Here is a 105,679-nt window from a genome sequence, read left to right on the forward strand (position 1 = left end):
AAAGTATCCGTTCGATATAATCCTTCCACTTGTAGCTCGTGCAAAACGAACATTCTACTAACGAAACGAATATCATTTCGATTTAAAGACTTTTCAAGACTTCGTGCAAGATTCATGACAGTTCAGCAAGTTAGTGAATAAACAAAATTGTAATTCTCCTTGTAATCCCGAGGGGAGATCAATAAACCATGATGCCCGTCGAGGTTGGGAAGCGACCCTCTTAATTCAGGGTTGAAGAACACGGAGATACAGTATCGTCGAACCATTTCCTGTCTTTACGACAGAGTATAGTCTGCCGATCCGCGTACCCCGCAAAATCGCGCTTCACGGTTCGACGTGGCTGCGCACCGGATGAAGGTAACAGGAACTTTCGACTCGCGCTAACTCCGCCGCGATATTATAGAAGAAATAATGAAAGAGCGTTCACGTTCTATAGAGAGCGAGAGAGAGAGAGTGAGTGAGAGGTGGGGGCAAGAGAGAAAGATGTGAAGATAGAGGCGGGAGGCCGGTGCATTCTCCCCCAATCCATTGAAAAAGGTGAGAAGGTGTATTCGAACGGTGTGTAATTAGAGTTATTACTTTAACAAGCCTGTTACCAGAGAAAAAACTACAAGAGCTTGTCGCGGGGGCGGGTGAACGGGCGTCTTTGATGGTGGGGGTGTGCAGGGGGGGGGGGAGGCCGGTCGAGAGAGCCATTGTTGCCGGCTAATGTTGGCCTTCTTTGCATCATAAAGGCAATGTGCAGTGCTGGGCTTTTATGCAGGCGACCGTGCGCACACACAAAGACAGTGCTCACCCACACGTTTAACAGGCGAGCGAGTTAGCGGGCAAGTTATAGCGAGCCTAGCGAGGCGGCCGGGCGGTGGCCCGTGCTACTTGCCTTCACGGTCTGCTATCTGTATGCTAAGTTATCGGAGTTGATTAATTTCACTTAGGGCCCAGCTGCCTTCGGCCGGTTTTAACAAGCCGAGCATCGTTTGTGTCCTCGTCCGATCACCGAATTGGACAGTCGGCACTTTCGATCCGTTCATTGAATGTTCCTTGTCCCGAGAACACGGGAAGGGTTGTACCAATTCTACGCGATCGACAAGGTCCGACTCGTTATCCGGCCCGACAATCGGGACCGACGATGCTACAGATCTTCCGAGCGGGCCCCGAAGACACCCGACCGGTACACTCTTAATTAATCGTCGGCATTAATTCAATTAGTCGGCGCGGCGGCGGCGTTATCTCGCTGTGTCCCGCTCGGAAATTCACACTATTGACTCGGCGAATTAACGGGCGGCCATTAATTCCTAACTGCACCTCGCCGGCGCATTAACGCCGCGCATAATTCAGCGATCGCTAATTAAAACTCACGGAAAGGAGCGATCAGCGCACGTTAAGTGGAACATCGTTCCCTTTAGAACGCGACAGTAATTCGTTTAATGGCCCGTGCTGAACGGACGCGGGCTTCTACCGAGCTTTCCTTCGACCCGTGGATTTTCCTCTCGTTCGGACACCACTGACGTAACGTCCATCCGTGGAACAATCACCGAGAAATCTGTTAGGATAACGTTCGTGTCCTTACGCGCAATGGACCGGATAAATCGGCGATGTGTTTCGAGGAGGAACGCCGTGACGCTTCATTAGCCGAACGCGAACCTGGCTGCGCAGGTCTCTCGGCGACGAGCTTGACAAATCAGTCGACGGACACCGGGAAACCTGAGGAAGGGTCTCGGAAGGGCTTGGTCTCCGAAGGTTTGCTTTCACCGGGAAAATTCGGAAAGCCGAGAATAGGACGAATTTGAAGTCTGCCGATGTCGTAGGAAATTTATTTAAGTATTGACTAAATTGATTTCCTTTCACTAATTTGGTAAAAATATTCACACCACGACCGTCATGGTGGTTACCGATGATCGACGCTGTGGAATTATGTACTTAAAAACGACTGCCATAAAATTCATTCCACTGAATATCAATTTATCAATGCTGAAATCGACTAGAATGAATGTGGTATAAGCTGTAAGATAAAATGGAAATAGTTTTCGAGAAATTTAACGACGAACATTGGCGTCCATAACAGAATTTTTCGGGCTCGATGTCGCCAGCTATAACGATGACAAATATCGCCGCGAAACTGGGAAATTAGACGGTGCTAATAGCTCGCAATCATTTGGCATTAGGAGCTGGCACCGGTCTCCTCTGGCCAACGGCGGATTCGTAACTCAAAGAGTCTCAGACCTCGTTCATAATGGAGGACAGCACCGTCGAACTTTTTGCCGCGTTATTTTCGCTATTAAAATTAACAACCGGCACGCTGCCAAATTGTCTCCTTAATACGCTACGGTTTCTCTGCTGTCCCGCTGACGTTTCCGTTGGATCCCCCTTACACAGTCATTTGGATTTTGTAATTTTTGGATCGCTGGGAAATCTCTCGTATCTGTTAGGTGCGCTCTCAAGCAATTTCTGAGTTTACATACTGTGAGTTGAACTGGACTGATGATATCATGAAATTTATAATAAAGTAGTTTATAAAATATCTGAGAGCAGAAGAGCCAGAGAGAGAAAGAGGATGGGATTATCTCGATGAGATTGAACGGTACACAAGTGTTAAACAATGCACCGCAGATGATGGAGCGTTATCGCACGAAGCTGCAGGTTTGCTGCGAAAGATGGGTAATAAGCCGATTTTAATTTCGGCCTCGGAGACCGCGTCCGCCATCAGAGCCTCGGCGCTGAGAGAAAGAAAGAAAGGCGACGGGTGTAGCCGGCATCATCAATACGTGTCATCGTGTTATACGCTTATCCTGTCCCTTGCTCGCGTATTATATAACCTGCGGACGGTGGAGCATTTAACGGGGAACGGCGTGGTCGCTATTATTTCGCGAATTAATCATATTTTTTGCCGGGGACCTTGTCTTCGACGTCTGTGTATGCAAATTTCTATTAAACTTTATTTCTTCCACGGTGCTCCATCTTGCTGTAAGAAACGCGAACGAGGGAGTGACATTCGTGACAGAAGGAAGCATACTACCACTCTCTCCGTCTCTCTCTCGTTCTCTCCGAACGGAATAGGAAATTCGAGAAACACGAGCGAGCGTGATTTTCGCGTCTCGGTCCCCAGAGGATGGTCGTTATCGAAAATATTTATCCGGCGGCGGCGGCGGGGGCAGAAAAAAAGGAATGGGAGGAGGCGAGTAGTAGTTAAAAGATGGCAGTGCTACCATCATCAATATGTGTCACGAGTTATACCCTGCTCTCGATACACACACAGACGAGAAGGACCGTGCGCCACAGAGACTCTCCGAGCTGGATTTGTATCGTTGCGCACACCGACGAGCGAGTATTTACTACGGGACCGCCTTAATTATCTCTCGCCCTCTCTTTTGGCGCGGCCAACGACGACGACGTCGACGTCGACGTCCACCACGATCCCGCTCCTGCTCCTGCTCTCTCGTGCTTTTCTGATATCTGCCGCGATCGCTGTGTTCGGTCTAACGACCGGACACGCCGTATAAGCACCGGCCGCGCCGCTACACGGTGCCAGCGTTCCGTCATTTTTCGGACGGAATCGTGGAACACTTGATAGAGTCGAGATATACGGGTGAAACTTTGCTTAAATACGGCTGAGATATCGTGGAACGAGGGGAAAACAGAGGAAGGAAATAATGAATGGGTTCTGACTTTGAAAATATTTATTAAAGTTGACCTTTGATGACATTTTTTCGACGATGAACATGGAGGGATGAAACTTTCTTCGAAGCAAAGCTGAAATCTTGCAGAATGAGGGAAAAATAGAGAGAAAAAATGATGAATTGATTTTGACTTTGAAAAATGTTTATTGAAGCTCGCCATTCTTAAAGAGCTTCTATTGAATGAATCCTATCAAAACTAGTTGGGATAAACAAAAATTTCATTCAATAATCACGGGCTCGTTCCATGGCCGAAAAAGTATTAAGAAGCCCACCAATTCTGGCATTTCTGTAAAGATGCGATCTCGTATCGCGGTATTACGAAGTTTCAGCGATTCGAAACATTTAAAAACCTGATTTCGGCATCGTTACCGCAATAAGCTCTTGCAAATGAGCGAAACGATGCCCCTGTGCTGAACGAAAAGCAAGCCAGCTGCCTACGGTATCCTCTTCCCTCTTATCGGCGAATTCGGCCGAGCCTCGACTTTTTTCCAGGTGACCACTGGAGTGGGAGAGATTGCGGTCATCTGAGAGAGCAGATGGCCGACCCATTAACCGGGAGATCGCACGTTGCTCCTTAATTAATTCGATAGTTGTCGCGCTCCGAATTTATCTTGTCGGCGACCGGAACGAACGTCTGTTCCGAACGTTCGAACGCGACTGTGAGAATTTGTTCGGTTCTACATTGTACACCAAAACGGAGAAAACCAATATATATTCAATTAATTATTTGATACCTTTTTACGCAGGACTCCGTGCGTTAGCCAAGACCAAGAAGAAGTATACCTCATTTAAAAACTTGAAGATGATCTTTGTATCTCAGTAGGAACTGTACGATCTAAGAAGAATTACTTATCTCCCCGCCAGTCGGTACGGACTAGTGCCTCGGGGATAAGTACCATTGGAAAAATTGCGTGACAGCGTTGCCTCTCAGCGATGGATTTTTGGGGGTGGCGGTTTCGATCGCGATTTACGCGCGATCTTGGGCCAGCCCGGGGGGTGGTGTACTCGCGGGTCGGTAATGCCTGGTAAAAATGATCCAATCTCGAAGACAGATTCCTCGGGAGCGGTCGAAGAGAGGCGTATTAGAGACGGTATTCGGTAGTCGAGCGTAGCGGCGGCCTCGATCCCGCTGGATCGTTGAAATGATTCCACTTATCCGCGACGGGGAGTCCTCGAAGAATCCAATGCCGGTACAAAAGCCGGTGGAAGCGAACTCGATCGCCGCAGGACGCCCGGCTACCGAAGATATTTCATTTACCGGACAAAAACTGCCACCTCCCTCTCTCTCTCTCTCGTGCTCTCTCTCTCCTCCCGCCGCCTTGAGCTCTCTCCTTGGTTCGTTGCGAGAGGACTGTGGAACACTCTAAGGGAGGAATTCGAATTAATATTCGGCGCTGACGTATGAAATTACAGGCAGCCTTGTGTCCGGCGTTCCTGTCATCGTCGTCGTTCTCGTTGTTGTTGTTGTTGCCGCCGCCGCCGTTGCTGTAGTTGCTGCTGCAGTTGTTGCTGTTGCGCTCTTGACGCCTCTGTTCGCCGTCCCGCCACGAAACAAATGAGCGACGATCATCCTGTCCACTCGAGACACAATGCCAGGACGACAACGACCTCGCAGAAGTCCGTTTCGAGGCGAACCCATCACCTCCTTCTTTTCTTCTTCTTCTTCTGCTTCTTCTTCGTCTTTTTCTGCTTCTTCGATGTAAGCGAGGGTATGTGTATGTGGGCTGGATAACCTACTGTTCTCGAAAAGTGCCAGCTCCATTTGGCTACCGATTTCGGTATAATGAGGGATCATTCCGACACCATCGACCGCAGTCATCGTCGCCTTCCGACGCGTTCAATGGAAAAGTGGAGTACCTGCGGCGCACGGACCCTTTTAGAAATATTTTGTCAGCCGCTCCACGATAGGTCGACGGACTGTCGCAGGATTTACGAGTATCCGCGGTTACGCCACTTTGACGGACATAAACGACGAGTCTTCTTATCTTCAGGGCTCTCTTTGTTAATGACGAGGGACAGTTTCGTGCGTCTTAAAACGTAACGCTGATCAGCTGCTTTATAGGAATGATAATTGGAATTATTCTTGGTTAAAGAACGATCATCTCGTGAATGATGAAACCATGTTCGTCATTGTGCAATTTATTCTGTCGAAATTATAACAATTTGAGTATCAACGATTCTCGAGGATGAAGGAATAAATGGCCAGATGGTGAAATATCAATTTCACACGATGCAGCATCGCTAATAGCTTCCGTGTAGCAGAATCGTTCGGTTTTCTGTGAATGGTTCGGTCGGATGTCTTCGGACAGCCGGATGTCTTCTGCAACACGAAGCAAAAGAAGACTTCTCACCTGTTGGGCCCATTGTCCGCGAGATAATTTGGTTAAAGTAACTAATCGTTCGCCCTTTTCAGTCCCGCCGCTTATATACTCGACGCCGAACGCCGCGGCCCCCTTTGTCGTAATTAATAGTCCTCCCTCCGCGAGACCCTACTGCTTCTCCTCTAAATGATTCTCCATCCATCATCGTGGCGTCCGACTTTTGAACCTCCGTCTCTCTCGATTTCCCAGAAACCGCTTCCCACTGGTCGATTCTTCGGGCATCGTCCGGCAACGAACGATCCCTGAATCGTTCCCGAGATCGAACGCCGATTGTTCGTCCCGTCCCGCGCTCGAGAAATCAATTTCTGGCGTCGATTCAATGAAACAAAGTGTCGATTGTCCTTCGCGGGAATCTCGAGCATTTCCTAGGTCCCCCGGTGTTCCGAGTTTCGCCTTCTCCTTTATCCCCGACGCCCCAGAAGCCGTCTCGGTAGATAATATCCACCGATCTTGAATCCGTTTGCCGAGTCATCCCTTAAGATGATAGTAATTGTTCGGTAACGCGAATGGAAGAATCCATTTCCATCGTTTCAACGTGAACACTCTCTCTCTCTCTTTCTCTCTTCTTTTTCTCTCTGGACACAACAAAAAAGCCAGGGAAAAAATTAGCTACGTTCCGTGGGCAGCTGGAGCCGTTCAACGACACACCTGCTAATTTCTTCAAATGGCCCGAACCGGCCCGAGAGCCTCTTTTCCAAAAAAGTCGTTTAGAAAATGACCGAGAGAACGTTTCGATGGAGCCCCGGAAATTCCCAGGCTCGAGTTATTCTGGATGATTCTCACATGCAGAAAATGTTTGTTTCTTTCAGTATAATAATACGACGGTATTTTAAAATTCGTTCTTGAGTTTAATGTACTCAGTTCAAAATTATTGTTCATTATTTATTAGTTTGCTCAGTGTTAACAGAAATAAGACAAGATCGTCTTGGATGAAAGCGCATCGACAATGTAACAGGGGTGAAAAATAGCGATTTGGGCAAACGCCGCTCGCGACATCGTCCAGATAAACACTCATCGTTCTCTCCCGTTCTGTAATTGGATTCCACCTGCAACGTCCGAGTCCCCTCCCGATTCGCCTAATTTATCGCGGCTCCCCGTCCTCGAAAATCGTTCCGAATAAACTGTCCCAGTCTCTGGAATCGTTCGCTAACCGGGACCGTTTATTTTCAAATAATGAGACTCCGATAACGAGCCAATGCTCGCATTTATATGCGCGCACCCGCCAGTACAAAAAATCGAATAAAGATCGTAAAGCAGTCTCGCTGGGTCGAAACTCGTAAATCCCGTTAGCCACGTATTTTATGAATGATTTACGAAATACGTATGCAAATGTCGTTGTTCGAGAACGCGCGCGCGCGCGCGCTAAAACGATAACTTACAAAAATGTTGATGGTTGGAATATATCGCCGATTGCTAAATCTGATTCTCCGCTTCCTCCTTTCTCCTCGCCGCTGTGTTGCTTTTATCTCCCTCTCTCGCTCTCTGTCTAGTGGTCTGGTTTTCTTGATCTCTCTCTCTCTCTCTCTCTCTCTTTCTCCAACGTTCTCTCTCCTTCGATCTCGTCGCCGGTTGCAGAGGCGCGCACACGCGAGACTGCGACTGCACATGCAATCGCATCTCGATGACCGTACCTGCCGGTGATTTAACGACTTGTCACCCACTTTATCAATTTACCGCCGCTGGAGACCACGGCTTTACGTACGTAAACTGGCCATCCAGTGTGTACTTATAGTTCCTACCCACCGCGCACGGTGTACCGGGTTAAGTAATGATTCTGTCTTCGCCGATCATTGCCGAACAGTTGCTGCCCCCGTATTATTCACCCCCGTGAAACCGCGATCCAAGTCCGCGCGATTTTTCCAAGAACAAAAGTTCTTCTTCCGTCAATCTTGGCTGGGTCAATCGTGGGTCTCATTAGGGGAACAGGTATCGTGTAAAGCATCTTATCGCATGGGAATTTTCTCTTGCAATTATATAAAAAATTTAAAGCAAGGATGAAGGCAAAAAAATTTATGAGGTTTAATGTATTAATCCCAGCTTATTAAAATGATTAAAGGAACGATGAAATTCTGAGCCTGTTCGCCTTTTCTCTTTCGTTGTACGACTGACTGATCAGTACAACTTACAATTAGTGACAGTATTAAAAAATTCATCTATATTTGGATAGATAAAATATAATAGTTTTACAAGACGTTATATCGATATACATAAAATAAATATAGAAGTATATTTTTTATTTTGATATGTGTGTGTGTCAGGAATCTTTAAGTTTTGTTCTTTTCTCGAGAATTATATGTATATCAAGTTGCCTACGTAATCTTACGTAAGTCAACCGGGACGGCAAAGTTATACCAAATGCAAAATATATGCTCAATTATTATTTAGGATTTGAGCATACAAAGCCATTATTTGATTTTTATTTGATTTCAGCTATGTATATCTCATGTTCTAATCATTTAAAAAAAATTATTATAAGTGCACAAATAAATACTAAGTTACTGTATTATGACCAATTCTACCAATGTTCATTTTGTATTTATAAAAATCCACTAACGATCGCTAAAATGTCTGAAACGCAGAGATTTTACAGAGATTTTAGTCTCGATCGATCGAGCTTGGTATTAAAACATCCAAGAGCCCAACAGATTTTCCTTAGCCGCGGATCATGCGTCGCTCGCAGCTCGCGTGTTCGAAAAAAATAATTCATGCAGCGGTTCCGGAATCGTCGAAACGCGCGTTTCGAGCGGGCCACCGGTTACACGTTGTATCTGATGCGGCCCGCGTTAAGCTAATGAATAATCGGCCGGCCGATCTTGATAGCCGGCGACTGTTTAGCCAACAGTTTTCTCGGCGTTACCCTCGACAATTTGCGAGCGTAAAAGGCGCGTGGCCACGCGATGCTGAAATAGACGCAGCCCGGGCCCGAAACGAAACGAAACCGAGCCAAACGAGACGAGACAAGCGTGTGTGCTGTGCACCACCTATAAAAGAGTTCGCGAAGCACATGGCAGAGCACAGGCCCGACAAATTTGAATATTGTAATTAAGAAGAATCGCGATCGAAATGCGAAGCTCGAGCTTACCGGTCAACGTTTCGGTGGGCGAGCTTCGGACGAGCATATGGCCGGGACAATTACCACGCGAACTCTCCGAAAACACTGGGGACACACCGGCCGTTCCTTATCTGCCGTCTCGATCCCGACCATTTCCAGGACCATCGTCCGTTGAAACGCTCCTTTCCTTCCTCGAGACACCCCTCGTTTCTTGTAACGTACTTTTCGGCGATCCTCCTCTACCCCACCCGGACAAAGTATTGTTTTAAAGCGGTTTCCCGTGTCCTCCTTCCTGGAAACTGCCCTTAAAACGATCTGGCAGCCGGGCGGTCAAGTAAACAACCGATCCTCGTTTTTAGAAAAACTCAACTCGACTTACACTGGAACATACAGTGACTCCCATTCATTAATATTCGGACGCTCTAAAAAAAGCGATAACTTTTTAAATATTGGACTATACGATTCAATCTTTTCTGGGAAGCTAGAGCAATTACAGTCAAACCTGTTTTTCTGCGGTAGATTGGGACCACACAAAAAAAATATTCACAAACTTTATAAATAACTATAACAAATAATTTTTCACAACATATTAAAGAAAATTTTTTTTTATGCGGTGGAGAGGGAAAACCGAAAATATGTCAAAGCTTTACGAACTAGCGAGAAAATGCTTACCAAACAAAATAAATAATTAAATTACACATGGAAACATTTAAACAAATTTTAATTTCTCATTTTAAACATGGAGAAATTTTCAAACTGTATATAATTCAATACATACATGTACAGGGTGTCCTGCTGAAATGAGATCAGCAGGATATATCTCGGAAGACGTTGTTGTTATCAAAAAAGTGTTCCTACAAAAGTTGTTTGATGCGACAGGCTGCATTACGTAGTATTAATTGTTTTCTTGTGCGTAGGAGTGGTGGACATTTCAAGGTCACCTTGATTTTTTTAAATGGAATGTCCTATTTTTTATACCATAGATTGATAGAGTATCAAATTCTGAGTATAAAAGTGTTGACCTTCATATGTCCTAAACCTAATAGTTAACGAGATATTATCCAAAGACGAAGGAAAATTGTTTCGATATCTCGTTAAAAAATCAAGGTGACCTTGGAATGTCCTCCACCACTCCACCCATAAGAAAACAATTAATACTACGTAATGTAGCCCGTCATACCAAACAACTTTTGTAGGAACACATTTTTGATAACGACATCTTCCGAGATATCCTGCTGATCTGATCTGATATTCATATACCGCATAAAAAAAGTCGCATAAAAAAACCGCACAAAAACAGGTTTGACTGTAGTTTACTGCAGGATGTGCAAAAAAAATGTTTTCGAAAATTGCAATTGGACGGAATTGTAGAGAAAACACTAAAAGTTGCATTTTACAAATTTTTTATGTGGGTTTATATTGAAAATTCAAAAAATACGTTTTGTAGATCTGCATCAATTTTGAGAGCGTTAGTGGGAGTAACTGTATTTCATTAATGAGGAACGTGACAACTGCAAATATATTCCTAAAAAATTTTTACTGTTTTAAGTTGCTCCTACTCTATTTTCGTCATAAATGCGAAGATAAATTGAACCATTTATCACGTGTTATCCTTTCATTTTAAAAGTGTTAAAAGTATGAATATTGCGTATTGACGAAAATGGTGTCACACATTTCTACTGTGATCTCGTATTCGTGCGTTCTCTTCTACGCGTCGAAGCGATCGGATCGGCTCGAGGATGATTTGTAATCCCCGAATGGGCAATGATGCGAGCGACAAATCTCGCTCGTCGGTCGCATTGATGAGCGCCGATAATATACGATACACTCGATAATGACGGAGCCACCGGATCATCATTTCGGCTGACCGGTGTACACCTGCACGCGCGCGCTCGCTCGCTTGGTGCGTGTACCGGCCCGAGACGGCCGTGTACGCAATTAAAATTCTCGCCGGCCGATAATCATCGTAAGAGATACTTCTAAATTTCATAATTCCGGGCCGTACAGGTATCGTTACAGGTACGAGTTACGAGCGGTGCCGGGTTTCACTTTCGAACGGTGAAACACGGTCATTAGCGAAATTGTATTTGCATACTCGCCCCGCTCGAGAATCGTATTGACCTTAATTCGAGATTAATCGACAATGTTAACCGAGGAATCGCCGAGGGTGATCGATACTCGAACAACACCCGGCGAAACACGTTTGTTTTTCTGCGGGCTAATTTCGCGAGCGCGCGATCATACTTTGGCGGGCAATTTAAAACGAATTAATCCGCGATTCCGGGACTCGCGCGTCCTCGCAAAAAATAACACCAACGATACATTTGCTGATAGCTCGTGGATCATCTGTGGATCTTGTTCATGCCGATCCGGTGCAATTTCCTGGCCCGTGTTGCCCATTACGCTCAATTTCAACGTACACCGCTGGAAAACAGCCACGGCCTCGCCTCGATTTTTCGGGGGCACGCACGCGTTTACGCGTTTACAGTGTTCGCACCGTGGCCACGATTACCCACCGCGATCGTGTGATCCCTTCGCCCTTTTCCTCCTTTCTTTTTCATCCCGGCTACGTGCCCCGTCACGCCAGCCTAACTGGTTTCGTCTCAATCTTCTTCGACGAGTCGCCGAGCGAGAGCAACGACGGTGAAACGAGGCGCTAGAAAGAACGACCGGATCGTTGGGCGACTTCTTTTTCTTGCTCGCCGTATGAACGGCGCTTTTTCTTCCCACCTTTTATTAATAAAACCGCCGGCGATGCTTGTACGCCTCGACGTTCACTCGCCGGTTCCCACTTTTCAGCTGTTTTCGCGAGAATGATCACCTTCGTGAATGGTTTGGTACATGGAGAACATTAATGATTTTTCTGCGGGCGGGTTTCCACGTGGTTTGTTTACTTTCACGCATTTGTGTGAAACAAAAATTGTCAGAAATAGATTCATGAAGGGAATGGCTTTTGTCAAATGTCAATGCTCGGTCCAATTCACCAGAAACAACATTGAACATGAAAATTCAACATAACGACTAGACTGCGGTCTTCGTGCAAAATAAAACTTGTTAGATAAATGAAAATATATTTTCTTCTAATGTCTTCGAAGGTTCTTATTTGATTAATTTTTATGCAAAAAATTCACGATCTAATAATGACAACATGGATTCGTTTCACGTGGAAAATGCTCGAAACGCTCCGAGCGGTCTCTAATTCGTTGAAAAGTTCGTGCTCGATCCTACGAACACAATTTCCCGAAGGTATAACGATCTATCTATCTAGAGCAGCCCGTTACGGCTGCGTCGAGATCCTCGTACTCTAATGAAACTTTCCTCTCCAATTTGTTAACTGTTTAACGTTCCCTCGTAAAATCCGACATAAATTAAGGTTAATCGTCATCGCTCCATACTGATTTTATACACTCGACACAACCATCGCGGGATCCTGCAAAAGAACTTCGTCGGATATTCTTCAATTAATTACGCCGGGTAGCTCGGGATTTGCAACGAACACCTGACACGCGGGAATTGCACACAATAATGGAAACTTCGCTTGTATGCACGTATATCGTGCACTGGTGTTCGCGAGATTAGGTGCGAATCAAATTGTCCATTAGCCGTGGAGCACGGTGATCGTCTGGTTGGCAGCCATCTTGAAAATTATTGAAAGACAGCGTGCCTTTTTAAGATGGCATTTTATGAAATACTTATGCTACCTTTGGAATTGTTTTTCTTGCCAGTTAAATTTTGGGAATGTCTACGGTGTTTGTAAAATTAATAGTGAACGACATTGTTCATTAAGTGCGTATGGAATACTATGATCGTCTGGTTGGCAGTCATTTGGAAAATGATTGGAAGAAACCGTGCCTTTTTAAGGAGTTTTAAAGATACCTGTACAATCTTTTGTATTGTTTTTCTTCTAGTTGAATTCTGAAGTCTTTATTTAAAGAAGTTCAATCCGTGTTTAAATTTCCAACCTTTCCAGTTCTTCTTGAACGAACTGTATATCAGCAGAGAAATGTTCAACGCGAATTTTCCCGTAGCCGTGCAATTAGCGGTCGTTTTCCCGGCAAAATTGCCAGCCAGGGTAGCAAATAATTTCGAGAGGGAGGCGATTAACTGTAATACATTGTCAAGGGCGGCTCGAACATCCCGCTTACAAGAGGGGCCCCGCGTAAAAGGGCACAAAAGCCTCTCATGCTCTGCGAAACGGTGCCTCCGAAGTTTAAACGCATAATGCGTGCTCTTAACACGCGCGCGCACGCTCGCATCGCGTCGTATCGCATCGCATCACATCGCATCAAGTCGCACAGCGTCGTACCTGACAGACAAAACTGCTTCGAAAGAGAGTGAGAAGAGAGAGAGAGAGAGAGGGAGAGAGAGGGTTGTACACGAGAGAGTAAACGAGGGCGGAAGATGGTGAAAGAAAGAGCTCGGGGAGGGGAGGCCGGAAGTGGGAGCAATTAACGATATAAGTGGTTCGCTGGTCTCGGAACGAGATAACATCGGCTAACTCGAGTCTAGCTCCTTTTCTTGCGACCACTCGATGGGAGATAGTACGCTCGAAAGAGGCAGGTGCCTTTTGGACACATTATACGCTCTTACTCACCTCGATCCTCTTTTTTCCCCCTTCCTCTCGCCTTCTCCTCGTACTCCTCGCCTTCTTTACCAAAGAACATCGTATACTGGGTGTCTGCCGCGCCGGTGTACGCACCTGATTATGTCGAGGATACCAAAAAACGTTTTCGATGGACGTCGAATCGGGCGAGGCCTTTCCGCCGGGCAATTTTTGATGCGCTTATTTGCCAGACTTCGCTTCTGCATAGGGCTATGCAGGTCTAAAGGATCTTCTGGTTTCGTGATTGAAAAAAATCGTTGTTACATAACGCAGTTCATTAGTTTATTGAATTTTTCTTGTCATGGTAAACTTCAATAAGAAAGTCGGCGTTAGTGTACTTTGATAGCAGAGTTGGGCAAAAATTTAATCAACGATTTACGAATTTTCTACTTCAATCGTTAATCACAATTAACAATTAATCTCCTAGTTTAGTCGTTAAAAAATTGCGGTTAACGATGAAATACTTATTAATCGTTAAAATTACGGTTAACGATTAAATACTTATTAATCATTCTTTTTTTTCGATGATTTCTTTTTTTAATCGACGATTGTCGATTAACTTCATCAATCGATTGAATCAGTCTCCAAATTTTCGATGATTTCTTTTTTTAATCGACGATTGTCGATTAACTTTATCAACCGATTGAATCAGTCTCCGAGTTTTCGATGATTTCTTTTTTTAATCAACGATTCACGATTAACTTCATCAATCGATTGAATCAATCGTCGATTTTTCAATGATTACCTTTTTTAATCGTACACATTAATTAATCAATCTCGATTAAAATTTTAATCGATTAATGCAGTTCATTCGTTTAATGTTAATTCTTCCTAAAGTCACAGAGAAAAATCATTATGCTGAATATTTCATAAATACATGAAGTACATACAGTATGTGTACAACCACAATATTAAGCATTTAAAATATACAGAGTTCCTTCTAGGAGACGAAACTTGAGCCACGTTCTCCAAGATGACTCTAGCAGAAAAATTTTCCTCAGAATTTCCACAAAGAAATTAGTTCGTGCGACAGAGGATAGTGGACCGTGATCCCAGACACCCAGTATACGACTTGAGGATCGTGCAGAAGCAGTACAGCCACGGGCGGCTTGGCTTCCTCCGAAATAACTTTATTTACCGGTGTCGATTATCGACGGCCGACTACCGGTTATTTGCATTTTGTTCAAAGTCACCGTTAATTGCTTTCCGCGTCTGCTCGGTATTTCCACCCGGGGACGCGTTATTAATATTAAGTAGGTGTCGCCTGGACGGGCCTGGTCGTAGCGCGGCGGGGCTTGTAAATTGTCAATCCTAAGATAGCGGTACGGTAATCGATTGACCCGGGGCCCCGGGCCTCCCGTTGGCATTCCTCTCCTCTCCTCTTCTCTTCTCCATCGCAGAAGCAATTTCGAGCGGACACGACGATGCTCCGGACGACGACACCCTGTGCTCGATTATCGTGTAATTTAGACCGTGCCGGCGAATTAACAGCGTTTGTAATGAACTATCCGAATTCCTCTTCATTCTCTCCCTCCAACATTCTGAAAAATGATGACACACCTAGCCATACCGAACAAGTTACGACAATCTTAATAAAATATTTTCTGTGGTAGTGTAACAGTGAATTACGACTTTAGTAGGAACTAAAAATATAAAAGTTTCGATCTTGTCCTCTCATCATTAGTTTCCGAAAAAATCTATTAGGTTGTTGCAAATGAAATGGCCGTTTTGAATCTTTAATATAAACTTTTATTTTACAAGCTTTATTCATATTCCATTAATTGAAATAATTTCCATCGACATCAATGCACTTCTTCCATCGTGATACAAGTGCCTCAATGCCTTTCTGGTAGAAATCTAATAAACGTGAGGCAATCAATTCATCAAATGCCGTTTTTACAGCACGTTCTTCTTTCTTCGAAAAGCCATCTAAGTGCTTCAAAAAATAGTAACCAGTAGGTGACAGATCCGGCGAATAAGGAGGGTGAGTAAGAACTTCACACTTCAGCTCTGCTCATTTTTTTACTGTTTCCTTCGCTATATGTGGCCGAGTATTATCGTGCAGCAATATTACACCATGTCTATTGACTAATGCCGATTGCTGAACACGCAGAGTTTTTCGTACACTATGTATATCAATTTCCTGACAGTATTTATCAGCAATTCTGGTTTCACGTGAATCCCTTTCGACTAGCTGTTTTAAATCTAAATCTTTAATAGCTGCTGGCTTATGACCACAATGCAGGCTCATTTTCCAGATTTGTATCTCCGGAACGAAATTTTTCAAACCAACGCCTTATGGTCCGATCACTTGCTATACCTTCGCCGAAAGTGGCATTTATGTTTTCCGCTGCTTCAGACGCAGTATGTCCAAGTTTGAACTCGTACAAGTAAATTATACGAATTTCCTTTTTTTCTCCATGGTGAACGAAAATCGATTTTGAATCATCTATACTATACAATATTAATGATCTTATACACGCAAATTCATGTCCGAGATATGTACTTTTCAAATTGTACAACTTCAACCCCATCTGCCGTGGAAAAACTAAACTACAAAGGCGGGAAGTTTCAAATGTGAAAAACGGTTATTTCAATTGCAACAATGTCATAGTTTAAACCTGTTTGACGACACGAACATTTTCGACATAATTCCGCGTATTTTATAGCGCGGGTACTGGAAACTGTGTGAAACGGATGTTCGAGTCCTGTTGCCAACTGTTCCGGTGTCGATTGTTCCCCCAGGCAGGAAGTTCCGAAACGAATGATTCCGCCGGCTAATTGTAGAAATGTTTTCGACAGCGGTGTCGGTTTCTCATCGCGGAGGAGATTCCGCGGCGATAGAGGAGCCTCTCCGTGGGTAACGATCTTTCGGTGAAAGGGAATCGGCCGGGATGAAAGCGGACATATTTATTATTGTTTCACGTTGCTCTTTTACTTTCTACCGAACGTTCTGCTCACATTCATACGGTGCATGCGTGCCGGTTAAGCACGGACGAGCGTCACTTCCGTGGGACAGACCGAGTCTCGGATCGCAAGAGCGCAGCTCGACGCGGCAGTTCAGCGCAGCGCGCTAAATAATATCGCGTTCTTTAACGCGCCGCTCGTAAAATCTTGAAGAAGCGACGACCGGCTCCGCGCTTTGCATAATTGCAGACCGTGGGGCCGGTAGAACGGATGCGCTTATTAGCTGAAAGCCGCTCGGAAATCACAGTTTCATTTTTTTCCGCAGCGAGACCGGGTTCCACGCCGAAGGTTCGTTTCCCGAACGAAACGGCGCGGCGAGACGTTTCAGTGCACGCTCTCGATGGAAACCGAAGAAGAACGGGGGGCCCCCCACCACGGAGAGGACAGGCACAGAGGATGTGGTTAACCCACGGTCAAATCGTGCTTTTGCCGGGCTTCTGCATCCTGAAACTGACGGCGACAAAAGAGAATCACCGGAACAGAAGTACGCGGGCCCCGTCGCTGCCCCCGCATCCTGTCCCCCCTCCAGCTAAAGCCTACCCCTTTTCACGCGACCTGAGCCCGTCAAATTTTACCTCCAGATAGTCAATTCTTTGCATACAACTTCATACTACTGCATTCATTTCAAGGTACGTGAAGTTACATTTATTTCTTTTCGTAATAATTTTAGTGAATTTTAAATAATTCATCAATACTGTATGTTTTTAAAAATATTATTCTTTAATCTTTCCACCGATGTAGATTGTAGCCTGAACTTTCTCGAGGCAACGTATAATCGAAAAACGATATTGTCTTCTGTAAAAGCGGTTTTAAGAAACCACAAGCTGCAGGATTCTAAATTTCTACATTTTTTAATGTCCGATTATTGAGGGTGTAAAGATGCACACTTGAGGAACTGGTCGATAGATTTATTTCTTTATATTACAATAAAAATCCATGTTTTTCCCGCGGACAAGAATCGCGAGCAAAACGTTTCGTTTACGCAACATTGTGTTTCGTTGGGTGAAGGGTTAAGCTGTGGGGTCTCGTTAAGAAGAGAAGCGAAGATGATCGTGTCGGAGGAATGATTTTCGAGCGGTAGCGCACGTCGTCGCGGATTAATGAAGTATTCCGGGGCCCCTTACGTTGGTGTAGCAACGGTTATTACACGGGAGGAGCCGAGGGCTCGGGCTCGTCTCGGCTGTCCCGTCTCCATTACCCGAGCACCGCATTTCGGAGCAGCACCACCGGTTCTGGTAATTTGCGAAAGGTTCGCCTCGAGTTTTCGAGTGGTTGAAGTCGAAAACCCGGGGGAGCGTGACAGCGTGCTCTGGGGCTTAATCGCGTTTGCTTATTTCCGGCGTTGGTCAGCCGACGGTGCAATTATGTAGGAGCGGAGCTGCGAGCGCTAACTGCCGAGGCGCAAGGGCTTATTTTATTCCTATTAGGGTAAAACGGGTAGCCAGAAGGAGGACAAGGCGCACTGCGGCGTGGCGCGTTCTACTGTATCTCCCCAATTACGTGAAATTAATTTTGGCCCCATTAGTGGCCGGTCACTGGCACCGTGTTAACGATTTTTCCCAGCGAGAACACTTCGAGCACCCCTCCCCTATCTGCTCGTTCATCCGAATAAACCACCGGTTCCGTCCTCTCGAATTTTAAAGTTTTGTGGGAGAGACAGTTCTCCAGCAAGATCGCAATTTTTTTATTAGTCGTTGTCTGTATTAAAGGGGTGAGAAGGATCATTGACGAATAGGGGAAGAAAGGGGTTGCAAATCGAAGAAATTAAAAGGTTCAACATTGAAGAAACTGAGAATTTTAACACTTCAGAAACTTAGGGGTTGACATTGAAGAGATTAAAAGGCCAAACATCGAACGAAACAAAATGATCAAAATTTAAAAATTGAAGAAACTGCAAGGTTCAACATTGAAGAAACTGAGAATTTTAACACTCCAGAAACTTAGGGGTTGACATTGAAGAGATTAAAAGGCCAAACATTGAAGAATCAAAATGATCAAAATTTAAAAATTGAAGAAACTGCAAGATAAAAAATTTCAGAAAAAGGAGGGTGAAAAATTGAAGGGTTTAAAGTTAGCAGAATCCATAACGACGCGAAGATCGGCAGTCCAGATGTCGCTTCGCAGTCCGCAAACGGTGTAAAAGTTGCACGTGCGAATGGGAATGCAAATAGAGAAACACAGAGGCAGTCGATGGCTGCGCAGGCATTAACCCACACGTAAAAGTCTCTTGCAGTATGCATCGTCGCGTGAAAAAAGGCTCGAACCTGTCGTTTAAAGGCCGATCTGGCCCTCGAGCATTATGCACGAGATAGCCGTGGATCGATAGCTGGAAAAAAAGGAAAGAAAGAAAATAAAGAAACCGTCTCCGAACAGCTTTCCAGGGGCTAGTTTTCTCTCTTCATTTGCCAGGAACGAAACGTGTGTCGATCGCAATCTCCCGCGGATTGTTTCCGGCCTGGCGATTACCATCGGGCCGAGATGAAAGTGCTAATTTCTGGTATATTCAATTAAGTTTTACGCCCGCGGATAATATAATGGCCGGCCTAATGGAATTCGCTAAATCTTCCTTGTTACCAGTTGTGTACGAGTTGCGGACAAACCGTAGCGTTAGAATGTTTTCCGCTCGCGTATGTTGCTTATCCGTCGATCGCATCGTCTCTATTATCGCTAACGAACTTAATAACGGCCTGGTAAAAAAGGAACGAGAGTATAACACGAGCGTGGGCTTCGGGAATTATGCTTCGACCGAATCCTGGGTCCATCAGGACCCATGCAAGCGTCGGCGGAGACGTAAGAATTTGAATTAGTTGAAGTTAAGGCAAATTTTTCGGATTCTGAATTATTCTGTATCTTACCGCCTTGAAATTCTTTTGTAGAGTTTACTATATGTTATACAATAAAAGCATGAAATTATAAAGAACATAAATGTGCAGTTGAAATAATTGGAATGTGTTTGTTTGAATGAATTTCAAGTGCCAGCGGTGCGGGGGTAGATCGATCGCGTGCGATCGCGAGCAAGAAAACCAGTGACGCTTTAAATTTCGTATAATATATTTTCCATATAATAATTCTCGCTATACAGACATTATTTTACAAAGCATGATTTATACTATTATGTACTTGTTGCTGCATTACTTAGCGTCGAGCCGCGCGTTACACCGTGAGGCTCGAGATCGCGCCAACATTTTACAACGACCGCCGTCGTTCCCCTAATCTCCTCTTCCTCTTCGTCGCATGTTATCCTCGTTACAGCCTAAGATTTATACATTCATAATACTGGTATTTCATCGCCGAACGCGGGCCACCGTGGCCGTGCAACAGAGCTTCTTCCTTCATTATTCTCCCCCGTAGGAAGCGGCTTCGGAAATTTGAAAATTCGCGAGAAATCACCGAGAAGCTTCGATTGCTCGGACACGCGATACCGCGATCTTCTACGTATACTGGAATCTGAAAAATACTTCGAAATATCTCGTTACCGCGGCTGGTCGGATCGGCAACGTTCTCCCGATCGTTCTGATCCGTCGTTCGATCGCGATCCTCCAACCGCGTGCACATAACTTAACCTCCGCTCGCAGCTATTTACAATTTTCAATTGTCTCGACGCGGTAATCGGTACGCGTCGCACGCGTATTTACAAAGGGCTTGTTTCGATTAGGGGAGCATCCTGGTCTTGATCGCTTAAAGTTGAAACATTCACATGTCAGTTTATTTCGAGATTTCCTGTTATTGCAATTCGGAACGCAAGATAAGAAGCACAAACATATCTTTTCTACAAATCTTTATTTTGAGCTCAAAACATTGGTTCCCCAAGGTTTTAGATTATCTCGTAGTGTCTGCAAACGACTGGAATTTTGTGCAAGATAAATACGTGTTCAACGAACAAATAAATAAGTGATTAAAATGAACAACGTCCAAAGACTAGAAAGCTCCCCAAACCTTTCGAACGTTTCCCGATCTTGAAGACCAAGCTGCTCGGTCCCGGCTATTTTGAATAGTCCGGGCCGTCTGAACGGGTTCGAGAGTGCCGCCCCCCGTACCGTCGCCCGATCCCTTCATTTTTTGTCTGGCAAGCGCGTGTAATTTCGTGTCATTTCAGATTTCTTCCCCCGCAGGCAGACAAGCAGGCAGGCGAGCAGTCGAGCAGGCATGCGAGCGGCGAGGTCCCCCTAATGTCATATTAATTGTAGATTCGCGTTCGGACGCGATTGGCTCGCTTCCTGCCGCGACCATAACCGTGCCCGCGTCTAGCCGGCTCTCCTAACCTATGGTTTGCGTTCGCCTTTCTACAGCCGGGCGAACCGTTCTTATTTTACGCTGTTCACGAAGCAGCTTCAAACACCTTCTTACCATCCCCAACCCCCGCGAACATCGAAGACGAGAGAACTCGAAAGGTGCCAATACACTGGCAAGCAACTCGCGACATTTCTTGCGAGACATTCTCTCTAGCGACCAGCAAGTTGAACTCACTCGCGACTCAGCCAGAAATAGTCTTCGCATTTTCCTCTCTAGCATCAGTTTCCCCTGTAGCGAGTCTCTGCGCGAGGAGAATAGTGACAGCGGTTGGCTAGCAGGTATTAGCAGCGGTAGTGGGGATAATGTGACGTCACGCGTCCCCTCGCGCTGAGTCGCTAGATGGAGAAGCATTCAGAAAGGAACACACATCGTCTGGCAACGCTGCCGTAGTTGCTCCAGCGAAGCCAGACCAAGACTTTTCTCCCACTCTACCTTACGTCACATGACGCGTTTCATCTCTGTCGTACACGTGTCACAATGTCACGCGATTAATCCGGTAATAGCAGAGAGAGGGTAACTACGTTCCCCTCAACTTCCCCGATCTGGCTACGCTGCCTTGCAATGTGTAAACGATATTGGCAAACCAGTCCGCCACACGATGACCAGGAAAGATGTCTACGTTCTCACTCTAAGGAACATTGTTTACAGCGATAACGTGAACACTTTGCCGAGGCACCGTTATGCAAGTTGCCTCGCAAAAAATGTCGCAAGTTCCTCGCCGACGTACTCGTACCCCGAGGCATCGCCGTTAAAGTCTAACGTCGCGCACAAGCTCACTAAACTCCGTGATCCTCTGAAACTGTGCTCGGGGTCCGTTCATCACGGTTTTGTACGTCGCACGAACGCGCCGGGTCCGGGGCCGTTGTCCTAAACGTCCGAATCGCAAACTTTGGTTAACCGCACCGCGCTTCCTCCGTCCCCATTATCCACGAGATATCCCGGATGTCCCTGGCCATGTCACTTCCGCCGTTCCACTTCACGAGGTCTACCTCACAAGGTCCACCTCCTGTTCCCCTCGACGACCTTGGACTCGCTTGATGCCAGCCCCCTCTTTCAATCCTGATCGTCATCGCGACGATGCAACCATCCCCGGACCTAGATATCGTGTATACTCTCTTCGTCGCTGTCGGCCCTTATGCTCTGAGGGCTGTCCTCCCTTTTGATGGGTGAGCCATCGCGGCTGTTGCTCCTGTCCCTCTGCCTGGCCCTGTTCTCCCTGGCGTCGTTGCTCAGGTTCGACGACGTCAGGGAGCCGATGGTGTTGCTGGGACCTGGCTGCAGCATCGCCGCAGGGTATAGTCTGTCGTCCTTACGCATCGGAGACCTGTCCCGAAGAGCTGGGCTCTTGCTCCTGTCCCTCTGTCTCGACGCTCTGGTCTCCCTCTCTCTGCCGTCCGCGATTTCCGGGCTGTCTCTATAATAATAGCTTAGGTTCGACAAGCTAGCATTGCTGGCAAGGGTGTTCAGAGTCCCGCTGGACCCTGCCTGGACCATAGAAGGCGCGTACAGCCTTTCTTCTTTCCTCAACGGTGATCTTTCCCTCATCACGGGACTTTTGCTTCTATCACGCTGCCTAGACCGTTCCATCGACTCCCTATCCCTACCGTCCGCCATCTCCGGACTGTCTCTGTAGTAGTTGCTCAGACTGGACAAACTGGAGCTGGCTGTCAACGAGCCGAGTGGGTTGCTAGGCCCTGGTGCTAGGATCATCGTCGGAGGGAACAGTCGATACGGTAAGGGTTTCTGCAAAGTCACCGCTGCAGAAGCTTGCTGGTAGAACAGTCCGTTGGTTGGTAACGCATGTGCGCTTGGATATGGCCAATAGCGACCCGGAGGGTGGGCTGGGACCGCTGCCGCACTGCTTCCGTATAGCTGCTGGAACGCTGCCACCGCGAAATTGTTCTCCGCCATTATCTCGTAGCCCACGATCGTCTGCCGCTTCCACTTCGTCCTGGAACAGAATCGAAAGATGTGTCGTTAATCGCTGAATCAGTCAATCATTCGATGATTGCCTCGGTCAATGGGAGCTAACTTGCTGCCCCTTGGGGTAGCTGACAGTCTGAGTCTCGACGATGATTGTGAAACTGTCCTTTAGAATTATTTGTCCAGATTGAAAAATTAATTTTTGCACTAATGTATTCGTTACACCGGTCAATATCTAGCAAATGGAAGAAAATTGAAGGACTAGGCGCTACCGTACATTTTGATTTTGTGAAATACATTAATTTTATGGAGCTTTGTGCGGTTGCCCCATTGGCAGTCAAAGTGTTAATGCATGATATCCACAGTGTACAATTAGAACTATAAGTTGAAGCGTGTTCTTAGAGGGTGTGTGATTTTCGACTACGAATTCCGGCGGGACGTATTCAGGGTCACCCGTGTAGCCGTTCATGATTTCCCGCAATTTCCCAGAATCCACCCCCTCATCCCCTAAACCCGGCTGCCTCAGCCCCATCAGCCGACGATCTCCGTTCACGTATGTAAATCTCGATCTGGGACAATTACGTTAAAACGGAGTGGCGTGCCGGCGAGTGGTTACGTTGGCCACACTGTCGGACGGCTTATTATACTAACAAATAGCCCGTGGAGTTTCACTGCCTAATCATCGCGTATCATGCCACGCGCGCCGCTTCCTACGCCGCACCTGCGAACGCGAACGCGCCCTTAGACATCGCAGAGATATATCGTTCCGCGTATCGATCGCTGTTCCACGCTGATCTCGAACTACAGGATCGACCAGCGCTTGAGGAAATAAGAAAGTGATCGTTCGCGAATAAAAAAACAACGAGCAGTTGGTGCCAAAATATCGAGATAAATGCTCTCCAAATTAAATCATACTTTTCTCCTCTACCTTCCTGTGCTAGTCTGGCTCTTATGCTAATCCAGATAGACTTTTTGGTGTATTATAAATTATAATCTATAATCAATTAATCTAGTCCTCTCTGTATGTATGAATTATTCGCAGAAGATCGAAGAACTAGCGTAGCATTTCATATCTACAGAAAATTTATTAGATAATTCTTATTTCTATTATTTAAGACATCTATTCTAAATATTGATGAAAGATTGATTTACACTAACGAGCATAACTGATTCAACACACTTAAAGTCAGAATAACTTTTTTACGAATGGACCAAACGACTTCAATTTCTCTGTAAGGCTAGAAGAATTAGTTTAGTAAATGACGTCTAAAAAATATTTTGAAAAAATACATTTGGTCGGAATTGCGAAAAAAAATAGTGAAAATCTATTTTTACTACTTATGATTAACTATTAACTATATTAACTATTTTTACTATCACTATTTACTTTATTTCTACTTTATTAAAATAGTTACTATTAGTAAAAATAGTTTTACTATTAGTAGTAAAAATCAATTCTCCTAGCCTTACAGAGAAATTGAAGTCGTTTGGTCCATTCATAAAAAAGTTATTCTGATTTAAAGTGTGTTGAATCAGTTATGCTCCTTACTGTACGTAATCAGTAGACTGCGGATCTTTATGTAAAATAAAAAATGTTTGCATTGACTGTGCAAAACACAGGGGCCAAATAAAAATTTAATTCTTCTTTTAATAATCTTATTAAGGTGAAACTAATACACTGGTGGCCCTAAATCTTTTTAATACCTCCATTGTTTTAAATTGTACGTACCCATTTTTGTCATACATGCATAAAATCCGCAGTCTAGTAATCAGACTTATTCTCCCCAGAGGACCGAAAGCACAGAAAATGATTTTCGAATGTTTACCTGTTCGAAGGACTGTTACGTTTGTTTGTCGCCGAGAGGAAAGAAACCTCGCCTCGAAATCGTCGGGGTCCATTGTTACGGCGCTGATTGCACGCGTAGGACAAAGAAAGAGACCCGCGGGATGATAATGGCGTTTCAATTGAATCAATTACGCAACTCGTTGCGCGGCGTGTAATTATTAAAGAGCCGAGAGGGAAATTGCAGGCTCGCATCGAGCGACACCTGGTCATTTAGTGATCTCGCTCGAGTTACAGGGCGCATTACGCGTTTGTTATTACCGTAAACGTAACGCCGGGACTTATTGTACCCGTGATGGGACTGCGTTTGTGCAACATCGCGGATGAACGCGGAGAGCTCTCGAGTGTTTCTGCTCTAGAAGAAACTGTTGAAGTTTAAGCGGTTTTACTAGATTATATTTTTCGTTGGCAAAATTACTCTATGTACTTCAGGATGTGTACTTTTGAGTAGCGCACCGTTAGCTAAAAGAAGATTTCCGGATTTCGCACAGATGGCGTGACTAACTAAAAGCGATCATAGCAGACCGCCTCCAAAAAATGATGTGACTAAAATTTCGCTATGAAAAAATTACTAGAACTACTTCCAGACATGTACTTTCGAATACCGAATCGTTTTATAAATTAAGGACTCCAGAATCTCTCCGAAAAATTCCAAACTCGCCCACTGTGTGCATAGATGGGCGTGACCGTCCAATCGACGGAAAAATAATATCGGTGATTACGTTTACCTGTGATGAACGCCGGTTATACGGGTAATCGATCCCCGTTTACGGTCTCTCTCACGGTCCGATAATCCGGCGTATCGATCGGTCGCATCGGCTAATTACCGGCGCGGTAATTAGAAAATCCGGCGGCGATTCGGCGTCCGCAAAATTTCCGGATATTCGAGAGTGGACTATCCTGTGGCCGGCGACGGTCACTGACGGTCACCGACGGTCAAACGTCGACGATTACCAACGATAAATCAGTTGGAAACGGCAGTACAACCGCGCTCTCCCGATTAAAGGCCGTGGCGATTCGCTCGTTGCGGAATTCGAGACGATAATTAACGAGCCGCCGGGCCCGGGGGGGCATTCGTTACGTTTTTCCATGAAAACCGTCGGAAATTTTAAAAAATCACAGGCGAAAAAAAAACACAGGGGCTATACCTTCGAAACGAGGCTGCGAATTTCACGGTACGGTGGACAGAATCGTGTGGAGGGGCGCAACGACAGGGGGGTGCAGGGACGAAGAGTTGTCAGGTAATTAATAATCAAGAGATCCGTGGCTGGCAAGGGACAAAGCGGCTCTAACGGATATGCAGCTCGCACGGAAAATTCGACAATTAATATATTTCGTGGGGTGCATCCTCTCCCCGCCTCTCTCTCTATCCCGCCCCCTGTGCCATAGTCATCCTCGTTCCTCCGCAACGGTGCGCATCGTCGAAAAATGTGGGCCACTCTCTCGCGATCTACCCCCCTGGCTCTCTCTCTCCCCCCTCTTTTGTGACGCGATGGGGAGAGGAGGGGGCTAGCAGTAAAATCGTTCATGAATTTTAAACAGGGCCCCTGTGAATTCAGCCACGATCATTTCTCATTTTTCTGGCTGGCACGACGACGCGGAAAAGGAGAGACCGAGAGACGTGGAGATTCAAGTAAAGGGGAAAGAGAGAGAGAGACGAGAAGTCGCAATGAAAACCACTCGTGCGATTATGTGATGAGTAATGTTTTTTAATACCCCCACCGTTCACCAGGGGTTGGCCCGGTCATTTTCGAGTGCAGCCACTCTAAAACACCCTTAATTGCCGTGCCGGCTCTTTGTATCGAGATTGAATAACCGGAGGGAGAGAAAAAGAGAGAGAGAGGGAGAGAGCTGGAGGGTCGGAAGTGGCGGCGGAAAGAGCGAGGAGTCATTGATTTATCGTTCTCGAGAGGTTCGCCGGGTGCTGCCTCGGATCTTGAACAACGACGAAGGGTGAAAGGAGGGTAGAGAAGTGTTAAGAAAGTGTAACGATCGCTTCCATCGGGGCTTAATGATCGTCGACTTTTCGAGACGCTGGAAAGGGCCTGTTGTTACGGCCACTATGGGAAAGAACCCGTAGAACCCGTCCCTGGTCGCCAATGAACGAGCGTGTCGCGTTACCTATTATCAGACTGCGAATCTTTATGGAAACTAAACATTTTTAATGCTGAAAACGTTTCTTCCTACAACACTTCGTTTACCGACGACGACACTTTATTTGACGATCGCTTCATTTTCATTCTGTTTTTTCTACCATCAGTGAATATCATATTCATATGTCGTAATTAGAGTGCAGCTCTTTATGCATTTATGGAGAAATTAGTTGGGTGAAATATAAAACAGTGACATAGAAAGATTAAGCCGCACACATTAAGGGATGAAATCGATTTTTATTTCATTTTTACTTCCCAAAATAATGCTATCGCCAATGAATGTTATAAAATCACATTGGTTAGCATTCAATTTTTCAATCAAAATAAAAATTGTCTGCATCAATTGCAAGGAACAGAGGAGGCACATACAAGATTCTCTTTTCCTTCGATAATCTTATAAGTTGAAAGTAATGTATTTCTAAATTCGTTTAATCCCTCCACGGTCTTAAATTGATCCAGTCCGTTGTTGTCGCGAATGCATGAAATACCGAAGCTAAACGTTTACGGAATCGTCGATTGGAGGCTTATCGAGCGTTGCACTTCCGTTTGCACCGCAGCGCAGGACGGTGCGCCTTGTGGACAAGGGGCCCCAGACAGAGAGTTTACTTAAATCAACGAAGGATAAAAAATTACGCGACCGATGCGCGGTTGAAAGGGGGAGGAACGGTGCACCGAGGGGGAGAGTTAATGCATTTATAATGGTGGTTGGGACTGGTCGGTGGTTTTGCGGTTCCGAGGCCGCGCGACACTAATGCACCCAAGCTGCCGCGCCGGCTCGGTTGCGATAATAATGGCGCGACAGACAGAGAAAGGAGTCCGCCGAATAGGGCGACATATTTTTCAATTATTACTTGCTTCACTGACTACGGGGACACATGTTCCTACGGGATCGGCTTCTCTGTCTGTCTGTCTATATTCGTCTGTCCTTCTCTCTGTCTCTGCGAGGACAGGCAGAAACCGACTGCTGTATCAATTCACCGGGCGCGTGTATTATTACCACCATAAACGGGACGAGCTCTTGAATGCACGCACCGCGCGATACAAAGAGACAGCAGAAATAGCAAAAAGAAACGAGTTCGCCTCGCTGAAGTACACTGACTCCCATTAAAGGGTTACATACTTCTACACGGTTGAAAAGTACGGGAACTAGAACCATTTTTCTAACGAGTTACAAATAATAAATTGAAATTCTGATTTGTTTCACGCTTCCATTTTTTGTCATAAATGTATAAATACTGCATTCTAGCCACGAGAAACTCCAGGGGGTTAGCACTAGCTATCCAGTTATCCGGCTAATCGACGCAAGGGTGAAGCGTGCTCGCGAAGAACGAGCAGAACGAAAAAGCGTGTCGAAAGAAGCGTAAAGTTACGTGTGGCGGTAGAAAGTTTATCGGAAAGCGGCGACGGAAAATCTTCTAGGCCAGCGGTGCTCGACCCGCGGATTTACATAACAGGCCAATTTCGGGCTGGTTCGTAGATAAACAAATTCGCGAAAATACAGTCGGGCAGCAAGGGCGGTGGCGGGTAACGAGCCGAGAAAATGGCGGTTCTCGTCGGCTTTCGCCTCGGCGAAATCGCGGGCGGCTCTGTATTTTTAGACGAGAACACCGAAGCGGAATATTATAGGGCAGATATAGGCCGACAAATGCGCATGCAAATAGATCGTTATGCCGGTCACCCCCGCCCTCTCTACTCCCCGTTATCGTTGGTCGGCCGATTAGCCTCGTTTTTCTAGCTATTTCGCGAAATTCCGCGACGGCGTGTACTTGAAATCGTACATGAGATCACCGGGGCCTTTCGTGACACGAATTTTTCTTGAATCACGCCGAGGAAAAGAGCAGTGGAGCGAAACAGGGAGGGAGAGAGACAGAGAGAGAGCAAGAAATCCGAAATAGCACGAAGACGTCGTACATCCGTCGAGACATCCCGATAAGACTCGTATGTCCTTCACACGTCCTTGCTAAGGACCTTTGTGAACGTCCGAAAATAAATACACATGCAATAACACTAGCACACTATTGTGTATACAGTTAGGAGAACAAAAATATTAGCACACCTGGCTTGTAATTATACAAATGCATATGAATTCAAGAGATACCTCAATATTAGGTTACGTTTTTGTATTAATCATAACTGTTGGATCTGTAATTTTAGAGTATTACAAAAACTGTTTGGTCAATTACAGAACAAAACAACTAATGGAATAAAATAGTCGTAGAAACTACAAAAGAAATGAGTGAATTCCATGCGAGACAAATTGAAAGTGTTTAGGAACGATAAGGGATTACACAGGAAATATTAGTTGTGTAAAATAAATAATGCACTAATACATTTTAAAGTTTAAGCCTTGCGAACGTCCTGGGGTGTCCGGCAAATGGGCGTAGGACGTTCGGACACGAACTGAACGTGAAACGGACGTCCTATGGATGTACTATCTGGCATAGAGAGAAAGAGAGGGAGACGGGGCCCGAGGGGGGAGGGAAAGATCGCGTCGAAACGAGCGCGTTTGACTAGCCGAGAAATCAAGACGATCCGTTATAAAGCGGTTTAGCAGAGGCGTGGGAAGCTCGTGTGTTCTTCCGGCTGGTGTCGACGAAGCCTCAAGAAACAACGGAGCCCCGGATTCTCACGATTGCGATGTATCACGACGTGTTAGCCGATGTCGCCACGCTGTTACACGGCGCCGCGTCGTGCGAGAGAACGCGCGAAACGTAAAAAACCACCGTCTCTCTCTCTTTTTCTTTCACGCTCGGCTTCTGTCGAGAAAAACGCGCGCGGCTTCTTCCCTGCATTTCTCCCTCGGTTTCTTTCCTCCGGCTTCGCGGTAGAATTTGCACCTAATTTACTGTTTCAATGGAAATGTTTTTGCGGGCGAGAGAGCGCGCGCGTCTCTAATTAACAGATCGCGCTTTCCGCGACTCTGCCACACCATCACATACCTGGCCTCTTCGCGGCTTCGATACAACAAGCTTCTCGTAATTGCTATATTTACGAGCCGAGGCTGCTTTCTCCGCGCGACCCGACCGATTATTTTCTGCAATTAGCCGGCGTAATTAAGTGAGCCGACAGGCCACCAGGCTGCGCTGCTCCCGAGGATCGATTCGAGATGATCTGTCAAGCCGGTTCATCGAAATCTCTCTTTTTAGCGGAATCTTCGACTAGATCTTTCGAGAATCCTGCAGAAAATTATTCAAACGTATAGTTTATTCAGTCTGCATCGACTTGGATCATTCAGTTAAAATTCATTTTTTTCAATTTTCTCTTCCCCATCTTCGTTTTTCTAAAATCGCACAAAAATTACGAATTGCAAAACCCTCCAGAAAAGGTACACAATAGCGATCTGTAAAGCCACTAGATCCCAACGCGGAGAAACCGACATAGTTCTTCAACTGTATTTGGTGACTCGTGCGACTTCCGAAGGACGTCTCCCCCGATCTCTTAATCTCTCCCGCAGACTATCAAGAATTTATCGCGACGGCATCTCCATTCCGAGACCCGTTACCCGTGCAACATTGCTGTTTCTTCTTCGTAAGTGTACGCGAGGCATCGTTTCTAGATCATCGTGTAGTAAAACGTTACGGCTCGCACCGCGGCAAGTTGATGGCCTATAACGAGCTTGAAACCGTGCGAAGGATCCCGGTGCCTGCGTCGACGGTGATCTTTCCTCTGTATCATGTTCCCGTTTAAATGAAACTCAATATATTTTCTTCCTCGTGCACTCAGAAGCGAATCGGTAATCGATCCAACGTATCGGTGACCGGTAACTTCGATGAGAGCCTCGATTTGGCAATGCGCAACATATTTATTTACTTCACTGTATACTTTTTCTGAGGAATTTTCTGAGGAATTTTCTGAGGTAATGCTGCATATTCTTAGTTGTTCTCCCTTCTCTTTGGTTTACGTTTTGATACGCGGATGCGCGAGCATTTTCGTGTGAAACGGTTCTTAACAATTTACTCTCCCTTTCTTTGAAAAAGAAAAGTCCTCTCGTTTTCTTAACACCGTATCGTAGGTACTGCAGTTTTAAATCTATTTTCTGCGATATTTACACTCTAATCTACTCTAAGTCACATCTTCTCTAAAGAACAAGTAATATTATTCTTATTGTAATTCTCGAATGGCTGTAGACGACAATAAAGTAGAATTTCTTTCGGATTAAAAGAAATTAATAACTAGACTTTGGATTTCATGCAGTTACACTTTTTTTCGTGGTATTACAATTATTAACAGAAGAAATACATAAATATTTAATACTTGATAGTGACTTGTTTCTATAGTACAAGGGGTTAAAATGAAACTACATTAACAAAAACGATTCACAGGCTTTCCAACGAGCGTACAGTACCAAACAGGACCTCAACAATTATCCTCCCACTAACTAAGTGCTACTAAAATATGGCTGGAACAATGAACGTTTTCAAACACTCTTCATCGTTGGCAGTTCTGTCGAGAGGTCTCGCATCTTTCGGCCGTGATCGCGAAAGCCAGTGTCGCGCATGCACACGCAGCCGGGCAGGATCCTCGTCCCGTAAGGGTTTCAGCCTCGGCAGGATTCGTCTTGGGAGTGTGCGTGCGAGAGAATCCTGCCCCCGGGACGTGACTCGTAATTCTAGAGTATTATGCGGTAGCTCGATGGTGCTTTCCAGCTCGACTTACGTTTTTTGAAATCGCTACCGAGCCGCTCCCCTTTTCTTCCCGTGGATCGTCTCTCCTCCTTTCTCTTTCTCTTGGTCCCCTCGATCCCTTTACTTCAGCCCGATCGAGGGAACATCATCCCCCCTGGAACCTTCGATCGCCGACGATGACTCGAGCTATCTCGCGGCGAACTCGATATCCTCTTCCAGGAACGATTAACGTCCAGAGCTGTTTTCGCGACTTCTATTGTCGACATTGTTCACGTCGGAACGATCGCGATGCAAAGCCTGCTTAAACCTGCGTTAGCATTTCGCTCGGAATTTTTATGAAGAGTTCATGTCGTTGAATTTCGTTTACTTGTTGTACAATGATTTACACAGTGTTTAAAAACTTCCTTCTTGGACAGTGGAATCCTCATAAATAATGTAAACAAAACTTTGAGCATTTATAATAATTCTACTGCGGATGTTTATTTTTTTTAGATAAATTTTAAGAACGTGAAATTAAATAAAATCTTGTTTTCAGTGTTAGTAGCCTTTGTAGATCCGGAATAAATAAAAATCGTACCAAATTCTATCGAATTTTACGTTCCAGCATTTTAGTCTAATAATAATAATGGATAAACTGTAGTTTGCCAATACATTGCTTCCAACCTACTCAAATAATTGAGATGAAAGATATTTAGACGCAGACAATGTTTATTTAACACAAAAATCCACAGTCCACCGGTAAAACGAAGCGTGAAGCGCACTGTTTGTACAGAATCGTTGAAAAACGCGAGAAATTGGCACGAGGTGGGTTAAATAACGATCGAACAACCGGCAAGCAGTGAGTTAAAGGGTTAATTGGACTCGGCGAAGGGACAGCGACGAGTAAAGGTATACGCGTGCCATGATTATCGTCGGTTCGGTCGAACCAGAGCGGAGAAGCTGCACGTCGGCGGCTAAGAGGCCGCAAAAACCTGGGGAAAATTAGTGACGCTTCTGTCGGCCGGCTTCTTAAGTGCCCGCTTAAACTTTTGTTACTTTTGTTGCTCGGTAGAGCGCTGCGCTACGCGCAGTGACTCGGCGCGTTTCGCGCGGACGGCGCCCGGCCACACCTCGGGCGCCACGGCGACGGATTTCGCGTCCTTTTTCTTTTCGAAACACCACCGCCTACGAGACCGAACGCCACAGAACAGAGACGGAAAACGCCGTTTTTCACCGCGGCCGTTAAACTCGACGCGTGTCATTAATTCCTCGTTACGTTTTCCGCGAGTTTCTAAGCGCACGCGCTCGCTGAGATAGCTGAGGAAAATTCGTTTCATCCCTTAATCGATTTTTGTTACGTTGCAAACATCATAACAATATTTCTAGGATTTTCTCTTCTTAAAACATTCTCTATAAAGAACTGTATAACTCATGTAAATTTGATCATTTTTGTTTTAAAAAAAATTCGACATCTACTTCAAATACCAATAAATTTGTGTGCAAAATCCCAATGCAAAAGGTTCAAAATCGGCTCACCAAGACCAGAACACCCCCTTAATCCGATCAAAGAGAAGTGACTCTCTCTTCCTAGCCTGCGACCGACGTGCACGGATTCTCGTCGCTTGCAGAAAGCATCGGCATCGTAGTCGTTCAAATTTCATTAACAACGAAGAACGACCGGGTTAAGGCCGGGACTCTCGCTAATTGCAGTGCTACGGTTTCACCGGCGATAAATCCGCGGCCGATCGCATAAATCCGGCTCGGACGCAAGAGATATCTACGTGTGTCCGAGATAGCCGACAAATCCGAACGCGAATTACATAAACGAGAGCACGTCTCTGGAAGTTCCATCGAGCAACCAGCGGCGCGGTGTTTCGGTATCGCGATTCCCGGCCGCGAAAAAGCTAAATGATCGAAAAGCGTCCGCGCTCAGCACGTTAAGCGATCATCGTTGCCGGCTGACGACCGTGCACGTAATTAACCGATAAGTAGGGAACTCGCGAGCGAGTCCTAATGACTTCTAAATAACCGAGTCGTCCGCGCGTTCCCGTCAGAAAAACCGGCGAGCGTATCGCTTATCGTCGGCTCGAGCGGGTAATTTAGACCGGGGTTCGATCGATCCACGGGAAACACGTTCCCCGGTGAAAATCAGCATAAACTTCTCTCTTTCTGTGTTTCTCTCTCTCTCTCTCTCTCTCTCTCTCTCTCTCTCTCTCTCTCTCTCTCTCTCTCTCTCTCTCTCTCTCTTGCGATCTTGCCACGCGTCTCGAACGAGCCTCGATCAGGATCGTTTAAATCGCCAGCGCCGCCTCTAGCTGGCCAGTCATTACTTGTCCGCGTTTCCATCGGTTTTCTACGCTCGTGTTCTTTGTTTACTCGGATCTCGTTACTCGAGCGATTTGCCAATCAGCGGGGCTTCCATTACCCCGCTTAATTGCTCGTTGACCTTTCCCGCGTCCCGGGATCGATCCCGGTTCGATGCAAATCGAGAAACCGCGCGAACGCCTCCGAAAGCCATTGTCTCGATCAGAAAGTACAGGATTGCTGTCTATCATTATCAGACCGTCAAGTCACTTCTCTTTTTAATCAAATTTGTACAGGAAAGTAGAAGACTTTATTTATTCTCTACTATATTTATTTAGATATTCTCTGCTGTATTTATTTAGATTTTGTGCAAGTTTTATGACAATATGTGCTTGGATAAAAAAATGTATCGAATCAATTTCTGCGTAAACAATTTCTCATAAGTTTAATAATTGTGAGACGAAAAATATAAAACCGGCCATTTCACCAGTGGTTGGTTCAGCGTTGAAGAACACGATCGGTAACAGAAAAGAAACGCTCCAATCACGGTCGAGCACGCCCCCGATAAATGAAAACAGCGTTCAAAAATGAGCTTCGAGACTTCGTGAACGGGCACAGGGCTCGTGGTAAGAAGTTACCGAAGAAGTCGATCGATCGACACCTTTGGTTACTTTGTGCATGTCAATCGGGTCTCGAAAGGATGCTCCACATCAGAGTTGATTAGGATCGGAAGCATAGCGGCGCGGTTCTTTGGTGACGGCGCGTATCGAATTCGTAAATGGAAATCGCGGCGGCCAACAAAGGCGCTGTTTACGTGGTTAAACGCAAGGATCACCGGGTGAACCGAACGGTTCCGAGCATCTCGAGAGTCATGTACCTCTCCTTCCAGAACCGTAATCGCCGCGAGCGTGAACGATCCTCCAAAAAACCTTGCAACGCTCGGCTTTTTTGCAGGAGCGAACCGCGCCGGGGATTACTTTGCGATCGAAGAACCGGCGAATCATCCGCGACTTTCGTCCGCCTATTAATTTCGCGACACGGTCAGGCTGGGATAAGTGTCGCGGTTTGGCACCGGATGATCGTCGACAATTGTTCTCGCCCGTTCGTTCCCTCTTCGTCCATTGAACACGTTCATTGAACGAATTTTTAAAAATATTCAAACTTTTATCAATGTTTCTCGTACGATGTGTTTGTTCATTCTCTTATTATTTTCTCTTGTGATGTTTCGATTCTTTTGTGTAACAAAGAAGCTTCACAAATGCGCAGTTTTTATCCATTTAATCGATTCGATAATAATGACCACACATTTAAAGAACCTTCTTTTTGGAAAAAACAGATCAATATCTATTTTAATCGTTTAAATTCAGTCTGGTAGGAATACCTTAAGAGTGCAATAAGGTTTTATAAATACAAAAGAATCGACCTTCAACTAACCTTGAGAACGTTAACCTTGACAGCAGGTTAACCTTCCGTCCTTGATACCGTAAAACTGTTGTTTCGAACATTTTTTCCAACGATGTGTTGCTTCCGAAATAATTGAACATAAGTGTGGATTTATAGTGGAGCTGAGAGCATCGATGATAGCGGCGCGGTGAAAAGAAACCAGCATTCGTGACAACATTTCGACACATACTAATGAAAAAGTACATATGTATTTTCTTTGTTTTTCTTTCTTTTTCACCGCACAGCTCACCTCGCTGCTCCACTATAAAAATCCACCCTAATGCCTTCTTAATGAACAAGAAAGGGCATCTACCAAAGAAAATAGATTTTTGTGCTTGATCCGAGGAAGACTATACAGTTATACACCTTCCGATTTTGGCAACGAGGATCGAGAGAAGATCCCCGGTAGATTTCAGGATGGCCAGCGGCACCCTTTGAGCCCTGAGAAGCAGTTTTCACGAGTCATTCAGCGGCGCCTGAGACTGTCGACAGCTCGCGGACCTCTTCCCCCGATCATCACGCTCGTTATCCACCGATATTTAGCCTCCACCGAGGAAAATGAAAATCGCACCCTAAAACATCGTTTCGCTACGCCAGCCCAGAAAGAAAATCTCCTCTGATGAGAAAACGTTCTTTGTCCACGAGAGAATGTTCAAACGAGACCATCTCGTACAGTCTGGAGAATTTCTAATGAAAAGGCGATTCAATTACGTTCGACTGCTTGCATTTTAATCCGCAGACATTGAAATGCCTGTCAACCCCTTAAACGAGAAGTGTCCTCGAGGAAGACAGGCTGCAGTCTTATGGAAAATATAAATTTCAAAAGAATATTCAAGCGGAGCGAAATTGTTTCTCCAGGCTCCAACGCGCTGTGACTTTCTCTTATCAAACTTAGAAATCAATTTAAGTGCACCGAACTTTGTCAGGGTCTACGGTCTAATATTTTTAATTTAGAATTATCGAGACTGTAAAACTGTATCCACGAGGAATTATTCAACATTCCTTTGGGTATTAGATTATAAAAATATCTAAAATTTTCATTTTGCGTGAAGATCCGCAGTGTAGCTATGGTAAACGAGTTATCCCGATTTTAAGAAACATTAGGGTTGGACATGGGTTGAACCAATGGTCGTCCGGAAGTCAGCGAGAGTCCATGAAGGATCTCTCAGTGATTTCGCGCCGATATTTTCGGTGAATAGTTACAGGGCGCAGCTTTTTGGGGGCGATTAGCTCCGGAACACCCACAACTCATGACTCCGCGACTTCTGGCCAGGTTGGTTTGGACAAGCGGCTCAGGATCGGGTCTCAAAGGCAGCGAATCGTTAATAAGGATCCCGGGGAACCGCGCACGTCAGCAGAAGGCTAAACCGTACAATTAGAGTCTCGTGATTAGACTTTACACATCGTGCTAAATAAAAATGATGGACATCGATAGCAAGAAAAGAAATTTATTCGTCTACCAATTCGAATAAGTTCAGAAAAATATAGACAATAGTGTATCTTATATATTTTATATATTTTTGTCGTGATCGCACGAAACCCACAAAGAAGCGTTTTTGTTAGAAATTCAGAAAATACGAAAATTATTAATGAATATATGATTATCGATCATTCATTTCCATTGCAGCGGTAAACAAGACAACAGCAGCGAACGATTCGGATAGCCAATGAGACTTTATTTCGCCCAAGAGAGTCATCGTCTTATCGCGAGGGGTTAAGGGTTGTTTATTATTCTTCGGGATTAGCTACCCGCCCCTATTGTCCTCCCTGAGAAAAGCACGTCGTCAAGAGCTCGTGATAAATGTATTGTCTTCTGACCCTACCTTCTGTTCTGGTACCACGTCTTGACTTGTGTGTCTGTCAGGTGCAGTTTCGCCGCAAGCTCCATCCTGTCCTGCACGCTGAGATACTTCTGTCGCTCGAAACTCTTCTCCAGAGTTTGCAGCTGCTGATCCGTGAAAGCTGTACGCGCTTTTCGTTGCTTCTTGCTCTGCGCCGAGCTCAGGGAACTCGACGACGAGTTCTTCGGGTCGTCCTCCTTGCCACCTGCACAGAAAAAGCGTTTTGAATCCACTAAATTTCGCAATGCATCGTTTAAATGAAACTTATTGGTCAAGGTGAACATCTTAATTTTTATTGAACATGAAAATTGTCAGTCTGCTCAAGACCAAAGGACTCGTGTTCGGACAGATTGACGAGGATCATCGCCTAATATACATTTTGTCCCCCCCCCCCCGTGATCACGTATAGTAGACCTGGGCGACGCTGGCTCGAAAAACACATGTTGCTGTTTTTCTCCTTCTCTTGTTCGGTAAGACAGTCCCAGAATAGTAGCAAACATGTGTTTTTTGAGCCAGCGTCGCCCAGGTCTGACGTATAGGTACCAATATTTACAGTAAAACTTTTGAGATTGTTGACCATGATCCCTTGATTACTCATCAGTAGACTGCGGATCTTTATGCAAAATAAAAAATATTTGCATTGATTGCTGGACACAGGAGCCAAATGAAAATTGTATTCTTCTTTTAATTATCCTATTAAGCTGAAACTAATATTATACATTGATGTCCTTAAATATTTTCAACATGTCCACTGCTTTAAATTGTACTTCTTATCACTTATCAGCTTATCGTCTACTTATCACCCTGCGAACCGTGCTTAAAAATTTTTAGTAAACATTTTGAGATAGTCGAGCATCATCCCCTAATTATCTAGCACCCTGTGATCACGGATGGGTGCCAATATGTACAATAAAAATTTCGAGATTGTTGCGCATGATCCCTTGATTACTTAGCACCTTGTGATCACGGATAGGTGCCGGCATTTACAGTAAAAACTGTGAGATTTTGGGTTACCGAAAATCTCAAAATCGCGGAGCGGCAGGGCTGCTCGCACAAGTTCGGCAGACGATGAGGGTTCGCGAAGCTGTCCGAGAGAAGAGAGAGGCTTCATAGGTTGGCCCGTAGGGGAAGTAATCGATGTTTTTGCTGGTCCCCGAATGGCGATCGCGGCCGCCTCTCTATCGGCGGAGATCCTTTTGTTCTCAGGCCGGAGTCCGCGCAGCTGAGAGCCGATTGGCTGGTATCGCGGATTGGACCACGCAGCCGCGTCGAGACGCCGCAAATTATCCCCCCGTTTCGCCGACGACCCACCAAAGAGGGTGGGATTCCCCGAGGAAACCGATTACACCCGATACACGTCGGGAACTTGCGCTTCTCCGCACCCACCGCTCTCTTTCCCTCTCTCTCTCACATACACGCGTCGATTTTCGCGCGCACACACGTAGAATTTTCACGCTGCTCGGATCAAATCTGACGCACCACCTCCTCCCAGGCTCCCGGTTCATCCCCCTCGAATCTCGTTAACGATGTTCCTTTATTTTTCTTGTATTTTTTCAAGCCTGTGCAGACGCAATTTTCTAGCCGCTCCTACCGCCACACGGGGAAATAACACGCCCCGTGGATACCAAACGATTTTCAACGTTGCTGTACAATTCTGAGCGGCTGTGGCTGTCGGTCATTACTATATAGAACCCTTTTGTTAACCCCTTCCTGTACCATTTTCTTTACGGCGACAGTGATTAAGTGCGTCTTTATCCCCAGAAATGTCACAGAGGGGAAAAGAAATGATTAATATTTGTTATATTGCTACTTCAATGCTTAAATATTGATTACTAGACTGCGGATCTTCATGGAAAATAAAAATTGGTTGAATCAATTGCAAGAAGCTGAAGACTTCAATATCACCTAATCAGCTTCAGCACAGAAAATAATTATTTCCTACGGATGCATCTTTATATTTTCGTTAATTGTACAATGGCCCTTCAGTGATAATTTCGCACGGACATGGGCAGTGTATTGTTTCGACCAAACTGCATGTTCCACCGTTCCATCAAAGGGAAAATCGAGAAGCTCGGCGGAATTCGAGTCGACGGAGCGTATCCGTCGATGGAAAATTGTAGGATTCTTCTTGGGGGGTTGCAGAGGGTTGAGAGGGTCCCATCAGGGGACCGATCAGGGAGGCGATATTCCCTCGGGATCGGCGCTGCGCGGTTCTAAAAGTATCTAAAGGCCCGTTGTCGCGAGCTCATCGATTGGAACGGTCGTGGGTGGAAGAAAGAAGCTCGGGGGGTGTTTGTTGCGGAGGTGGAAAACGTGTGTGTGTGGAGAGAGAGTCTCGGGGAACGCCTGCAAGACAGGGTGGTAGCTGCGAGAGAGGAGAGGAGAGGGTGGCAGCGGGATATGGCTGGAGAGAGCAAAGTGGATCGAGTTAACTCGAACGAAAGCGTGGCTCTTAGCCTCCGTTTGATCGGCCAGATTCGCTCGAACGGGTCCGGGACTGGTCCGCCATGTTGGCAAACATGGCTGACGATCCCTCAGGAAAGGAACGGGAGGGAAGAAGAGAGAGCTCACCAGGAGGAATTCCATCGCGGAGACAGCCTCTCTATCTCTCTCTCTCTCTCTCTCTCTCTCTCTCTCTCTCTCTCTCTCTCTCTCTCTCTCTTTCTCCCTTGGCTGGAGGTCGGGCCACGAGGGAGAGGGATGGGACGCGGTGGAAACGGAGGTTGGAAAACTAAATTTACTATGTGATACACTTAGAGCCCCGGGTCTCAACCGACGCAGTCCTCTTTTTTAGACACTTCCAAGACGTTGGACTGAAACTTTTTCCCACCCCTCCCCGGCCCCGGAGAGTTTGAAGTAACTCGAGAACCATCGCGAAACAGTCGTCTTCCTCTTTTTTCTCGCTTCTTCTTTCGTTCTTCTGGTCTTTTTACTCCTCCTCTTCTTCTTCTTCTTCTTCGTCGGCAGCTGCCTCGTCTTCTACGCCGCGGCGTCTTTCCACTTTTTCCTGTGGAAAAGTACGTTTTCTAGGCTTCTTCCACCGCTTACTCCCACAGCACGTACCGACCCTTTATCCAGGAGCTCGCGATAGAGACCCTTTACGAGGCCGTTCGCCGCTTTGTGTGTTTCACTTTGCTGAAGACGACGGAATTGGGCTTGGGAAAACGGTTCTTCGGATGCGCGATCCCGATTTAGGGAGAATTGCTTCTACTCTCGGGGAGGAACCGAGACGGTGGTTGTATACTGGATGTTTAGCGGACCGTCGGTTTTGTATTGTTCGATCCTAGTGAGCAAGTTCAGCCATTTTCTGCTTCCATATTTGCCTCCTCCAAACAAATTGATCTTGTCTCTTAAAAAATGAGAACAAAAACGATAGAAACAGTGTATCTTAAAAGGTCAAAACGCTGTTTATGACACTAGTAACCACAGGGTTTATATTTGTCGCATTATCAGCTAAACAACCTTCTTAGAATGTGGAAGCTACATATCTTCACTCTTCCAGGCACTGGAAGAATGGCTTTGTTGTTTATGTTTACTGTATACAGAAAACTGATTAATTATCAGACGTCTCAAGGCCATTTGGTAGTCGAAAGGCGAAGAGTTCACGTTGAAGCAGCCCCGAAACCCACCGACACCGTTTCCCATCTTGTTTTCCATCCTCCCCCGTCCACGTGTTCCGATTTCGAATCAAGTTGTCGGTTTTTGCAACAGTTCCGCAGAGCCGTGCGAGCAAACATCGTGCATCATATCGGTTGTCAGGCGACATACGCCCTCACGGAACTTTATTCTTCTCGAGTTCCCGCGGAAGGAGAGAGGATCGCGCATCGGCCCGCGAAACTTTCCAACTTTCCTTGTGTCTCGCATCGCGAATCTCTCTCCGTACGGTTTCCGCGAATCGGTTTACAGGATGTAGGTATTCTCGACGAGTTATACTCCGGCAGTTGTCCTAGGCTGCAGGATTATGCGACGATGCGAGAGTTGCGTTACTTTAATTGCGCTCGTACGGCTGTAATTGTTAGAATAGACGACTGGAAGGAATACGGTGGCGCAGCACCGGATGCGACGGCGTGTATGCGCCAATGAAAATTGTCGTGTTTCGCGTGCGGGCGAGACGGGGACCGAGTGATCGAGAGAGTGAGAACAGAGAGTGAAAAAGACAAGGAGAGAGAGAGGGAGAGAGAGTGATACAGAGAGGGTGGAAAAGAGAGAGAGAGAAAGAGAGAGAGGGCGAAACGAGGACCTCGCGTGCTGCGAGTCAGCGGCGCGGTACAATGTACGGAACGTAAAAGCGAGATTAACAGGATGTTTATCGAGCAATTATTCGCCGCCGCAATTAGTGCCAGCACACGGTCGTCCGCGTCACCGACAGGTATCGTCTTCGGCCGGGTTCACGCAAAACGTTCCCTGTTTAACAAGGAAACGCGACACCTGCAGGATGTACAGGCGATTACAGCCGAAGCGGAGAGCGTATTTACTCGTTCGCGAGAAGAGGACCGATTACGTTCGTTCCCGGGCAGGAGCAACCGCGCGTTATTTTTTCGAGAGCGTTCCACTAGAACCGATTAAATCAAATTACAGGCCGAGAGATGGCCGCCGGATAGTATCGCGGAGGGTAGGGGTGAGAAAGAGATAGAGAGGGAAGGCGGAATTTCAATCATTTGTACCAAGCAGATCGCCGAGAATATCATTCGGAACCGGGGCCCCGCAACAGCTGTAATTAGGAGCAACGAGGCTATGTCAAAACTTATCGGGGGCCGGATCTACGCGGCTTCCCATTCCGCGGACGTGTCCGGAGTCGTCAATTAGGAGTCGTAAACCGCGCGTTCCCAAGCCCGGACACATTTCTCTCTTTTCATTCGCGGAGACCGCCGTGGTGCGCGCGGCGGACGTATCGCAGCCGCGCGATCGTCCTAAAGGGACGATTCGTACGCGCAAAACGTGCTAATGATTCGGGAAAAGAGAAAACTGCTGTCCTGTGTCTCCTCGTTCGTGCTCGGCGACGCTCGCCCGAGCGGTCTCGTTCTCGAAACTGTGTCCTGTTGCCAGTTACAAAATGCTTTTGTTCGGTGCTGCGTTGATTACAAGCAGAGGCTAGGCAGCAATTTAGATCTACCTCTTTTTAGAACGAAAAATCAAGCCTGGCAAAGAAAGTTGAACGAAATTCGAGAAGTTGAAGAATAACTCTAAGAATACTCCGTCACTCATCTTGCATTTTGCAGATCGTAATCGAATTTGCTGCGCTCGACACATTCATTTACAAATATGGACAATAATTCCGTCTCCCATTTTTGGTAGACCTGGCAGGCAAAGCGATAATCCCTTGCACACATCGAGTCAGGCTGGTGACAAAGACTGCGAAAAAAATCCCGCCGTTCCGTCGGAGGCGTCAGGCAGATCACTTTGAAAAACGGTTACCGTCGCGAGTAAAGCCTCGAGCAAACGGAAAATCGTTCGGGCCGCACCGGGCCGCGATTGCGTGGGCGTTGGGGTGGCCGGAAGTCGGCCGGACAGATCATAAAGGTGGAAATAATAAAAGTTTCGCAAACAGTTGCCTCGCGTTGGTTTATGGTCGCCGCGGAGAGCTGGGTCTCGAGCGACTCCGCAAGGAAGCAAGAGAGAGAGAGAGAGAGAGAGAGAGAGAAACATCGTCGGCGAATGGCGATGGCAATGGCGGCAGAAGGGTGGCGCGCTGTTCCTCCATTGTGTCCCGGTAGCCGCGATTTTATTTGCTTATTGCTTTATTTCGCACAGCTCTGCTCCTCTCTGCACCGCTCCGCTCCGTTCTGCTCGGCGCCGCGCCGTGCCGGGAGGTGTGCGCGCACCGCACTATGAACTAGTCCGGTGCAGGTGTGCGTTTTTACCCGCAAAGCTGGCGCAATGCCGTTAACATTCGCGGAATGTAAAACCGCACGTAACAATCTGCAGTAAAAAGCGCGCGGCGCGGGAGGAGGCTGCGCGATCGCGTCGTCGTCGCGTTCGATGGGAACGAGCACGAACCGTCTGCGTCGGATTTCCTATTTCTTAATTTCCCGCGCAAAATCTCTTTGTTCGACTCTTCTCTTCTTTCCCTCGCCTCGTCGCGTCGTGCCCCCCTCTTCCGAATTTCAAGAGCCACGGCGAATCGCGAAAGCGTCCGAACACTGCATGAATTCAATATTTTCTTCCCTGACGGTTTGGTTTTTGACGAAATAATATTTTCGACTGTGTGGAGGAAGGATTCAGGAACGGTCCATCTGCTTACAAAAATTCGATTCGATCGAAAGTTTTGATATTATCAAAGTACAAAGAAAAAGTTTCAAGTCTCTAGCTCATCGGGAAGTGGTTTAAAATTCGATTACAAGATTTGACGCATACAACGACACGGCAAGTTAATATAAGCGTGGTAAAAAGTTCAGCATACGTCTTAGAAATGACTTCGAGGTAATCGAAGGTCGCGAAAATGAACAACTTGTACCCGATCGATCCGTAAACATAATTGCTGGATCCTCCGATTGATTTCCTGTTAGCGCAAACGATACACGATCAAAGGGGTAGTTTCCGCGGCGAAATGTCCGCAAAACATGTAGGGTTTACGGAGAAACGTCTCTTTCCCGATTCGAGTCACACCTAAAAGCTTGGCCCCGTGTCGCTATCCTTTCATAGTTCACATAGTGCGCGCACCCTTCGGCATTGTACGGAAGGGCGACGTTCCCCGTCAAGGGCTGAATCTGACCCCTCTTCTGTATTGTGTTACCGTGTCGCCACCTTTAGGGTAGAGAACACCGGGGATAATGTTATAGGGCTAACGTTTTATTGCCTGCCCACTCTATTTGCAGTCATCCCGGGGGACAAACTGCCGCCGGCGAGAGAGTTTCGAAAACAAACTACGGTGGAAACGTTGTCAAATTAGTGTACCATCGATGCGGGCCCATCGATTGCTCGTTCACACTTCGAGGGGTCAATCTATGTTTCTACTGCGTTCCTGATTCACCTGCTGAATATTACTCTTATTCAAGTTATACAAAGTTCTTCTATAATACATATCATACTAATACTTCCAGGAACTTCTGAAACAAGCTGGACAAAACTTCGAGGACACATTGCAGGGGAGTTTTAGTAAAAATGCATGGTAGAAAGCCGCATTTTCTGCCGGTTGCATAGGAGAATAGCTTCTGGACGGACCTGGCTGCATAAGGGCAGAGAGGTGTCGAGTGTCGGCCCGTGCAACGATCTCTGCGCCGTCGTGGAAACATTATAGGGAAAAACGCAATCGGGAGTTACTGTCAGATCGAATTATGCGAGCCTAAGGTTTCGCGGGGTGCGTAACGAGCGCGTTTCTCGAATTTCACGGGTGCATTCCGCGTGTCCGTTGAATAGGAATACAACTGTGCTGTTGTCCCGGTGCTGGCTGGCTACCTAATTAGCTAGGACACCAACGTGATTTTTCCTCCAGGCCCGAGACACGACCGCAAATATTTTCGCGAGAAATCGAGACCGGGCCCGTGTCTCGCCTCGTTTCGAATCGCACAATGCGTAGATTTCTCTCTTTTAACTCGGCCCAGTGGTTATTCGAAAAACGAATTTCTGTTGACAGTGGAGCGCTTTACCGGACGAGGTTGTTGACAGTGAACAGCCTGGAAACAAGATGGAGGGTGAAACGAGGACACGGACTGAGACTAGGGGAGCCGACAACAACGAGTAGCTTACCCTAATTGCGAGTAGTCGACTTGGGAAGTGGTCTACACTAGCTTCAACTTCAAATCGGATTTGCTTTGTATACATATTGGCAAATCGAATGTTCCAAGTGCGTTGACTTGAAAACCGATAAAAGCTATGATCTTAGCCGATTCCTCGAGCTTACGGCGCTGTCCACCTCGTCTGGGAACGTCGCGTGGCTTTCGAAGTTTTAGGAAACCTGTATTTTTCATGTGATGCTTTTGGTTCTGAAGTGCAAGTCTGCTGGCAGAATGTCACACACACACACAACTGACGAAAATATTTTACACTTATTTGTCCGGATTGCATATAAAACGTTTAGAACTGAAATATCCGGTGTGCGAATTAATTCATAGCCACTGATTGATTGTGAGAGCTACTAATTAAATTATGCAATTAACAAATGCATCGCAAGAGTGCATATTAATTTTTTCTGACGGAAGTATGCGAACAAGTCTGTGAGTCACCGTGTGTTGCGCCTTTAACGCCATTTTACATGCAGGCTTGGAAACTCGTTTGCACCGTGACATTATTTGAATAAATCGATTTTTACCGAGACTGGTCGACCGCTACAGAGTTGCAGAAATAATTCCAGTCAGACCCGAACAGAATTAATTAAGCACGCGTGTTATCAGCGATTTTTTAATTTCGTAGCGTGAAAAGAGCCTCCGCTTCGAAGAGAAACGTCCAACGAGCGTGGAATCCGCAATTTCCCTGATCCATGTGAGCCGAACTGTTCCGAGGATCGCGATCGCGATCGTCTCGCAGTTAATCGGGTCATGGGTGTATTGTTTCAAGCGGCTGGCAGCGAGCGCAGGAATAATTAATCATCTACGCTTAATCTAAGATCGGCCGCTTTGTAAACACTGGACGGCTTGCACGTGTCGGAACTTGGGCGGACGATATGCGCTTGCTCCGATTGCGCGTTTACGCTCCCCCTCTCTCTCTCTCTTCATCATCGGTTGCGGCATTATTGTGGAAACTATGTAATCTCACGGCGATTTCACGGCCGGCTAAGGCGAGGCAAATGAACCCCTTCAGCACCGATGCCAGCCGGTAGCTTCCTGGAAAGGAGAAATTTTCGGGTCCCCCAAACGTTCAATTTGCTGTCCCTGATCATTTGCTCGGAAGCGATCGATGATTTCGAACTACGGGTTTCCAAGAGAGGAATAGAGAGAGAGAGAGAGAGAGAGAGAGAGAGAGAGAGAGAGCGTGAGGATCCAAGTTCAATAAAAAAGCTCATCCATTCCTGTCACCGACGCACGGTTAATTGCCAGCCGCCGCCGCCACTTTCGTTTGTCGAAAATTCGCCTGCACAGGCAGAAACGTGAACTTAAACGCGAGAACGGCCGGGTCCCAATGCAGTCGCGCAATTAACACGCGAACACGGTCACGAAACGCGCCGGACCCACCCACACAAACGGTGCGGCGTTCGGACACGAGGCACGGGGAGGCCGGACACGTGTACACGAACCCCCGGAGCAACGTTGACGACTGCTTGGAGGCCACTTGGCGAGTCGCTAACACGACTTTCGCGTGACCAGACCCGGCCTTGATGTACGAAGGACCGAGTTTCGGCGCTCGAACTGCGCCAGAGCCTAGGTGTCCCCAACCGATCACGATTCACCCTCACCTGGCTCACGTAAGATAAGGAAATGTATTTTGGAGGACCTGTATAGAGGGTGAAGCAATCGAACTTGAAGTAGTGGCCAGGTTAGCTCTAGTTCAGGATTTAAGTAAACTTACAACAATGAAAATAAGCAAATGTCTCTTTAGGATCCTTGTATACTGACGATTATTTCCCATCAGGATCTCACATGACACGGATTTCAGATTTGGAGGACCTGTATAAGGAGGAGCAATCGAACTTGACGTGGTGGCCAGGTTAGACCTAACCTAGAAATCATAGCATATCGATAACAATGGTAATATACAAATATTTCTTGATGTCCTTGTGTAAGTAGGGTGGAGCAATCGATCTTGAACTAATGGAGTGATTAAATCTGGCTCAGAAATTATGGCATATTGATAATCATCATTCTGATCGATAGCAATAAGTTTAAGGTGAATAAAATAAAATTTGAAGATTGCGCTCTGTTTTCATGGAGTTTTAACAAAACAAATTACCAATCCAGGAAGATCTCCACGAAAAAGGATCGAACCGTTCAAACCGATGGTCAGATGCAGCCCCCAGGACCTCGGTCGAACGTGAACCGCCTCGAAAGCGCCCAAAGAAAGTCAATCCCCTGCGAATCAGTCGCGACGAGCGTGAAACGATCGTGGAAAAGCATCGATATCTCCATCGAATGGAGACATTTTCGGGCGCGCGTGTACAAATCGTTTGTAATCCGCTTACGAAGCCAACATTCGTCCCGGGGCGACGCATTGTCGGCGTCCTCTCGGTTCTCGGGGCCCAGGAAGGTCCCAACATCGAGAGTAGCAAGCAACAGCAAAAGTAACAAGCAGCAGCCAGTTTCACGCGCTTACCACCGTAGCCGGAGATCCGACTTTTCGCGCGCAGCTAATCCGAGAACCGGAAATGATTGGCAACCGTTTAGATCTCGGCGCGGATTAGGAATTGTGCGAGGGCCCGCCGCGAAAGAAAGCGACTTCGACTTCGAAGCTGCTCTGTCCCCTCGGCCCCCTCTTTTTTTCTTTTTTTCTTTTCGAGAGACTCGATGCTAGGTACCCTGACAAACGAGAACCGGCTGTCAGCTTTCTGACGAGACTATCTGCCCGGGATTAATCCGTGCTCCGGATCCTCGTAGGCCGCGCAGACACGTCAAAGGGTGTTCCACGGAGACCATAAAGACCTCAAAGACCCTATCGACGGACGAATCGATTTCCCATAGCCGCAACTTTTGCTGTTTCTTTTAACCCTTGCGCAGTGTCAAGGAAATTGGGACAGTCAACTTTTGAGGATTTAATTGGATCACAGGCGATATTCTTAGAAAAGTTGGGACCATTGTATAAGGCTTATCAATGAATTTATACTCTTCTATTCAAATCAATTACTTGTATGATCAATAAATGATACACGCTGGTTTGTACACCTAACATTTTGAGAATTTAATTGGATCAATTACTCTGTGCGATTTTCTCTATAGCTAGACTGCAGACATTTATGCGAAATAAAAATTGTCTGCATCAATTTCAAGAGATGGCAGCCAGATACATATTTAATTCTTTCTTCACTAATTTTCCATTATTCTAGTTTTTCTCCTACGTAAACGATCGGATCTTCATGATTGAAATAAAATTACAACTTGAACGTTAGAGTTCATTTTCGTACATTTGCAAGTTAAGACAGGCTAGTTCGTTTTAGTGTTCGATGGGTGTTTAATACTGGACGTGACGTAACGCATATCGGCATCAATCCTATTGTTTTCAACGAGCCGGGACGGCATCTGTGACGAAGTCGAATTGTCGGCTACGGATTTTCTAAACATTTCTGCTTCAAGCACTCTAACGACCGTCGTCGAGCGCACTGCCGTCGTCGGGATTCGCGCGGTTTGGTTCTACGCGTTCTCTCTAACGAGATTCGACCGGCGGAATCCTCTTAGCCGGCTCGTCCCAGCGTTGACAGTGCTGACCTCGCTTTGCACAACCCTTAAAAACTAACTTGCTGGCGTGTTGTCCGGTCTGTCCAACCAACGGGATCCTAAAGTGGTCTGCAATCCTACCATTCAAAAAATTCTCGTCTCCTCTCGCTTTGCCAAAGCGTTGCTTGTCTTATTGATTTTCAAACTTTTACTGCTACATCAATGCCCATCCAAGAAATTTCTTTCTTACTTTAATGGTTTTAACCAGCATTATTATAAATGCATAAAATCCACAATCTAAATATTAGCGACTGTGGTTATCGCTACGGTGTGGTTGGGTCTTAAAGTTGTCGCAAGTTTTGTCTTTAAATGTCATTTCTCGGGAGTGTGGATTAATGAGGTTGTTGCTATTACGTGTTTTTTATCATTGACGATTTCTTTCGATTCCGATAGAATCTTCGGAACAACTTATTTAATAATATAATAACGGAAAAGACTCATTCCAGCAATTACTTTCGTGAAACACACTGAAAAATTGCAGAATGTTGTCGAATAGAACGAACGATTTCTCCTAGCGGATAGTGTAAATGATCGAACACGATGTCGTAAACTTGCGTGACAAGTTTTCAGATAATTTATAATTCGTTCCCTGTGCCCTCTGTTTTGGTGAAAATGTTTGAACATGCCCGATAATAGAAAACACAAGATTTATCGACTGCTTGCTAGAGAAATGGTGCAACGATAATTGTTAACTTCTAACATCATCGCAGTTTTTACCAGTTCGTTTCTGTAAATAAATGCACAAAACCCTAATAATTTCACTGATCTAGATCGCTCGATCTCAATTCTATCGAAACAACTCTGATTTTCATTTCCTAGTCCGAAATCGCAAGTATAAAATTGGAAGATCCACGCTCTAATAATTAAGCCAGCGTCCCGGCAAAGCATTGTAGGAACACGACAGGTTCTAATCTGCATAGATTATCCTTTTTCCGTGGAAACACGCCGGGAACGTCCCCCGCTGCGTGAGAAACTGTTTTCCCACCGTTAACGATTCCGTCGCGACGCCTGTGTAGCACGTCGCCCGTAGCGTATGACGGTTGACGCGTAAAAATCTACGATTGATCGCGGAAAATTGTCGGCTCCGGTGGCGCGCGAGCGTGTCCGACGGCAATTACATCGGCGGTGTGCTCCTCCTAATTGGCTTTCATTAATTCTTCATTGGATTGAACGGGGTGGACAACACGGACACGCGATTACTCCCGCGAGATCGGAAGTACTCACCGAAACGCTGCGAGAGATCATCATCGGTGTAATACCAGATCTCCGTTCTCTCTCGCAGACTGCGCATCCTCACGCGAGTTCCCATTGCCGTTGGTCGGGGTTCATGAATTTTCCTCACTGATTAAACGGGTAATTAACAGATCACGCTCTTTTTTCTCTTAAACTCAGTTCTTCGCGCGAAGCGTACCACTCGCAAACACTCTACTAACACGTTCAAACGCCCGAAAAGGTATGAAAAAATACTGTTCAATTCAGCAGAGTCTAGGGACTATTTTGGTGCAAGATTCGTTCGCATAACTTTTGTGGTTGGAGCACAAAAAATTTCGAAGTTGGAACTTGAATCTTTCTCTCAAAATTAAGGAACCGTTCAAAATTTTACAAAAAGAGATCCTTTTGTACACAGGAGATTCCCGGAGAATATTTTGGTGCAAGATTCGTTCGCATAACTTTTACGGTTGAAGCGCAAAAAATTGCTAAATGCGAAAATTAGAGTGTTCAGGTGGAGAAGTGTCGTCTCTGCTTCAAACGCGTCCGAACATTCGAAATATAGTAAAAAATATATCGTTGTATGTAGAAGTGTTCAGGGAATCATTTGAGAGACAAATGTTTGCAAAGCATCTGAAAGATCGCCGTCCCTTTCGAAATTAAGACGAGGTTAGGCCGACAAACGTCTGGGATGGTGATCGAACGGAGCCTGAATCATGACAACGGGACGTTTTGTCGGGGGATCAGGATCGCGGGTCGAAAAAGCTTGATCCGGCGTGGAACGATACCAAAAGAAACGATGTTTCGCGTCGAAAGCGTTGATAGATCGGTAGGATGGATCGTGTATAATCACCGGCTCAATCATCCGGAAAGCGTGTTCGCCGGCAATTACAACGCCGTTACTCCTTCTAATTGGCCTTCATTAATTCTTTAGCCGACCGTACCGGCCCGAGACGATTAGCCGCGTGAGGTTAACCGCGACTGATAACGCTGTGTCAAACATACCCGGCACCTTCGAGTTCAGCGTCGCGACGCGCCGCGGAAAATCCGTCGGCGTTGTTATCAACGACGTACTCATATTTTTCATAGAACGAAACCTCTCGAATACGAACGCGCGATTCACGCCGCGTCCGACGAGCTCGTTGATTATTCTAGGCACTCTCTTATCGCGCCGTTGACCATTTTCCTTGTTACCCTTATCGCCAAGGAGAACGATTAGTCGACGCGGACTACTACGATCCTCGAGATTCCTGCAGAACCACCGCACTGCTAATTAATTGCAGTTTTCACACTGGGTACATTTTCTGTTTGCGAATTTATTTAATATTGGGTTGACAAATAAGTTCGTTCGGTTTTTTACAGTGGAATAAATTAAAAAAACCGAACGAACTTATTTGCCAACCCAATATTTTGAAGTAATCCTCTAGAATTCCTTCTCTCGACTCGAATTAAATAGTGCACCTGAGACAGGGTTACAAAATTTTGAAAAAGTATGTACAATGTAAAATATTACACAGAGCTAATAATCATTTGATCGAGTGAGCCACTGTTTGTCACTGTAAATACGATTTGCCAAATCTACAGCTGATTTACGCCTCACGATCGAATTAATATCAGCGCCAACGCTGTGCATATTTCTCTGTTCCAAGAGGCATAACAAACCAGACCTAAACTATGACTACTAGTCAATTAATACCGCCAATAACAGTGCAAATATTTCTCTTCGGGAAGATACATGGCGATTCGGTCTAGGAACCGGAATAAATCCAGGCATTCTCCTATTTTACTCAGAAAATATTTTCGTTTATTCACGTTCTTTATAAAATTGATTAGAGTCCTTTTTCATGGGCAACAATCGGCTGAACAGAACAATCGGAAGAACAGAAAGGCAAGATTTACTAAAAGAGATACCAACAACTCTATTTAAAGCAGTGTTCAAACATACAATTCCCAGCCGTAGTGAGACGGCACAAGAGAGAAAATTAGCTCCGCGTTTATGCTAAATGAATTCGGAAACGGCAGTAGGAAGGCGCGAGGCTCTAATCGCGTTAAAAATCGACTCGTTCATAGAATTGGCTCGCGGTTTGCCCGATAATCTCTAAAAACCGGTGTTCGCACGGATCCGAACGGTACCGTCGGGCCGGGCATTGTGGCGAAAGAAAGAATCACTCGCCGGCTAATTCCCAAAGAAAGTAATTGTTCGGTAGGGGGATAACAGATTCTTTCGGCGTGTTTTTTCTCTCTTCTCTGTGTTTCTTTTCCGCGGGGCAGGCTCTCGCGGTTCTCACAATCAGAAGCGGTATTAGTGCTCCGGGACCGTGTCTCTAATCACGTAGCCGTAGTCATGCGCGTAATTGTTCTTAATGTGCTTTTTGTGGGAAATAAGCCGATTACGGTGTAAGCGTATGAACTTAGCCTCGAAGGAAAGTGCCGTGGAACGTCGATCGAGCGGCACCGTCGAACGGGAACGGCTCACCAATCCACGAGAGAGCAGGATCAGAGGAGAGAGAGAGAGAGAGAGAGAGAGAGAGGGAGGGGAGCGAAAAAACCCGAGTTGTAAATTGACGGAAATTGTTTCGAGATGATTGGTATTAGCTGTACTCCTATGGCTGAGTCGCAGCTCTATCCCAAGGCAGCTGGAAACTGACAAATGGCAGTAATTACCGTCTTTTTCTTCTCTACACCACCTCCCTCCCTCCCTCCCGCCCTTCTTTGGTAGAACGACGAGATCGTAACTCGACGGAACATCGACGCGCAACGTTTAATCACCGACGCTGTTTAAAGTGTCCAATAACGACAGGACAAAGTACCGTTCGCGCCGGCATGGCATCGCTGTTTGGAAAACAGTAGACGAGAACTAGCGAATACCGGACACCGATTTTATTTCTTGCCGCCGCGCCGAGCAAACGGACAGTTCGTTCCACTTCAAGGAAAAAATTCAGAGGCCGTTTAGGTAGACAGTGCCGATTTGATTTTTTCGTGTGCACTGTTTTTACAAAACAGCAAGGAAACACATTTGCACAGACTCGTAACAGAATTTAATTTTTTTTATATTCCCTCTATATTTTTTTCTCTGTGGCAGAGAGTCGCGGCAAGAAGGAAGAGGAATCAATGAAATAATCGACGGAAGTGTCGAAACTCGGTCCACGCGTAATCGGTGCTCGGGATTCCATTAGCCAGAGAGAATCCACGGCCCTCTAATTAACGACCGCGCCGAAAACGAACGAAAGTATCATCGGATCGTTAGATCGCCTAACCGCGTTCTAGCGTGTTTCGAAACACGGATCGATCACGAGGGATCACGATGATCAGCTTCGAGGGTCAACAGCCTGGGGTCGATCCAAAATTTCTATTACATCATTCGCGGATTAGTTTTACGAAAACGACTGAACGATTCGAAATTTTGCTCTTTCGTTTTTCATATTATTTATCTGGTAAATGTTTTATACTATCCCTCTAATATTTTTCAACAAAAGATCAATGTAGTACGGAAGATAGGTGGGGATCACGCTTGCCCCATTTTTATTCTCACCTAGCCAGGTGAATCAGCTAACTTCTAGCTGAAATAACTCCGAACGAAGCCTCGGGGCAAGGATTTAACCTCGATCCCAAAAAAGCCGGTTCAAAAATGAGCAATCGGAGAATCGACGCGTAAGAATTTGAACGGACCAACCAACGAGACCTCATAAAAGACCCCACAAATCGTCAAAAGCGGAATTATGAATGGAGAAGGCGTGAAGGCGTCGACTATCACCTTTTTTCCAGTTGTCAATGATACTAAACGTGATTCACGGGCAGAACACGATCACGTCACAACATTAGACTCGTCAGTAGTCCCGACTTCCGGTCAAGCTTGCAATTAGAGAGCATCAAGAAGGATTACAGCGTGTTTCCTGGAGACAGAGACGGTTTTACCGAGCTGATGACAGTCGAGACGTTGAACAGGTACTACAGAGTATCATCTTTTGAGAAAGAGACCACGATCGCGAATGGGGAAGAGAGGTAGAAGAAGGGAGAGAGGCAGTGTTACAGGTAGAAAAGCTGAATGAAACAAATGAGGGTAACATAATTAAAGCGTTCGACCGGCGGGCTCCAATTTGGGACCATTAGAATTCCTAAACGATGTCGGGACAGACGCAGGCTCCCGTGATGAGGAGGGTTCTTTTATCTCCCGGGAAATATCTCATCCTTTGGTCGAGGCGTTTTGCGGCTCGCAGCCAACGAGGCGACGCGACGGTCACGATCTACGAGTGGAACATCCGGTCCGGACAGTCCGCCCCGTAAATGTCCTTGACACCTCCGTGAAAGTTCGCGCGCGGACCAGGTGTACAAGACCAGCGATGGATCTTGCTCACCCTTCTCCTGGCTAATCGCTGAACGATTGCTTGTACGCTTACGACGCGATCGATCTTGAAGCCGAGGTGCATGTTCCTCTAGATAGCTGGTCGCCTAGCTTGGCCAATCTTCTCTGACATTGTTTAATCCCTGGACCATTATTATCCTATTTGATCAATCCTAAATCTTGGTTGTACGTTCCTTTCTATGTAAGCTTGGCTATTGTCTGATCAGCGAACGATTGTTATTACACCATGGAATTTAATCAGTCTCCAATCTCAGTTGTATATTCGTTTATACTGTTACCGATCTGATCGTATTTTTCTGGTAAGTTTTCGTGTAAATTGATCGAACAACAGATCGTGTATTAGCTTTGGTCCTGTTCTATCGGTGGAATGCGATTGATCTTAAATCTGGGATGTTTGTTCATCTAGATCTAGATGCCAGATTGAGTGACGTTTAATCAGTGCATGATTGTTGTAACGCGGTGGAATGCGATTGTCTTTGGGGTCTTTTAGGAATAAATGGTTATACATATAGTACGACCCGAAAGTTGCCAAGTGAGTCTCAACTAAATGTCAGTCTAATTGGACAGATTCGAATAGGAAATAGTCTAATCAGAGTACAATCAAGCCGATCCCAATAAATAATTTTATCTAATAAAGCACACAAGTCGTCGAGCAAGTTTCGGTTAAATGTCACGACACAGCTGCCATCTGTCCAAGTTCGATAAATAATTGTACTCGATAAAACACGAAGTAGATCTCTCAGTGGTCGGATTTGAAAAATTCTCGCGTCTCAAATAAGCCGAGCAATTGAAACGAGTGAGTCGCGAATGACGCGAAGTCCCCGCCTAATGGCAGCGTAATCTCGGTGGTTTCGCGGAAACATTGGCGTGTATCCGCGGCGACCGCGGCTAGATAAGGAGCATAATTGACCGCTTACCATTCGAGGTAACGGAAGCGCCGTCGTGATGGCTCGCGTCGCTATCCTCGTCGAGGTTGCTGTTGTTCAAGGACGTCCTGGACTGGTGCCTGACACTGAGGTCCCGGGGCGTCGACGGCGGGCTTCCCGGTGGTTCCTGAGTCTGCAATCCTGCCGCTTGATGCATTTTGCTGGACGCTCCGGCTAGTATATCTGTGATCATGAATCGGGACCTCTGAGGCATAGTGGTGGACGCGTCGCCGCGTTCCAGGCCATTGTTCCCGGAATGATTATTGTTTCGGGCGTCGAGCCCGTTCGACAGTCGTTCGACGCTGACTCCGTTCCTCTCGACAATGTTCTCGAGCCGGTGGGCCTCGAGACCGGACATTCTGCTCAGGTTCAGACCGTTATTGGCCACGGTGACGCCGCTCAGTGCCGCCACGTGGTGGTTCTGGTGATGGTGGACCGTCATCACGGTGCACGTCGGTGGTTCCCTCGGGCTCCGAGCACCTGCAGGTGCCTCTGTCGCCACCCCAGGACTGGCCCTGTACCTGGGAGACAGAATCTTGTCGACGGTGACGGCGTGACCTCTCTTCAGGAACTTCGGCGTCACCGAATCCTCTTTCTCCGCGGAACACTTCACTGTAATCGGACTTGAGACGTCGAGCAAGCACCCTCTAGTCTTCTCCACCTGTGCCCGGCTACCCCCTTTGCCAGCATGCTTTTACACCCCGATACTCCTCCGGATTTCAAAGATCTTTTCGGAGACTTGTCTTGCGCACCCCAACGGAAAGGGATTCGCGTGATCTCCGGTCGCAGCACAGGTGTCGGCAGGACCGGCAAGGCCCGCGGTCGATTTCGACGCGAGAATCGCGAGTAAATGGCGCGTGAGATGGCCGCGATGATGCACCTTGCGCTCGCTTCCTCTCCCGTTCACTCGGCCGCGCGACGCCTCCTCCGCCTCCGCCCTCGTCTTCGGCTTCGCCTTCTTCGGGCCGCAATTACCGGGGCCGCCGCTCCGCTGGTCTCCTTGGTTAATTGCTAATTGGCCACTTAACATAATTGCCACGCGTAACAGCCAGTCCGCCGGCCATTTCCGCTTTCCTTTTTCTCCCTTTCCTCGGCCCGTTTAATTGCGCCCGGCTCGGCTCTCCTCCGTGAACTTCGAAAACCGAGTCCCTCTCGTTTTTCCGCCGATATCGCGTGTCCGTGGCCCCCACGTAACTATAACCGCCTCTCGCCGGCGTATAGGCTCTCTGGCTAAAGGCCCGTTGTCACGCCAACGACACCCTCTCTGTCCTGTCCGCGTTAATCGCCCCTCTCGTTACAAAACAAACCTAACGAGAACTCTCTGTGGAGCCTCGCGAGATTCTAGGCGCGGAACACTATCGCGCGCGCGATTCATCGAACGAAACTGGTTGCTTTTATCGAAACTGTCCGAAACTCGTCATCGTCTCACGCTCACCAAAAAATAAAACCAACCAGTGCGTCTCCTCCTCGGTTCACTCGCACACTTTTGAGATTCCACTGTTTTTAAGTCCTTCTTCTTCTTCTTCGCGAGAACCGTGCGAGTACTTCTGGTACCACCCGAGCGTCCTTGAACCCCCGGATTTTCTTCCGCGCGATCAACCGGACGTGTTCCGTGTCGCGACCGATTCGCAGGTAAGATCGACAGGGCCACGGGGCCCGAAACTCGCGGGAATCCTCGGGACTGGCTCCGACTGTCGGCCAGGAGATTGTGTGTCCGGTGGTGGCAGGCAACGGGAACGTTCTCCTGGGCGAGGCGTGCGTGTGCATCGGGTTGCCTCGACTGATCTGCTCGCACTGAGCGGTCCTCGGGCGCCTCCGCTCGCTCCTGGGCAGCCATACCGGCATCGTGACACGCCCCGAACCGTCCCCACCGCTTCCACCAGCCGTCCAATCGACGGCCTCGATGCTAACCAGCCGGCCAATCGGTTGCGCGGCGACCTCGGCGCCTCCGCTTCGTGCCGCGGCTACGCCCAACTAATTTGAAATGTGTTTCAGCGGTAATTCGATATAAAATTGTAGTTAATATCTTTCATTATAGCGTCGGGAGGGGAGAAGACCTCCGGAGAGTATGGTGGGGGACCCGTACCCCTACGTCCCCTTCTCACAGACTCTTTCGGAGGGAAGGGGTGGATCGCGAGCGGAAGGGAACGGGGGCAGAGAGAGATTGATACGAGCTCTCCCACTTCGGACTGTTTCTAGCCGGTCTCGTTTTCTCTCTCTCTCTCTCCCTTCCCTCTCTCTTTCTCTGTTTATCTCACTCTGTCCGGTCTCGTTCTCGAGATCGGCTCCCGGAGCAGTCGAGCGGGAGGAGAGAGAACTCCGACGCGACCACCTGGAAGGGGTTGAAGAGCCATCGAGGACGAAGGGTGGTCCTAGCTGTATCCAACGCGGATCCAACGGGTCGCCGGATCCTCTCCTCGCTATGCACACCAGCGGTAGCGGCGGCTACCGCTCTCTGCGAACATCCTCTTTGGCTAAACCACGCTGACGAGCGGACAGTGTCGCGTTCAACTGCGATTTACAGATGTCGTTTAGCGACCAACCGAAACGAGCCACCTCGGTAAGTGCTGCACACGTGATAGAGAACCATGATGCATCGTGCCGCGTGGCTGCGTCGCTGATGCCTCGCTGGCCAGCCACTAAAACCCCGTTTACATTAGGCTACTTTTGTTCGAACGACACTAAGTCGTTCAACGAAACTTCAATGCCGACGCTTGTAAAAATTAAAAAATTGACTAGTTACGATTTTAAACAGCGTAGTGATTAAACGAATGATCCCTTCGGACCCGACGTCATTATGCCCGACTGACTTTGAGAAATATTTTAAAATTGATTGCGAGATTGTCAGAGTATTAGATGCAACGTGTTTTTATGCATTACTTTCTGCTTTCTGGAATTTTAACCCTTCGCTGTTTTAACTTGCAAATTAAACGTTTCTTCCGACCTGGAATAATCCCACTGTATATGATTTCTTTCATTTTATGGATATGAAATTGATATAATACCTCATACAAATACAATATTTCTTTCGAGAGATATTCCTTCCGATGCAGTCGGATAATCAAAGGAAAAAGGCAATTTCAAAGTGGCTCCACCTTCTTGCAATCGATACAGACAATTTTTATTTTGCATATAGATACGCAGTCCAGTAATAAGGTCACCAAATTCCGACTGAACCGTTTTGAACAGCTCAATAAAGGTTCTTGTTCGCACCAAAGCCACTCGACGAAAGTAGACAGTAGAACGTGTCGGTGGTCAGACACGTCGCTAGCTTTTTCCGAGGCATTCCGTGACGGACGTTTCCACTTGTCCCATCGATCCTGCCCCTCATTTGTTACCGTTCAGCGAGTTCGTGGACTCTGCAGGAAACTGCCGAAGCCGGCAGACTAGAGAGACCGCAGCTTTCCGACCGAAAATCTCGCCTTCCGTACGGACGCGCCGAATCGAATCTAACGAGCATCTGCTCGAAGGTGTGTTTCTACTCTCGTCCGTTTTCCTGTGAATTCGTGTGTTCCATTCGCGCTGCGCTCACGATTCCTTCCCCTAGGAAACACCGCCGCCGGCGATTGTGCCTTGACAATGTCGACAACGTCGAGTGAATAATTGTTCCGCTATCAGTTGGCGCGGCTCGGCCAATCGCATTAACCATGCCGCGGTGAGTCGAAATGGAGGAATTATAGAAATTAGGGGCACCGGCGTCACCTAATTAGGGGAGCTGATAGGCCGGAGCGTGGTCACGTGCTACGCACATATGGCGAGATCGCGCGAAACAATCCTTTTTGTATAATGTATGCGCGACAGGCCGACTGTCACTGCTAGCCGCTAATTGTGTCGCTGCGAAACTGAATCGCGGTCGTTAAAGTGGCTTTCCACAATTTTTCTTTACACTATATCGTAATTAGACATACAAGAATGAGTCCACAGAGCTCTGAAATGAAATTTAAAAAATTAGTCTTATTGTGTCGTTGCAAAACAAAACCATGACCGTTCAACAGCATCCCCGCAATTTTTTTCGCATTGTTTTATAATTTAGTTTCTGAAGGATGTATCTACAGCAGTGACCATAACTGTTATAACCAAAAAAAAGTCATGGAATAACAAGTATTTCATCGATTAGAATCGTATTGGTTACCAATAAGGATTATAAGTAACGAACATTTTTTCTCTTGTTTGTAAATGTTATCTTTGAGAGAAATTCATTTCAATCACTTATAACTAGACTTCGGATTTTATGCATTTATAACAAAAATGGGCATGTACATTTTAACGCAGTGGACATGTTAAAAATATTTAAGAACGTCAATGTATTAGTTTCAACTTAATAAGATACTTAAAAGAACAATACAAGTCTTATTTGACTCGTGTGTCCTACAATCGATACGAACATTGTTTATTTTGCATAAAGATCCGCTGTCTGCTTATAACACACACACACACAGTTATCAATGAGAGAAATTTATTTCGATCGCTCATAACAGTTATTCGATGAAATAAATTTATTTCGATCGCTTATAACAGTTATTGTAATAGTTATTATTAAATAGTACAACTTTCAAATGGTAGACAATCAATTATCAAAGACAGTTATCAAACAGATTTTGTGTTCTTCTTATGATCTGTTGATTCCTCTTGTTGTACGAAACCTTCTCAATGAATTTCACAGGCTTGCTCCATCCGAAAAAGAGTAACTCAATAATTAAATGAGCGACCGAAATGAACTTGTCTCATCGATAACTGCTTTGAGCAATCGAGACAGTTTTTCTTCATCGATGAAAGTTATCGAGGAGGATCCAATTCTTTCGACACTAATAACTATTACTTGTAACCAAAAAGTATAGAAATCGATATTTTTTAATAATTTTGTTCTTCGAATTTTTTTCTTTATATTTTGTGTAGATTCTCTTAAATTTCAATAATAATCAACTTTGTTATTTTTGGTCCCTGATCTACAGAGTTCCAAAGTCCAATTGTGTCGTTCCAAAACAAAACCATGCCCGTTCAAGAGCTTCCCCGCAATTTTGCTTTACACCGTTTCCCAATTTTCCGAATGATCAAAATTCTCAAAGACCTTTCGAAGGTTCCTTCTCGCAGGGGCCTAACTGCAGAAATTCCAGAGGGTGAACCTGCCGTGGGTGTGCCCACTGCCATTGTCACGTGCGATGCCGTAGCTCTTGCTAACTATGCTGCGTGACGCGTGCCATTAAGCGAACGGCCATTTCCCAGGGAAAACGAGAGAACCGAGCGGTACATCGGCGTTCCGTTTCCCGTTTTCGCGGGGAATGGGTCTTGCTCCGATGGAAAAACAGGTTAACGGAGCCTGTAATGAGACTATCAAGCCGTGACACGATTTCAAACTCGGCCTAGCGCCGAGAATTCGTTCTTGGCTTTACTCCCTGAACTCTCGCACCTACGCTCCCGTGCCTGCCCTTCTCCGCTCTGCGAATGAGCTACGCGTTGTACCGCGCGCACCTGGAAACCGGCGTTGTGGGCGGCTCGTTAAAGGAACACAGGGGAAATTAGTCACGTCAGGCCACCTTGCGACCGGACAAATGTCGTCGGCGAAGGACGAGCTCGCTTTCAATCTTTCTCGCACGGTTTTTCATGAACTCTCACTGCAGAACCCGAAAAATTCACGCGAGCGTATTATAAACTTTTATAACTTCTTTTTTAGGGAATCGTTCATAATAGCGGAATGTGCTTTCTTGGGTGTAAAGAGACGTCCTTAAACTACGAGAAGATATTTTTTTGCATTTTCCTCTGTCATTTTACGTGGTTTTGCCTGAAAAATTGGAAAAATTGTTGCGGGCGAGGTATAAACTTGTATGATTTTTTTTTTAAGAAACGCTTAATAATATGGGAATGTATTTTGGGGGGATGTAAAGGGGCATCCTTAAACTGCAAGGAGACATTTTTACTTAGATGTACAGTAAGGAGCATAACTGATTCCACACACTCTAAATCAGAATCATTTTTATAGGAATGGACCAAACGACTTCAATTTCTCTGTAAGGCTAGAAGAATTAGTAGTTTTTAACTGGCCCAATAACGAAAGTTTAAAAATGTGTTTTGTCAACTGGTATAAATTATCCTATGTATACGCCCTGAAAATTTCATTGAAATTGGTTAATTGGTTTACGAATTATAAACGATCAAAAGTGGTAAAACTTGCTTTATGGTACACTACAAATTACCACTTTTGATCGTTAATAATTCGCAAACCAATTAAGTAATTTCAATGAAATTTTCAGAGCGTATATAATTTATACCAGTTGAGACCAGACACATCTTTTGAATTTTCGTTATTGACCCAGCTAAAAAAATTGTAAAAATCAATTTTTACGATTGTTTTTCATAATTCCGTCCAAATGCATTTTTTCAACATATTTTTTACACATCATTTACTAAACTAATCCTTCTAGCTTTACAGAGAAATTGAAATTGTTTGGTCCATTCATATAAAAGTGGTTCTGATTTAAAGTGTGTGGAATCAGTTATGCTCCTTACTGTATTTTGCTCCTCACCAGTAGTCAAAAATGACCAATTGTCAAAATTCAGCACTCACGCTTTGGGATAGAGTTTGGAAGAAATGGAACCGTAAGAAAATCCGAAGGAAGGATCTTCACGTTCCGTCAAACTCGGGAAACCCCTCAACAGGCTAGACAAGTGTAGCCACGCGTCGGTTATTAAATATACATGAGAGCTCGACCACCGTGCCGGAAGAAGTGAAAAGTTAAAAGCGTTGAAACTGTTTTCATCAAGCCGCAATTAGCCCTCATGAATCCCGGTCGCTTGACCCCGCGCGATCATCTTCGAAGAATTTTTCTGGGAGTTGGCAAAAGTGTAAAACCGGAGTATAAACACAGAAACAAACATAACAAATTACAAACCTGATTATCTAAGTCCGTAGAAGACTGTAGCAAAAATTGGATTAGATAATAGAGAAAAAAGTATTATAAGCCAGCGTCAGAAAGCAACGCAGCTTACGGGGTGACCTAATAATTCCGCGTCGTTTTACGTAGACGTAAAGAGAAACAGTCTTCGGGAAAAATGTAACAAATAGGTCGTAAACGGGGTTTTACGAGGGGAGTAAGTTTCGCAATTCCGGCGGTGTGGCTTCCGGCAAATCACGTCACGAAAGATCGCGTTTCGCATCGCAGCCTTGCCGCGAGTGTGCTTGCTATCTCGAGGAGCTCTTAATTATTCTCTCCGGATGCGGCTATAAACGTTTCGGAAGGATCGATGCTCGAATTCCGTTCGAGGCTGGTCCTCTTTAGAAAAGAAGGAGGACGAGGAAGAGGAATGAGAACGATGAGGAGAAAAAGAAGGAGGTGGAGGAGGAGGAGAGGGTCCGGCAAGCCGATAAACGTCCGAAAATTAACGATCCTTTAAAACGCTCGTAAAACTCGGCCAGATAAGGATCCACCTTCCACTTGCTTCCTTCGGAGGGCCCGTATCGGGCCGGCACGCACGAAACGCACTCGCGAGCTCACAAATTACTCCCACGCGTGGTAAACAGTGTTTCGCGCGTGCAACCTGCGAGAGCTCTCGCAGAACCCTGGCGAAGCCGGCTCTCTGCCTACGCGCGAATCCCTCCGCAAAAATCAAGCACAGTGTGTTCGCCGGTGAGTTATAACGTCGGAGACCCGCGCGAGAAACTGGCGTTTAGGAGAGCTTGTATGGAGAATAGGTCGAATTGTTGATGCTTGACCTCTCGGGCGGACGAATGGACTCGTGGTGATGGTTATGAGTTGGTAAAACGGGACTCTGGGCGATATGGAGCAAGCAGGAGCGAGGATTGCCCCTTGGGGCACTAACTTGGCCCCGTAGGAATCAAACTGTAAATTCTGGAGCTCTAACTGGGAATAGATAACAACTAGGATGATGATTGTAGCTGCTTGTTGTAAAACTTACGTTGATAAACTGAATCATAAATTATTGACCTTGAATTAATAAACTAGACTCGTGGCAGAGTTGGGCAAAAATTTAATCAACGATTGACGAATAAATTTCTACTTCAATCGTTAATCGCAATTAACAATTAATCTCCTAGTTTAGTCGTTAATTGCGGCTAACGATTAGATAGTTATTAATCGTTAATTGGGAATAACGGTTAAATTTCTACTTTAGTCGTTAATTGCGATTAACATTTACACTCCTTTCAATTGTAATCGTCGATCGGATAATTGATTAATCATTAACTGCTGAAAGTTCGAAATGAAATACGGAATCAAAACTGTATGAATACTGAAAAAAATGTAAACTGAATTTAAGTGTACTGTCATTTGGTCTTGTATAATATAAATTCTGTTTACGTGCTTTTATGTTTTTCCGATGATTTCTTTTTTAATCAACAATTGACGATTAAGTTCATTAATCGATTGAATCAATCTCTTTGATTCAATGATTACCTAATTTAATCGTACACATTAATCAATCAATCTTGATTAAAATTTTGATCGATTAATGCCCAACTCTGACTCGTGGTCACAACTCCGCATCGTAAAGGAGACTCGAGGACATTACGAAGAGCAGGGGCAAGGATTGCTCTGTACGGCATTGTTCTGGCTTGGAGAGCAACGAAGCCACGCCCACTTGGTACAATCTGTAAACAAAAATCAAGTCGGTTAGCTGTCTGGTCCCGTTTACGTTGAAACGTGGATCACAGTGGCCACGTATTCATGGTCCTCTTCCGACTTCAGCTATACTTGAAACTTTTAGCATGGTGAAACACACAACGAATCCTATTTCAACGCTTAAAAGTAAAAACTGTTGAACGAGCAGTCTCGAATTTGGACCGAAAATGGACACCGAACGGGCACGCCGCGCCGTCATCCCGAATTCAGCGAGCATATGAACGACGTTTGGCCGTGGTGGTTCTCGCGTTTAGCCGGTTCTCACGAGCCGATGCTCGGCCGTGCACACGGTCGAGCCTGGTGTGCACAATGAACGCTCTGCGGATCGGCTGCAAAGCGAGCGTGAGCAAACACATGAACGAGCCTCGCGGATCCGAAACGAACGAACCAGCGCGCAACGCGGACCGGCAAGTGCATTCAACGAACAGTTGCATAGGCAAACTCTGCCGTCGAGTTGAGTCGAGTCGAGTCGAGTTGAATCGAGTCGCCGGGTGGCACACGTACGCGTTTACGTGGTGGTGGTGGAGCTCGTACCGTGTCCAATGCATATTCATATGGCCATACATTATACCGTGCAGTGCGCGCGGCAGGCCAGAGCCTGATCTTAGATTAAGGTAAACGCCGGTTAAGTTAACGGCTAAACTTCCATAAGTCGGAGGCGCTCGCATGCGCATCGCGGCGAAAACCAAAGGCAACACACACTCGCTTTCCCTCTCTCTCTCTTACTCTTTTCCTCCTTTCCTCTTTCTCCAACCCCCCTACCCAGTCTCTGCCTGGTCGCCCTATTCGCTTTTATCTCCGTTTCTTTCCTTTCGATCAGCCTTTTTTCCATCGCGTTTCTACAGGCCGCCCTCTGCTCCGAACAGCTCTCGAGCCCTTTAACACGGTCTCGCGGACGCGCGCGTGCACCGCGCCGCCTGGCAACCCGATCCGATCTTACGTTTGTTATGCTAAGTGCTCATTAAGATCGTAATGCGTTCTTGGGGGCGCGATAGCGGAAATTTGGCGCACGAGAGACGAGCGCCGAGAAACCGGAGACACCGAGCCGCCAATCCCACTCCCAAGACCAATGGATTCATTATTTTATTCTGTTTGTTTTTGTGCTGCATCGATGCGATCGGTATTGTCAGGAAGTATTGATAGGTGTAGACACAGCTGATCGATGTAAGTGTTCGAGGGGTGTTGAATCAGGGGAAGTAGCCGATTAGTTTGCGAATTTTCATCGAACGCCCGACGTCGCGTTGGAATTCGCACGGCGTCGGTGGACCGTGTCGATCCATCGCATCGCAACGCGCTCGTGGAAAGGGGCTTAACGAGCAAATAAAAGGCGAGCCGCGCGATTTCTTAACCGGGCTCGCGTCGACTCATTATGCACTGAAGCCAGCGCGCAAGCCTGTTCGAAGTTTCCACGGATCGCGGCATGCATGAGAAATTAATTAAAAGCAACGGCGCGGCGGAGGGTTATATCGACAGGATACACAACGCGCTCCACGCCGGAAGTTGCCGAAAGACCGTTGCCAAATCGACGATTCGTCATCGCCGCAATGGCGAAACGGATTTATCCGCAACACGATTCGATCGTTGGTTCGAGGAAAAATGTTTTCTTCTTTTTTTTTTTCATTCGTTTAATACACCGACGATAGATGAAGATTCGAGATTCGCGTCGTCGTCGTCGTGAGAACGCAATCTTGAGCGCACGATCGTCGACGGAACGATTAAAGAGGACTGACAAACGCGAGCTCCGCGGTGTTCGATTTCGTCTAAGAGCTTCCATTAAGGGCAATTTGCATTGATATCAAGCCGGATAACCGCGGAACCATTATCGAGAGCCACTTTGCATCCGACGCGTCGAGTTTCCAGCCCAGGGAACACATTTTTCTGCCTTCCTGCTGAACCAACAATGTTCTGTTTATTTTTTATTCCACTGTATTTGAGTAACATAAATAATTTTCTCCGAATATTACGTACTGAATTCGATCGCACCCCCGACAAACTCGAATCGTCAGACCGCTCGTGTCGAAGGGCCGGCTTCGGGGGTGGAAGCTTGGCGTGCACGAGTGTTCGCGACAAGCAACAAATAATCCTTGTTGCAGGTTCCTTTGTTTCGAGCGAATCCCGTCCAATGGATGCCCGTAAAAGTGTTTGATCGGCTCGGCGAGCCAGCGCGAGCGGAAGTGCGTGTTCCGCGTCCCGCGGGATCAATGGATTCGCGGCCGTAGAACAAAGGGGCTAGCGACGAGAAAGAGGCGGCTGAGGGCCAACGAAGAAAAGAGAAAGCTCGAGCGTAGGGCTGAGGGTGACCAAAAGAGAGAGAGAGAGGGAGAGGAAAGGGAGAGATAGAAAGGGCGAACGACAGAGAGACCGAAAAACGGGAGTAGATCTGTCGTGGCGATAGGTGGCCTCCGCTGCTGCCCGGGCACCCATGAAAAATAACGAAAATTTAGTCGAGGGCTGGCCGCAAAGCGATTAAGTCCATTATACAGTGTTATCAGCATGAGAAAGATCTAATAGCGCAGCGTACCTCCGCCCCACAGAGGTTCCAGCCCCACGGCTCGCTAATTCTCGCCCCCTTTTCGCGTGTGTACGTGCAAACCAATCCCTCACCCTGCACCCCCTGATGTGTCATACTAGCCACTTGTACTCGCGCCTCTTCGTCTATCGAATGCTGGCAACACCATCGGCGTCCATTTCCCCAAGACTCATCACATCATAAAAGAGGCTAGCACGTTACAGTACCGAGAAGCTGAAAGGGGATGGATTCGTTGTGGTTCACATTCATATTTTCATTTTTAGAACGAGTGTAATCAACTATACATATACACTAACGAGCATAACTGATTCAGCACACTTTAAATTAGAATAACTTTTTTATGAATAGACCAAACGACTTCAATTTCTCTGTAAGGCTAGCAGAAAGAAAAGAAAAATTGATTTTTACTACTTTTTTAGCTGGGACAATAACGAAAATTTAAAAGATGTGTATGGTCAACTCGTATAAATGATATACGCTCTGAAAATTTCATTGAAATTGGTTAATTGGTCTACGAGCTATAAACGATCGAAAGTGCTAAAAAGGCCGAAAATCGAAGAAATTGAAGTCGTTTGGTCCATTCATAAAAATGTTATTCTGATTTAACGTGTGTTGAATTAGTTATGCTCCTTATACTGTAATAATCAATGTATAATGCAACGAGGTAGAAACATTTTAGAGTATCTGAGAATAAAATGGGGTGAAATACTGTTTACATTTTCCTATTTCAACATAAATTTACAGCAGAATAAAAAAGAACTGGTTGGAGTTAAAATTGCATAAACTTCGCAGTCTAATCGTGGCTCGCAATTCCATGGGATTACTCTCAGTCGATCGTAAATCTAGATCAATTCGAACCTGACATGTGAACAGTGGCGGTCCCCACGTCAGTCACGAAAAATCCGTCAAGTCGACGCCAATGCAGCTGCGTGCTGCAACACACGAAAGAACACAAGAGGGCTCCGGGAGAGCGTGTATGCGTAACAGGCGGAACACACGGTACAAGTAACGAAAGAGAGAGAAAGAGAGAGAGATAGCCGAGCAACCCTCCTCGGCCGCTCGAAACACCTGCAGGAAATCACAACCCCCGAATGCAAATATTATCTTAATAGGTATAGAAAAGTACCGCCATTACCTGGAAACGCTTTTTTCTGTCAGCCTTGCGGCCGCTCGCGCGCGTCGCGTCGCACTAACGAGCGCAACGCGGTCGAGATTGCGAACGGGGGTGGCCACCCCATAGCCGGACGTTGCGCAATCCTCGAAACCATGACTCGGCGAACGCGTGAAACGCGTTAATAATAAATTTCGTCTGTCCACCAAATCGGGGCCGACGTCGAAGAGACGAGACCTTCATGCTCCGTTGCTTCCAACTCTACTGCATTTTTAGTTTATTCCTCCTTTTCCTTCTTCTATATGTATATCATTAACTAGTTATATTATTAAATACGTTGGTATCTTACCAATTACTGAACATGTAAGTATTGCATGTGGTATTACATCAATTTCATATCCGTAAAATGAAAAAAAAATCATATGGAATGGAATTATTCTAGGTCAAAAGAAATGTGTAATTTTCGAGTTAAAATAGCTCAGACTGCAAAGGGTGAATATCAGGTTGTAAACAAAGGAATGCTGGATTTTTGATCCTTTGTTTTAATTGCAATTTTATACCAATAAATATCTACCTTAATTTAATGAGTTATATGTCATTTTAAAGCTTGTTTTACGCTCTATTTAATTATGCTTTTGATATTTATTTTATTCAAATTTTTATCAAATTATTTGGCTTTCATTTCAGGATGTCAAAACGCGATTTTCGCATTATTTTTTATCATACTTCGTTGATATTCCGAGAAGATTCCGAGTTGATATTCATAGAAAAAAATAATGCGAAAATCGCGTTTTGACATCCTGAAGTAAAAGCCAAATAATTTCATAAAAATTTGAATAAAATTAAATATCAAAAGCATAATTAAATAGTGCGTAAAACAAGCTTTAAAATGACATATGGCGTCCTGAAGTAAAAGCCAAATAATTTAATAAAAATTTGAATAAAATTAAATATCAAAAGCATAATTAAATAGAGCGTAAAACAAGCTTTAAAATGACATATGACTCATGAAATAAATGTAAACATTTATTGAAATCAATTGCAATTAAAACAAAGGAACAAAAATCCTGCATTTCTTTTTTTAGAACCTAATAGTACATAGTAAATAATTATCAGCATAGATTTGAGTGGAACCGCATCGACCCCAACAGTTTGCTTAAGGGTTGAAAATATTATTAAATTTTGACAGAATTGCAGAAAAGCCACGACGCTTCGCCGTCCGCGTAAACATGGAACCATTTTCAAAATGGCCCCGGCGCATTTTGATCGGAACGATGTTCGATCTCGATCCCGCCGAGCGTATTGTTCCACAAGCGTCTCGGCCACGATTAAAAATGCATCGGAACAAGGTAGCTGTGCAGTATACGTGTCGCATGCGATCTCGAACCGCATCCAGCAATAACCGGAGCCTTAATCGGCCCGCTTCGTGCGTGTAATATCTTTATCGGCGCGAATCGAATGCAGATTCTAGGTAATTCTCGCCACGTAACGGTCAGAGATAGCCGCATGCGAGTATAGGTACTCGAGATTGTGTCCGTGGGGAGGAGATCGCTTCCTAGTACACGATCGTACAATTTCCTACGGTTTCACGGATCGGATCGGTCGTTGTAGCCCTTTTTTCGCGTTTCCCCGGGCCGGTTCGCGAACCGTGGCCAGCCAATCGAAAAGGGAGGCCCGTTGGAGCCGGGCAACCGTCAATTTGCATGTTATGCCAGCCCGATGGCGCCCGAGACCGCTTTTTAAGGCGGTTACGACTATTACCGGTAATCCTCGGGGTCGTACGAGTCAATGCCACGCGGGATATACCCGCGGATTCACCCGCGCCGATCTACTACTAGCACACGATTATCGACGAGCATCGAACTGGGGAAAGTCGCTGCTGGAAAGTGCGGCAGAATGTAAACACACGGAGCGCCGAGACCTAACCACCGAGAATCCAGCTGTTGCAGTAGAACTGTTCATTTTCTCCGAGTTAATTGGCCTGGTCGAGATTCCGTTTTTTTCGCGGAACAGGGAAATTCGGACCTCGGAGGATCGTCCATAAAAATATGAAACAAGTCTTTGTATCCGCCAGGTACCCAAAACATTTTGCAGGAATTCCGTTTCTTCAAATGGAGTGATATACATTAATTCTCTGTGTACTATCTAATAGACCTACGACTCGAGCTCATTCAGTGTTGGGCAAATTTTATTCTAAATAATAAATAAACGTATGATTTTAATTGCAAATAATAACTAAACTTTTTATTTAAATAAAAATTATTTAAATAATTCCAAAAATCATGTATTTATTATTTCTTATTTGCAAATGAAAGATTATTTATTATTCGGACTGAGGTGGAAATCAATTAAATAGTTTTTGGTCTTCTCTTATTTCTTGTATTTTGTATATGCATACAATGAACACGTGGCGAAATTAATATCGTGATTACCCGTATGTATAATATTTACGTAAATACAACTATTTTTTTGTACCAATTTTGCTTGGGTATGTTGCACGTGTTGTCCATCTGTCGGAGTTGAAGTTGTCGAAGCGCGGTGGTTGTAAATAATCGGCCGATTCGGAGCTGATCCGTGCGCGTTTTTTTTCTGCTATAGCAACCTTTTCAGGTATACCGCCAGTGATAGGGCTCGTCCGGAGGGCGGATTAATGAATGAAAATACAATTTAATTTATGATTTGCTAATACAAATAATAATTGCAAATTGTATTTGTAAATAACAATTAACTTTATTATTTTAAATAAATTCATTTAGACTTGCTCAAATAATAGATAATTATTGTTGTGTTTTATTTGAATATCCAAATAACAAATAACTTGTTCCTTAAATCATTATTTATTTAAATAAATTTATTTATTGCCCAACACTGAGCTCATTCAAAGTCGTTTGACTCGAGAAACACACCTTGTTCACTTTTTAGAATTCGAAGATGGGAAATACGAAAAGAGGTCGAAATGATCGAGAGATTATTGTAACATCACATAATGTTAACCACAGAGAAGCAAACTGGCATTGCCGACCCTGAAGGGTTCAACTGGCTGCTAGAAAATGAAAATTGAGATGCAACGAAGATCCGTGAACCTGGATTAACATACTATAATAATCAATTACAAGAAAAAGATCTTTCGAAATCGTTTTGTAGCCGCAGTAAAGGTTCTCCCATCCGTTCCTTGATTCTCATCCTGTACGGAGGTGAGAGACAAGGAGCAAAGCGAAGACGAAGAGAAACAAGGTAGCGGAAGTTCGGCGACGTCTCGCCCGGTGGTCGGACAATGCCGCGAGTCGTAGGAAGTAATTCGCGAAGGACTTAGCCCGTGGCGCAACAGAGAGCAGTCTCGAACGACGAGCCTGTTTTGCTGGTGCTACGTGCTACGTGCGTAGGAGCATTGTCTTGACAACTTAGCGGTTATTTTACACGCTGTTAGCTCGGTAAGCTAGCCACGAGTTTACCGCTGTTTCTATGCTAATGAGCCACGCCAAGACGGACGAAGCTGGAGCGCGACTCGAGGCTCAACCGAGAGAGTCTTAGGATCCCTCCTCCTCTTCTCTTCTCTCCTTCAGCCGCTCTCACACAGCTCGAGTTGTTAATACGGAAACTACCAAGCGAAACTTCAGCCAAAGGGAACGCGGTACATACATATAGGCGAAATGTATGCGTGCGCGGAACTTCGTCTCGCGCCTGTTTCCCCGACGTCTACCACGCAGAATTCGGTTAAACTGGCAATTTAATAACTCGTTTGTACACGTTTCGTCACTTTTCGGCTTTTTCGAGCAGGTCTAGAGCGCTAGCAACGCTGGACATATTTTTTAGCCGGAGCTAGGCTCATAATTCATGAACAATTAATACCATTACTTTTATACTTATACATATTACTTTTATACCAACACTTTTACACTCATAGTTTGATACTCTATCGATCTATGGTATAAAAAATACCTCATTGCATTTAAAAAAATGAAGGTAACCCCTTCATATCTCTGAAAAAAATTACATAAAAACAAAAATTCTTTTGGTATCGTATGAGCCCCATTTTACCATTCAACTTTGTCCTTCAGACATTTGACGTATGTTTAAGAACAGCAAAGATATTCAAGGTGGTCAAGTTAGCTGGGACACCCTGTACATCAAATTGAGGGGCTTTCAAGTTTAAAAATTTATTATAAGAATTCCTCAATAATATTTAAAGATTAATTTAATGTATAACGAATCAGACCCAAAGCATAATTCAGGTATTTTTCTTCCTCAAGACAATGGCCTGGAGACCGACCACCTTCAGCCCGAATTTTCAGAGCCTACTAATTTGAGCTCTCCGGAGCGAATTCCGTCACCGAAATATATTGCGCGATGTGCGTTCATGCGTGCCCTACATACCCTGGGAGTCTTGTAATTTTCCGAAATGAACCAGCGAATTAGCATAAAAGTCGCGAGTCATCGTCGTTTGATACGATCGTTAAAGTGTCCGCGTGTGGAGAAGAATGATCGCGATGGAAACCGATACAGGCCGCAGCGTGTAATTCCGACTGGTTTTCCTCGACGACATCTGCGAAACGGCAATTTTGTCTTAGCGTTCGTTCTTTATCCGTACAGCGTGGCACAGCCACGACGCGACGTCGTTATCGAACGTTCCGTGCGTTCATGGTTTGCTGAACGCGCGATTGCGGATTGAATCGCTTGCGCTCGCGGCGTGTATCCAAGTCCGAAGCAATTTCGTGTAATACGAATCACGGTAATGCCGGCGAATTAGCGTGATGTCAGGAAGCAAAACTATGGTTCATTATGTGCTACGGCGGTCGTGAAAAACATTTCGCATCGCCGCGATTTTGTTGCTAAATACAAGCGATCGTATCAGCGGCCCCCGGAGAGAATCGGCTGCGCTCACGGACGCGCTCCGCCGTTGCTAATTCGTTGTTTCATTTTCTTGCCCATTCCGCCTTCCTACTCTCTCGGGCCCCCATGAATATGGATCGCGCATCAGTTATGAAAAAAAAACATTTCTGAAACAATGCTATTGCCGACCGGTTTACGCTACCTGGTTTACTTGCTCCTGGATCCAGATTTACAATAATAATCCTCGTTCGCTGTCGTTTCCGTTGGCTACATAATTTAATCCGTAGTCCCGCCTTCGTCAATCTGAAACTAACTTCCGTCGTGTTTGAAATAATCTCTGTCATGTTCCACGTACATTTGCTGCTATCAACGATTTCATCTATCCATTTGTTCCTCCGTATGTTTTTCATTGTTCGAATACTTAAAATTATGTTTGTATCTGATCGAACCGACTTTTTCAAACGAGAAAAATTAAACAATGCAAAACAGAACACGAAACCCAGCGGAGAATCACAGTTCGAATGCGGCAATTAGAACGTGTTACGCTTTCCCAAGTCCGACAGCAACAGAAAGAGTCCCGATACAAGCACTCCGAATCCGCGGCAACCCGGTAATTAATTAATAACGTGTTCCGCTTCCGAAGATCTCGCTTTAGCTGGCGGATTATTTACAAATCGAGCGGCGAGTTGGTCGGAAAAACTTTCTCCTCGATCCGTTTCCGCGATAAACAGCGGTACGAAATCGCGTCGGTATTGTTGCAAGAGAAATTAGCGGAGAAATTAGTAAGCCGGTTAGTCAGCCAGCCGGAAGATATGAGATTTCAATTTTCGCCTAGAACGATGCTCGCGGTCTTCTCTTCCGAAACCATGCGAACCCTTTTGCCGCAATTAAGACGGTGCGGCGCTGTTGTGGCGTTTTGATCGCGATTCGTCGGGGGCCGCTTCCTCGCGCGCTCGTCGACCGGCGGATCACGCGATTTCCACGCGTGAAACTTCACCGTGAAACATTGTTGCGTTCCAGCGTTCTTTCTCCTGTCGGTGGAACAAGCGTGTCCCGAGCCGCTTCCTGGCAGATCGGTATCGCCGGCAAGATGGCGAGCTTTCGAGGTTATCATTACGCCAGTCCTTGGCGGGATTCTTCTCTGTCCTCGCGCGACCCGAGCCCGGCAAGCTAATTGCTTCGAGGAATTGCGACGGAGCTGTTGCCAGCCGACGAAAGTATTTCAATTGCCATGGTTGACGGGACGCGAGAGCGTAATCGACGTTTCGATACAGCCGGAAACCCCCCCTTCGAACAAATTGCTACGTTTTGCCGGGGCGACGCGAGCTTCGATCGAAATTGCAACTCTCGGCAATCTCCGACCGATAGAAAGACGTGCAGGAAAGTTTCGACGGTCGTCGTTCACCCCGGAACTCTTTTTTCCTGTTCGACGAACAATGCAACTTCCGCGATGAGTCGCCTAATTGGCCCTGAGCAGTGTGAACTGTTTCTTTCGCTCGAACGTCGTCTCTGGTTGACTTAATGCTATTACATGTGATCATGAGAGCTTCGGTCGAACAAAATTCCTTTCACCAAAAGCTGGGGAGACATCCAACAAAATGTTTTTCAAACGCAACAAGAGGAAGTTTCCCTTTTTTGAAAAATATAGGGACGTTTCCCAATCTCCATTTCTACGAATAAAAATATTTTTAAGTAGAATATGAATTGATAGGCGTCCGAAAAAAATATCGAGGATGAACAGAGTCAAATACGTCTTCACCAAAAAATTGAGAAGACAGGGTTTGAGAAAGAATTCTCAAGAAAATGTTTTTCAAACGCAACAAGAGGAAGTTCGCCTTTTTTGAAAAATGCAGGAACGTTTCCCAATCTCCATTTCTACGAATAAAAATATTTTTAAGTAGAATATGAATTGATAGGCGTCCGAAAAAAATATCGAGGTTGAACAGAGTCAAATACGTCTTCACCAAAAAAAGGGGAGGCAGGGTTCGAAAAAGAATTCTCGGGGTCGGATTTCCGGCGTGAAACAGCGGCAGGCAAAAGGTTAAGCTGCCATTAATAGCGGTCGGATCCGTTCTCCGATCTCGAGCGTGCGTTTTCGTATCCGCGTGAACTCTTTACCCTCGGGCGGGTCGCCGCGAATGGAAACGTGTATCTCGGAAGACACCACCGCGATAAAGGTCTCCCCAGCTCGTTGTTGTTCCGCCAGCTCTCTTTCTAATCCTCCTACGGCCGGTTTTCTTTTTTTTTCTCGTTTGCGAAACGCAATTAAACCAATTACCGCGACCAGAGCGGAGAAATGAACGCGAGCGAGTTGGAGCGAGTACGAGCGCGTTGTTCCCGCTCGCGGGAGTTACGTAAAAGTAATTGGACGGCTGCGGCACGGCGATGGTGCGCGCCGCGCGGATTTCCTAAAACGATAATTAACGAGTTATTAAGCGCCGGCTATCCCGGCTTCGACGTTATGCTCGTCATTATCCGCGTTTCACACGAGCGCCGCGGTGAAATCGTCGGCGATGATTCGACGATAGCCGGCGGTTTTCCGATTTTCGCGATACCTACCCTCATTATCTATCATTCAGAATTATGTGAGCCCTTTGGCAAACTACAGCAATAAACAAATTCTTGAAGCAGTTGTTGAACATTTACTTTATAGCCAGCAGAACAATTGATTTGACACACTGCCTTTTAATCGTGCAATCTTAACACGTCCGCTACCAGCATTTATTTCAACGACAGCCTTCCCTATTAAATGCAACGAATCCTCTTGTAAAATATGATAAAAGAATTGTCATAGAAGAACTACAAATTCTGAGAATATTATACTATTAAATGTTCATTGATTGGACAGTCTACGTCGTAATGCACAGGCTGCACCGATTATTTAAATGCGATTTCCATGGATTGGGAAACACTGCGGCAAAACCGAGGCACGATAGGCGACGACGTTTGGCCAAGGTGTAACGCAGTTGCGCAAAAGTAAAACTAGATAATGGCCGCTTTCACGTACCGTAGCCTCGCACGGTGTTCCGGCGAACGTATGTAATTTAACAAGTACGCGTTATCCGACAGTCATCGTTGATGAGCAGTGAGCCCTATAACGTTAATTATTTTCACGGTTCTCAACTCGTCTTTTAGTGGCTACCCTAACCGGCAACGGTACCTGCCGCGCCACATTCAACGCCAGTAATTAGCTTCGCCCGCGAAGTACTCGTCGAAAACTGTCTGCGTTCGCTATAAACGCCGCGAAATCTCGACCAAGAGATCGATATCGCAGACGATTTACAGTATCCCTATAATCTCATAATACTTCTCCGAGAGAATGAAGTTTTCCGGCTGAAGCTACTCGACTTGCAATTTGGTTCATCGTTGCGTCAGACGATGCAATATTGTTGATCTCTGTCAGAGGAGTGAAAAATTAGCTTTGTGAATTGAAAAGACAGAATTAAGGTGTACTCCCATTACATCATATAAAAATAGCACATCTTTAGGAATTTATTGCAGAGAATCTAAATAACGCAGAGCTACAAAACCTTCCGCAATTTATTCAGACATGATTCGGTACTGTACGCAAATTTTTCTTACATACTGACTCCAGTAATATTTATTATAAACAGCGTCCGAATAGTACATCGTAGAAAAGTGATTCAACTTTTCAAATACTACATCGACCGGTGGCAAGTAATCAGGATCTTCCAGAATAATTTTGGAACTCGTTTCGATCGCACGAAACTTTTGGCGGACAGTGTACATTGTCGTAATTCCCGCCACGATTTCTATGTATGAGATAAAGTTTATGGTAACTGGCGCGGCTGGCAATTACGCCGGGACCCGATGAAAACGCAGCGGCGTCTCAATCGGGGAACAATTAAACCTAATGAATTCCAAAAGTTACATGCTTGTAACTCGATGCATTTGCATGATACATTGTTGCAAACCACGTTGCTCGTCCACCGAGAACCGGGCAATTTATGAGCGCGCATTTTTCTCTTAACGATAACACTTACGGGCCGTGTGTAATTGCATCCTGTGCGCCTAAAGGCCTATCCACAGTGCAACGGGAGCCGACTGGCTGCGTATGCGTGCAGCGACCGATCTCACGCGGAAGGTTAACATCGCTCAAACTTTTGAAACACCTAACTTTCGCAAGATATTTCTTGGATCAAGTGTAACGAGAAAAAGGAACGAAAGGTGTAACCATCTCTGAACTCCTTCGTCGCTAAACGATCATTCGTGGATCCAGAGGATCGAAGAAGTTTCCACATTGAGGAGTTCAGTCAGTTTCCTACAAATTAAAAAATCATTTTCAACTTATTGGGAAGATTTAAAAAGCTGCTATACGGCTGTTGTTTCTTTTACTTTGCATAAAGATCTTCTGATACCGATTCGATGCCTATTACGGAGCACCGCGATTGACGATGCGATCGAGGGATTTCGGGGCAGCGATCATCCATCGTGGTAGAAGATCGAAGAAGGATTCACGCGTGCCTCCGGGAGACGATATCCATCCCGTACCCTCGCGAGGAAGACACAAGGCTGGATTCACCGCGTGATTGCACGTCTTCCCTGGACCATGATGGCCGCTCTGAGCACGGCTATTGGTCGATGGGTAATCACACAGTCCTCCTTCCTCTCTCCCACAACGAGCGCAGCTCAAAGATAGCCGGAGCCACCGGTGGAGGGCCCTGGTGCTGTCATTACACGATCATTTTTTGTTTCAACGGCATTTAATTTGAATCGTTCTCCTCCTCTTCTTCCTCTTCTACCTTGCTGCTCGCCCGCCTCTCCCACACGACGTGCCTTCTTCTTCTGCTTCTCCACCTCCAGCAGTCTCGTGTTTCTATACTTCTCTCTTTACCCCTGCAGCTCCCTCCCGATCCCTCCATCCTCTCTTCCACTTATTCTTCAAGACCCGAAAGCAGTTGGCTTTATCTGACTGACCACGATCCATTCTCCACGACGACATGTTATTACGGAGCCGAGGATCCAGCGGAAAGCTGAGCTATGCTTCGCTAACGTTCACTTTTAAGGATCCACTGGAAACTTGAACTATCGTATGCTGGTGTAAGAGCACGTTCGCACTCGAACTGCCGCGGATGATGCTGGAACGTCCATCGCAGCGGCGGAAGCTGATTGAGAATGTCTTGCGTCGATGTATTCGCGATGAAAGATATTTTGCACGAAGTCCCGCTGTCCCTGGCATCAATAATCACTCGGTGATTCTATAAAAGGATTCCTTAGCGAAGTTTTTCGGATTTTTGGAAAGTTCTCTATGTTATAAACTCAGGTTATCGACTCCTGTTATCAATTCAGGAGAAAGAAGAGATAATATCGCTGCTCCGGAAGTATAATGACACAACTGCAAAAATTGAAATTTTACAGGACATGCAAAAGAAAAATAATTCAAATTTTGTCTTAATAGAATGGCCTATACATATGTAGATTCGATTTAATTCTTCTATGAGAGTAGTTTATAGACATTGTGAGTTATTATTGCAACTTTAAAGTTATTTCAATTTATAAAATAATAAATACCAGCCTCACAGTAACCAGTACCATGTAAATACGTCATTGTTCTTCTGAAAATGCGTCATTACACTTCCGGAGCAGCGATATGTTCAAAACTTAGGATAAGTTAAATCATGAGGCTGAAGAAATAAAGATTATTATGAAATTACTTTGCTTTCGTGGGATTTTCCGGCAAAGTTGAACTTCTTCTCCGGGTGTTGCACCTGTTGGGCCCGATCGACGGCAGGTCGGAGCGTTCCTCGCAGGTTGGAACTTCCTCCAAACCGTTTCGTCACCGAAATTACCGAGAGGGGGAAAGACAGGGGGAGAGACAGAGAGTGGGGGGAACCACAGGTGAGGAAATTCGAGGACGATCGAGTAATTCAGCGGGGTTCCGAGCCGGAGCCACGAATCTTCCGGTTAGGCCGATGGGCGGCCACTTAAGGGGCTTTTCATGCCGGTAATCGAGGAAATTGGTAAAGTGCAGCGCGCACCGAAGCCCCGTGGTAATCACCAGCCCCGGCTGACAGCGGTCCGTTAATTTATCGAGTGAAATCACAGGCTCGCCGGACCGCAAATCGGTTTTTAAACGCGTCGTTTCGCCACCGAGAGTTTTCCATTAGACACGCGCGTATCGCCTAATACACGCCGAATGTGTTTTCCTTCGTTTTCCGACGATTCCTGGAAACCCGTCGAGCCGCGTTGACAGTCGCAGCGAACGCCATTCCACTTGGTCTCTTGCAAAATTGTTGGGTTAGGTGAAAGATCACTCATTTTTCTCGCGCACAAATTCCGCCGAACCTACGTTTCGGATCTCGTGTTCTGCAATCGTTCCCATCGAATCTTTAAAACTTGATCTACGATTTTTCTAGTCGATTTATCGAGCTTTGAAAGGTTCAAAGGGTCAAACTTGTTCCTCATTTTTATTCCATAAAACAACCGAAAAGAATCGGAGATCAAGTTTCAAGCAGTATGTTGTGCAGGGGAAGATTCACCCTTAAAATCTGCATTAGATTTATTCAGAAAAAAAACTTTCGAAGCTTCCGCAAACGATTCAAGTTGCAAAGATTCATAGCAAATCCACAAAAAATATTCAAACGCCTCGAACGACTGATTTTGTCCGTCACGGGATCCTCGCAGATAGAGGTTGCGTCGACTGCAATTTTCTGCAGTTCCCGCAGTGGATCCAGGATTGAAACGTTTCCCGAGGCGGTCCGGTTCGGCTTCGATCTCGGTGCCCGATAAGCGAGATCGTTTCTGTAGCTGCAAACCGCCGGCGGATAGGTACAACCCGGGGCTCGTCGGGTTAATTACGGTAAATCGGACGTTATTAATCAAGGCCCGTTCGTCGGTCGAGCATAATCGCCATAAGTAACGAGGCTCGGGCAACAAAGTGTGAAGAGACCAGTGAGGAAACAACTCGACCGTTCGAGACTCGGGGAAAACGTTGGCTTTCGCCTTTCGGAAATCGGAGGTTCCGACGGATGAGATAGAGGACGAGAAGAGGTCTGCGAGAGGTAGGGGGTACAGGAGGATGAAGGGCCACGAACATAATTAGAAGTTGTACCACCTTCGTGGCGGCGATAAGCCACGGTCATTATTTCCGTGTTTAGATAGTCGGGCCCGGACGAACGTTGCTCGTGGGATCGGCGAGATCGTCCATGGGACACGGAACACTATAGTCTCCAGCTGGGCTATAGTCGACGAGACACGTCGCTTATGCTGGGCAATTTCGCGGACAAATTATACGTCGCGACGGTGACGCAACGGCTGGATGAGGAATTTCCGAAGATTAAACGCGAGCATACTAGAAACGATTTTTTTCCTGACGTACCAGTGGCATGATCTTCGATTTACCGGCTGGTACAGTCAGCGTGAACCTTTAGCAGTGCCCGCTCTAGGGGTGCCATTTTGGCTGTAAGTGTGAGAAAAATGTTGATGTGTTAAATACCCAATTAATAGAAAATTTGCTTTTATTAAAATTTAAATAAAATGATTTTATTTTTATTGCAAATAAAAATATGTACCTTGATTTAAAGAATATATGTATAATATTCTTATGGGCCGGCAATTTGTCTTTTTGTCCGGGGCGACGCGACGTAACCGCTAGAGCGGGCGCTGCCTGTGCTCTGTAGAAATTTGATCGATTATGATAACGCAATTTTTACTCGAGTATTTTTTGCCGAGAAAAGTCGCAATAACAATCAACTTCTAAGCCTGGTTACAGACTAATACCACCCATATTTCCGAAGATTAATTTTTGAAGATTAAACGCGAGCATACTAGCTCTCAGAAATGATTTTTATTCTAACTTACCAGTGGCATGATCTCCGATTTACCGTCTGGTACAGGTAGCGTGAACCATTGATCGATTTTGACAACGCAATTTTTACTCGAGTATGTTTTTCCGAGAATAAATGTCTCCTAAGCCTGGTTAAAGACTAATGCCAGCCATACACAACCAAGACATGGTAATCGAATATGTTAGACCACCATCAGCCGAAACTTTTCTGAGAACTGATTCGCCCGCATCTCGATCAGCATTTGAAGAGCAAAACGAACGGATTGTGAGAGACTCGGCGACGTTAGACGCATCATTATCCACCGGATAGTTCCACCAAACATATCGCACGTTCGTAGAAATCCCAGAACGAATCGCATCTGTGAATCGATACCGATCATTTCGACGGTCTCGTTTTATTTGCTTGGCGAGAGCGAGCTAGATTTGATTGCACCGAGAGGATGGGTCGAATGCACGGTTCCCATGCGAGATATAGGGGCGGCCTGGGTTATTATAAAAATTAAACGACGTTCATGCGATTGATTATCGAAATTACATATCATCGGACCTGGCTGCGGCGAGCTCTCGTAGATCTCTTGCGGAACGACGACGACGACGACGACGACGACAACGGGATATGAGAAAGGGTGAAGAGAGGAGAGGAGGTTATACGCGAGAGCGAAGGATCGTAATTGCACTGTGTGCACACTGACGGACCAGGGACACGAGGATCTGTGATTGTGTGCGATCGTCCAGCTTCCCCGGGCCTTAATAAGTCGTTTTCGAGAGATAATCCGCGGCGGGTGTGTCATTTCATTTCTTGTAATTTCGTTCTGGTCAAGCCACGCCGCGGAATGCCGCTTAGATGAACACCCTCGTCCACCCGTGCGGCCAACACACACGCTTAACCGACCGTATATTCGCACGAATCGTCCCTGTTTCTATCGTTGCTTCTTCCCGCGTCTCTCTTTCTGCGATCAGCGTCTCTCAAAACCTCCCTCTCTCGTCCTTCCTCATCCTCATCGATAAACTATACGATTCAAAACACCGAACAATCAACAATTGGATCTGAAAATATTCTAAACCACAATAAGAGTATTGTTACTAACCGCCTGGTTTTTGATTGCCCGAAAATAGAATGTAGAAGTGCAAAGAGTGTAGAACTGCAGGAGTGCAAAGAGTGTAGAACTATAGGAGTGCAAAGAGTACAAGGAGTGTAGGACTGCAGGAGTCTGAAGAGTGCAAGAGTGCAAAAAATAAAAATAGTGCAAGAGTATAAAGAAGAAAGTACAAAGAAGAGTGATAAAAGAATGCAAGTATTATAAAAACGTGACTTTCAAGAATACGAGTGAATGAATGAAAACGTTCGCAATCCTCAACCACAGAGCTGGGGAAAATAGTATTTTAAATAAATAGTAAATAATCCTATTTATTTTTTAAAGTATGTGTACAACTTTGAAAATAAAATAATTTATTTAAGGCAGTAATTCTTGAAAATAAAATATTTTATTTGATGCAGTAATTTTTGAAAATAAAATAACTTATTTGAGGCAGTGATTTGTCTGAAAACAGTATTTTATTTGAAGAATGTTGAAAATATTTGTATTTTGTCTTTATTTTTAATTTCAATTTTAAGTATTATTGCTGAAAATAATGGTTCGAATTCAATACATTTATGTATGTAAATCGTTTCTTAACAATAAGATAGACTGTATGTTTATGCGGTTCCTCAGAGTATTATAACAATGCAAAAAGTAAAATATTTTATTTCGTGTCTGATTGTTAAAATAAAAATATTTTATTTTGGGGATTAAATTGTTGAAATAGAAATTTTTTACTTTGAGATTCAGATTATATCTTATAAATTGTATATCTTATTTAAAACACTATTTTCTTTAAGCAAAAGAAAATCAGAAATATTAAATAGTATTTGAAATATTTGTTTCGCCAAATAATGCCCACCTCTGTCCTCAACATTGTATAATAGAAAATGAAATTACACAAAATTCTAGGAGTCTGAAGGGAGGGATTGAGAGACGCTGGTCTAGGATGCTCGTTTTTCCTCTTCCCTCGCCCGGGGGCGACGAGATTACACTCATTCAGAGATTTCGACCGGTCCTGGGGTCCCGCTCTCCCTTTTTTTCCTTGTCCAGTCAATGGACCGGAGTTTCTCGGCTGGATTTCCGTTCGGGCGTCGCGCCGCGCCGATGCGATCGAAGCACATCGCTCCAGCCCCCAGGGAGTCTTTCATTCACAAAGAAGACGACGAACGAAGACGACGAAGATCCCCGTGCGTGTCAGTAGAATAGAGAAAGGGGAACAGGGCGTTGTTGCACCACGAAAATTAGCTCGTCGGTGGTACCTGTTCCTCGGGCCCCGGTCCGTGTCCCATCGCGTGGGACGATTCCCGAAGAGTTTACCTGGCGCCAAGAGGATTCCGTTCCCCTGGTTAGATTCCTGGGGGCCTGTGTATCACCTGAACACCTTAATTGACGCGACACATCCGAGAACAGAACCGGAGATCGCCGCGGTTCCGCCTCCATCGCTCGTAAAAACCCCAGGACCGTGTAAAACCACGGTCCCTCAGCGATCGATTAAGTTGTCCCCGTCCCTCTCGATCCATACGATCGCCAGATCCATCTAATACTCATTTACACTATCTGCACAAACGCGGAGTGTATTCGTTCAACACCGATCAGACGAAACGCTCTTTAACCCGAAAACGAAGAAAATGGTGCGAAAGAAGATATTATTGGTAAATAATAGCTTTTTATTTTGTAAAAGTAAAACTAATACCACGGAATATCAATTTATCGAATCCGAAATGAACTAGATTGTGGTGCAAGGTGAGAACTTCATTATCAAGTAACTAACAATTCCCCGTTGATAACACTGATTGCTTCTATAAACGAACTAGTTGAAACTCGCGTGAAATGCAGAAAATTCTCGTGGCAAACAGAAATTCGTCTGTGCACGAACAAAGCGAAATCCGTCCCCGAATCAATCCGAAACTAAAATTGCCGCTATTAAAAGGAGACCGACGAACTTTCCAACGCGTTCAACAAAAAGAAAGCCAAAGCAAATTGCGATGCGGCTACGTACATACAACAGAGCAGGCCGCAGTTCCTACCTACGGTTCGAGCTCGTTTCACCTGGCGGCAGGCAGGGTCGCACACAGTCGCAATTCCATCCATTTAGCGTTATTACGCGACACGTCATATTTCAGAACAATTCGCGGCCGATCTTATCTGCGCGCAGTGCCCCTGACGCGTACGAACTGCGAATAAAAAATTGAATTGTACTACTGGCTAGGAGAAAGAACATAACCATGATAATCTACACAACAAGAAAGAGAGAGGGTGATGGACAGAGAGAGAGAGAGAGAGAGTGAGAAAGGGGGGGAGATGGGAGAAAGTGGCGCGGTAAATCCGTGAAAATCGAATTAACCGTACGCAATTACGAATAACAAATCCTTGGCGGGCGTTAATGAGCGTCACCGGAAACGCTCGCGAACACGCTAGTGGGGGTCGGCGGGGGCAAAGGGGACCATAAAGGGGGAACCCTCTATATCCTCCTGTGTCGGTAGTATATATACGCAGCTTCCGGTTCGCTTGGGGGCTCACCGGTTCGCGAAGGGGACAGAATGCACCGGTTGCGGCTGGTTCGCCGCGATAAAATCGTCTAATTGTTTCGCTAAGCGTATGTGAATGTCCAACACGCGCGGCAGGCCGGCAACACGCGCAACAACGCCCGACACCGTATTTTTCTCTCGGCTGTTTTCCATTTTTTCCGTCCGGCCCTCTCTCTGTCTCTCCGTGTATGTGTATGTATCTACGTCGCCCTTTCCTTTCGCGTTTCGACAACAAAAGAATCGCAAACGCGGAGAGAGAGAGAAAGAGAGAGAGACCGGTGTCACGCGGTGAGCGATCGCAAAACGCGAAATGGAAATTTCTAGGGACGTTATACAGTACAGAAATCGCCGGTTTCCGCGGCGCGGAATTGCACGCGGACCGGTTCCCTACGGCCTACGCCACCACTCTCGGAATTAGCTCGCTCCGTGGACCGTAATGCGCATCGCAATTAACCGGGCAACTATGTAACGCCACAGATAAACCTCGATGCCTTCTCCTCGGCAACAAGGTGCCATGACTGCTCACCGAGACCTGCGTTTATGCTCGGACACTGTTTAACCCTTTGCGCTGCGGATTTTTCCACTGGTTTGCGTCCAACAATGTATGCTTCGATTCACACGGCGTTGTAAGTGTTTTACTCAGTACGGTTAAATAATTTTATGCATTAGAATTGTAGAAAGATTAAAGGAAGTCGAGAATGTCAATCTTTAGCCTACTAAAATAACGATCTAAAGAAATAATCTGTTAAATGTCGAACACTTTTCGAGAATTGAAATTTGAAAGGAAGTGTCCTTTGGAAAAATGTGCGAACACTTTTGATTTAAGGTTTAGCGTCCAGTTGGTCCAGCTCCGTGCGACAGAATATTCGAATCGTGACACGGCGGATGTGACGTAGACGCGAATTAAGGGAAGGATCGAGAGAGGGCCATTAAAAATAGATTTCGAGAGACGGCTTTTGCCCACAGGGCAGCCTGGAGAGACGTCCACGTGAACGGAGCCCACGTGTAATTGGATTCCGGCCAGGGCCAGCTTCTATATAACCACGAGGATTTTCACTAATTTCGTCCAATTTTCGGGGACATTGTTTTTTTATTCCGACCACCGCCCGTGGTTCCTTTCACTCGACCACCGGGAGCCCGAGCGAGCGCGAGATCGAAGGATTCTCTTCGATTCTTGGTGTCGAAAGGAAAAGGAACGCTTTCTGGTAGCATTCGGCAATTTTGTAGCATCAAGGTAAAAGGAATCCAGCACCCCCACTGAGCTGCACGCGTGTGTAAACGAAGCCTTAGAAATTCATCGCCGCCGCGAGGATCATTTGAGAAAGCGAACAACCAGGCAGATGGTGGTCCGCGAGAGCCAAACTTTTCTCGTTACCATGGACGAACCACGATTCCCAGAAAATCTCGATTAACACGCTCCCAGTGTCCTCCATTTTGAAGCTACGGTGAGATAGTACGACGATGCCACCTCGACAAAAGAGAAAAACAATTTTAGTAACTGGCTTTAATCCTGTGGCGTCGCCGAGGGGATGAATGGAATCGTGTTCTGTACTCGAAAACGCTGTGTTTTAACCCTTCGGGGACGACGGACCATAGTGTTTAAATTTTAATGAGTAAATGATAAAGTATCCAGATACAATTTTAAGTATTTGTCAGGGCCAGTATGGTGTACCGCGACGCACAGTGGCCTAAACGGGCCATTTAGCTAGACGAGACTATTCTAGCATTATTTTAAGACTTAAAGCCGTCTTGACATCAGCTACATCAATATGTAATAAAAAATACTTAGTGGCATTTAAAAAATTAACATCATATTTTTCTATAAAAAAAATTTGTGAAACTTTTTTATTGGGATTTATAGATGACTGAGTATCGATTAACTTTTGTTGGAAACATTTTCTTGCCAGACTATCCGAAATGTTCAAAACATCGTGGTGACAATTGGGCATTTTCACCGAGAAACTTCCGAACCGACCCTTTTATGTAAGTGCTTATGAATCACAAATGACAAAAGATAGCAAAAACGGATTCAAGCAAAAGTTATATCGTATTTTTAGGCCCGCAAATCTGTACAAAAATTTTCTAAAAAAAATCATTTTCAAAATTTAAAAAATAATTATAAATTCTTAAAATTGTTTGCATACATTTATGGGCCTAAAAATACGACATAACTTTTACTCCAACCATGTTTTGATATCTTTTTGTCGTTCGTGGCTTACGTAGAAGAGAATCGTAGAGATGACTCGTCATATATCGACATTGGATTACTAAAAACTGTCTCAAATTCGCCGGAGCAAGTTGGAGCAAATAAAATTGATTTTTTTCGGACACTCTAGACGTCTATAAAGAAGTTCCAACATGTTCCATCGTGAAGATTTTTCAAGCTTTTTTTGCGAGACTGTCAAAGTACAAATGCTATATACGTTTGAAGTATATTTTCATTTTTCAGGGAATAAAAAATATATTTAAGTCTTAATTGAGTTTTGCAGTTACGGTTCATGCTGGTATCCATCATAGAATGAAGAATTGCACAAATATTTCCACTACTAGATATTCACAACGAGATATACTAACGAATAGTGAGGTGTCGAACGACGATGAAGAAATACGAAGTTAAAAAATGAGTTGAAAATTTTGAGGGAAAATTTCTGTGGGATTTCCATTTTTTGGGTTTTGTTCAGCTAAATGGCCCTTTTAGACCACTGTGCGACATCGCCTCGTGCCCTAAGGGTCGATACGACTGCGTGCAAAAATTATGCCAATGTTGCAACGATCGAAACACACGCCAGGGAATGTTTGGAGATTTTTTGTTGACGATTCTAGTTGTGAGAAATTAAATCCGCGATTCTAGAAGGGATGTTTTTTGTTTATGTAACTTGTGGGCCATTGTCCTTGAATTTTCTTCATGTTTCCGTGAAAGGGGAGCTGGGAATGGAAATGGAAGGGAAGAAATAAAGGGTTTTTATTAATCCGGGATCGTTTATAATCGGCGGGGCCGGCTCGTGTTCACCGGGCAGCGTTAATCGATGCCCAGAAAATTAGATTAACGCATTCGGCCAGCATGGCTCGCATACCGACGCGGAATATAACACTGACTAACGACTTTCGCCGGTGCGTTAAGCGCTCCCATTGTTCTGCCGCGGAAGTTCGCCGGTGAGCCGGAAACACTCCACTCGGCCGCAGTCATTTTCGCTGTCGTGAATGACAGAGCGTGTTCGTTAACACCAATTACCATGCGAGCGCGCGCAACCCGCGCGGCCGAGCTCGCGATCGCGCGTTCCTATTATATTGAATTATCGGAAAACTGATGCGAAAGTGAATCTGCAAAATTTCATCGGCCCCGACAAGCCGATTCGCGGCCTCTGTCTCCGCCCTCGGCTACGATCGCGTCTATGAAAATTCGATAACCGGTCAATTTGTTCGTACGAGGGCCAAATTTCAACTCGCTGTCCCATCAACGTCATTAACGAACATTCATTAACACCTCGTTACATCGAGTTAAACTGCCGATGATGGTTTCGAGCAGAGTTGCCTTTAGATATCGATCCTGTTCGTTTGTTTTAGGTTGAAAGGCAATTTTTACCCTTACGCAGCAAATCAAAATGTACAGATTAGTGAAAACCTTTTGCATGTAAGATATTTGCAGAAATCTTATTTAAGAATGGACATTTAGAGAAATTTCTTAATATTTTTGGAGGAACATTAACAAATTGTTGAAAGAAATGCAGTAAACGGATACCCGGGTACCCGGTTGGCTACACAACATGGAAATATCCTATTGCTGGATTAATAGTTTCGACAAATTATTGTAATAAAGGGTTAAATTTCGCAGACACGCAGGCGAGTTTTTTGGTCGATCATAAAGGTTGGATCGAGACGAATCTGGTGGCGATCGAGCGAGGGGAACGCAACACAGGCAGTCGATGTCGAAAGGCTGTCTAGAGGCTATCCTCGGTCCCGATCTCGCCGGTTTGATATCGATCATTACCGGTTCCAGGAGTCATCGGGAATCCTTTTAACTTGCACCGTCGTTAGTGCACGGCGATCACGCATCGTTGGAACACCAATGAGAGGCATTAGACCGATGGAAAGGCAGGATCGAGGAAGTTGCGGTTACGGGTTGTGGTGCCGTGTTTTCGCGGCCGAACGGCCACGCGAGCAACGAATAATGAAAAAAATATAGGGGAGAACTCAGACTCGACCGACAGCGTTGACAGAGGCAAAGAGTGAGACAGAGAAAAAGGAAGGGGAAGGGGAGGAGAGAGAGAGACATAGCCGGATGGAAGGTGAGAGGGTCCGCGAGCGAGCGGTAGTCATGACAGAAGTCAAGCATCCCGAATGAATCGTCATTTTTCAACCGGGCCTTTTCGGGCCGAGCACGAACGCGAACAGCAAACAGCCACAAAGCTACCATATGCCGGTCGTTCACGGTTTTATCTTCTTTCCTGCGGCCGGGGCCGCTCGCTCGTCCAACATGAAGCCTAATTCTCTTACTTAATTATCCGTCCGGACGCCATGTTGCGGTTTACACGCATTGCCGAGTCAATTATTACGGGCCAAGCGACCGTGTCCGTCCCAAGCTGCTTTTTGATTCCGGAGCCGGCTTAAATGTCCATTAAGGAACCAACCCCCTCTTCTACCTCTTTGATCCCACGCTTCGATCATGCACAGTGAGCTTCGGCGTATGTTCGCCAGCTTCGTTTTATCATTCTACCTCAACGCGGTTCTTTTCTTTACAAACTCTCGGACTAAAAGTAGTCGATATTTAATCTGGCGTATCTTTGTGAAATATGGCGATGCTCCAACTGAAGTCATTTTGAAGAATGAACACTCTACCTCCCTAAATTGTTTATTTTCCATAATAATTTCACACGACGTGGAAAATGAAAAATGAGAGCCAGTATTCGCTCAGTCACAAAATTCCATTTCCAAAGAAAAATCCTGCAATATTCCAATTGGACTCATTCCAAAGAATCAATCCGCAAAGACTACGATTCCCTCAATCCTTTACAGAACAATATCTACCAGAAACAAGTTGCTGTTATTATTATCATGCTTCTCCTCCAATGATTGCCGGCAACACCAATCGCCCAATCTCCTCCCCGAGAGCCTCCCACGAGCGTGCTCGCGAGAGAATCGCGAGTCTTGACTGAAAACGAGCACGGCCCGATAAAGTGGCAAGCAAGAATCGGTCTTGGGCTCGTCAGGTTCCAGGAATGTCCCGTAAAAAGTCAAATATCTCGTTCCTCTGAGCCCGAGGGATCTCTGAGCGATCTTCTCTCTCTCTCTCTCTCTCTCTCTCTTCGTGATCATCGTCGCGACGATTTCGCAACGGTGAACACCTCCGGAGGTAAATGCTGAGGAGGGCCCTGGCCCGGGATCGAACACGGCTAATATTTCATCGAACGTTTCCCAGTGCGAGAGGATTTTATCGTCCCGGGGCCCCGGCGCGAGAACGTACGAGCGGTGTTTAATAAAAATAACGATAATATGAGCATCTCGTGTCGCGGTAATGAGACCCGTGGATCGGCTATCTTCTTCGGTCCGTGTCCCCGATAACCGGGCTGCATCAATCATTCCCCACTCTTCCCGCTCTGTCCACCTCTCTCCTCTCCGGACCCTCTTCAATCCCTTCTCCTCTTCCCTTCTTCCTCTTCTTCTTCTTCTTCTTCTTGGGCTTTCTATGTTCGATCCATCCGCCCTCGCCGCGTCCTCGGTAATAAAGACGAAACTTTACGGTATCCCTAGCTCGATGCGTCCCGTTTGTCCCTCCCGGCCCGGAAACCACCGTCGAATCCGTCGCATGACGGATCATCCTCCGTAGGTTCTCCTCGGAACATGGGACACCATGGACCGGTAGCCGTCAGGTAGGTGGATCTTTCGTTTTATTAGCGACACCGGCTCCAATGGAAGATCGGTGTCCAACGCGATCGATCCGACCCGATAACGAACAAAGAAGTTTGTCTTCCCTTCACTGTCGCGGGACCAACGATGGACAGCTCAACCGACGGAATCAGATCCGAGTTCGATGGATCTTCCCGGGTCGAACGGGAGCGGGAATAAAAAATTGATTGAACGTGCTCGGGAACGAGATGCACGACGAAATTGCTGGTTTAGAGAGTTCGGGGCTGCGGATTCTGATTACTTATTCAACCTCCAGGAAGACCTTCTTTTATAAAAACTGACTATAAATGTCAGCAATATCTCAGAACGTTTTACGAAGTAATTCGTACAATTTAGAATGTCCCTCGCTGTCCAGCGTGGAAATAAAAATCGGAGGAAGACCGGAGCACTTGACGCGGAACACCGTCAGATAAAAGGTTAATTTTGCGGGGGTATTGGTTGCGGCGGGGAGCGGAGGGACTCGAAGAGAGTGCTCTCGCGAGTAAGAATGCAACGCGGCACGGTAATTGGTTTATTAAGTGTCTCCGTTGTGGCAGCGCGCTCGGATGGAATTTCCTCTCGTCCTCGAGGCGGATCGCTCTCCGAGAGAGTACCGGGGAAGGCAGGCTTCTCTCTTCTCGTAGCGTCGCGCCGGCTGAAAATCAGTAAAGCGGACGAAGGTAATCGCCAGTGATTACGTTGTCGTCGATACGCTCGGCGGGCTCTCGGTTCTTCAGTGACACATAATAACGGTAATGAGAGAAAGAGACGGGGGACAGTTAGATTCGATTACCGTCGGTGGTTCGAGAGGCGAGAAGCCGCGTTCTCTCGCGGTTCGTTTGCTTACGTAATGCCGGGACCGATGGCTCGATGAGCCCCCGATGCGATGGATAGAGAACACAGAGAAACGGGACGCGATGAAAACACACTTGGCAGACCAGTCTTTAGAGCCGGTAGTCTGATTTCCAGCGTTTCGCGTCACGCGCGTGCTTCTCGTTACCAAATACCTGCCTGCCTACCTGACCGATCTCCGATCTGCCGGCTCGCATACTTTTTGCCACGGTGTAGCGTTACACACCCGGCATAGCTCAGATCTAGCATAGCATAGGCTCGACATAACTCAGATCTAGCATGGCATTGCCTTTGCACAACCTGGGGAGCCATTGTCTCTTTGGCTCACTGCTCCCGACGCGCAACCATCGCCGCTGTCTCGATCTATCCTTGGATTCGTTCGTCCACTGACACGCTACCAATTATGCTCTGTACACTGCCAAATTGTGCGAAATACACGTTTTACCAATGGAAGAAAATGTTAGTTGACGGCTGAGATGGGTGAGATTATCCTCTGAAGAATTTTTTAAAGCACAACATTCAATGTTTTTATTATAACAGTTTTTGTACATGAAAGACTGTACTGTGGACCAACCTCTACCATTTTTTTCGTTAAGAAATGTTACACTTGCTGGGACATGCTATGTAGGCCATCTCCACAAGTGTATACTCTTCCTAAAAGAGTGAATCGAAACATCTTTCTCTTTTTAAGACGTTCGGAATTTCTTATGGACAAACGAAGAAAATATGGTACACAAAGAGTTGTGTCGAGTGATTTCATTGTACTTTTAACCCCTTGCCCTATGATTTATTTTGCGGTTTAAATGATGAGAACTTTCTTCGTAGTTCGTAATTTCCTGAAAAAGGAGAAAATTGATATCTATTGTATGCCTACATGTTCTTCGATAGCTATACATTGACAAAACCAAAATAGAATTTCATCTCGGTTTCAACTGTGTTCAACTGTTTCAAACTGTGAAAATCTTCAACACGAGTCTGACACGATATTGCAGGGCAAGGGGTTAACAATATTTATACATTTTTTGTCACGAAATCCCGAACGATTCCATTTCATGCAAGTTCTTCCCTACGTACGGCACACGCTAGCGAACCCGCGAACAGCATTTCAGCGATCCGAGAAAATAATTCGTTTGCGAGGCGGTCGAAAGACAATCGTAGGAGGCAGAGAAATAATATTACAGCGGGACGACGGGCCGCGATAAGTCCCGGCCGTGGCGGCATGGCAGGGTGGGACAGATAAAACGACGTGGAACGAACAAAGCGCGATTACCATTTGTCATGCCAGTAAACGATGCGATGGACAAGAGCCCGTTATAAAGTATAAACGGCCGGGCCGCGTAGATTACGAAACTCTGTCGCGGTGATAATGCGTTTCGCGCGACACGCACGCGATGAGAAAGCCCCCGGGGTGGACTCAGATAGCTCAAAAACCTGCGCAGAAACTTATTATCTGATCACCACGCTTCGCGTTTTCTGCTGTACGGACTGTTCCTTCGACGATGATCGTCTGCCGGTGGGAGTTGCTTTCTGTCGCGGCGATAATCATTACACTGCGGATCGTATGCATTCATGACAAAAGCATTAAAAGAATCGAAGGGTGGCAACAACATTTTTATTTGGTACCTTTTGTAATCGACGAAGAAAATATTTATTTTGTTACATTGTTATCGATGGACTACAGATTTTTATGCGAAATAAAAATTGTATCGTTAATTGCAAGATATTGGAATGACATAGACATTTATTTCTTTTCTGAATAATAGAAAGTGCGTTAAAATATTGGGTATGGGAATAAGTTTCCGCCCTTTTAACAGATGTCGTTGTACTTAAGTACCGATCGCGTATTTGATGGAACGTAGTACATGTTTTTGGAAGGTGTGTGTCTAAGCTTCGAAACGCAGTTAGTGGCAATTGTTTGGAGAGTGAACAGCAATCAATTTTTCCCGTGAAAAATGTCGACTTTTGTTCCAAGTAAGCAGCATTTGCGGGAAGTCACGTTGCATTATTTTGTTTTAAAGAAAGGTGCCGCGGAAATGTATCGTTTGCTCGTGAATATTTACGGGGACGATGCTCCATCAGACACAAGTTGTAAAGAATGGTTTCGGCGGTTTAAAAACCATGATTTCGACGTAAGGGACAAAGATTGCGATGGTGTGCCAAAAAATTCGAAGATACAGATTTGCCAGCATTACTTGACGGAAATCCACGTCAAACACTTGCAGAACTGTCAATTGAATTAAACGTCGATCGATCTATTGTTGGAAAACGTTTTCACGCTATGGGAATTGTTTATACGTTTCTTTTCAACGAAAAGGGTGGATACTTATTCCCATACCCAATAATACAAGAGCATTTCTAAATTCTTGAAATATTTTTTCGTTCGTGGATGGCGACGATCGTGGCGAGCAACAAATTCGCGAATTAGCCGGCGATTCGAGGACATCGCTGTCCACTTTGGAGAGCATCCGTTCGATTTCTTTTTAGTTTCCGAGGAAGTGTGGAAACACGTGAGACGAGGTTCGTTTCGAAATTTTCTTTTTCCACGGCGTGGCAGGGATGCCGGTTGTGGATGGAGACGTTTAATTTGTGAACAGGTCCCCTATCGGCCCGTTAACTCGCCTTATAAATTAGCTACAAGACCACGCAGCCAGATAAAGCAGTATACGCGTGCTCTCCGCCTCGGATCGCCCTTTCTTCGAACAGGTAAATGTACACGAAATTAAGATATCCGCCGCCCCGGGGCCGCTAGAACTAAATCGTTCCCATTTATATAAGAGCTTGATCTCGAAGACCTTACCGGCGATTTATCTGTCGCCACCTTACAGAATGTCTCGCCGATTTTGCCCCGAACCCCGCGCGATTTCCTCATTCTCGATAAAAATAACACACGCGAACGTAATTTATTCGATATACCACGCAGGCCGCGGCCGGTCTTTCAGATCACTGATTAACGCCACCTTCCTCCTTAAACTTTCTCGGCAAACGAGAGAACGTTTTAACGCTGGATTTACGAAGCGCTAACACTGCTTTCGTTACTTTATTATTATTGATTTTATGCATTTATGGCAAAAATGAGTAGGTGAAACACAAGATGGAAGGCGCATCGGATGAATTAATATTAAAAGAGAAGCAATCAATTTTCCTTCCTTTCCATGCGTAATTGATGACAATTTTTATTTTGCATGAAGATCCACAGTCTAGTAATGAAAACAGTTTTCAAACCGAGATTTCTGCGGAAGGTATGAAAGTTGTAGAAGCTTCTATATCATTAGGAGGACTCGCAGGTCCCGTGGATCCTGCAGAGATCCTTTTGATCCCCGGGGACGCCCCGCCGAATCGAATATTTACGCGTGGCTTATCACCGCGGCGTATCTCTGTTGGCGCGCGTCTACGAGCGTTGTTATTGCGAAATCCTGTTGCACGGGAGCGGTCGAGTGGCCTTTCGGAATCAGAAAATCGCGTAAGCGACGACCGGTTCTCGCTTTTCAGCCTGAAACCACGGGTAATTCGTGTCGACGGGGCCCGTAACTCGCCCGATAAGAAGATAACGCCCCGCGTAAATCAGTAGATGAAACGGAGTTACGAGCTACGCCGGTTTTGATATCGTGCGAATACACATAATAGTTTCTCCGACTACAAACCCGATGCTCGAACCGCGAAATTCCGATCTTGCTTCTCCGAGGACCAAAAAGAAAAAGAAAAGCCGCGGTAGTTCAATTCCGAACGTGTTGAGCCCTAAAAATGACTAGAACTTGTTTTATAAAAATGGCAACGTTCAATTTATAGCGACTCTGTACACTTTTCTTGAACAACGAAAGTTTAACCATCTCCCCCAGGAAGATCTTTTAGACAATCTTTTAGAACGAGAATTATAGATTGTTTAAGAAGGAGGTGATTTTTACGAATTTTTTAAAGAGACACGAGAAATATTAAATATATAAACATGTTGTGTAAACTTCTATTTAAATTATGATAATACATCTGGACTCTCTGCACAGTTTTCTTGAACAACGAAATTTGTTTAACCATCTCCCCCAGGAAGATCTTTTAGACAATCCTTTAGAACGAGAATTATAAATTGTTTAAGAAGGAGGTGATTTTTATGAATTTTTTAAAGAGACACGAGAAATATTAAATATATAAACATGTTGTGTAAACTTCTATTTAAATTATGATAATACGTCTGGATTAAGGGCTTACGCCACCCTGAGACGGCCGAAATGACATCAAAGTTTACGAATTTTTTTCTAGGAAGCTATGAATGCAACAATTATTTTATTATTGTATATGGTTGGGGCATGCATTAAAGGATGTATTGTGGAAATTTCATAAAAAAATATTAAAAAATGGCCGAGTTATCCGTTGTCCTGCAGTACTCCTCCGTCAGGATGCGCGAAAACGATGTAACGGATTGTGATGCTCACGTTTATCACAAACTATTATAAAAAACTCATGATTTTATTGTTCCTTGATAAAACATCTATCGCGAAGCATAGGGATTTCAAGATGAAACCATTTTTGTACAAATCCGAGGAAAGTGAAAATGAACATTCAATTTTAACAATTGGGATATCGTATAAAAAAAATCCTATGCTTCGCGATAGATAATGTTATTAGAATTATGTGTATCAAATTTGAAGTAAATCGGACTCGTATAGTTTCCGAGATATTCTGTAAAAATGTAGTTTCGAGAAAAACGCAAAAGAAAGAAAAGTGCGACTTGGAAACGCCACCTACCTGCTCGGAAACGGCGACTGCCTCACGAACTTCTAAGCACTGTGACTTCGCTATTTTTGGGAGCTGTTGCATCTACCATGGCTTGCATTATTCCCTGAACTCTAATTTAAAGGAAAATTTTAAAACAATCGATTTTTTAAAATTTCAGGGTAGCGTAACCCCATAAACCACGGCGTAGAATTTAAATTCTGGAATCGGAGACATTCATATGCAACAAACGGAGACTTTGTTCTTTTGTTTCTGCTAGAACAGCATTTTAAAGAATCGTTCGCCGGCTCGTACGTCCTTTTATCGAATCACGGGGATAATTGCCGTGAAACAACGGTCGAAAGTGTGCCGTGTAAATCGATCCTTTCGCACTCGGAACGGAACGATCGTCCTTTTATTTCTCAATGGTTTTGTTTGGACCGGTGCCGGAGAGAGGACCCAGGTCCTAAAACGTTCTATCTTCGGGAGGAACGGACACGATTAGTATGGCGGCGGAGGTCTTATCTTAACAGGGAACGGGTATTCGACCCATACCCCTCTCGCCCCTTAATCTCGTCTAATCATGGCTCTATTTAGATCCACGCACGGCCAAAACGACTCCTTTAAGAGGATATCCGTGTTTAACTCGACCGCGCTCGCTTTACGACTCTTTAATCGTCCGAAATTTGTTGCTGACCACTAAAAATGTCTTCCTGTGTCAGCGTTCGCATCCTCCGCGCACCCTCACCTGCGTTTTATACCTCCAGGTGTGAATGCGTATTCCATTTTTGTCCGTTGAAAATCGTTTTGCATCATAAATGCATCAAATGAGCCGTTTATTTATAATTAGACTGCGGATTTTATGCATTTACTGCAAAAATAAGTAGATCCAGTCTAAAACAGTAGACAAATTAAAATGATCTATACTTGTTGGAATGATTGAAGCAAGAATGAAATGTCTATCTCTTGAAATATTAGGATGTTGCAATTGAAACGATTGTTTTTCACATTTGAAACTTCCGACCTTTGTAATTTAGTTTTTCCACGACAGATGGGGTTGAAGTTGTACAATTTGAAAAGTACATATCTCGTACATGAATTTGCGTGCATAAGATTATTAATATTGTATAGTATACATGATTGGAATTGAAGGCATTGAGGCACTTGTATCACGATGGAAGAAGTGCATTGATGTCGATGGAAATTATTTAATTAATGGAATATGAATGAAGCTTGTTAAATAAAAGTTTATGTTAAAGATTCAATACGGCCATTTCATTTGCAACAACATAATAGATGCAGACAATTCTTACTTGAGCTGAGGAGGGTACAGGACAACCGACAGATGTTCCATTTTGATGACGAAGCTGTCAGTAATCGGTACATTAGAATACGCGAGCTTCCGTATCTTCAGAACATCTGCCAAATTAAAAAAAAAAGGATAGAGAGAGAGATCGCGTCGGCGCGACCATTATTGGCAAACACCCATGGAAAGTTCGTTTATCGGGCGAATCCAATTACGGGGGCGGCGTTCCTGCGTTCTAAAACGCCGGCAATGAAATTTTGTCAATTTTCATCGGGCGATCGCCCCCTATAAAATTAATGACGCCCGCGCCGCGGCAGCGCAATGGGTTTCCGATGGCTGTTTCACCCTCGTTGGCTCGCGGCCTGATTGCCCCGTGATTTCGTTCGATCCGCGCCGATCGGATGGCCTTCCCGGGGCCCATTGAATGAGTGTTCACGATCGTTTCGCAGTTACCGGCTCGTAATAAAAATCCTGATTTTCTCTGCTATCGATTCCGCTGAAATTGCTACGCCGTACGTCGACGCCATCGCTGTCGCTTGTAGACTGACGTAACGCACTTCCATCGTTAATTTCTTAACGCGATGCGTACGGGAAACTATTTAATTGATTTTGAGCGCTTATCATTCACGAATGAGCATTTAATGAGCGTATTAAAAAATGGCCAGACAGCGAGTTCCAGATTTTCTATCAAAGCGATTCTGCGATTCCTTCCACGTCACGTCCGATTTCCACGGTTTCCGGTCGGTCTCCCCTAAGAGTTAGGCCTGCTCTTTGGTGGCTAATGACGGCCAGTCGCCGCGCAATCGGCGCAATTACGACTCCGTGGAGGAGCAAGCCAGCTTTCCCACCCCACGATCGAAATGATAGGGCAATCGGTGGCTGTGGTTAAGGGTTGGATCGTGCGATATCTCCGGGATCAACGCTGGCATTAATTTTTCACGCAGATAACGCCGAGGGAGCGGTCGGCTTCTTTCAATGGTGCCTCGGATCCGAGGTCGATCAACGAGCAGCAATTTTCGAGATATCCTTCGACGTTAATGGAGACGCGGATGCCTCGCGGAAGATTTAATCTGCCGGCAGAAAATTGAAACCTCGTCGATAAAGACGTATCAACGCTGGCTCGACTCGTAGAAATGAATCAACGCGATCGACCGATTTCACAAGGAAACGAGCAAGGATAAAGGATGACTCGCTAATGCGTACTTCAGAAAGCTAATCTATCCATCAATTTTTCATGAGAACATTTTCATCATTCCAATACCTGTAAGGTGGAGTGGGTTAAGTCCGTTAATTGGTTATTTTTATTATAATATGAACGAAATTTCTCTAGCTTGTATTTATTAATGTAGTATAAGTTAGTATGAACTATTCGACATAGATCTCGCCCAAGAATAGAGGTGTTTTCCTCGCTTAAATCAATCAATGCCAAACAGTCACGTGCGAGGTACACGTACAACTTTGAGGTTACCCTGAACGTGCAATAGTTTACAAGTTATTAATATATTCTGTGTTGTTATTTTAGGTAACTACAACAAATATTGATGTGGGTTTACATGAAATAAACCGTTTTTATTGTACTTTTTAAAATTTATTGAGAAAAACACTAAGATGATCTTGCCCCGTAAATATTACTACACGGGGCAAGTCCGTACTATCACGATGGGGAGAGTGCGTACTGTATGGGTAACTATAAAACTGAACGATATAATTTAATGCAATAAGAAGCATTTTATAGCAGGCTTGTTAATCATTCTTTTCTTGCCCTGCAGCACTTGAAACAAGGTTCGAAAGCATTTTTGACTCTCAGAGACGGACTTGCTCCATTTTCGGGGCAAGTGCTTCCTAGTTGACACTTTGTACAATACCCTATCAAAATGATAATTTTCAAGCAAAATTAGAATCCTATATAATATTAATTCATCAGTAATAACTGTGGCAAGAGTTTGATATCAAGAACGTTAAGTTTTCACACACGAGACCGAAAATACATCAGTTTAAAGTTCAACTTTGCAAAAACTAGGGGGCAGACTTACCCCACTCCACCTTACTAGAAAATATCAGGAACCAGTAATTATTTACCGAGTTTATATATTTATAACAAAAACGAGTAGACGAAACACTGAAACACTAGGGTCACACTTAAAGTGACTGCAGTAAAGTTTTGATCTAATTGTAGCCAGATCCTTGGGTCCGTGCTCCTGCATATTTTTTGTGGCCTCGCCGACCGCACCGAACCTAGAAAAGGCCAGAATGATTCAAATGATATCGTGTTTAGCGTCATTTGAATAAGACAAATGCTAAAAATAAGTTGGTGAAAGTAAGACATTGTTTTAGAGGTGTGTTCTTGGAAATTTGATTATAAAACAGAATAGAGTAATCATCTAGGCTTCGTCCTCGTCATGCCCTGCTCGTTTATCACTCGAAGTCACGTGAATTATCAAAACAGTAATGAGCCGGTCGGCAAAAAAGAAGTTTGGAAGAGAAACGGGGATAGTGTAATGGTATCGGTTTCGGTGCGTTCGTTTCGGAAGGACTCGGCCGGCATTAAAATTAATAAGATTTCGGGGCGTGCGTTATCGCGGTTATTACCTGGGCAGGTGGTGCGGCATAGTGTGTACCGGTTCTCGTAGTTACGGTGGTTTGATTTCGCGTGACTGGCCGATATTGAACTGGACACCGCACCGGTAGTACGTACAAATACAACGTGAACGCCAGCCGGCTTGGCAAAACTCTACGCCGGTTTCTATGCATACTCTACAGCCGAGATTGTCTGGATATCCGAATACTAATTCGATTCGATGCTCGCCGATCTGCTCGCCAGGAGATTGCTAGACGGATATTGGAACCCAAGCAGAAATCGCGCCGCTGCTGGAAAACGCGAAACGGAGTTTCGACACCTTCCCGGCTTCAGAAGGGAATTGCACTTCTCCGAATGCAACGCAATCGCGCGCGCGTTGAAAATACTTACTGGTCAGTATGGTTAGTGTTTGGGATGGGATCAAGTACCTCGCAAACAGGTTCGAACCTTGATTGATGGAATTCGAACTCTCTTTTTAGTAAACTTCGAAAAAAAACAGTACTCCCAAGTATACTCGAACCTTTGCCAGACAGTTTCGAACCCTTTACAAGTACTGTGGTAAACGTGAATAATACTTGCAAGCATACTCGAATCTTGGTCGAACAGTTCCGAAAGTTTCGAAATTTTTTTCGAAATGGGAAATGAGAAAGTTTGATAAATAATTGATTTTTGTATAATGGCCACTTCTGTACCTTCAGAAATAGTCTTTTGTAAGCCAGGAAATATCATGGATAAAAAAAGAAATAGGATAAAACCAAGTATTATTCTTAAATAGTTACGAATTTAATAATGAAAGTGCTTAAAACCTACTATGCAGTTTTGATTTCCAAGATTCGAGTACTACTTGTGAAAGTTTCGATTAGTTTCAACATCGAAGTATCTTTTCGAAACTTGTAAGTACTCATTCCGAGGTTCGATAACTATACTTGTATAAAATGAATACTTTTCAAGTATAATCATTGAAACTTTTATTGCTTTTAAATAGTAATCGAAACCCATGAAATGAAACTTGGTTATTGAACTTGACTCGGATTCGTGAGTACATATTGAACTTGATCCCATCCCTAGTTAGTGTAGTTTCCTTGAGAAAAGTCAGAACTTTACTGGACCCACTTCATTCGCATTGTAATGATTCGCAGTGGAGAAAAATTGTTCACAAATATCGTGCACATCTCCATCACGTACATCGAGGCGTTACTGTGGTATTGCTGTTAGTGTGTAGGTACACGCGAAATGTCAAGGACTATCGAGGATCTAAGGACGCCGTTGCGATCGCCTGACCCGCCGACCGAATTACATCTGGACAACGAAAACGGTAAGTCGTTTTCTGATAGCATCTTTATTGTGCCCCAGCCGCGCTCGTGACCACGGATCTGCACAATTGCTGCGACTATTAGGCGATATAATAGTTCGGCTGTCGCAGGTTTCAACGGCCAGGCGTTGTCAGTACGTTTTGTGACTATGAGTCACAAAAAGAAATATTACAGAGGGTGTCTCTCTTAAATATACCCCTCGACTTTTCACTTATGGATCCAACTAAAAAACAGCTCGCGTAAGGAACAAACTTCTGCTTCGATCCATTTTCCACAAGGCTACGAGTAAACTTGACAAAATAAATAGCCATGATCTAACAACAAACTAGACTATACTCGAACGACGGTTTCACGCAGGTTTCACGCTATTTATCTTAGGTTATTGGATTCCCCGAAGAGGCCGCGTTTCGCGGAAACGAATTACCCGAAGATGACAATGGATCGTAGATTAGCGTGATCCGATGATCTCGCGCCGCGATCCCCGTTCACCTTGGCTTTCTTCCCCCTGTCGCGCGCCTTTCTAAAAGAAATCGTCCCGAAAGAACGCGGAAGGTTCGAGGATCAATGTCGCTTTGGCGGCGTGTTCGATTACGACGCGAATATCCGCGAGCAGACAGGGGTGAAACCACCCGTTCGACTATGCAAATCCCGGCCATAGCCGCGTCGAATCAACGACCGCTCGGAATTTCCATTCCCGATGGATTCGACGAGCAAATTCATTCCCTGGACCCACCCCTGTCCTCGGCTCGTTTCGGAAACAAGTCGACAACGAGATCCATCCTACGAATGGTTAGGGCTCAATCCTGCTGATACTGTTTTCAACCCTAGACGATTACATTGTAAAATCAGTAATTGGGAACGCGAATATAACTAAACGGTTTTTGTCCGGATATAAAAATGACCAATAAGCAAAATTATGGCTCAAACCCTCTCCAATTGCACGCAGGCCATATCATAATTGATTTTAATCACTTAGTCTCCTTCGTCGAGGACGAAATAAAGAAATTGAAGTGTGATCAATACACTGCGGATCTTGATGCAAAATAGAAATTGTCTGAAGATGAGGGAACCACATAAAAATGAATGTTCTCGCTTGAGAATTTCAATAGGCTGTAAATAACGTACCAGTAATATTAAATTCATGTGTTTCTCGTATTTTAATTTTAATTGACGGCACGGTCGTTGAAAACTGACCAATTTAAGTTGAAATAACATAAAAACGCGTTCTCTAGCGTACTCTTCGTCGCCACGAAAATTGCGAAAGCTGTCAGCAGAAGGGGCCTACGGCGAACACTGACTAGAGGTGTCGCGAACTTTTCGCATGGCGAATAATAGTTTCGACGGTGGTAAAGTCTGCGAGGAAGCCGCGCCAATCACGAGAGGAGGCCCGGGACGCGGCCCGCCGCATACAAAACAGCGAGAGGCGGTCGCGAAAAAGCCGAATTGGCTGTCGCGGAAGGCGCGGCCCGCTTTGAATCATAATTCGCCCGTCTGAAGCTTCGACGGTATTAAAATCGCGACTAGGAACAATCAGCGCGCTTCGCTGGTCCCGCAGAAGCCCCGGAGCGGTTGCTATCGAGTCGCTTTGAGCGCGGATGCACTCCGCGCGATGCATTTCAACTACGTCCAAGCCGCGTCGCGTTAAATTGCACGAGATTGCGGCCCCGGAACTGGGATCGAGGTTAAAAACGTTTCACCGGGACAGCCCCGAATATTCTCTCCTAGAATCGTCAAATCTTCAGGAGGAATTCTTGTTTTCAGTGCCATTTTTTAAACAATTTTTAGGAATTTTGTCTAGAGGAACTGTTCGACTTCTCACATCAAGATTTTTCAAAGTACTACCTCATTTTTTAAAGTACCTTTTGAAATGAATCTGTTGAAACAGCTCAATATTTTCTATGCATATTCGCTCCAATCTACGGTAGAAGGCTACATGCAATTTTCGAGGGTCGTACGGAACGTTAACTATTAATGGCATCCGCCGAGCGACAGCTCGGAGACTCGAGCTAGATTTTAACGATTCTACGAACAGCGAATTTCGGACTTATTATCATCCAGAACTGACATTCCACGCGGTATCGCGTGTCCGAATAGATCGACTCATTAGCGAAACGAAACAACAGCGCACGGTCGCTCGTTTCTGGAGCTAGATTCCTAGGTCGCCATGATTTCGCAGTGAACAATGATGCTAGCGTGTCGTAGTTGCCTCCGGGTCGAGAGATACAGTCCGCAGAAAACTAACAAGAACCGAGAACTATCATAACAGCCTTTCATCGATGCCTTCCGGGCAGACTCTCTGCGTGACCGTGAAATTGCAGTCAACAGAGTTCGAGTGTCCGTCGAGTGTGAAACTATTTGCTTTCGGGAAGAAAGCGCCGGGCCTGAGCAATTTGCACCGTGGAATCGCGTGACGCTTTAGCGAACGCGTCGCGGCACGATCTTCGCGCGAAATTACCGATTTTTCGAGACCCGCGTCTCGATTTTGTCTGCACGAATATTCGAGCTTCGAGGACAGAACGATCGTTCTGGAGCTCGATGGAGCTCTTTGAAACTTTTCGCACGTTTCGAGCAACGTTCCGGCGGCTAATCAGAATTTTCGTCGGCGACAAAAAGCTGCAAAGATTCTCACGGGAAAGTACAAATTAGTGAGTTAGTGCGAAAGGGTTTGATACGCGAGGATTTCTCGGTGCGACCGAGATTGAGCATTTGGATCGCCGGTGGAACCCTTTGAAAGGGCTACGGATCGCGTGCCACCTCCGAGAAACAGTTGCGACCAGAATCTCGTGTTGCGGTTGCTCGCGTCCGTCATGTGTCTCGGAAGTCTCCTATTCGTGTTCCTGTCCGTTCGCCTTCTTGTGACGGTCTTCCTTTTTGCGATCTTCTGTCCGGGAGGAAATCCGAAGAACAGCGCCACCGCCGGTAAATGACGCCCGGGGCTGCCCTAGTATAGTAGATGCACCGGTTAGGCGTGCGCAGGGTGCCAGCTGGCCGCCGAGATCACGGAATCTTGCGGCGCGCGAAGGTGCACGCGCGTCCATAATACTTATAATGCGTCCCCGCAACATATGGAGAAGTGGACCACGCGTAATAGTAATCATAGCGCCGTATCATCGCGTCCTGTCCGCGGTTTCACGATTTTGCGTTTGGATTAGCGCCGGCCTTTTGTCGAGGCGTATCCACAGCTAAACAGCTGCTTCACAATACCCCTAAATCCCCTTTCTCGCGTTCAAAAGGCGGCTATGGTTTCGCGAATTTACGGAAACCCCCGAGGAAGACGTCCGACTAACCGCAAAACGCCAGTTTTCGCATGAAGAAGATCCCCTTTGGTGGTCGATGGCGTGGTCCAGCAATTGAAACTCGTGCAGAAACAGCTAGCCGAAAGGTTCGCTCAAAATGTTCCTGCCTACATCAAAAGGGGTTTTATATCCACAGTAAACCGTGTCAGGGCCGATCACTATAATCTTTCTGCGTCTCTGTATCGAGTAAATATTGTCAATGATCCTAGTTGTAAGTGTAATTATAACTTCGAGAACGTAGATCATGTTTTATGGCAGTGACGTCTTGTATATGATCCCCAAAGAAGTAAATGAATAAATAAGCTGCGCAAAATTAAGTTCTTTCTACCACTATAAGCGGACACATACTCTTTGCAGAACCAAACGTTAAAGCCTGCCAATTTATCTTTCAGTTTTTGAACGACTGCAAACTTCATCTCCAGCGGTTATTAAGACTGTAATTGTACACAAACTGTATAATTGTAAAAAGTGAATTAAACCTATAATAGGTTCCAGTGGCTCAATAAAAAAAAATATTATTGATATTAATAGTATTTGTCCGAAACAAGCAGCTAAGTTGGATGAATAAAATATTACGTGTGAAGGATTCGCGAGAGGGAGATGGCGAGGTATAGGGAGACAGGCTTCTGGTTCTTCAGGGTTGTTCAGCATCCGTCGAAATTGAAATTGTGTTTGTGTTTTCTGGAAGATGAACGAAGCCGGACGATTCTCCGGTCTGCTCATGGCCGTGGATGTATTTCCAGAGTTTCCTTTCGGTCCCAGGAGTCGCGACACCTGCTGGGTTCACAAGTCGGTCCGTCGATGATCCTTTTGAAGCCAGGATCCCGCGTGGTCCAGCATCGCGTCAACTACGACGCGTGTACTCTCTCGTCTCCTCTCCTCTCTTCTGCTCTGCTCTGTTCTGTTCGCCGGCGCAAACGAGAATAAAATATACATGAATCCCTTCTTTTTTTGCCCGAAATATTCAAATCTCTCGTCCTCAGATCAAATAACTGGCGGGGTATCGGGTCGCCGGCGTTGGCCCCGAGGTGGTCTCAGGCCATGAATATCATGACTGACCAAACTCGGTTCCCATACTAGTCACGTTCTGACGATTCCCGTAAGGTGTGGTCCGCAGAGTCGGTTTCCGGAAATCAGACTATCGGGTTTCGCGCTCTCGCGATCCCGATCGCGATCTACGAGCCTACGCTAGATACCATGCTCTCCCCGTTTGGGAGACGCGATCGCGCCGTGATACATTCGAAACAGCCCCGGGACCAACTTTGCGCCCGAACTCGTCAATTCCAACGATTAAACGTTTTTCGCCAAGGGTAATATTCTGGTTTTTTAAAAAATCGAATTTTTGTCCTTTGCATTCCTATCCAGTCTAAGCATCGTGGAAAGACAAGCAAATTTTTTAAAAATCAGGATTTTTAATTTGCTTTGGAAAAGGGCCCAGCATCTCCGAAAAAAATTATCAAAAATATTTCACTCAGACAGCCAGGTATGGCCTAAGTGACAATCATTGAATTGCTGATTTTTCTGCTTTTCTATCGTCGAAGCCGCACTACCCCCAATTTAATCGTACATTTGATGAATTGTTGGGGGATCGGGTGCCAAGCCAAGATCTCGAAACGCCGCTAATTCGATTGCGGATAAAAGCCACTAGGAAACAACGAAAGGAAACATCGAGCAACTAAATCGCACAGTTGGCCGCTCGTTTATTGCGAGCCCCCGAGAAAATCGCCATCATTCCGCAAGAATAAACTGGCAATAACTGTCGAATCTCGTGGTTCTCCGCGTAAAGTTTCGCGGAGTTAATGCGGGGTGACCTTTCCTACCTTCGATTACGCGAATGAAAACTAGAGAGGGCCGGGCCCGATCCGTCGCGCATATTAAATATTATTGCCAGCCGAACCGACCAATCACCTTAAAACCCGAGCTCGAACTTTCAATTCCACCTCGTAAGTCAACAGAATGCGACTCTGTCCGCTAACTACATACCATATGTATGTATAGTGCTCTGTGAATCCTCAAACTTCATTTTTAACCGACTTCGAAAAAGAAGGAGGTTATTCAATGCGATCTGTATGTGCCTTTCTTTTTTCTATGTATGTTCACCGATTACGCCAAGATGGATGGACCAATCGGAACGAAACCTTTTGCATCTTGTAGAGTATGTCCCCGGAGTGGTCCCGTGAAAAAAAATTTTGAATTTTTTTATTCCTTACGATTTTATTTGCGAAAAATGAATTCTTTCACCGATTACTCCGAGATGGATGGACCAATCAGGACGAAACCTTCTGCATTTTGTAGGCTATGTCTCCCGATTGGTCCCTTGAAAAAAATTTTTGCATTTTTTCATTCA

General features: G+C 45.5%; 1 protein-coding gene across 1 annotated transcript; it reads right to left on the reverse strand.

Annotated features, from left to right (window-relative positions):
- Positions 1-17,440: 17,440 nt before the first annotated feature.
- On the reverse strand, positions 17,441-55,328 carry LOC143208048 (uncharacterized). Its single transcript, XM_076422101.1, has 3 exons — positions 54,871-55,328; positions 37,067-37,289; positions 17,441-22,924 (listed from the first exon to the last, which is right to left on the reverse strand). Exons 1-3 carry the CDS (start codon positions 55,319-55,321, stop codon positions 22,069-22,071), a joined length of 1,530 nt encoding a protein of 509 aa, XP_076278216.1. The 5' UTR covers positions 55,322-55,328; the 3' UTR covers positions 17,441-22,068.
- Positions 55,329-105,679: the final 50,351 nt, after the last annotated feature.

The sequence above is a fragment of the Lasioglossum baleicum genome, chromosome 1, assembly GCF_051020765.1.
Source record: "Lasioglossum baleicum chromosome 1, iyLasBale1, whole genome shotgun sequence".
In the NCBI taxonomy this organism is placed as follows: Eukaryota; Metazoa; Arthropoda; class Insecta; order Hymenoptera; family Halictidae; genus Lasioglossum; species Lasioglossum baleicum.

What these genes read in the sequence shown, in the direction of transcription:
- LOC143208048 (XM_076422101.1), bottom strand. Translation starts at nt 55,321, where the DNA reads ATGACGGTCCACCATCACCAGAACCACCACGTGGCGGCACTGAGCGGC. An exon ending in CGCTTCCGTTACCTCGAATG is followed by an intron (nt 37,290 to 54,870) that starts GTAAGCGGTCAA and finishes TTTTCTGTGCAG; the next exon opens with GTGGCAAGGAGGACGACCCG. An exon ending in ACGTGGTACCAGAACAGAAG is followed by an intron (nt 22,925 to 37,066) that starts GTAGGGTCAGAA and finishes ATTCTGTTCCAG; the next exon opens with GACGAAGTGGAAGCGGCAGA.